Here is a 124,737-nt window from a genome sequence, read left to right on the forward strand (position 1 = left end):
ATTGGACCAAAAACCCAAAAAACTGCAAGCTGCAGCTGCAAAAAAAGAAAAGTCTTGTATCAGCCTTAGAATGAAGGCAACACATGCTGTATGTATCTATATTAGTTAGAACTGGGGGAAGATTTTTTTTTTTCTTCAAGAAAAAAGTCAAAATGTTGAGAAAAAAGTCGAAATTTCGACAAAAAAGTTGAAATGTCAAGATTAATGTTGAAGTACAATCTTGAGAAAAAATGATGTCTATATTAGTTAGAACTGGGGGAAGATTTTTTTTTTTCTTCAAGAAAAAAGTCAAAATGTCGAGAAAAAAGTCGAAATGTCGAGAAAAAAGTCAAAATGTTGAGGAAATAGTCAAAATTTCGAGAAAAAAGTCGAATTGTTGAGATTAAAATGGAAAGGAAAAAGGAAGAAAAAAAGAGAAAAAAGAAAAAAAGAAGAAAAAAAATGAAAAAAAATAGAAAAAATAGAAAAAAAGGGAAAAAAAAGAAGGAAAAAAGGAAAAAAGAAAAAAAAAAGGAAAAAAAAAGGTCAAACATTTTTGAAAAAGCTCCGAGCAGCCACTAGGGTGGTGCTAAAGAGCTGCAGGTTGCCGACCCCTGCCCTAACCCATCCACAAATCAAGTGAAGGGCTTTTATTTACATGATTAGTTGTTCCTTTATTCACAAGCTGATGGTCAAATGGCAGTGAAGGAAAATAAACCTCAGGGTGAACTTACGCCAAAATAACAAACAAACCATCTTGCTTTTAAACCCAGTGCTACCTTACCTGTGCAACACAGACAAAAACAGAGAATAAAAACACAGCACAACCAAAATAAACCGCTTCACTACAAATGATAACTTATTAACTATAACTATAAGGGTTTGGAGGATCCGAGACGCCGCTGCTGTCAGCGACGGCACCCGCCTGCGTCAGACTCCAAGGATTTCAACTGTGGGCCATCCTGCACCAATCCCCAGCCGGCACTGGAGGCACGGGACCGCCGCCCGCCGGTCAGGCCGGACCTATAAGAGAGGAACCAAAAAACAGCAGGGGCCGACAAAGCACGTTTTCACTGAGGGCCAGCGCGTCAACACGGTGGCTGGAGCAGCAAACTCCTTGCAGGGCTGACGGGGGGCTGATGGGGGGCGTCTGCATGAGGCCCGGGCCTTTCTGGGACTTTCCCATTCGGAGTGTGTTGTCCACATGTTCGCCTGGACCAAAGGAAACATTCATGGGTGCCGAGCTCCAGTTCTTATTATTTACAGAGGAGGAAGCTACACACTTGTAGGAAAATAGTGTGCAAACCTGAACTGTGCATACAGAGCTTGCAAATCGCAGGTGCAGTTGGCACGATCAGACCCTTGACCTGCTGGCAGCAGAAGAGCTTGAATCTGAATTTCTGTAAGGACAAGGGTTTTTTTTTGTCTTTTTTTTAAATATGTTTATTGCTTTTCAGAATTTCAAAGATACAGAACAGACAAATGAAAAAAGAAAAGATAAAAGATAAAAGAACCACCCCCACCCTCAAAACAATACAATAAACTAATTATAATTAAAGAAAAACTGTACAAAGTAAAAAGTAAAATAAGTAGTACACACAGCAAGGAGGTTCCCATTGATACATTAGTCTTTTCTTTGAAACCATTGCAGTACAGGGTCCCACATTTTCTTAAAAATGTCTTTGTTACAGATAGTCCATGGGCCATCCATATCTGTAGATGATATTCTGGTATGATAACCTTCCTGAGTGGCAGCTGGATCAGAGTTATCAGCTCATGAAGTTCAGAAAATTACATTTTAGATGCTGGTGCATATCCTGGTTTAGACTCATGTACAGGATATCTGTCAATGTTTCACAATATTGTCTTTGGTATCATTTTAACTATTCATTCAAGCTAAGATGTGAATCTTTCTGACCAACATAGAGGTCACTGCAGCTCTTTAAACTATAAACAACACACATTTTTGCACAATTTTTGCCTAAATGATATACTATCTTTTATCCCTGTGTCATCTAGGAACAACAGACACAAAATACAAAAACTGGAATACTCTCAGGACCATAAGGATTCAGGAAATGTATCACATCTTAGCTTGAATGAATGCTTAAAAGGTCCCCTTTAAAATGATACCAAACACAATATAGTGAAACATTGACAGATATCCTGAACATGAGTCTAAACCAGGATATGCAGCAGCATCTAAAATGTAGTTTTCTGAAGGGGGTCGGTAACTTCATGAGCTGATAACTATGATCCAGCTGCCACTCAGGAAGGTTATCATACCAGAATATCATCTACAGACATGGATCTTTTCAGAAATTATAAACAAGTTTGGTCACCTTGAGTGGTACTGACAAGTGAAATTTTGTGCTCTGGCCCGTGGACTAAAAGTCTCAGTCTCTCCAGGTGAAGTTTACCTGTCATTTCTCTCAGCCACCAATCACATGTGGGTGCAGTGTCTGCCCTCCAAGTCCGGAGGATAAGCTTTTTTGCAATCACAGTTCCAAACAAAATAGCCTTTTTCTGATATTTGTTGGCGAAAGACAAAGGGGTAGTTGCCCCGAGAACGGCTACAGGTGGATCCGGCTCCCGACATCTCCCATAATGGAAAATGTACAAGGGGGTTTTAAAGCTGCTGGACTTCAGCGAGACTCCCCACCCGACACATACCTCACTGTGCGGTGAGGTCACACCTGATAAAATCTATCCCCATCATGAATTTGGGTCAAAACAGCAATTAACGGTCTTTTTTTTTTGCTCTTCTGTTGACCCACTTGGAAAAACATGCAAATCCCTGGGGAGTAACCCTGGTTAAAATTCCCGCAGATTGTTTTTGTGACACACATTCGGTTGCTTTGGAGGAACAGTGATGTTGCAATGAAAAGCAGGCATAAGTAAACTCCCCCTGCGAGTCCTGCGGGACCCCACATCTGATGCTGATTAACTCTCAGCTCGCAAAATAACTTGCATTCTGTTTTACAATCTTTTACCCTGTGATAGAAAAGCTGCCATAAAAAAACAAAACAAAACTTCTCTCTCCCAAGCTAAAACCCACAAAATATGATTGTTTGGAGGTTTATGGGACTTTGTAGAAGTTCACAACCACAGAAAAACATACCAGTTTTTTGTTGTTTTGACATTTTTAAACCTGAATACTCAGAATTATGGGCACAGATTGCACAGTTTGAGACCACCTGTAAAGTGTGGTTATGTATTAAGACATTTGATTTATGTTTTAGGACACTGGTCTCCAAAGGATATGTGGGGCAGAGAGTCAATACCTGTTAGGAAGTAAAGATATAGTGCAAGTGTGCTGTTTAAAACTCTCCAAAACAATGTCTGAACAAAAACTGCCCAGAGGAGCTGCAGTCTCCTGCTTTGATAGGCAAAACAAGTTTGTCATGTTGTTACTGCCGTTACATGCAAAACAAGATGACGGTTAACAGGTGTCACCTGGGCAACAAACAGAACATCAGCTAAAATCTCAAATATCTGATCTCTATCATAACCTGAGTTACAGTCATGTTCAGACGTCTTTTATTCCCAACACTCATCATATCCTAGTGGGTCTTAGCAGGCCAGCTGACAGTCTTACCGGGGCCCCGGACAAAATAATCTAAGATGGGCCCCCCTGCGCCCGGATCTCTCCTTCTCCTCTTCCTCTCCTCTCCCTCTGCTCTTCAGGTTTTTATACAAGCTAATGGACGTTAACATTAGAGCTAGCCAGTTAGGTAAAGTTACAAGGTTGGTAAACGTTGTAACTGTTTCTTACCTTGCTCTACGCTGACTTTATTAATTCCAGCTTCACCGTCACCCCCTTTTAAAAATATTTGTGTAGAGAATCTATGAGGCCTCTATTTTCTTCTTCTCTTCTTCTCTTTTCTCTTCTTTTCTGAGCACCGGACTTGTGCTGACTGGACATTTTGACCATTCTAATGGTTGAATTAAATGATAACATCAAATTTTGATCAGCGCCCAAACCATTTATGTGTTGGGGATTCTTGACCACAAGGACAATTAGGAAGAAAACAAATAGCAAGCTTCTATGTAACTCAAATACTACATATTTTTTCCACAAATAGGCATATTTTGAAACATTTTGAAAAATGATTCCATAATTTAATGAGAATAAAAAAAAAAATCGTTTTTTTTTTTTTTTTCTTCAGGTCTGGCCACCGCCAGATGACCTCATTTTCTGTACAAAGTTAAGAGACACTAACATCATAGAGGAGGATTAATTGACATCTTTTTTTCTTTTACATTATTGCTTCAGGTTCAATTCAATTCAATTAAATTTCATTTATATAGCGTCTACTACAACAGAAGTTGTCTCCAGGATGTTTCCAGAGATCCAGATCATGACCCCCGAGCAATTATTATATAAACATAACATAAACACTAGGGTAAAAACTCCCCTAGTGGGAGAAAAACCTTAAGCCAAACAGGTCATGGAGGTTTTTTAGGCGTTGACCTATGCACATTTATCTTCAGGTCCCTCCAGACTATTACAATTGGGATGAGGTCTTGGCGTTGAAATCTTGATTCTTTTAGGTTTTTTTTGACATGTTAATGTAGATATGCAGGTGTGTTTGTGACCACCATCCTGCGGCGTGACCCAGTTTTAAAGTCAGATATCTGCCTCCAGATGTGAGAACACTGTCGATCCAGTAAATCCAGAGTGCCCGGGCTCTTGTGTCTGTAAAACAGCCCCAAACGACCCCCTCCATCACCGTGCTTGACAGTAGGTATGAGATGTTTCTGCTGCAACGCCGTGTTTGCTTTGCATCAAACATGTTGCTGGGCGAAGCCAAACAACTCCGTGTTGGTCTCATCTGTCCGTAACACGCTGTTCCAGATGTTTTGTGTATTCGTGTATGTGTGTGTGTGTTTACAGATTCTGCTTTGTGAACCTCAGTTGTGCTTCCATGTTCTTTTTAAGACAGTTTAGTTAGACAGCACATTTCAGCAACAAGCCAATTCAAGGTGCTTTACATAATGAAGACATGAAAAGTAAAGAGGGAAAGAAGAAGAGAGGGAAAAAAAGATTATGAGTTTTGGTGCAGTGGTATAATAAAGAACGATTACACTTAAGCTAGAGTTACAGTTTAGTACTGAAATGAACGGTGTTTAAATCTAAATTCAGAATGGTTTATATCATTGGGTCAGAGGCTTTGTAACCTTGATTTACAGGAAGTGAGGGTTTCAGTTCCTGCAGGTTTCTGGAAGTTTGATCCAGATCTGTGGAGCATAGAAGCTGAACGCTGCTTCTCTATGTTTGGTTCTGGTTCTGGGGACACGGATCCGACCTGGACCAGAACACCTGGACCAGAACACCTGGACCAGAACACCTGGACCAGAACACCTGGACCAGAACACCTGGACCAGAACACCTGGACCAGAACACCTGGACCAGAACACCTGGACCAGAACACCTGGACCAGAACACCTGGATCAGAACACCTGGACCAGAACACCTGGACCAGAACACCTGAACCAGAACCAGAACACCTGGACCAGAACACCTGGACCAGAACACCTGGACCAGAACACCTGGACCAGAACCAGAACACCTGGACCAGAACACCTGGACCAGAACACCTGGACCAGAACACCTGGACCAGAACACCTGGACCAGAACACCTGAACCAGAACATCTGGACCAGAACACCTGAACCAGAACACCTGGACCAGAACCAGAACACCTGGACCAGAACACCTGGACCAGAACACCTGGACCAGAACACCTGGACCAGAACACCTGGACCAGAACACCTGAACCAGAACACCTGAACCAGAACATCTGGACCAGAACACCTGGACCAGAACACCTGGACCAGAACACCTGAACCAGAACATCTGGACCAGAACACCTGGACCAGAACACCTGGACCAGAACACCTGGACCAGAACACCTGGACCAGAACACCTGAACCAGAACATCTGGACCAGAACACCTGGACCAGAACACCTGGACCAGAACACCTGAACCAGAACATCTGGACCAGAACACCTGGACCAGAACACCTGGACCAGAACCAGAACACCTGGACCAGAACACCTGGACCAGAACACCTGGACCAGAACACCTGGACCAGAACACCTGGACCAGAACACCTGAACCAGAACATCTGGACCAGAACACCTGGACCAGAACACCTGGACCAGAACACCTGAACCAGAACATCTGGACCAGAACACCTGGACCAGAACCAGAACACCTGGACCAGAACACCTGGACCAGAACCAGAACACCTGGACCAGAACACCTGGACCAGAACACCTGGACTAGAACACCTGGACCAGAACCAGAACACCTGGACCAGAACACCTGGACCAGAACACCTGGACTAGAACACCTGGACCAGAACCAGAACACCTGGACCAGAACACCTGGGAGGTCTGGATGGTTGCTATGGAAACAAGTTGGTCCTAAACCATTGAGTGACTTATAAACTAACAGAAGTATTTTAAAGTCTATTCTCTGAGGTTTAGGGAGCTGGTGTAACGACCTCAGGACTGGAGGGATGTGGTCCACTCTCTTGGTTCTGGTGAGAACCCGGGCAGCAGCATTCTGGATCAGCTGTCTGGTGGACTCTTTAGTCAGACATGTGAAGACACTGACTACGTTTACATGCAGTCAAAATTCAGGTTATTGCTAATATTCTGGTTACTGAAACATTCGGAATATTCCGTTTAAATGGTAATTAATCATTCGGGATATCTGGATCAAACCAGCGACGCACGGAGAACGTGATGACGCAATTACCGTCATTTCCGCTTCTTCTTCCTGTATCCAAATTCAAAACAAATGCTGCTTCGCGCAACTTTTCTCTCACCTTCTTGTAAATCTTCTATCCCGGTACTTTCTACCGTCTACAAATGCAGAAATGTTCATATCCTTCATTACATTTATGAAGTGATTAGTCTCCTCCTGGTCTTGGTTTCTCCGTGTTTAGAAGAACTTCCTGGACTCAAGGACCAGGATTCCTTGTGAACAGAGCATGAGCAGAAAACAAATTCCTGTTCCGTTTGATGGGGATATTCTGTTTGGCGTTTATATGACCCAATATTCAGGTTTTAAAAGGAGTAACCCAGGGGTCATATTCGGGTTTTTAAAAACCCAAATATGAGCAAATTCTGGTTATTCAAAGGGCTTATTGGTGTTTACATGGCCGTGCAAATTCAGGTTATTGCCAATATTCAGGTTTTAAAAGGGTTATTGATGCATGTAAACACAGTCACTGTTGCAGTAATCAAGTCCCCTGAAGATAAACGCATGGATGAGTTTCTCAAGGTCCTGCTGAGACGTCAGTCCTTGATCCTGGAGATGTTCTTCAGGTGATAGAACGCCAACTTTATAATTGTTTGAATGTGTCTGAAGGCCCAGGTCTGAATCCATGACTACACCCAGATGTCAGCTGTAATATCTTTGCTGTGAGCTGACTCTTCTCAACACTCTTCTTTTGGTCCAAAAACAACTACTCCACTTCTGTTTTTGTTCAACTGAAGAACATTTTTGATATCAGAGACTTTCTTCTGCCAACCCTTCCTCATAAACTTCACTTTTTCAGTCCTCTTCTTATTGCTGTCATGGACTTTAACTGTGAAGGTGCTCAGTCAGGCCTGTAGGCTCTGACATTTAGCTTTGCTATTTCTCCAGCAGTACACCTGACTTTGGGGTAAATCTGCAGACACACTCACACTTTAGAAGAACTGTCTTAGATGCTTTCCACTTTCCCACTTTGGAAGGTTGAACTCCAAATGATTTACTTTTTGTCAGATTGATCTGCAGCAGGAGTTGCACCTCTAAAAACCATTGCTTATGTGTTCTCCTATTGGCAGAGGTGGGTAGAGGAGCCAAAAATTGTACTCAAGTAAAAGTACTGTTACTTCAGAATAATATGACTCAAGTAGAAGTAAAAAGTAGTCATCCAAATAATTACTTGAGTAAAAGTAAAAAAGTACTTGGTGAAAAAAGTACTCAAGTACTGAGTAACTGTTGAGTAACGTCCGATTTATTGTTTTAACACAACCATTAAAACAGACAAAAGTACAAAATAATCATCTTCAGGCAAATTAAATCAATAAAATAATAAAATTAATTAAAATTAATAAAAAATAAAAAATAGATTAAATTAAAATAATCTTAAATTAAATTCAAGTACTTATAATAAATAATAAAATAATAACAGAATAAAAAAATAAATTAAGCATAAGTAGCACAAAATTTCAAGCCTTTGTACTTTTCTTTTTTAACCAGGCAGAACTAGAACAAACATGAACTCATAGAAACTGTGTGTGTTTGAGTCTGTGTAAATGTGACAAAACATGCAAAAACAAACATTTTTCCCAAAGAATCACCCAGTGATATCATGAGATTGACGCGTACGTGGATAAAAGGGATAAAAGAAAAGTAACAGCTCAACGTAGCCTAATGTAGCGGAGTAAGAGGAACAGTTTCTTCTTCACAAATCTACCCAAGTAAAAGTAAAAAGTATAGTGATTCAAAACTACTCCTAAAAGTACAACATTTCCCAAAACTTACTCAAGTAAATGTAACGGAGTAAATGTAACTCGTTACTACCAACTCTGCCTATTGGCATTAGATCTCACACCGGTCTGACTGATCCAGAGCAGGAACTGCAAACATGTGCTGATGATAATCTGGGGCTGATGCAGCACCAGACTGCAACTTGCCCTCTTAAGTCCTGTTGAAGCAGCAGGGGGGTACTTAGTATTGCTCTTCTTCTTTCATTCTGGTTTTCCTCTCAGACTGAACTTGCTACTAAGACCGATTAGATGATTTCTATGTTGTTTTTACCAGTACAAACAAATCAATACCAGCCTTGCACTGTGACAGTACATGTTGAGACTTTAAAGGAATTTGAATCGCTTCAGTTATACAAAAGGAAAAAGAAATGAGAGAAGTAAAGGGAGCGTGAAGTAATGGCAAAAGAGAGCAAACAAAAGACACATGAAATGAGGCTTTAAACTCTCTGTCGTCTTCCTGTTGAACCAGTTTCAAGAAAAGATTAAAAAAAGGTTAATGAACTGCCATCAATTAAACACTACTACTGCCTTTAGCATGAACACTAGATACAATGTGCTGTTTGGCTTAAGGTTTTTCTCCCACTAGGGGAGTTTTTACCTGCCATTGTTAATGTTATGTTTATGTAATAATTGCTAGAGGGTCATGTTCTGGGTTTCTGGAAACATCCTAGAGACAACTTCTGTTGTAATAGATGCTATATAAATAAAATTGAATTGAATTGAAAGATTGAAGTGTTAGGCTCCCACACTCCACTTCTTGAGCTTTTCCCAGCTGTCACTGGGAGTGAGGTGGGTGCACTATCACAGCAGCACGAGAGATAAACCAGCCTGCCTGCTCAGGCACCAATCAACTGAACATGCATGTTTTCTGACTATGGAAGGAAACTGAAGGACTCGATAAAAAATGGTAGAATTCAGCTCGGTGACTTGATGCTAAATGTTTTAGTCAAGCCTTTTTAAAAATAAATCCAAAGACTAACATGGGCAGTTCTGGGGCTTTGGTTCTCCACTTGCATAAAGTGCAAAAAAAGCAAGAAGAGATTATTCTGTCAAAGATACATCCTTTGAGTTAGGATGAGGCTTTTAAATGAATGTATTACATCCAGAATCTGGAAAAGCCAGAAGAAACCTAGCTTATGTGGAGTCCCATCAGGTGGGCAGGTGGACCGGGACACATTACGCATTTTTATAAAAATGCGCCCACAAGCAGGACCTGCAACGTGTTTGGAGAGAGAGAAGAGTTTCCCTTTCCCCAAATGAAGGCTGGTAAGGATTTGTGGAAGAATGGATATACAGATGATCACAGGTATCCCAGATTGCATTTGAACAAAGCCTGAATGATTAGATCTGAATGTGTCTTCAGTGAGCTTGAACTGCTCTACTTCATGTTGAGACAATCACTAACTTAGTAAAGTAAAGCCTTGATTACAGCTTAGCAAATAAACAATTGTGTTAGTGCCCTTCTGACTGTCAGCCTTGAACTGTAATCTTGTGTTTTGGGCAAACCAACGACTATTCTGGACTTCAGCAGAGGATTCCTCTGCAGGTTACACTCCTTCACAATGCTGACCTTGCTGGATGACGTGGAGACCTGTCAAAGTGGAGGTATTTAACGCTGGGAGTAAGATAATGCAAAGAGCATCTGACTTCCAGACACCTTTCATGCAATTAAAGCCTGTGAGTGAAATAAAACATGTCCCGAGGTGGTAAAACCGAGCCCTCCATGCAGCTGCACGGCACCTTGGATACAATCTCCCCACAACTAAAGGCTAAATGTGACCCTGTAGGCTTCACCCCTCTTCTTCAAAGGAGGGAGTCTCTTTTGAACACTTACTCACTCTGAATCTCTGCCAGACTCTCATATTCTATAGCAAATATGTTCTCACCTTATTGGGTTGCACTTTTCTCAATCATTAATACAGTGACGCCTCAACTAAGACAATAATCCAAAGAGGCACGTATATTACATCCCTGGTTTATCTGCATCATGCAGAAACTCACTGTTGTGAGTGGATTTGTGTATTTGACTCCCCTTTGTGCGTGTGCCAGAGGAGGTGGGTGGAAAGGCGCACGAGTGTGACCTTTGCTGGCATGAAAAAAATGGATTAGGCTTAACTTTCATCTACCTCTTTGTCATCACTGCCAACACTCCGGTGCACGTTCCCCGTGAAGTCAATAACACAATGCTTTGAAGATTCCCCTGCGTCCCCCATCCCAACGGGGCCAACCGCATAATATTTTCTGGGAATCCTGCCATCAGGTGATCTTAAATCTTTAGCTTCAAAAGAAGTGTTGCAGGGTTTTCTTCTGTCTTGTTTTTTTAAACTAATGTGCAGCACCGTGCATTGTAACTCAAGTAGTGCAAAGCACAAGTACTTTTACTTTGCTATACTTAGTTAGTAGAGAGGGGACAGGAATTGGCAATACTCAGGTCTGGAAATAGGTGACTTATGCCGTTAACATTGAGTCTTTTGTCCAATGAAGCATCCAAGAGGTGAAGTGAAATGGTTGGAAATGAAGTTGGATGCAAAAAACCCACCAAAACAACCCAAAAAACCACATTCTTTACATTCTCAATTACAATGTGACTGAAGTGACATGAAGGGAGTCGTACCCGATGGAGACAGTGACATGCCACCGCAGGAATCAACGTCAAACTTCAAATGTGAGTTTATAGACATCTTCTTATATTATATGTTATAAATCTATTCGTTGTGGCATCCCAGGGATGTTTTAAGAAACATTATTTAAAGCTTGGATATGTGAGATGCCAGTCAATCAAGATAAATGTTCTGTATTACTACTTTGTTATCACATTTAAAACATGTTTTAAAAGCATCTGCACATTGCGCAAACAACAGACCGTATAACACGTTAATATAGTATGGTCTAATGTTATCAAGCAGGATGTAATGGCACTTTTCCACTAGCACCTACTCGGCTCGATTCTACTTGGCCTGGTTTCTTTTCCACTACAATTCAGCACCTGGATCAGAAGTAGGAGGTTGGAGTGAAGCTGCTGTGACGTATTTGATTGTGTATTTAAATGGAGAAGACAACAACACTAAAGATGTAGAACCTGGAGGAGATGATAGATGTGCTGCTGGGTCTGTGGCTTGTGTTTGATATCAAGTTAAAAAATGAGAGTGAGAGAAGCTTCAAGCAGTAACACTTTTTTTTTTAGTTTGTCTCAGCGCTGCTGAAAAGTCAGCTGGAGCCGTGAGCAGCTATGAAGAGACAGAGCTCCTGGTAGATCTGGTCGTTCCTTATCTCCGTCTAGATCCCTTTTTAATTCTCTCCTCAGCACCAGGTTTATGAACATCTGCACCTCAGAGGTGGATCATGAAACAGACTTTTGCTGCCGTTGCTGGTTGAATAAAATGAACAAGAATCCGTCAGAGTCTCTTTCTCTGATTTCCTCCTCCTGACTCAGACGTCTGACTCCAACCCCCCGACCAATCGGTGGCCTGTAGTGTGATGATGTCAGATACAGCCGACTCAGCAGCTTAGAACCTCGGCAGAGAAGATACAGAAAAGTATCTACTCTGCACGTTAGACCGCTAGTGGAGAAGCACAAAACCGAGGCGAGTCGGGCTGAGTAGGTTCTAGTGGAAAAGAACCATAACACTCAGTCGCGGTCGGAGGCAGGAGCAGAGTCAAAATCTTTGCTGCAAACTTTTTCTTTACAGTAAATAGCAGGAGGAAAGAAGCATATTGACATGGACCAGAGGAGGATTATGGGGGAAACCTGACCTTCTTATCCGATGTTAGTGTCACTTGCTTTACTATTTCTGGTTTTGTCCCCCATTATCCTTTGGTGGGGCCTAATTGATGGAAAACCAGCAGAGACGTCCCATTTACCCTGTGATGTTGGGAAATGCTATTTTTCTATGTGTTTATGCTCTTATTTTGAATATAAAGGAACAACTGGGCCAACCTTACAGCATCTTAGTAATCAAAAACTGAGCATCACCAATAAGCTTGAGACCTCTCATTTTGACATCTTTAGAAGGTTAGAATCTGCAGTTTTCTTGGTTAACATTTGCTCTTGACTTCTGTCATGGACTCAGGCTGAGTGTTGTTGCCTAAAATTGGTCACATATTCCCCGGACAAGGCCCACATCTCTCTGGTATCTGGGTAATGGACCTATTTCCAGAATGACCACCAGAACAAAGATAATACTTGAGATAAATTGAACGGCTTGGAACCAGCTTCTAGCTGGTATCACTGGCTTTGCACCTGAAGACGCTTACTAAGTGTATTCTTTTGAACTGAATTCAGTCTGATGACTCATGTTTAAAATATTTATAAAAGTTTATAACAGAAGATAATTTGAGGTTGTTTATCTTTGTATCCCGGCTCCCAGCTCATCACTCCCAGGAAGCTTTTATGGAGATGGTTCTGGAGTGATGAGAGAATGTGTTCCCCGGAGCCAGCAGGTTGAGTCTGTCTGGGGAGGTGAAGGGACTTAAAACCCAGCCTTCCTGCAGTGACCAGCAGCAACACAGGCATGTCAGCGGTAGCAACTGGAACTTATACCTATAAACACCTATAAACCTACCCTACCCAGATAAGCCCTAAAGGTGATCTGAGCTGAGAGCTTAGATTGAATAGTTCACACCAGATAAAAAAGTTCTTCGGCAACGTACAGATAAAGAAAATAGTCTGTATTCATCTTCTGCTGAAACAGTGTCCTACACCATGATAGGTTTGGTACATTTGGACTTTTAAGGTCACTAAGTCTGTATTTACACTGCAGGTTGTTTTTTGTTCAATTCTCATTTTAATGCATGGCTTCCAGTTTATTTCCTTTGACTGGCTTTTCACAAACTTAAGTTTCAGGTTGTGTTTCTCAAACCATCAGTGGGTCAGATGGATCACTTTGACCCCCATGCAGCATCACGTGTCACAATAAAGCGGTAAAACGGTGGTTGTGCTTGGACACAAGTGGCCCCCTGCTCTATAAACCAAAGAAGCTTTGCAAAATGATATTGACTTGCTGTGTCCTGCTCAACATGAAACAAGGCCTTCCAGGAGATATCCAAACCCCGCCTGAGCGCTGTCCTGCAGAACCGGTTCATTACGCCCCGAATGAAGTTATATGAACACAGCAAGAAGATAAAATATTATACAGTCTAATCAACTGCACTGGTAGGCTGCTTAAATGTTGACGGCAGTTTGTGAAAGCTAAATTCCTCTTCGAAAAATAAAATGGGCCAAATAAAATTCTGTAACCTACAATTAAGGAAATGAATGCACCATTGAGTATTTTTTTCTTTTATTCCAGTTCATTGTTTCTTAAATTATGCACCAAAAGCACTCCCCTGGCTGCCACAATACCAAGCAATATGAAACATAATATAACAAGCGCTTAACTGAGCTTAACTTCAGAGCTTTTCTGCTGACTCCTCTGGCAGAAGCTCTATCAGTGTCTTTAAAAGTATGTTTCCTGATATCCAAACATTTATTTCGCCCCTTGAATGCATCATTGGACAGAAGACACAGCATCAACTGTCTGCATTAGTCACATCTGTCCAGGCCCGTGTCACACCCGTACTAACGGAGTAAAACTTCAGTTCAGTTAATTTCACCTTTACTACTTTGTCTTCTCTCTCTTCTCTAACGTGCGTCATCTCAACAGGAAGGCATGCCGGCTGAGTTTGCACCTCTACATCTCCCTCCATGGTCCGTGGGAGGGGACTGGTTAACCATTACCAGCTGAGCACTGCCAATCAAATCCCAGTTTTACAATGTTTCTGAACTTTTTTCCACGGGTGATGTATGTGCAGATCTCCCAGATTCACAAATATTTCATAATTGAGGCCTGATGAATGCAGCAGGGTGAAATGAAGGCAGGTGGTTGAGAAGACGTAGTGCTGATTTTCATGAGCACGTCCCCATGCCTCCTCAGTGTACGTGTACATGTACTACGACGATGGTGTCGGTGCCTCAGTAAAGCGTAGCTGCAACAGCAGCTCCTAGTCTGCCACTGTGTTCTTGAAGTTGTGAACAGAAGATACATCCAAACCACTTTCAAACAGACCAGGGAGTCAGCAGGAGTAGGTGTTGTTTTTAAAGCTAGTCCTCATTTCAGCTCACTCGTTTCAGTTTCTGTGAAGCACTGCTTGAAGTGAGGACGTTTGTACAGATTTGGTAGGAATAGATGTAATGTAATATTAAAGGGGACCTATTATGGCATCTAATACCTATTTTAAACAGGCCTTGAATGTCTTAAAAACAAGCTTTTGATTGTTTTTGCTAAATAAATTAGAAATTCAGCCTCTGATCCATGTCTTTATCTTCCCATTCTCTAACCTCATTATCTATGCAGGATTCTGAGTGGGCGGGGCTATGATAATGAGGCTCTGTGCTGATTGGCTGCCTGAATGACGCGATACACCGCTACGGAAAAATGGCGGAAGCTCCGGCCGGCGGAGTTAGTTGTGGGCGTGGTTTCATGTATCGGAGGCCGACCGATGTAAATCGCTCCCGTCGTTACGTAACGACGGGAGCAGAATGTTATTGGCTCGTAGATCCACATCACACTGGGCGGCTCATCCGGGCAGCTGTACAGACACTGCAGAATTTGGTTGCTTTCCTCCTTCTCTGAGTTGGCAGGCTGAGTGGAGACCACTTTATATATGTTAAAGAAAGAAAAAAACTGTTTTTCATAATAGGTTCCCTTTAAGTATCATCATGGGTCAGGGAAAGCTGAAATGGCTTACTGTGATTCACATAAAGAGCTTCCCAGGCCCGTTCTCTCCATCACAGTTCCAACATGGCTCCAACAAACCAGTGTGTCTGTGTCTCTGCTTTCTCTGTTCTTCATTCTCTCTGTTTGTTCTCTCTTTTCCTGCTCTGCCCAGCTGGTCTTCAGCAGGACCCCCCCCCCCTTATGATCCAGTTCCTGGTCCAGGTTTCTTCCTCCTAAAGGGGAGTTTTTACCTGCCATTGTTTATGTAATAATTGCTCGGGGGTCATGTTCTGGATCTCTGGAAAGATCCTAGAGACAACTTGTATTATAATTGACACTATATATATACAATTTAATTGAACTGAATTGAGCTCATTGCGATAAAAAAGTGTCTTTAAAAGCACTCTTCAGAAAACCTATGGTGATGTCACAGAGGGGTGGTCCAGAAACTATGCGGTCTCTGATTTCCACGCATGAATGAAGCCTGAAGCTGATCTGAGGGTATCCAAGTCCTCACACTTTCCCACTACTTAAAATTCCAAATGTCATATCTGATCTGTGTCACATCGGAGGAAAACCATCTGACACTTGACCCCTGCTGTAAATGCAGCCTAAGAGGATTACATGGTGTTGGGAGTGACCCCAAGGACAATATACCTTCATGTGTGTCAAGTGTGAGGTAACAGCCAGTCCGGCGGCAGCGTGGACCAAACTTCATCATAATTCTTCTGTCACATTCTGGCCAAGCTAGATTTATTATTTCGTAGTTCTTAGCCGCAAGAATGGCCAGCCAGGAGAAAAAAAAAAAAAAAAAAGAACAGAAAAAACAACTCCAAATCTAATCAATCACTAACTAAACTTAAACTGCAACTCTTTCAATAATTAAACTGAATTCATTACCCTCAATTCTGGCATCCCATTGTTTCTCTAGTGACCGGTGTTGCCTCATGCTCACTTCAGACCAAAACAAGAAAAATCTCCCAAACCCACACCTGGCCAGGTTTTTAACTCCCTGGACTAGTCCATTCATTACTCCTAAAATCTATTAACTATTCAAAATACGTATTCTGTTTAAAATTCATTACATCCATTTAACATCTTACTACAAAACACTTCTATCAAAAGACAATTATTTATTTGAAGGAGCACGAGGCTCCTTTTAAGAAATGAGACTCTCTAGCGCCACCCTTCACCACGACGGCCGTTGGGGGTACTGCAGCCAACAGTGAAGCCGGCACGGGAGAACGGGGAGAACGCGCATGCAGCGTCATGTGACGTCACATCCGCAGCCCAGCGCGGGAAATTCGGGACCGAATTGCAGCACATTTTGCAGCACACAGCCTGTTCAAGGCAACGGAGAGATACACTAGAGCCCTGATTCCCAACCCCCGGTCCCCGGACCGGTACCGGTCCGTAGAGCCGTTACTACCGGGCCGTGGAATGGCTTGTGTTCCGATCATAATTAGGGCTGCAACGATTCGTCGACGTTGTCGACAAAAAAGCGATAATCAAAATTGTCGGCAATTGTCACCAGACGTTTTTTTTCCAATGGAGGGAGGCATCTCACTTCACTTCACCTCATTCAATCTCTGCCGACAGCCTTGCTGCAGGACCTCTCAGCGCAGCCTTTTTTTTTTTTTTTTTTTTTGCGTCCCAGCGCAGCTGCGGGTAACAGAACTTCAAATGTTCGGGAGCATTTTAGCCTGGATACGGCGAATAAAAGAAGACTTGCAAGTAGGGTTGCCACCAGTGGCGAAACAACTCAGCACCGGGCCCCGATGCAAGATCATTAAACCGGGTCCTGCCCATCACAATGTAAAACAGACATGCTGTGATTGACGCAATCTCGCAGATGCATCACCATTCAAATGACAACGGGCACTACTGACAGCTTTAACTCTTAACACAACCACAGCGCAGATAGATATGTTAAAAAAAAATCCCATATAGCACATATAACCAACAGCATAACGCACACAGTGCGCCGGTGTGCGACAGAACACCAGCAGTGCCAACAGCTGAGAATAAACCCACACAGCGCACAGACTGAAATTTGGTGGCACGGCGGCACACCACAAATAAAAACATCATAAACACGCATAAACACAAACAAACTAGTGATACACTATCACTATAACAAATATTAATAATAATGGGTCATTACTTACAATTACAGTTTGACTTTCTGGGCCTTCCGCTGGGCAAAGTCATTAATTAATTCCTGACAACAGTTCAACCCTCGGGGTACGCGGCGACGCGCGCCGTACGGTGCGCGTCGCCGCGTCCCCTACGCCGTAATCTGCGTTGGTGCAACGCGGAACCATAAATCCGCCAGTGACCGTCACTCATCTCTGTGCAGCAGAACCTGCACCAGCAAGACGCTGCTCTCTGATTATGGCTCACAGTTTGAAAACCCCAAATAAGGAATAAATTAGAGAATATTTTATGAAATCAATAAACAATTCCATCATCAAAATTATAACAAATAAAGGTTCAATATATCTTGCTTTGCATGTAATAAGACTAGGTAATATATTAGTTTCACCTTTTAAGTTGAATTATTGAAATAGATTAACTTTTACACCAAATTCTAGTTGAATTATTGAAATAGATTAACTTTTACACCATATTCTAGTTGAATTATTGAAATAAGTTAACTTTTACACCATATTCTTCACCTGAAGCATTTTTTTGTCATATAATGTCATCCAAAACTTGTATAAATCGAAATGTGTTTGTTTGAGTGGCAGCCCTGTCATGGCTTGGCGGACAATAAGTTCTGGTACCCGACCGGACTGAACAGCGCAATGCACAGGTGCTGCAGGTTAGGTTCAGTCAGCTGCAGAGATGAGCGGACCTCAGCAAACCTCCATGAGCCGTTTCTTTACTGGTTGTTCGAGTAAAAGAAATAGTGATGAACAAGTGGAAAATCCTACCAAAAAGAAAAGCAAAAGCTTTAATCGCAAGTACGACATTATGTATATAAAATACGGATTTGTTGCAACGGGCGATTTGGAGGCGCCAAACCCACTATGTATTTTATGTGGAGAAACGCTCGGCAACGAAGCAATGAAGCCATCCAAGCTCCAAAGACCCTTAAATACAAAACATCCTTCTCTCAAAGACAAACCAGTGGATTTTTTCGAAAGGAAAAAACGTGAGTTAGATTTGCAGAAGCAAGTTTTAAAGGCCACAACATCAGCTAACGTCGCTGCAACGAGGGCTTCATATCTCGTTGCTCACCGGATTGCAAAAGCTAAAAAGCCCTTTACAATTGCAGAGGAGCTAATACTGCCCGCTGCAAAAGACATCTGCCTCGAACTTTTGGGGGAAAAAGCAGCTGGCAAAATGTCGCAGGGGTCTGGCAATTGAAATAGGCTGTTATTTTCGTAAAATGAGTCGCCACCTGTTGGTGGATAAATATATGCACCTGAAACCATTGTAAAGTTAGTAAAACAATGATAGCCTGCATTTTAAAATGCATTGTTTTTTTCTAAAATGTTTATTAAAATTGACATAAATTGTCAACCGGTCCCTGAGCTTTTTGTTTATACTTCTGCTGGTCCTCGGCACAAAAAAGGTTGGGAACCCCTGCACTAGAGGACTCATTCTTTTGGGTTTGGAACGCTTCATCTGACATTATTACTAGAAAACTTAAAACGTATACAAATTTTTTCAGAAATCCTGCCTCAAGCTCTTTTAATTCTACAACACTATAAAAAATCAAAGATATCCACAATTGCTGACCCCGCACATATAATCCCCTCTCCCTTATGACATCACAAGCCCATCGTTCAAATGTCCGCTCAGACTTCCAGTCGGGTTCACCCCCCCAACCCCCTCCAACCAGGAAGGCTGCACCGGTGAGTCCATGTTTTGTGGCATTTATCTGGTTAGTACAGCGGTAACGGGCCGCCGCACCGTTACACACATATTCTGGAGAACCCTTTAACTCTGTCCCCTTTCATCTTAACAACCGTTTCATTTCGCCAACTTTTTAAAAGATTATTTCTGTATTATCAGCATTGCAATGACAAGCTCGAGTGTTGCAGTTGTACATTCATATATACACTTTCATCATTTTAGACCAATCACTTTGTCACAGTGACTTTGTTTTGTCACAGATGTTCCTAAATGGTCCAGAATAGAAGGGAGAGAGTTGTTGAGTTATTTCCCTCACTTTGGAGCAGTTCACAATAAACTATTATATAATTCTTCAAATTGTTTTAATCTGCTGCAGGAAGTGAAATATAGAAAGGAATATGAAAGGGGATGCTGCCATGACCTATGAGCAAAAACATCAAGAACAACCGTCATCCCCCTGCCAACATCAAGGCTTCAAAGCCCCCCCCCTTTAACACCTACACTCCATGTCCCCTTTATGACGGACACGGCGGTGAGTCGTGTTTGGTGGACGGTTACTCTTATTTATGTTGAGGGGATGAAGCGTTCTCTTTTGTTCGTATTTATAGATCCCCACGTCTGATCCGGTTTTGATCCCATTGCCATTTTGACCATTGCACAACAGACTGTTTTAACATTTTCTGTTAAAGAATCTGCACGTTAGTGAGAAAATAGTAAATCAGACTGCACAAGTAGGAAATAGTATCATTCTTGCAAGTGGATTTGGAAAAAGGGTTATTTGAAAAAGACTGAGTGGCCTTTTAAAAAAAAATCCTGTTTCATCAGTCTGGACATACAAAGTACAGAAGAGTATTAGGGCCATGCAGTAGAAAAAATATTTTGAGAGGGGAAGATTTTTTTTATTATGCACTTCGATAAAAAAGTCGAAATGTCAAGAAAAAAGTCGAAATGTCGAGAATAATGTTGAAGTACAATTTCAAGAAAAAAGTCAAAATTTTGCGAATAAAGTCGAAATTTCTTTTTTCTCAACATTTCAACTTTTTTCTCGAAATTGTACTTCAACTTTATTCTCGACATTTCGACTTTTTTCTCGAAATTGTACTTCAACATTAATCTCAACATTTCGACTTTTTTCTCGACATTTTGACTTTTTTCTCGAAGTGCACAATGAAAAAAAAAAATCTTCCTCCTCTAAAATATTATTTGTATTTTTCTCCTGCCTGGCCCTAATACTCTTCCATATACAAAGTCCTTTCTGAGTCCTACAATAATTAAGTTTGATATATCTATAAACATCTGTGAGGTACAACAGGGAGGAACTCCATGGCCTCTAGAAAATCATCTACCTCATTAGCTCCTATTAAGAATAAAAGCAGTTGATGTGTCGCAGACACCGTCTGGTACACACATGCACATTCACTGTTATGTAATACATCACAACTTGTAAAAAAGACCCAGTGAAGCCACTGAACATGTTGTGTCAACACACTGAGGTTTGAAAGGAGTTTGCAGAAACAATTGAAAATGAAAAGAAAAGAACTGAACATACAATTTGATACTGAACTACGATGGAAATGTGTTCCCATTAAAAATGGGAACAAAGATTCCATTTCAAGTCTGAGCATGTTCAGCCTTAATCGCTCGGAGTGCAGAGGCTGCATGCTGAAGATAAACACGCTGGAAAGAGAAAGTTGATTCAAAGGCTTTATACAGCATTTTCAATGATCTGGTAACTTTACAGGCAGATTTCCAAGTTACACAACAAACAAAGGACCAAGCTGGGAAATATGAAAGGCGGGCTGTGAATGTGTCATTGTGTGTCTGTGGACTTTCATGAGTCTGAAGGATGTGGTTCAACACCTTCTCAAAGAGCTTGGCAGGTGTGTGAGTGAGAAGGGTATGGCTGCAGACCCGGAGGCAGCAGATCTGAGCAGCAGATCTGAACCGCAGTTCTAGACGTCACAGAGCCCCCTACTGGATTACTTTATAACTGCAACTAAATCAACAGTTCAGATCGAGACTTCTCGTTTTTTTCCGGCAGTGTTATGGGCTCAAATTAATGCCATAAGTATTTTGTATCTGTAAATAAACTTTGTACTTGTAGAAATATTTTGTGCGTGTGCAAAAAATATTTGTACTTGCAAAAATATTTGTACTTGTAAAAATATTTTGTGCATGTGCAAAAAGTATTTGTACTTGCAAAAAATATTTGTACTTGTAAAAATATTTTGTGCATGTGCAAAAAGTATTTGTACTTGCAAAACATATTTGTACTTCTAGATACAAAGCTACAAACTTTTTACAAAGCTACAAACTTTTTTTACAAAGCTACAAACTTTTTTTACGAAAGCTACAAACTTTTTTTCAAAAGCTACAAACTTTTTTTTACAACTACGAGTTACGGCACTGGTTTGACGTGCCAAAACTAACAGCCAATCAGCGATCTTTGGCACGGGTTTCAAAGGGTTTCTGGAGAGCCAATCAGATCATTGCATCGCCTACTGACGTCGCCGCCATATTGGATGTGGCAAGACTGGGCTGCAAACTAATACAAGTAAATGGACTTATTTTCATAAAGCATCTTTCTACAAATAAATTTACGTTTTACGTCTCATTTATTCATTCACACACGCACTAATATACTTGGGAAACAGTTTGGCACCAAATATAATATATTTAATTTTCTCAGACGGCAAAAATAAGAACTTTATTGATCCCACACAGGAGTAATTCATGTTATATCAGCTATAGAGAACAAGGTAGTGCCAAAAAAAAATATATATCCCCCCTCACAAAAATAGAGACATATTTTTTTATCAACAAAACGAATAAAAAAAAATTCAAATAACAAAATAACATATTTGAACCATTTTTCAGACAATAAAATAACAATAACATAAAATGTAATGTAATGTGTAAAGATGTAAAATATGCTTTGTTAATGAGAGAATATGATTCTGTATTTTTCTTATTTTTGTGAGGGGGGATATATATTGTTTTTCGGCACTACCTTGTTCTCTATAGCTGATATAACATGAATTACTCCTACTTACCATTTCAGTATATCAAAGTGTTTTTATTTCTAATTGTTTACCCCAAGTTATATTGTTAAATAAATGTTATATTGTTCTGTTTGGGAACTTTGGACTTAATACTACCATACTTACCATTTCAGTATTTCAAAGTGTTTTTATTTCTTTATTTCTTTTTTTAACAATTACTACAACAAAAGTGAGGACTTGACACCCAAATACATTATGTTGTAGTGGGTTTGATCAATGCTGTTCAAGTTTTGGGGGTAATATATCCCACTAAACGCCACATCTTAGTCCTCTCTGTCAGTGGCAAGACAGTTGTCATCTTCTCTGTCCCAGTCTCTTTTCATATTCACGCAATTACAACACCTTTATAATTCTGTGCATATAACAGTCCTGCAGAGACATGGTAAAATACCAAGCCTCAATCACGACATTATCTATGATGTCTATGGTTGCTCAGTGTTTAAATATATATTTATTGTCATTAGGCTAAAAACAAGTAAAGACAAATTTTTTTATATTGCCTCATTCATGATTTAAAGAAATAATTTAAAATGTCACCTTAATTTGATAACAGTCTTAACTGCACCTACTGGTGCTGCCTATGATCTAAATCTCTTGCCACAAAAAAAGAGCTTACCAGCAAAGACCTATGCTCTACAAATGACATCTGAAATAGTGCTGAATGAGCTACGAATCCCTGCCGTTTACCCTGGAAGTAAGTTCTTTAATTATAAGCTCCATCCTCATTATCAATTAAATCTTCATATATTGAGCCTCATTATCAATTAAATCTTCATATTTAAGCTCCATGCCTCATTATCAATTAAATCTTCATATATTTATTAAGGTGGAACGCTGATTTAGTTGCAGTGCAGTTCTACTAGTTGCAGTTCTACAGTCATCCAGTAGGGGGCTCTGTGACGTCTAGAACTGCGGTTCAGATCTGCTGCTCAGATCTGCTGCCTCCGGGTCTGCAGCCGTATACTATTGGTGTGAGTTCCTGCTAAAGTGTGCGTGTGTGCATGTTTTCCACCCCATTACCTGGTCACAGGTGGCCATTATATTCACGACCCTTAGCCCCGTTATGTAAGTTTCCACTTTATTGCAGTCTGATCCTTTTACACTTTTCTGGCAGGGGTCACCATCTTTGATATGGACAAAACATCAATGCATTTTTGGGCTTGCCAAAGGGTTCCTAAGAACTGGCTTTGAGATGACATAACTCCCTCTCTGCATCTCTCAGACATCCCCAGGTCTGAACCATAGTTGTGTTTTGCAGCTATTTTATGGATAACTTGACAACTATGCTCATGGGTTGATCAAAAGAACCACACTGCAAAAAGCAAAAGTACAAGAGTGTGGAGAGATGGCTCTTTGATGCCTCTCTTTGAGGCCCGATTGAGACATGCAGCTTTGATGTAACCCCAGGGCAGAGCCACAATATGTTCAAGGGGTTTGTGTATCATTTATGATGCAGACGCTCTGGAGGACACGACTGAAACACGTCAGGAAAGATAGACGGCTTGAAAGTGGAGCAATCTAATTATCTTAAATGAGCTCAGACCTTAATAAATAAAGATTCTGACAACTGTGATAACTTCTGTAATTTTAGTTTCAGTTTCTGTGTTTGACTTTATTTTTCTGATACCAGTTCACATGCATGTTATCTTAAGGCATTTTACAGAGAAATCCAACAAATTATATAAATTCCAATTAATCCCAATTATAATATTTAAAAAAATTCTAATTACATCCAGTTTTAGTAATATACCAAAAAATGTTTAGTAACCATTTTATTTACTTAATCTATTTTGCATTATTAGTGTACATTTCCATTCATTTAAAATTAATTCAACTGTCAAGCTTGCATTCAGACTAAATATGAATCAGTATATATATGTGCAACACGATAATTTATTTATAGTTCATTTGGTCAAGAAAATAAAACACTTTGAGGACACATTTTAACAATTCGACTTTCTGGTAGTGCATGTACATGTACTGAGTGTCTGTATAGTGTTTCACACGCGTTTCACACTCATCCCTATCTGTTTTTTTGTCATTTTTTGAGTCAGTCGCCGTCTAGCTTCCCCGGTCCTCCTTGCATTTTTCTTATATTCTGATTTTGGATTTTTTTTCTTCTGGTTATCCAGTTGGAACGGCCTTTTTTTATTACAGAAAGGACGTTATTATTCCCGGTTCCTGGTCTCCTGGAATTTGGGTTCAATCTTCATACAACCTGACACATAACACGCGCCTGTTGAAGTGACTAAATTATAAATCATATCTGTGTTTTAGTTTACAAACAGTTCATTCATGTAAATGGATGAAACCAAGTTTTAGTATCTGTATTAAAACCTACAGGTGTCAAATCATTAAGGACAGATAAAGTCTGAATTGGTTTATTCACATAAATTGAAGCAACAAAACTATCTAAAGAACTTTTATCGGTATAAGCTTGAACATCGCTAGACATAAGAAAAATAAGTTATCTGTAGGTAAATGAATCTGATGGTACGAGACAAGTTCATGGTGTCAGAAAGGAAACACATATGCAGAGATAATACTGCAACACCAGGACACAGCCAGACGCCCTTGCAGCACTATTCGTTGCTTAAAGATTTTATGACACTACACAGGGTTTATCAGTCTCGTAAAGGTTTCCAGAGGATCTCTACAAGAATACTGTCCTCTGCTCTCATGCATGCAACATGATTTCATGGTTTTGTTTCCATTATGGTAGAATTACATCAGAAAGGACATGTGCTTTATTGCTTTTCAACAAAATCTCACCCCTCACACTTTTCCATGGTGTATTGCCCTGTTATTACCCCAGAAGGAACAAATCATGGTGGCTCAAGAAGAAGTTATTTTGTAGAAAAGCTCAGTAGAAAAGCTGCACTACCTTCATTTAATCATAATTAGGGGTGTCAAATCAGCGCGTTAGTTGTGATTAATTAATTACAGGCATATTTAGTGAGTTAGGTTTTTTAAATCTTTTAATCTATTTTTTAATCTCTAACATTAGTTTTTCTGTTGGGAGTCACCTTTATTTTCAAATCTGTGTCTGTGTGGTGGTCAGTCCCACCTTGAAGTGGACGTAGATTGGCTGTCCCTGTGTGTGGGCGTGTTCTAAAACTCCCCGACGACACCTTTGATAAATGTAGAGTGATATGTCTTTGTGGAAAGGACTTTGCTCACCACAGAAGCAGCTCAAGTTTAACCACATAAACGCAAAGCACCCGCCCACAGCTAACGTTAGCAGCAACGATGTTGCCACAGCAACGATGTTACCACAGCAACGATGTTACCACAGCAACGATGTTGCCACAGCAACGATGTTGCCACAGCAACGATGTTACCACAGCAAAGATGTTGCCACAGCAACGATGTTAGCACAGCAACGATGTTACCACAGCAACGATGTTACCACAGCAACGATGTTGCCACAGCAACGCTCTTCCCCAAACTGGACTGGAGGAGAGCAGCTCACGCATGCGCACGTCTGCGACCGAGAGGCTGGGGAATGTTATTCCCAAGTGGATGTAAACAGCTAGGACTGCATCTGTTCAATTTGTTAAAAAGATTAATAAAATACTTTATAAAGCCACTTTTTGTTGTTATATATCAATGTTTTGATCTGCCACAATAATGTAATGAATTCAAATGAAAACACCACATGTTGAGGGCTTTTCTCAGCTATTTTTAGGTGCGATTAAAAAAGATTAATTAGATAAATTCATTACAGAGCTTAATTCATTATTCGTTATCATTGTTTTAATCGCTTGACAGCATTAATCATAAATAAACATTAGTTCATGTCAATGGGTTATTTTATTACTTCTATACTGTTCTTAGCTTTCTTTAAAGCACCGTTTTATTGTTCAACCATAGTTACTATTGTTGTTTTATACCATCGGATGAGATTTTCAGAAGCTGTTACTATAAGCCTATCAATTTTGAGATTAAATCAGCTCAATAAATCCTGCAGAGGGGTTTGATTTTTTTCTCTCATCCTGGTTAATATAATCATTTTAAGTGGCTCTAAGAGGCTTTGGCCTTCGTTCATATCTGTGATTCATATCTGACAAACCAAACAATAAGTGAAGAAAAACTAATATTTGGGCATGTCTCCATCTCTGAAGGCGGCGTAATCTGCCAGGCCGACCCACTTTCTGCGCTACCATTGGCTCACAGGGCGGCGTTTGTAAGGAGAGACAAAGGCCGCCAGCTGTCACTCACCAGCGCATTTATTGGGATGCAGTTCAGATTATCCTCGTGCTTATCCAAGTCGGCAAAGCCATGTTTTTCCCAGTTCAGTGTGGATGAGATTGACTGGTTTGCACGGTGCCCTGAACCCGACCCCATTAAAGAGCATTAGGATGAACGGGAGCACCAACTGTGCGTCAGGTCTTATCACCCAACATCTGCGGGTGAAAGGGGGGGGGGGTCAACAGGACATCTGAGTGGAAAAGGCTTCCGACATGCAAGAAACACGTCAATCCTGTTTTCAAATTCTGTGTGCAGAATGCAGAATATCACCAATCCTTTGTCTGGTGTCTCTAAACAGGTTTTGCACCAGATATTTATTATCATTATTATTATTCACATTCTTATGTTTCGATTTAGATTTTATTCAGTCATATTATCGTTCATGCTATGTTGGAAAAAATTTAATAATATCATAATTTTCATAGTATAGTCTTCCCTGTATTATTACTTTTATGGTGTGGGGATTATAACATCGAGCTTTCGGTTTAAATGCAATTATGTTTTCAGCAGTGTGATTATCGTGGTATGAAGTTCTCAAGTGACTGAATCAAAACACCCAGCTGAGTATTATGTGGGCAGTTTATGCTTTTTGAAACCACAGCTATGTATCGTATAAGGCCGACGGTCGTCAGTCAGGGGAACCCACGTCTCATCAAGCTGCACATAGTGACGGTTTGTGGGGAACATTCAGGTTATGTAAGATGTGTATATGATGCAAACGTTCTTCTGAACCTAAGCAGTTATTTTATTTCCTAACCATGGCCATGTATTTTAATTTGTAAACCTGTGGCTGTGGGGTTTTTAAGTAGCCAAAAAATGAAGGAAAAGCCCAAGTGACCAGTCTTACCACGAGTCAGTGATCTCCAAGATAAAACAAAAGGATAAAGGCTGGATTATGGTACTGCAACAAATCGACGCCAAGCCTACGCCGCAGGTTGTGCCGCGTCGCACACCCCACGCCGTCACTGACGTGCACCTCCCACAAATTGTAACTACGCGTCAAGAGGTCGCAGACCCAACGCAGACCGTGAGGCTGTGATTGGTTCGCTTGGTAGCAATGCATTTCCGGTTTCCGGTTCGTGAAGCAGTCGTGAACTTTCAGCGCTCTTTTCTTCGTGTATGTGTGATTTATTTTGTTTTGTTTTTTTGCACAATAGTTGTCCTTATCTCTTTGATTCACTGTGACCGGAAAAGTCGGATAAACCATTCAGGAAAAGATCGGTCGCGGGGGGTACTGCACCGCAGCGAAAGTGACAGAGAAGTCCGAAGGGTTCACGACGGCGTCACGATGGCGGCGTGTGCTCTGCGTTGGTTTAACGCAGAACCTTAATCCAGCCTTAACCGTCAATGAAAACAAATGTTTGAACCATCCTCAGCCCACCTGCCCAGCGTTGTCACTGAGTCCTCAAGCTTAGAAAGCTTTCATTGTACGATACAGTTTCCCACGTGTTTATTACCCATTGATTCTGACTCGGCAGCACCTTTATACCACCTTGCTGTGCTGTGTGGATGCCGCAGGCTGTGAAAAGGTATAGCATTTTGTCCTGCAGCTGTACAGGGTACAGAGGTGGTAACATCCTCAGGTTTCGCACCCACCAACTGTCCATCATCCAGCATCACCAGCATCTCCATCCTGCTAAAGCTCCCTCCTCCAGCTGTGCTGATCTCAAACTCTGGCGACGACGGTGACAGTGATGCAAGCACAGTGCTGCATGAGAGTACACAGAGATGCTCCCAGGCTGTGGAACACTCCTCCACAGGACCTGAGAGACTGAGCTACTGCGGGTATAGTTTTAACAAACATCTTACTGCACACCTGTATAGGCAGGCTTCTAGTTAAGACCGATAAATGATTAATTTTTGACTCGTTTTGATTTTTGACTCTTCCTCTCCGTTGCCACCTTTTTATTTTTTAGGGTTTCCGTCTTAATTTGTGAACCTATTTTTAGATGATCCTTTACTTGCTACTACTACTACTACTACAACTACTACTACTACTACTACTACTACTACTATACTATACTACTGTCATTTAGGAGACGCTTTTATCCTAAGCGACTTACATATGAGAGAACAACACAAGCACAAAATCACACAGGAGGTCCAGCTGGATCAGTGCTGGTCAGACTGCTGAGAGTCCAGTTGGACACAGCTGCTGCCACGCCAGTGCTAGAATATATATGTTTTTGTTTGTTTGTTTTTTTTTAATTAAGAAAGCTACGTCTAAGAAGACACCATCTTGTTGTAAGTGCATGCATCTTACTAGATGCAGAAATGCTCCTTTAAGAGCTGAGTCTTTAGCTTGCTCTTAAAAGTAGGTCCAGACTGTCAGGGTTTGACAATTCCCCCCAGTGTTTGTAACTTTCAGTTCTGTCTTGCCCCGCCTGTATCCCATCTGCCCTGATTGTGTCTGCACCTGTGTCTCGTCATGTCTCGTTATCCCTTCAGTATATCTTGTCTTGTCATTCCTTGGTTCCCTGTCGGTCCGTACTGTTCTCTCCTCCATGTCTCCTCGTGGTTTTTGTCCTGATCCTGGTTTTTTGTATTTATCCTGCTCTGCAGCGCTTTGCTTTGCCTTTTTGGATTAAAACCCTTTTTGTTTTTGAGAACTCCTGCCTCCAGCCTCCCTCTGTCTCCTGCACTTGGGTCCTAGAAAAACCGTACCATGACACAGACCCTGCAGATCTGACAGAGTTTGGTAGGTCGTGTACTGTAGCTCTGAATCAAGTAGTGAAGGTATTGAGGAGCCGTTTGGGTAATTGTTTGGTAGCCAGAATCAGAGCTTTGAACTTGATGCTACAACTGGAAGCCAGTGCAGAGAGATTAGCAGCGGAGTGACATGAGCTCTCTTGGGTTGGTTGAAGACCAGACGTGCTGCTGCATTCTGGATCATCTTTAGAGGTTTAACTGAGCAGCAAGAAGGCCAACCAACAAGGAATCACAGTAGTCAATACGTGACATGACCAGAGCCTGAACCAAGAGCTGTGTCGTAGGTTCTGTCAGGTAGGGTCTGATTTTCCTGATGTTGTAGAGAGTGAACCGGCAAGACCAGGAAACCGAGGCAACATGGTCATTAAAGGACAGCTGGCTGTCTAATATGACACCAAGATTCCTGGCAGATGTGGGCACAAGTGTGGTGGAATCCAGCTGCTTATCTGGGGAGGTAAGGAATGACTGGCTGGACAGACAATGAGCTCAGTTTTGGACAGATTTAGCTGAAGGTGACGGTCCTTCATCCAAGCAGAGATATCGGAAAGACAGGCCGATATTCACATTGAGACTACTTTATCCAAAGCGACTTACATCTTAGAGAACAAACACATCATTTCGCCCGGGGAGCAAGTACGGTTAAGGGCCTTGCTCAGGGGCCCAAAGTGCTTCTGGGTTGCCTTGAACCTGGTCCTTCAGAGCCAAGCCCACCTCTGTAGCCACTAGACTACCACTCCCCTCGCTGTTCTGTGTATTTAACCTTGTGAGCCACTTTGTGAGCCTCTCTCTGTGAAAGGTGCTATACAAATAAAGTTGACTTACTTACTTACTTACCTGCACACTTGAGCAGCATTTGCAGCTTCCTGTGAGTGCACAGCTGAGGGGGAAGCAGAATGATGAGGGGTCCTCCAGCGCATCTTTATAGAGACGTCTCTGTTTGAAAGCAACTGAAGCGAGCGGCTAATAAGAGGCAGCCCTCCTCACTGCTAATTGCCGTTATCTCTGCTCTCTCCATGTGCTTTGCGTTCACCAGCATCAACACACTAATGCTCCTCCTAATATGGTTTGGAATCCAGATATGAAAGGTTTTGTTTATAACCAAGGCTCACACTAAGTGTTTCTACAAACATTTAGCCACATGCAGCTTACGGGCATTATGGTATAATACTTCCTCTTTCGGATTTTGTGACCATGGAAAGTTTTGTGTGACTAAGCGCAAAATATTTGCGACGAGTATCCTTAATGGCAGGATTTAGCTCAGGCATCACATGACAGGTTGATGTCTAGACGCGGAGGAGCCAATCAGTGTCAGTGAGTTATTTGCTGCTACGTCTCCAGTAACTCAGATCATCTTGGTATGCGGCTCCATGCAGCTCTACGCGAGTTCTGTCCAGGTCATGTGAGGCCGAATGAGACTTTACAAATCCATCTTTTCCTGTTTAAAGGGGACCTATTATGGCATCTAATACCTATTTTAAACAGGCCTTGAATGTCTTAAAAACAAGCTTTTGATTGTTTTTGCTAAATAAATTAGAAATTCAGCCTCTGAGCCATGTCTTTATCTTCCCATTCTCTAACCTCATTATCTATGCAGGATTCTGAGTGGGCGGGGCTATGATAATGAGGCTCTGTGCTGATTGGCTGCCTAAATGACACGATACACCGCTACGAAAAAATGGCGGAAGCTCCAGCCGGTGGAGTTAGTTGTGGGCGTGGTTTCACGCATCAGAGGCCAAACTATGTAAATCACATTTTCGTTAGGTAACGAAAAGGAGCAGAATCTGAACGGCTCGTAGATCCACATGACACTGGACGGCTCATCCGGGCGGCTGTACAGACACTGCAGAATTTGGTTGCTTTCCTCCTTCTCTGATTTGGCAGGCTGAGGGGAGACCACTTTATATATGTTAAAGCAAGAACAAACCTGTTTTTCATAATAGGTCCCCTTTAAGTTAACATCCGAGTTCTTGGATTTGATGGAACCACTTGCTGCATGCATCACCTTCTGCTGCGGTCCTGTGAAATAAAATTGGATTCTGTTTTAAAAAAGAAAAATGACAGAAAACAGCTCAAGGCCAAGTCACAAATACAACATTCCAGAAAATAAAGGAGGGAATGGAAACAGTTTGATTAAGTAGGGGTATGTTCTATCTGGGGAGTGGGGAGGCGACAGTTAAGGAAGGGCTTACCATAGATTTATGATACATTTTTAAAACAGGGAAAACATGAGGGGAATAAGACACAAACTTAAAAGAGGGATACTGCCAAGTTCAAGAAGCGCACTTGTGTTTGCTTATGAGCATTAAATTGTTGAGTCCTGTTGAGTCTGACAAGTCAGCGGTCAAAGCTGCCACGTCACACCGAGGCTGCACATGCCATCATGTCCACGTGCCAGAAGTGGTGAGACACGGCCGTCGCTGACGATGGGTAATGTAAAGACTCACAGAAGAGAGAAAAGATTAAACATTTGTAAAGTGTCCTTTCTGGTACCTGCACATTGGGACAGCATTGGTTTACACGTGGAAGTACACCGTGTGAGTAGTTTACCGTGGTGGAGTGTTCTCATGAACGTCTCCCGCCATCTAAAGGAAGATCTATCACTGTGGATCTGTGTGTATTTACAGTAGGTGTTCAGAATCAAAGTGAATTCCTTTGTTTAGCTTTGGTAACGTGATTCTGCGCCGGCACGGCCGGTGTTCTGCCAATTTCTGCTACCTGCCGAGAAATGCTACTTTGTGGTTCTGCGCATGCGCACAGTCGATTTTCAAAGTTTGCATGATTTCTTGCACGATGTAAAATTGATAATATGGGATGTTGAGTATTTGATCCTTCAAAATACACTACCCATGACATGAATTGCATTACACTGTGAATATTATACGATAAAGAGAAAAAAAAAAACCAATCCTAGCGCTTTATTTGATATTCATTCAGTCATTCACCTTTATTTAACCAGGCAGGCATTAAGAACACATTCTTATTTACAATGCCGGCCTGGCAAGCGACAAGGATCACTTGGGGAAAGGACGTGGTTTAGGGAGTAAAACAAAACCATTAAGGAGCATTTTTTGGCAAAGCAGCAAAATTTGGCAGAACACCGGCTCATGAGGCTACCATCTGCACCTCCGGCTCCTCTGATTTTTTTGTCTTCTTATATTTTGATATATTCACTGTCACTCAACACATTGGACATGTTCACATATCTGCATACTAAACTACTCATGTATAGTCCTGCAGCACATTTTGAAGTATGTGAGCAGTTACCAGATGGGTTGTTGCTCCGTAAAGCTCCGGGTGAACATTACTATGTGCACATATTTTAACATATATATTATACATTTACTTTCACTGCAGCAAGCTGAGTGAAAGTAAATGTATCATAGCAAGACAACAAAGGAGTAAAAGAGGCTGATATAAGATAAACAGAGGAAACTCAGGAGCCTGGACACAGACAAGGCAGCAGGTAATTAGGCACAAAGTGAAATAAATGTATACATATCAAGGTCAAATAATACTTACATCTTTGTAAAACTGTTAAAATCACATGTTAATAGTTTTGTTTTGTATGCATGAAATGTTTTAAAGATTTTTCTGTTAGAAAAATTGTTTTATGTTTCTAATTGTGTGACAACATCAAGCTATAGATCAATAATGAGGAATTAGTGGGGGTATTTAAGATAAACAGGCTTACATATGTACACTTCCAGCCCCAAAACTAAGCAGATAGATAAAAGTAAACTTTGGAACTGTATCGCAGTGAATAATGTGTTTCACCTTGGAACAGATGTTTAACCCGCACTGATGGAGAGAGGTGCTTCTCATTGCGACTACGTTGGAAAACAGATCCTGGTTTCATGAGCAAGAAACTATTCATCTCTGTCAGATGTGCCAAATTATTGGTTTGCTTCAGGCTAATGAAACAAATAAGACTATTGAAACTGCTAAAAATGGGCTAAGAACTTGGACAATGCATTATTGAAGCCTGGAAGGATAAAAAAGATAGAAGAGGAGGGTCATCTTTGAGAGAAAAATGATTTTAGAAAGAAGTTCTTGAATGGTGTTAACCGGAGGCCTCCCAGGAATGTCTAATGGTTATAGTTTGAGCGTTTATTCGGTTAAAGGAGCATGAGGCAGGATTGAAGCAGGATTTATGAAAAAAAATCGTATACGTTTTAAGTTTTCTAGTAATAATGTCAGATGAAGCGTTCCAAACCAAAAATAATGAGCCCTCTAGTGTATCTCTCCATTGCCTTGAACAGGCTGTGTGCTGCAAAATGTGCTGCAATTCGGGCCCAAATTTCCCGCGCTGTCCTGCGGATGTGACGTCACATGGCGCTGCATGCACGTTCTCCCCGTTCTCCCGTGCCGGCTTCACTGTTGGCTGCAGTACCCCCGACGGCCGTCGTGGTGAAGGGTGGCGCTAGAGAGTCTCATTTCTTAAAAGGAGCCTCATGCTCCTTTAAGGTTTTGTTTCTGAAATGTTGTGGTGTCAGCTGATCCCCTGAATGACTGACCTTCACGGGCTTTTCCTTCTTCTCAGATGGCACATCCCTGCACAACAAGGTCCGGATTCAGCAGGCTCCTCCTTGGATTTACTGGAAAAGACTTGACACAGTAATCAAGAGTCAAAGATTAGAAAAATATATAAACATCATGGCTTGAAATAACAGTTGTGACGTTGCATGAGCTCATGCAGGTGATTTATTAGCTAATTTATGCTACAATCAAAGCTGAAGTTGGTCCAAGAACACATAAGTGTGTGATTTTTAAAACTAATTTTGCCAGGGTGTGCACATAATAGTTTTCCTTACAGAGAGGAAAATTAGCAGAGGGAATTGTTGAAACTGGTCATGCAGACTTATTACTAAACTTTTAAATAACATTTCACTGCCAATTACCCTGTTATTTACTGCCAAGCTCTAAATCATGCACTTGACACGACACCAGTGAGAGGAGAGAGCAGAGGAAAGGGAGGGATTAACATCTCGTATAAATGCTTTTTTATACCACAACATGTCATAAAAGGAATGAAGTATTAATTAATGGGAGGGAATATAGACCTTTATTCTTTAAACACAAGGATCTCTGCAACACCTGCTGCACCAAAACCTTTTAACTGCTTAATTCGTGTTTAATTTTTCTTCTACATCGTATTTCCCTAGAAGGCGTTCACACCGGTGTCAAAGTGCTGAAAAAGCAGATCTGATTGCACTTCAGGTGTTATATTGACCCACGCCTGACCAGAATAACACAAATATGCTTCAAGATAAACAAAAATACTCCCAGTTTCAGAACAAAAGAGTTCATACAAAGTCTTGACTGTGAGGAAACATAGTCCTATTCCTCCGTCTATCCCTCTCTCTTTCTCTCCCTCTCCCTCAGTCTGGCTGGAGATTCACAGAAAACGAGATGTTATCATTGCAAGACCTGAATAGATCAGAGCTGAGAGAGAGGAGAGAGGAGAGGGCGACCGTACGACGAGCAGACGACCTCACGCCACCAGTGTGAGCAAGATGTTTCAGCAAGATGTTTTAGCAACGTCTAAAATGTTTCTTTTGAACTGACCGCCTTCATCTTTGCAAGTTTAATCTGTATAAGATTTATAACAAATACAAGTCATGTCCTGTCTTAAAAGGATAACTCTTGAGCAGTGTAACTTGAGGGTGGCTGAGGTTTCTGCTTTGAGAGCTTTTAACTGGATGAACCGATGGAGACTGGAAACACAGACAGAAAGAGGTCAAGGGTGAGAATGGTCAGTTGTCGGGACTGCGGTCCCAACATCTGCTGGCTGATGCAGATACACACACAAAACCTGAGTTGGACTCAAGTCACCAAACTTCTAGTCTCAAGTTCCTGGTGTTTGAGGGTGCTTTCAGATTTGTTTTGTTCCGATTCAGGGGCTAAATCGATACAGTTGTTTCGTTTTTCGTTTGTGGTGTTTGTGTTCACAAGGCAACCGTCTGTAGCGGTTCAAAGCTGTTAACAAATGCCATGAGAACCAACTGTTCTCTCATTGGTCAGAAATGACCGCGGAAGGAGTTTCCTCTTCCGTACCCTGGGAAAAACAACAACTATGGAGCATTGTAAGCGAGTGTGGCTAGTTTGTTTCTGTGTGCTGTGTGGATTATGTTCTCACTGCAAATGAACCACTCCAGGTCTGGAATGGCAGCGAGCCGAGACCACCTCTCCTAGGAGATCTGGGCCCGCTGGTTTTGTGCCGCATCCGAGCGCGATTGCTGTGTTCACATATACCAAACCAACCGATCTTTAGGGGGAAACGCTCCCTGTTTTGGAACAACTGCTCCAAAGGGGACAGGTGTGAAAGAACCCTGAGTCTGAGCCGAGAGCAAGAGAGGATAATGTATAATCTCAGAAATATCTTGTTTACTCAGCAAAACAACATTAATGTAGCGGTTACTTCGCTGGGAGAATTCTTCACAGAGGATGATTGGGGGTGGACATTGTCCACACGTTTTAACTTGAACTGATGACATGTGGGAATGTTCATCTTCCAACAAATTGATCATGAAATTAATGTAGATATCACTTCATAAACTAACTTTCATAAGATGAAATAAAGTAATCTGATGAGTCCTCTCTGAATTACCAGATCGAATGCAGTTTTTTCCAAGTCTGAGTCTGAGTCCAAGTCAGCAATGCTCAAGTTCCAATCAAGTCAAAAGTTCATCCCATTAGGGCTGGATTTGGACTTGTGTCTTCATCCTGGATGTGGGTACCAACAGCCTCCATCAAAAAACCATGAACACATGGATAAATGCTTCATGTGTTATTAGATTTAACAGTAGAGTCCACTGATGACTGAGTTCAGCCTCCTTCAGACCTGATATGTATGTTTAAGATCAAGTCTTCACATCCAAACATAGTTCAGTCAGTTATCTCACAATATAATGAATATGCCAAGCTCAAATATCCTTAACAAAACAAATGTTTAAAGTGAAGTGTCTCATCAGTCCCAGCAGATAAACCTGCACTGGCTAAGAAATAATGGGAGTGAGCAACAACTTATCTGAGTATCAGTTCTAGCAATGATGACTTGCACTCGCTGCTGGTTATTCGTTGTTATCAGTATTAACTTTATAATACCAGCAGTTGACGATGCTGCAACAAATCATCATACTCTTCACAGAACGAGCCCCAGCAGGGATTCAAACCAAAACCACTTCTTGCAGTGAGACGGTGCTCACCATCCATTCCTGGAACAAGTTCATACTTTCCATTTGCATGAGCGGCGTTGCTCTTCAAGGTTAGGATGGGATGGAAGTGGAACATTTCAGGGGCAGGTTGCTTCAGATCACACTGCACGGACCAGCCAGAAGTATGGAAGGGACATGAGCTGCATCGCTGGACGATGACGTCTTCATCTTACGAAGTGAATCATCTGCAGTCTCACAATAAACAACTGCAGATGAGTCTCAGAGACGGAGGGAGACATCGCCACAGTGGAGCAGGATGTAGAATGAGGCTTTTATGTGTTGTGGAGCAGCAAGCTTTGCAGTCGGGCTGATGGATACTGTTTTGCTCCTTTAAATAAACTAGTTCATTAGCGGATGTAACTGGAATGAACCATGCAGAGGTGAATGTGTGAGGGCCACATGTTGCTCAAGTTTCTACCTGAAACAGATCGCAGGCGTCACCACATTTTGGTCGGCTAACTGCATCTTTGTGATATAAATAATGAGAGAAGAGGTTCGGAATGCAGAAGATAAACTCTGCTCTGTATCTTTATTATTCAATCAAAAAAAATATCTTCAATAATGAAAGCCTGCAAAAAAGCATTTTCAACCAAATAAAGTGTTTGAATGGAAAAAAAAATATTTGAACACTCCTTTTCTTTGATTAAAAAGGTTTTTTTTTTATTAAGTGGATTTCTTTTTGATTGAAATATTTATTTTGTGTTTGGGTCATATTATGAGTAAGACATTTGTGTCTTTATTATTCAATACAAAAAAGTTGCTTTAAACAAAAAAAATATTTCCAATCAAAAAACCTTCACATATCATATTAAAAAAAGACTGCAAAACAAATATTTGAGACCACCCCAAAAATTGCATTTCAACAATTGTCTTTTGATTGAACATGTTTTTGATCATCTTTTTCAGAAAAAAGTTTTTATTCAGTCATTTGCCTCCATGTTTTCTCAGATCCCCGTCACTGTTTTACGGTGGTCGACAAGGGCCAAACGCACTGTAATGGCCTAATGCGTCTCAGTTAAGGAAAACAGCTTCAAGTACAGAAACGATTCAAATTCACAAACTCAAAACGAGGTACCAAAAGAGGAACGTGGTGCAAATGAAAAAACGTGCTGCAAAAAACAAAGACAAATGCAGCATCATCAAACGCGCTTTTGAAGATGGTTTCTTGTTTTATATCGTTTTGTGCTTTGCATCGTTTCTCTATTTGCACCGCGTTTGATGATGCTGCATTTGTCTTTGTTTTTGCAGCACGTTTTTTCATTTGCACCACTGTGAGAAAGTGAGCAACCCCTCCCCTTCTCACCGGACTTTTTTTAATGTGTGTGTCAGAGTGGAGGATTGGGCGTGGTCTGCGGGGGAGCAGCACACAGGTGTGCCTGGTTCTGTTGATTGTGGCACACCTGTGTCCAATCAACCTCCCCACCCTGCCTGGGGTTATAAACAGCGGCTGGATACCAGAAAGAGGCAGCTGGTTTGAGATAGCTTGTTGCGAGGCTATGCCCCATTGTGCCATTTTTTAAGACTACTGTTTTTGCCTTCACCTGTATGTCTTTGTGCTTTTTTACACCTTTTTACAATAAAAAGCCTTATTTTTGGGGTTTTTTTTTTACACCTCATCACCCAGGTTCAGTTTTGCCTTGTCCCCTTATACGTGGGGAGGCCGCTCTGGTTCCTCACAACCACGTTCCTCTTTTTGTACCTCGTTTTGAGTTTGTGAATTTGAATCGTTTCTGTACATGAAGCCGTTTTCCTTAACTGAGACGCATTAGGCCGTTGCAGTGCGTTTGGCCCTTGTCGGCCACCGTACTGTTTGCCTCAGAGTTTTGTTCTCAAGCAAAGCTGAGTTCAGAGTGTGCCTCCCTCTATTTCATGTTAAACACCTGTCTTTGCCTGTAAGCCTTCTGAGCGTCCACTCTTCCCTCACAAGTGAGAGGTTTCTCTTTGCTTTTTTGACGTGTTTCCTCTCGTGTTTATTTTCCTTTGAAAACACCAAAATTGGGAAAGGGCAAGAAGTCAAAAGCCTTGAACAGTCATTGTAGGAGACCAAAAACAACGGAAAATAGACAGGACTTATTACCTAAAATACGTCATAAACACCTGTTAAATTCTTCAGAATGGAAGAAAACCAAGACACAGGTTGTAGTAATGTAGAAGAACCGTCCTGAGACACGGGGTGCTTTCTGACTCTTTCATCAGAAAACTTCTGGGATACCTCAGAACTGTTAGAGTCCTACTCATAAATCATTTCTCCTCTTTACTTTGGCCTTCAACTGTCTTTACCTCCGCTCTCACTCACTCTCTCTATTCCTTTTTCTCTTGCGTCATGTCACTGAATTTCCATGTGATCCTCAGCTCTCGTTTCATCTTCATCTCTGCAGCCCAGCGCTCTCCTCTCCTCTCCTCTCCTCTCCTCTCCTCTCCTCCCTTCCCTCCCTGTCGTAGGGCTGTTCTCTTTCATGTGACTCCAGCGTATAAAGCTTTGGAAACACCGAGGCCACGTGGCTGACGACACGTGCACCTTAACTCAGGCACTCACTGGACTCACTGGACTCTACAATAACCCTACACAACCTAATTTGGGGGAAAAAGCACAAAAATGATGACTCCCTGTTGATTTTAAGTGTCATTTCACAGGTTTGTTTATTCACTTTTGGAGGGATTTGAATATAATTAACTTAATATCAGTTGTTTTAGAGACAGATGTTTATGGATTGGTTCAAATTGGTTAAATATTCATTTATTGTAATTTAGGTGAGCTAATTCATTTCCATCCCTTCAGCGAGCTGATGACTAAGCAACACAGGAAACGTTCTCTTTAGCCCACTTTGATTTCTCTCCCATTTTAGCATCATAAAAGGTCGTCATTATGCAGCAGTGAGAGCAGCTCATTGAAGCGGCAGCTGCCAGGTGAGCCAGCAGATTTTTTCACCAGATTTCGGCTTGCGTGAAAGTGAGAGCAACAATGAAAACCACTGCCATCAAACTGCCCCCACCACCACCACAGCTTTGATGGATAACATCACTGAGATGACTGCTGGGCCTGCTGCACTGCTCAAATAGTGCTTCAAACACACGTGTCGTAAGCACAACGTCAAGAAATCAGGATAGTAACCACATTTAAAAAAATGGTAGGTCAGTAAAAACCCTTCCACATTTAATCCGCACATTGAAAGACAAGTTAAACTGCATTTGTCCAAATGATGTGCAAATCAACACCGCAGCGCTTTTGAATATGTGTCAGCTTTTCCCTTCGGGGGCCACAGCGGACTATCTTACCCGGTATTCTGCATCTTCCTCTGTCGTTCCAAGTGCATTTCCTCTTTCATCACCCCCCCCCTGGCAGCTTGATGTCCAGCATCCTTCCACTGGTGCACTCACGTGTCCAAACCTGCAGTCCAGCCTCTCTTACGTTATCTCCAGGAGTCTAATCCTGGCTGTTCCTCTGATGTTCCTGTTTTAAATCTCATCCATCCTTGTCACTCCCAAAGAAAATATTAACATCTTCAACTCTGCTGCCTCCAGCTCTGCTTCCTGTCTCTAGCTCAGGGCCATCATCTCCAAGCCATATAAGGCCTGAACTTTCTGCATAGAACTTAATTAACACCAGAAAAACAACATGCAATGAACAAAATCAATTCTCCTCTTTGCAGTTTTTGTTCAAGTAACACCACAGGATCATTCCTTCACATGTTTTGGCAATGCCCGCCTGTATTATCATTCTGGCCAAAAGTCAGTTTATATATATATATATATATATATATATATATATATATATATATATATATATATATATATATATATATATATATATATATATATATATATATATATATATATATATATGTCATACTGTATATATATGTCATACGTGAATCCGTGTGTGGAATTTTTGCATACGCAAAAAGAAATTCAGATCTTCAAAACTGTGCGTCGGCCCAAATCCATGCACGTTTCTTTGCACATCACAATCAACGTGGATTTGAGCGCACATGCTGGAGCACAACACTCCTCCCTGTCTCCTCCTTCAAGTAGATATATTTGAATATGATAATGAGGATAAATATTCATTAAAAACCACTCATCCTAACAAGGAACTTGGAAAAACAAGTGTAACAAATTTAAAGAAAAAAAGAAAAAAGACATCGGCCGTGAACTTCCAAGAATTCACTTCATTTCAATTCAAGTCAATATAACACCGTTACTGCAACGTATAATCCCCCAAAAGGCAATTATGTGTTGCAGCAACTGTCATGATCTAAGTTTCTTAAAAGAGTCATTATAGTGGGTTATTGCTGCGGGCAGGAAGGATCCCCGGTAGCGTCTGTGTTGCGGTGGATCTGAAGAAAACTCTGCCTGAAGTTGTTGAAGATTATGTTATTTATTGTGTTTTTCATTTTAATAAACCACTCTTAATTGCACAAGCAGTTCCACAGGCTCCAGGACAGAGCCACCCTTCTTTATTAGTTTGTTGCATTTTTTATAACGTTGCTGGCTCTGATGATGCTTTTCCAACAGATTTATTCGCCATAGCAGAGTTATAGAGGATATGCGTCTTACTAAACACTGAAGAACTACCTAAACCTCCCTTTCTTGTAGATACTTTAGCATCAGCATCACTTCTCCATTTCAGTCTGTTGTTCAGGTGAACACAGAGGTCTTTATCCTTTATCCTCATCCACTTCTTCTCCCATTATGGACATATTATTTGACTTGATTCTTGATGCTCCTCTTAAAATCCACAATCACCTCCTTTTTCTAGTTTAAGTTGGAGATGATATGGTGGTTCTCACACCATGCCACAGAGTGTCTACCAGTTCTCTGTCCTCAGTCTCTTGTCCATCACTGATTCACCCAACAACTGCAGGGTCATCTACGTGTTTCTGCAGATGACAAGACTTGGACTTTTACTGAAAGTGTGAATAATGCCATGCGAAGAGGAGTGGTGAGAGGACAGTCCCCTGTGGTGTTCCTGTGCTGCTGGTCTCACAATCTGTGCTCTGTGTACTCCATCTATCTGGTATTCCTTCTGCTCGAATCTCTTACCTTGTTCTGCTGGAGCTTCTTCTCCAGATTTTTCCTGCAAACCTCCATCTTCTCTCTAATCTGGGCTTTAATTTGTCTTTGTACTGACCTCAATTATTCTCTGATTCTCTGCCCCCTTCCCTTAAAAGCTCTTGTTTTCTTGTTGAGCACTTCTGTCAGGTCACTGGTAATAATCCAGTGATTCGTGCCGGGGGTCGGTTCCCTGTCCTGGTGGGATGGAGCTGTCGTCACAGAGGTTAATACAGCCAGTAACACTCGGTCATGGCACTGAACCCATGTCCGTGTGGCTCCCAGAGCGCATCCCGGCCTTTAGCCACAGAACACCCCTGCAGAGTTTCTGCAGCTTCCTGCGACCGCCGGGGAGCTGGAGAAAGAAACTCTGCAGGGGTGAGAAAGGATCTGAGGAGGCATAAACTCAGGAAATGATGATAAGAAACAACATGTAGATCCAATGGAAATTGGCTTTACTTCCAAATGTGTTATATAACTGGAGGAAAAATATTTGAAAGGATTTCCAAAATGAAACTACATGAAATGAAATTAGTGGTTGACCAAATATTTCACCATGTAGCTCTAGAAACAGATACAGTTACTGAAAGAGCTACGTGCCACGAAGGTTTCTGAGGTTTGAAGAAGTTACAGCCTTTACTGCCAATCACTGTCATAACCGGCATACTCTGGTGTCAAAGAGCAATTTGTCACAAGAACATATAATTGCAACACACCTCCAGGAGTAAACACGCGTGCCATTGTGGCCTCTCTACTGTTAAATAACTCATGATGGAGACGTGATGTCAGCTGCATGCCTTAGTGACTCTTACGTCAAACAAGTCATGTGTTTGCTTTCAACTCTACAGAACAGACAATGAACGCCTAAAGCAAATATAAAGATTTAATGGCCCAGCAATGGTTTATTTATTTATTTTTTTAAGACAGGAGGTTTCAGTAGTAATCACCCGGTGGGGATCTGCTTCCCTCGTGGGGCCAGAGAGGGAAGTGCTAGTCACAAACTGCAGAGGCTGAACAGCGGAGGATGCTCACCGGGCCCTAAGCAAAATGTGATTTTGGGGCCCTCTATTACTGCCAATAATACTGATTATTAATCATTCACACACCCACTATAAACTCATTTCATGTTCTTCCCTGTCATTACAAATACACTTGTAAACTAGATGTAAGAACATTTTGTTGTAGTTAGATTGTAATCCACAGTGATTAAGACCATGGAAGCAGACAACAGATTAACAAATTTGCAGAAAAATCTTTCAATTAATATTTTGCAAAGTCAGCAACTGCCCCTCCTGGCCACACACAGAAGCAATAAATAAAAGGTCAAAGAGCTGGGGCCTCATTTATAAAGCTTGCTTGCGCACAAAACAGGGCTTAAAAGATGCGCAAGCTACCTTCCACGCAAAGGTTGGGATTTAAAAAGAAAAAACTAACCGAAAGATGTGCGTATCCCTACACCAACCCTGACCCTCCCTTAAGGCTGAGGTATGGTTCTGCGTCACACCGACGCAGAGCACACGCCGCAGCCGTGACGCCGTGCTGAACCATTCAGACTTCTCCGTCTCTCCATTTGGTCGCGGTGCAGTACCCCCCGCGGCCGCTAGTTAGCGATCTTTTTCTGAATGGTTTATCCGACTTTTTCCGGTCACAGTAAATCAAAGACATAAGGACAACTATTGTGCAAAAAACTAAAACAAAAAAAATCACACATAAACGAAGAAAAGAGCCCTGGAAGTTCACTACTGATTCAAACCGGAAACCGGAAATGCCGGGCCGTCTTCGCATCGCCTTCGCACAGGGTGTCTTGATGATTTGCAATTACAGGCTGAGCCTACCGTTAGTTTTTAAACTGTAAAAAGTGGGGGGAACAAATACATGATTTTGAAAAGTGGGGGGACATGTCCCCCCTGTCCCCACTGTTGCGCCGGGGCACTCACGGAGTTTAGCGCAGCAACGCTGTGCTGCCACTCACTCGCTTTATTTTATACTATTTATATACTTTTTCTACTTTTACTGTGACCACCAAATAATGTGGTTTTCCTGTCCTCCACCTCATCCTCAACACCTCGATCTCAGTCTCCGTGAAATTCAGTGGCACGGTGGCTCGACACGTCTCATTCATCCTGACGCCCAAACAGGCTGCAGGAAGCCGCTGCGCATGCTCAGCAGGCTCATCCATATGCAAATACTACTTTGCATTGCCCATTTATGGTATGAAGTGGGCGTGTAGAGGGCGGGATATGAGGCGGATTCACCTGCACAACCTTCCAGCTGGACTGTGATTTATAAAGCGAACATTGCGTGCAAGTGTGCGTGCACACGGTTTTATAAATCCGGATTTTTTTTTGCGCCCGCTATTTCCGGCTTTTGGGTTTACGTGCACTTTTAGTATGAATCCTACACACTCTTTTATAAATGAGGCCCCTGCACAGTTGCAGCAGTGTTGTTTCCATCATCCTATTGTCAGCATGTTTTTACCCATCTATAATAATAATAATAATAATAATTCATTTTATTTAACGGCGCCTTTCATGTCACCCAAGGTCACCTTACAGAATAAAAACAAACAATACAATACAGGAAATATAATAGTAATACAGTAGAAATTATAATACATACACACATACACAATACATACAAATAGACAATCAAGGAGCAACAGTACAGATAACAGTATGGTGGGAGGTAGTGTGTGGTGACCGGTCAAAGTGAATAGGCAAGTTTAAACAGGTGAGTCTTGAGTTGTGTTTTGAATGTGGTGATGGAGTCTATTTGTCTTATGTATGGGGGGAGGGAGTTCCAGAGTCTGGGTGCCGTACAACTGAAAGCTCGGGCACCCATGCTGCTAAGGTGTGAGGTGGGAGTGGAAAGAAGTCCAGCAGAGGTTGAGCGGAGGGTACGGGAGGGGGTGTATTCTTTCAGTAGGTCACAGAGGTAGGTGGGGGCTAGGTTGTGAAGGGCTTTGTGGGTGAGGAGGAGGTTTTTATAAATGATACGGTATTGGACTGGGAGCCAGTGGAGTTGGATAAGAACGGGGGTGATGTGGTCAGATGACTTGATGCGGGTGATGATCCGGGCGGCCGAGTTCTGAATGAGTTGTAGTTTGTTGGTGAGTTTGGTTGGGAGGCCAGTGAGGAGAGCATTACAGTAATCGATACGGGATGTGACGAATGAGTGGACCAGAATTTCGGTGCTGGATTGGGACAGTGCTGGACGAAGTCTGGAGATGTTGCGGAGGTGGAAGAATGCAGTCCGGGTGATGTTGTGGATGTGAGGTGCAAATGAGAGTGTATTGTCCAGAATGACGCCGAGGCTCTTGACGTGGGGGGAAAAGGGTACCGGGAAGCCGTCGATGATGATGGGAGGGGCGGGAGAGGGTTGCGACTTGGTGAGGGTGGATTTGGAGCCGATGAGAAGAGCCTCAGTTTTATTGCCGTTGAGTTTGAGGAAGTTATTGCTCATCCAGGTATTTATGTCGTGTAGGCAGGTGGTGAGGGAAGCGGGAGGAATGGCAGCGGTGGGGTTGGAGGAGATATATATCTGTGTGTCATCGGCGTAAGTGTGAAAATGGATCCCATGGTGCCGGAGAATTGAACCTAGGGGTAGGAGGTAGATGGTGAAGAGGAGTGGACCCAGTACTGACCCCTGGGGGACACCCATTGTGACACCCGTGCACCCGGATTTATGGTTCTGTAGTTGGACAAACTGTTGACGGTCAGTGAGGTAAGATGAAAGCCAGGAGAGTGCAACACCAGTGATCCCAATGCCAGCCAGGCGGTCCAGGAGTATTGGGTGAGAAATGGTGTCGAAAGCTGCGCTGAGGTCCAGGAGGATGAGGATGGTGAGTAGGCCAGAGTCAGCTGCACGGAGGAGGTCGTTGGTGATTTTAACCAGGGCTGTTTCAGTGCTGTGATTGGGGCGGAAACCGGATTGGAAGGGTTCGTGGAGGTTATTTGAGTTTAGGTGGGACTGTAATTGTGCTGCTACCACCTTTTCCAGAGTTTTGGAGATGAAGGGAAGGTTGGAGATGGGCCTGTAGTGATTGAGGTCAGATGGGTCTGCACCTGGTTTTTTTAGGGTGGGTGTGATGGCAGCTAGTTTCAGGATTGGGGGAACGGTTCCAGTGGTGAGGGAAGAATTAATTATTTTGGTAATCATGGGGGAAATGGATGGCAGACATGCTTTGACAAGCAGGGTGGGGAGGGGATCAAGCTGACAGGTGGTGGTTTTGGCTTTACGAATGAGTTCTGAGATGGTGTGTTCTGATACCGGAGTGAAATTGGTGAGAGGACTGGAGAGGGGTTGGTTGGTGGTGGTTATCCAGGGTGGGTCATTTGTGGAAGAGCGTGTTGAGGCCAGTTGATGGTGAATGATGTTGATTTTGGAGCTGAAGAAGTCCAGGAAGGCGGTGCACTGGTCAGTGGAGATGTCTGGAGGGAGGGTTTTTGGAGGCTGAAGTAAGCGGTTGACGGTTGAAAAAAGGACTCTATTGTTTCCTGTGGCAGAAGTAATGAGGTTGGAGTAATATGATGATTTGGCGGTATTAAGTGCATTTTTGTAGAGCTGAAGGTGATCGGAGTACATTTGGATGTGCACAGTGAGTCCGGTCCTTTTGTAGAGTCGCTCCAGTTGACGGCCTGTGGATTTGAGCTGGTGGAGGTCAGGGGTGAACCAGGGGGCAGAGTGGGTAAATGAAACTGAGCGGGTTTTAAGTGGAGCCAGGGCAGTGAGAGAGGAGGAGAGACAGTTATTGTAGTGTTGTACCAGATCGGCAGGGGAGGAGGATGAGGGGGGATTGGGGAAGGAGCTGATAAGGGTAGAGAGATCTGTGGGGTTGATGTGTTTGATGTTTCTGAAGGAGATGATCCGTTGTTCTTTGACTTTGTGCAAATGGGTGTGGATGTCATAAAGTATGGCTTTGTGGTCCGAGATGGGGAAGTCCATGATAGTGAGGTTGGCGGGAGTTATGTCTGTGCAGCAGATTAAATCGAGGATGTGACCTTTGCTATGTGTTGCGAGGTTGACGTGTTGTGTGATACCAAGGCAGTTCAGGAGTGATGTGAAGTCGTTTGCTAGGGTGCAGGATGGGTCGTCAATATGAATGTTGAAATCACCGTGGAGGATAACAGTAGGGGACATTGTGCATACAGATGTTAACAGTGATGAGAATTCAGTAAGGAAAACAGCGGAGGGTTTTGGTGGTCTGTAGATGGTAATGATGATGATGGGTTTGGGTCCAGAGAGTTTTACAGCTAGGCATTCAAAGGAGGAGTGTTGGGGGACAGTGAGAGCAGTGACTTTTATGTTTTTACGGTAGATGAGAGCCAGGCCCCCCCCCCTCCCAGTGGCGCGGGGTTTACTAAAAAAGGAAAAGCCAGGTGGGGTGGTTGCATTTAACTGAGTGAAATCATTCACTATGGTTTTTAATCTGAAATGGGAGCAAATTCAGCTACAAGAGCGGCCTGGGGTTGATTTACACTTAATATTTAAAGTGATATAGTACTAAGTGTGATACTGAGTGTCATCTACTGGGTAGGCCTACTAAAAGAAGAGCCTACTAAAAGAAACAAAATGATCAAATAAATAATTTATAAACCATTTACTGTAAACACATTGTCTACTTTATTTTTGGTTTTAAATAAACTGCAACAGAAATGTGCAACAACAATTTGAAGTCTACTCTAGTCTGTTAACATAATATTGTTTATGTAATACACACATTATTTTATTTTATTTTTTTAACTCTTGGGTGCCCCCTAGTGGTCACGGGGCCCTAAGCAGCCACTTAGTTGGCTTATGCTTTGGGCCGGCTCTGCTCAGTGGAATGACATCTTAATGATGATACTTACTTGTTCTTTAATGAAACTATTTCAAATGACTCACACATGTTAAGCCAACACTCCCCCACACCCCAGCGAGCATTTGGGTCCATCTGAGATATAAATTGGCTGAAGAATGTCATCTTAGCGAGGTGGTCTGAAGGAATGGGCGTGTTGACTCTTTTATGGAGCAAGTGGTCCAGACTTTGGCCCGTCAGTGTTCCTTCAAGTGGTTCCCTTGTTGCAGCTTTTTTATATCATGATAACTTTGCTCTGAAGTGGTGTGTTATTGTTATTATTGTTTTGTTTTTAGACCAACCTAAATCATCCTTAATTTTCTCTAACAAGATGGAGCTGAAAAGCAATTCATTATATTTTTCTGTCCTTTCTACATTCCCGTACACATAAATTGAGTTTTGTTCCCGTAAAAACATTTGAAGTCTTTTGGTCAGGCGGTTAGATTTTTATTTGTTCTTCTGCGAAACATCATTCACTTCACAATCACTTTATGATTCTGTTTTCAAGGATTAAAAATAATCCGTATTTATTTCAATATGACATATACAAATATTTATTTGCCGACCAAAAACACTGAATACCAGAAAAGCTGTTTTTTAGATGAAAAACAGCCAGGATGAAACAACTTACATTTTTATGTGCAATTTTCTCTTTTTTAATGTTTGCAGCATCATTTTTAAGGCTGCAAGTGATTACTGTTAACACGTCAAGACGCAGGAATGTGTTTGAAGAGCCCTTCATGTTCTCTGGGATCAGACAGAAGATTTTGTGAGGAAAAGAAAAACATGTAAAGGCGAAATACTTAAAAAGGTCTCATTCTTTGTTCTTTCTTTTTGAGAACGTGGGAATATGCAAATATGTTCAACATCACAGTCTTACTGTAATTCTGTGACACTTCAAACATCTGTTCTCCAGTTTAGTCCGTGTGCGCTGGAGACTTTACCTTCGTGGACAAATGTGTTGGGACTGTTAAAGACAGAAAGAAAATACGTCAATGCTCACTGAAATAATTTGATAAATAATTCATTTAAAACAGACTGATGAAAGTCAGACATTTCTTTTGAAATTGTTATTAATGACACCTGTTTAGAAATCAAACCAACGAAAGTGGCTTGGACAAAAATGATGAGATTTTGTTGCACCACCTTTTGAGTCTGACTGTAATAAAGTGCTCTGTGTAACTCTGAGTGAGACTTGTGCACCTGCAGACAGGTATTTTGGTCCACTCCTCACGGACAGACTGCTCCAGGTGTCTCAGGTTTGAAGGGTTCCTTCTCCAGACTGCATGTTTCACCTCTTCCTCAGATGTTCAGAGGGATTGTGACCAGGACTCATAGGCCATTGCTTTGGGTCGTGGTCCTGTTGAAGGACCTTTGACCTGCGATTGAGAACAAGCTTCCTGACACTCAGCAGCATATCAGTCTAAAGTATCTCAATCGTCTAGAGATTTCATTGTACCTGCACAAGTTCAAGACACCCGGTACCAGAAGCAGCAAAGCAGCTCCAGAACATAACGGAGGCTCCTCTGTGTTTTACAGTAACTATGATGGAATTTCCTGTTTCCATCCATGTAACTCACCAATAAGCTCAACTTCTGTCCCATCCGTCCAAAAGACATCATCCCCGAAGCTTTGTGGTTCCACACTACGGAAGAGTATTAGGGCCAGGCAGGAGAAAAATATAAATAATATTTTAGAGGAGGAAGATTTTTTTTTCATTATTATGCACTTTGAGAAAAAAGTCGAAATGTCGAAAAAAAAGTTGAAATGTCGAGAATAATGTTGAAGTGCAATTTCGAGAAAAAAGTCGAAATGTTGAGAAAAAAGTCAAAATTTCGTGAATAAAGTTGAAATGTTGAGAAAAAACGCGAAATTTTGAGTTTATTCTTGAAATTGTATTTCAACATTAATCTCGACATTTCGACTTTTTTCTCGAAGTGCACAATAAAAAGAAATCTTCCCCTCTCAAATACTTTTTCTCCTGCATGGCCCTAATACAGTACTCACTACACACTGATGAATTCCAGTCTTGCTTTTTTAATGATTTTCTGTCAACAGCGAGTCCTCCTCAGTCGTCTCTCCTTACGTCTGCTTCGGCTCAAACAGCAACAGATGGTGTGAGCTGACACTGATGCCACCTCCACTTTAAAGTTCCACTTGAATCTCTTTGGAAGTTGCTCCGGGCCTTTTGGTTACTAGTTGTATGATCCATCTCTTCAGTTTGTCATCAGGTTTCCACTTGCAGCCACGTCCAGGGGTGTCCTGTGGACCCTAAACATCAGAATGACGTTTGTAGACTAGACTTGTAGTCAAGACGGCCTAAACCCAGACCAAGACCAGAGATATCAAGACCAGGACAGACCAAGTCAAGACAAGACTAGTTCAGCTCAAAACCAAGACCAAAAACAAACCTAGTAATGTCCTGATCCTGCGTGATTGTAGAACATCAGCTCCATCCTGGTTCAGCTAGTTTCCATATGAGCTTGTATTCAACAGCAGCTCAATAACACAGAGAAGTGGATGATGATGTTGAACTCACTATAAATGTTTTCATCCATCAGCTGAGATCAGATATGTGTGGCGACTGCACTACCGCTATTTCTATTATTGGAGGATTGGCTCCAGTGCTTTTAAGGATTGACACGACTATTAACTTGTCCCAAAGTCCTCTAGCAGAATAACCAGCTCCAACACCCCCCTCCATCTCAGAAAAGTCATGAATAGTGATTGATTTACATTGGACTTAATTTGGAGATGAAAACTGAATTTTAAATATTAAAGATACAATTATCGACTTGAAATTACATTATTTAACATTGAAGTAATCAGATTACACCTTATATCAGCATCACTGAAATGGACCTGATGCGTAATCAATCACAAAGATGTGAAAATATTATTCATATATTTATTCAAACAAGGCCATTATAAACACAAAACTGTAATTAAATACAGACATATGCAGATGCACCAAAACATTAAATCAAATGCAAAATACAAATAGTTTACAAAACTGTACATTAACAAGAGGAAGAACTGCTGACCACAAAAAAAGTGGTCTTGAGACCAAGACCGGTCTTGAGAACTACACATCAGGCTGCTTGAAGATGGTCTTTTGGAATTTACCTTTAACCTACTATTTTTTGTCTACTATTTTATTTCTGATCTCCTCACACAACTCTTTCCTTGGCTTTCTCATGTTCCACCAGCAGAGGGATCACCTCTCACCACTGACTGCAGACACCAGACACCAGTGATGCTAATTACACTTTAGTTAAGCATGGAATTATGGTCGTATTATTTTTAACATTTTCTGGTGGTACCAGCAGTTTTTATAGACCACTTTTATTAGTTTGTTCGTTTATTCCTATGATTCTGTTGAGCCACAATTCAAAAACCATATCTGATTATTATTTCTCCATTTTCAGTAAATTATTGTAATTTCTTTTGTCACTTTCAGTTTATTTCAGTGTCCAATTTGGGTTTTTCTTCTTTAATGGAACGGCCGTGAAAAACGTGGCCACATGTTGTACCAGGATTGATTTCCAGCCCGTCTGTGAAGTCACATCTTAGTCCTGCCTCCTTAGATGAGAGTTCCAGTGCAGAGAGAATGTGTATTTTCATCTCTGAGTGTGTAAACGTCCCTAGGGTCAACCTTCTATAAAGTAAACTCAAACGTTAAACAGTAACAAAAGGGAGAAATACACTTTCAGTTGTTTATCTGATAAAAATCCAAAATGATAAATTTATAATGATACAGATCAGTGAAAATCTAAATCATTACAAAGTCAGTTAAGAAGCTAGAGCTCCCATTAGCTGATTAATTAGTTTATTCATCATTTCTTTCATATAAACTGCAACGTTGCTGCAGGGTACAAGAGATAAATGGCGTGTTCGTCAGTAAAACGTCATCCTGATGAAACCCAGTCTGAGCTTCCACCTACATGTAGGAACCACGTCTCTCTTGCGTCCTAATTGTTGACATGAATAGCTATCCTGTTCTCTTGTCTTGTGATTATGTTTTAGATTTGGATCTCTTTTCCAGGAAGACTGAATTCCCCACATTCCTGCCTCCATTCACCCATAACTATTTCCCAATCTGGCTTTCTCCAGGATTTTCCACACCTTAAAAGCACATCGATGAGTGAAGGGAGAGGAGCCTTGTGAAGGAGCTCAGCATGAGAAAACACCTAACTGATCAAACCTGCACCTGCATATACCACAAACTTTAATGTAGTTTGACATTTAAGCAAAGGAACCAGGAGTTCACAGTTTAGGTTTTGACCTTCCCATCCTCACTTTGGTTCCTTGTATCTCTTTCTCACATCCTCACTGAGATGAGCTAAAGTAAAGAAAGAGAAGTGAGGGGGGGAAGCAAGGAGACACATCATGTAATGAAAATCACCAAATTTAGGTTTGACTAGAACAGTGGTCCCCAACCCCCGGGCCGCGGCCCGGTACCGGGCCGTGGGTCATTTGGTACCGGGCCGCACAGAGAGAAGAAATTTTTTTTTTTTTTTTTTTTTTTTTTTTAAATAATTTCTGTAGAATCCCCGACTGATGATGGATGACTCTCAAACTGATGGTTCACAATGTTTTTATTCCTTGGATGTTAATACACAGCAAACACACCATAAACGAATTAATGCCGGCCATTTTATTTAGTTTTTATCGGCTACACCTTTAGATTGGGCCGTGAAAATATTGTCAGACATTAAACCGGTCCGCGGTACAGAAAAGGTTGGGGACCACTGGACTAGAAGACTCAAATCTACATTTCTGACTTGTTCTACCAACAAAGTTGAAATTAAGCTGGTTGTAGAACCCTCAGTGAAAAAGCTACAGCCTATGGCAGGCAATGCATTTCGGGATAAATTAACCTGAAAAAAGACACATAATGGAAAGAAACCCTTTTGAATGTGACACTTAAAGGAAGCAGTCTCTAAACTGGTATCTAACTTCAGTCTTCCTAATAATCACATCTGTTAATCTCCCTCCTTATCACAAGATCAGAGGAAAACATGTTTTCTAAATGTGGAGCATGTTGCTTTCCTGGCAGCCCCCTTGGTTACTTATTGCATAGTGCTTTTTCACTTTTAGTTCATGCTAATGCTGTTTAATTTTGGTTGAAAATATCAGCATGACACAGTCAGGATAAGTGCATATCAGGCTGCAGCACCGTGAGGTTTTACAGGGTCTCACCTGGCTGACAGACAACTTTTTAAAACACTGAACAAAACTGCAAAACTGAACATGAAAAAGATCTTTCACTTTCAGCTCTGAGCAGCTACAGAAAAGTCAGGTTTCAGGTTAAATCTGTTAATCCCTGTCATTAAAAGCCTGGCCAGCAGATGTCTGTGTTGCACAGCAGAACAGAATGGAACAGTCTCCACCGTGAAACGGGTGGCAATAGGTTTATTTCATTTCATTTTTTACTTGTATTTTTATTTTTTTTGTACATAAAACATGGTGTTTATTAATAACCCAGCATACAGATTTATGCTCCATCTGGGTGAAATCTTCCCTATAATCTCAGCCTTCATGGGTTTTACCAGCACGACATGTCCAGACACTGAAAGAAGGTGTGAATGATATCCAGACTGGTGCTGCAGGTGGAAGATCCAGACTTCTCAGGATGGGGGCGAGACTTTACTGAGCTGCAAGAAAGCTGAGTGTCAAAAACTTGAGCAACCGATTCCATTTTCACATGGAGCAGATTCATTAACTTGTTTCCAGAATCATTAGTTCACTTTGTGAGAGACTTTAATCCACCTGTTTCTGGGAATGAATCACACGGCCGACTGTGCCACTGGAGTGCAGCCACGGGATTACCCTAATCTAATTTAATGTACAACACTATTTCTTTAAAACCACTGACAGAAAACACTTGGGAAAGTGGATCTTGAAGAGGTGAAAATCAGGAGAGTAACTATGTGTGTGTGGAGTAATGTGGAGACATTTGAAACATGCAGGGTGTTTGGATGTTTCCTAGCTTACAGTCAGTACTGGAGTTGAGGGAGGATGAGGGGGGACGACATCCCCCCCCTGAAATAAAAACGGTCAAAATCATCCCCCCTGTAAAACTGCCATCCCCCCTTTCCATCCCTTATGTAATTTCATCAATGAATGTGGTTTTACTGCTATTTCAACATTTAGAGTCATCACCAGGAAAATAACACCAGAAAAATAAATTATTTGACAATTTTCACCTGTTTCAAGTAAATTTTCACTTGAAATAAGTAGGAAAATCTGCCATTGGGACAAGATTTATCTTCTCATTACAAGCAAAAAAATCTTGTTCCACTGGCAGATTTTTCTACTTACCGGTATTTTAAGTGAAAATCTACTTGAAACAAGTTAAAATTGTTGTTTTTTCCAGTGATGAGTCTTGTTTTAAGTGTAATGAGATTATTTTTACTAAAATGAGACATTTTAACTGGAAATAAGACAAATATTCTTGTTAAGATTTAGAGTTTTTGCAGTGATCCATGGTACTTATCCTGTGAAGGACAGAGTCATATTGATAAGTTCAGAAAAGTGTTTTTTATTGTTGTGTTTTGATGTATTTGATGTAAGCCCAGTGGATATTTAAAGCTTACAGAAGGCTGCATTTAACTGCTGCTATGTCATTCCTGCAGTATTTCTGCAGGTGTTTTGGTCACTGCTATTATTTGTAATATATTATATTATTTGTAATCAGCACAAATTATCTGTCCCCATATGATAAAATCCACCATCCCCCCTGATTTTTTTTTTTTTACAACTCGAGTACTGTTGCTTACGGTCGAGTACAATGTCCAGTGTTTTAACTCAGAGACACGTATCAGTGCAGCTGCTGCACCTGAACCCCACTCTCAAAACCTGGAGCTCTGGTTGTGGCTCATGTAATTGGAGGTAAGATGGCCAGAATGACAAACAATTAACATCTATTACATCTTAAGGAAACTGTTTTATTCACAAAAATAAAGAGACCATTTAAAGGTTTTGCATGTCCGTGCTGCTACTTTCTCTGCCCAGTAATTCCCATTTATGTCAGAGATGTTAAAATAGGCCAGAGATGCAAACTGATGAATCAGCCTCCCAGGAGATCTGTCATTATAATCTGGCCTCTATATTCATCCAGCTCCTCTCACTTTCTCCTTAAAGTTGGCATCTGAAATAGCTTCGCAGCAGCACACATTCCTTCCAGGAAGGATGAAATGAGAAAAGCCAGTCCTCAAGGTTCATGTACAGCAGCCGTGTAAGGTCTCAAATGTATATTCTCAAGTTGTTAACGGCTGCCGGAGTGTAAACTATAACTTACACACAACGGGAAGGTCATATATTTGCAGAGAGAACGCTGTGTGAGACTATGAGAAAGTTCACTGATGCAAAAGATAAAAACTCTGAACCCACATTTGAGACACTTGTGAGCAGAGGTGTCAAGTAACGAAGTACAAATACTTTGTTACCTTACTTAAGTAGAAATTGTGGTTATCTATACTTCACTGGAGTAATTATTTTTCAGACGACTTTTTACTTTTACTCCTTACATTTTCACGCAATTATCTGTACTTTTTACTCCTTACATTTTAAAAACAGCCTCGTTACTCTATTTCATTTCGGCCTTTAAATAAAACTATCCAGTTAAATTGCTCCATCCGGATAGAGTGAATTTGGTTGTGGTTGTTTCAGATGTTCTTGTCCAGTTTTGTTCTTACATCCATTCCCTCAGATTCCTGCAACTAAACTTGGATGTACATTCCAATAAAGGTTAGGATAAATGATAACATGCCTCTGAAGTTTGACTTTTTGCACCATTACAATACTTATAGGCAACTAGTCATCATATCTTCTGCTCTCTGAAACACATGTTAATGCTCAATAGTACACATATATGCTTCTTTAATATATTTGCATTGTACTAAGATGCATTCATTTTCAATGGCTTTTGTCCTTAATGGCTTTTTTCCCCCTTACATTACTTTTACTTTTATACCTTAAGTAGTTTTGAAACCAGTACTTTTATACTTTTACTTGAGTATAAAACTTGAGTTGATACTTCAACTTCTACAGGAGTATTTTTAAACTCTAGTATCTATACTTCTACCTGAGTAACGAATGTGAATACTGAAGACATCTCTGACGGGAAGGCCATATATTTGCAGAGAGAACGCTATGTGAGATTATGAGAAAGTTCACTGATGCAAAAGATAAAAACTCTGGAGCCACATTTGAGACACTTGTGAGAAAATAGTTAATGGAACTGAATCTACATACGGTTACTGATCTCACCTCAATCACTGGCTTGAGTCAGGGCTGAGTACGTTGTAGAGAAGTGCAGAACTGATCCCTGACGGGGTCGTCCTTGTGTGCGTTCCTCGTCATGACTCCAGGTTCAGGCTGCATGCCGGTGACTCACTTCTCAGAGATGACACATCTCTCCTCCTCACAACCACACGTTTCCCACTGCTGCGATACTCAGAAGCCTCGGTGCGCTGGCTTGGATGAATGGGGAGCTTTTTTGGGAGCTGGACATCAGCATTGCTGCCTGGTGAGGTGGACTCAAAACAGATATTTGGTTACTGCTTTCAGTAAATGTATTTATTTGTGCAGCAGAATGTCCTTGCTGTCATTTTACATCCACTATGCTTAGAATAAACATTCATGGGTTGTATGGCAGATGCTTCTTTTGAGGTAAATGTCTTTCCCCTGGATCATGGAAGTGTATTTAAGTTATAAGGCAGTTTGTGATATTTTAATTTAGACTGTACAGCATTTACACCAATTCCCAAGACAAAGAAGGATCCCTTGTCCTAGTTACAGAGCCTCATTTGCTGGAGGAACCGGCAAGGTGTTCATGTCCCCACAATCAATATTGAGACTAAATGTTCTGAATTAAACTCTTATGAAAGCTTGAGTTTGACTTACTTTAAATGTAACCCTTTTGGATTTGATCCCTTCTCATACTTGGGGTTTTAATCACCATAACGGGCTAATACCACCCAACAGTGGCACAAAACTCCAGGAGGTGCTAATCAGCTGCAGAAAATACCCTAATAACCACAACGTGAGCCTTTGAGCAGGCTTGCTCTTGTAACTTCTGAGGGTTCTCTGGTGCTCCTGTGTGGGGCTGGAAATATGTTGGTTTATCTGATCAGGCCGGGACTGAAGGACTGATCCCACACTGGGGTTAAAGAGCAGCTTTGGGTCAGTTTAATGCATGTTTTTATGAAACTACCGAGAAACCGCCGGTGCACCTGGTGGTGACCCGTGACCCGTGACCCCGGTAAAGCTGTAGTAAAGCTGTCCCCCCCTAGAATAATTTGAGACAGAATGAATAATTGTTGAACAATGCAGTAGTATTTATTGAAAGCGCAATGTAAGCAGTGCTCATTATAACCGTGCAATAATGTGCTATACACATCTTTAAAGATCCCCCCCCCCCCATTCCTAGAGTCCACACACCAATACTCACACAGCAACGGAGCCTGCCACCTAGTTACAATAACTACTGTTTTGTGGCATAGTTGTCAAATGTTTGACAACACAATAAATATATATTCTAGAAATTGTTTTGGATTATTCTTTAAGGTATTTCCTTTAGTTTTGGGATTGTTTGGAGCTTTTAGAAGCTCCAAAATGTAATGGACTGTGTTGGAAGTTAGAACATAGAAGTATAGAGTAGAGTATATATAGAGAGAGATATATAGAATAGAATAGAATAGAATAGAATAGAATAGACTAGAATAGAATAGAATAGACTTTATTGATCTCCCAGAGGAGAAATTCAATTGTGCAGCAGCAAAACACACACATGCTCAACGGTTTATACCAATACACACGAAAGTATGACAAGGTATAAAAAAGTATATCCTAAAAAAATTTAAATACAAATAACCAATAAATAGCTAAATAATTAAAAAAGAGCAATATAAAATGTAAAAAGAAATGAGCAACGTACAAGAGAAAATAGTAAACCCAAAAAACGGATAATATTTACATGTGCAAAAATACGTGAGGTATTTATATATATATATATATATATATATATATATATATATATATATATATATATATATATATATATATATATATATATATATATATATATAAAAATGGAGAGTGATATAGAGAGAGAGAGCTGTATTAAAGACAGGCTACAAACTTTATTCCTTGTCCCACCCGGAATTATTCTCTAAAATGTTACTGTTTATTGCCCCCCCTGCCCCCTGCGTGAACGCGGGGGCAGGAGGGGCAACTGGGGGGGGGGGGGAACTACCCTCATGATGGGAATCAGCTGACGCTCCTGGCACGGCCGGCGGAGGGAGAGCGCTCCTTATTGGGGGTGATGCGGCTCGGCCCCTCGCACCCGCAGCAGCTCTGCAGCTCTGCTCTGCTCTGGTGTCAGTCAGGGGGGGGGTCTGCGGGATCAGCACGCCTCTTGTCAGCCATATTGCCCCCCGGTGGTGCAGGAGTCTGCAGCAGCAGCAGCCCCAGCACCGCCCGCTGCAGCAGCAGCAGCAGCAGGAGCAGGAGCTGCTCACTCACCGCGCTATTTTTACTCCGGGATATATAAGTCCTGCACGGCCGGGCCGGGGGGGGAGAGGACTCGCACCGGCACCGCAGCAGCAGCACAGGTGAGTCCCGCCGACCTTAGCCCGGTAAGCCGGGGTCACGCCCGGGTTCAGGGCGGGTAGAGGACTAATCAGTCCCGGTCCCGCCGGTACCTGCAGATACCTGCCAGGTCCCTGCCAGGTCCGTATGGTTCCCGCAGGGCTGCTGTCCGGCTGCTGCTGCTGCCTTGCTCCGGCTCCGCGTCAGCGGCTCCTCGCAGCGGGCGGACGGGTGAGTGCAGGGCAGGTGTGGGACCGGGGGTACCGGGGAAGAGAGCCGGGTAACCGGACACCTGCTCCGTCCTGCCCGGGACTCCCCCAGGATGCTGGGACTCGGACCAGCCGGTGTCCGGCTCTAGCGGCTCCGCCTGACCCGGTCCTGAAGAGAGGTTTATGGGTGAAATTATGGGAGAATTCATTTTTATACTTTGCAAAACAGAACCTGAAGCAAAAAAGGCGTCTGGCTTTTTTTTTTTTTTTAGAAAAGTAAGGTGTTAGTAAGAAGTTTACACCTTTTTTAATATTTCAATTTTTCCACAGTTAAATTGGTTTAAATTAAGCATGTTTGTAGTGATTGTAGTTGTAAAGAGAGGTTTATGAGGTATTGGGGGAAATTATGAGAATTCATTTTTATAGTCTCTGCAACACAGAACCTGAAGCAAAAAAAAGAAAAGTGTTTCATCATTTTCTTTTACAGTAAGAGTGTGTAAATATTACGGTGGCAGTATGCGTATATGAAAAAAAAATGTCTGCATTATCTCAAACTCAGTACTTCATATCTTTCTGTTTCTGAGCCGCATTCATTCATTTGCCGTAAGTACTGAAATAGGAGCGCACATGGAATTGAGGAGCGGCTGATTTGACCACGTAAGTACGAATGACGGCTGGCTGGACCGCAGTATTCCTCGTTGAGTACAATTTTTTTTTTTTTTTTTTTCTGTTTTTTTTAAGTATCTTAAAAACCCCAAAGCGGAAACCATGTTTCTTGCGACGTTTGCAACTTTTAGTACTACAGAGCAGCTGCTGACCCGCCGCCCAGCGCTGATGCCGGTCAGGCTGGCTGTTACAGCCGTCACCTCGTCAGTATTTACACCAGTTTTACGTTTCAGCTTAACGGTTCATCACGTGAAATACGTGAAGACCTTGTCAACTCGTCAGGATGATTGGTCCAAGTTTAATTGCGGGCATTGGTTTTAATATTTGAATAAGTTGGTGTTTATCGTAAACGTGTCCAGCACCTTCCTCCTGAAAACAGCCACATGCACGCGCCTACACATGATGCCAGCGTGAGCACGAGCACCGGCTCTGCAGCGTCACCGAGCTTCGCGGCCGCTGATTGGCCGCGTTGAAACAACGGAGATTTGTGATTGGTCAGAAACCCACGTCGCTCAAATCCTCCTGTTGCTCTGGCCGCCGCCCCCGTCGGGGACCAAGTTACAGCTCATTTGAGAAGAGGCTGTGCATCCTGACACGAGATACCTGTGACGGCGGGTTTTAGATTTCTCTCAGACTACTGCTATTTTATTTCTTTTTTGTGACCTATTGACTAATGCTATAGGTCAAAAGTATAGCAAAATCGTTTATGTTATTCTGAAAACGCATCCACATTCATGTTTTTTTTTTTTCCAATAAGTAAAAGCCAGTTTTTAGTTGTATTATTTGGCTTGAAGTAGTTATTCACAGAAATATACAACAAAGCAAACTCGTACTATACCTACCCTGCTGCTCAGTTTATAGTACTCTTAAAATTGACATGAAATTCATATTCAAAACATGGTACCTCTTGTCCTTTTTAAGATGGAGGAAATTAAATATTTCCACAGAATTGGAATTGCCACAGACAGCTGTCTTAAGGATTTAAACTCATTAATCTGTAAAACAATATACAAAATAACCGATGTTTGTAGCAGCTTAAAGTTATGTTTTCATTTAGGCCTAGGGTTTAGATGCAGACAGGGATGAAACAGAAGTTTTTATTTTCAAGCACATTTTGAGCATCTCAATATTATGTTTTTTTTTTTCTTTTCTTGCATCGCCATCTCAGAATTACTGGTCTTATGAAATGCATTACTTTTTTTAGTCCTATAAACATGATTTCTGACAGTCAGTCTAGAGCTCTGGGTTTTATTTAGCAGATTAACTTCAATTTCTGTGCCTGACTGCTAAGATCCAGTCAGATGCACCATGTATTCCCCCTCCTCCTACTCACTGTGTTTTTATTTTCTTCTGTTCTTGTAATTATTCCCACCCTCAGGTTTAGAACGTGACAAGATGAGGCAGAAACTCTCAGTACCTTCAGTGTTAACAAAGTATGATCAGTGTTGGAGTTTAAACTGCAACATTGGCCCTTTTGTTTATGTTTGTGGAACCACTGATCGCCACCTAAACAGGCCGTTTGTGCTGTTTGGCAAACTCTCAGCTGTACTCTGAGGAATCTGTTGGCTCTTCAGTGGGTCAACTCAAATTTAAAGCAGTTGCTCCAGCTCCCTGCTGTTAGAGCAGCTGCTGGATGTGTTTGTAAGTGCATGTGTGTCAGCTATTGCCCTTGAACAGAGCATTTTTGTGGCCTCAGAAGGCCCACTTGCAGTGACGGATGAATGTTAAAATATTCCTCCACTAAAAGGACTCAGGTTCGTTCTCATAAATTTGCTAGATTTGGGACAGTAAAACGCCTCTGCAATCATTGATTTAACAGACAAATCACACTAAAACACAACTAAACTACAAACCATCAGCCCCCAGAGTTTAGTGAAAGCTTATTTACATTCAAATATAATTGGAAAACATGCAGGATCAGATTCTCTACGCCTCTCTTGTTTCAGTACCTGCCCGGTCGATCTGCCACGTGGATATTCATGTGATGCAATGGCTGAATGCTGAAATGAACTCAAGGTGCATTTCCACTAGTGGGGGTTGTGGGGTAAACCTGCCAGACAGGAAGCTCTTAAGGGGCTGACCCCTGCTCGGCCCCTTCGACCGCTGGGTCTCCGTTACACTGTAGTGCCACATAAGAACCAGTGGCTGAGGCCCCGTTTACACGTAGCAAAAACAGTGGTGTTTTCATGCGTTTTGGCCGTTCGTTTACACGAAAACGAAGGTCAAAGTCACCAAAAACGATAATTTCTGAAAACTCCGTCTTCACATTTGCTTGTAAACGGAGGGAAACGGACATTTAGGCTTCAGAACGTCACATTATGAGACAGAAACGTCACCAGCGTCATGAGTGCGACCTGTGTTTACAATTTGTTTGGCCACCGTCAATATTTTCTTGTATTTTACCCGTTTTATATTCCAAAGTCACACTTAAAAGTAACTCCACTTCTCTGTCACTCCAAACGAAAGACTCTCGTTCATCTTGGAAGTAACTGGAAGTTACTCGTGTCATTTGTTGATGTTTTTTTCCAGGATTCTGATTGGCTAGCATGACTTTATCTTCTTGTTACACTGCCCCCTGCAGGTTTGGCTGCTCATAGCACCTTAACAGCTATTTATGCGGGTTCGTGTAAATGATGATATTTTCCAAAATGTAGATGGGGAAATATCTGTTTTTGTAAATAACCGGCTATGTGGAAACGTGGCCTGAACCAATAAAGCTGCATGGCACTCTTTTAGCTGTTTGCAAGTGGCCAATAGTAAATGGAGATGCGAGAGGAGAAGAAGAAACAAATAAACAAGTGACAGATGTTTCTTTCATTTGTTTGCTTTTTTTTTTTTTAGCATTCACCGCGGTGGTCGCATTGTAGACTCAAAGAATCCAACTTCTTCCTGTAGCTAATCTCCATCTTTATCAAAGGAACTTGGAGGAAATCTTTCCGGCCCAAATGGTTTAAATGAGTTCATGTGAGAGCGCTGAAGTTGTTTCCTGCTGGTAGAATACCCAGAGAGCAGAAATCCCCCACCAGGTAGGCCCTCTAGGCCAATCTCAATACCTCTCTACTACAGGAACGCCCTGCAAAGGCTTCTGGAGGCCTCTGTTTCAGGGCTGGTCCTGGTAATGGAGACACCCGTCAATGATCCGGCCCCTGAAAAACTACCCACAACCCTTGCTAGTGGAAACGTACCTGCATCTGTAGTTGAGCAGAGTTCTGGGTCACATCTTGTTTAGTCTCTGTAACAGTGAGTGCCACGGGGCCCGACCGACAGGATGGAGAGGACACGGAGTTTTGTGCAGAACGCTTTTTATTTTGCCAGATCACCGCCACACACGTGCAGAAGCACCTTCTCCCACAGCATCAGCCACCAGCAGCTCCTCCGACCCCTTTCTGCTGTCCAGCTCTGCCTTATAAGGCAGGCAGGGTGGAGAGCGGCAGCCACTCAGGCGGATGGGACACAGGTGCGTGTGTCCCATCAACCTCTCCACCCTGCCACACACCCCCAACGCCAACCTCGCGCCGGGGTAGCTACGCCTGTTAAGTAATTTGCTCCGAAAATTTCGGGATTTTCTGCGTGCCGGCTCCGGAGCTGATTTATGGTTCCACGTTAAATCGACGCAAAGACTACGGCGTAGGGTACGGCGTACGGCGCGCGTCACCGCGTAACCTACGCCGTAGGTTCTGCGTTGGTGTAACGCAGAACCATAAATTAGCCTTTATTCTGGCGCGGTTTGAAAAAGACAAGTGAGTGATTATGTACATTCACTGAGTGAATATTATGAAAGTAAAATATTTATTTCTTGCTAGAAATGTTTTTTTTTTATTCAGTCCGCAAATGACGACGAAAAGCATTCTGGGAAATTCTGGGAACAGCCAATCACAGAGTGAGTTGTTTGACCGACGGCCGACGCCGATTCAACATGTCGAATCGGCTGAAAAGCTCCCGACGGGCGCCCGACCTGTGGCGACGTGTGGGACACACCGGGGAAACTAGCCCGACCGACGCTCACCGACGGCCCGACGGCCGATTTTCGGCTTGGTGTGTCAGCCCCTTTATAAGGCAGGCAGGGTGGAGAGCGGCAGCCACTCAGGCGGATGGGACACAGGTGCGTGTGTCCCATCAACCTCTCCACCCTGCCACACACCCCCAACGCCAACCTCGCGCCGGGGTAGCTACGCCTGTTAAGTAATTTGCTCCGAAAATTTCGGGGTTTCTGCGTGCCGGCTCCGGAGCTGATTTATGGTTCCACGTTAAATCGACGCAAAGACTACGGCGTAGGGTACGGCGCGCGTCACCGCGTAACCTACGCCGTAGGTTCTGCGTTGGTGTAACGCAGAACCATAAATTAGCCTTTATTCTGGCGCGGTTTGAAAAAGACAAGTGAGTGATTATGTACATTCACTGAGTGAATATTATGAAAGTAAAATATTTATTTCTTGCTAGAAATGTTTTTTTTTTATTCAGTCCGCAAATGACGACGAAAAGCATTCTGGGAAATTCTGGGAACAGCCAATCACAGAGTGAGTTGTTTGACCGACGGCCGACGCCGATTCAACATGTCGAATCGGCTGAAAAGCTCCCGACGGGCGCCCGACCTGTGGCGACGTGTGGGACACACCGGGGAAACTAGCCCGACCGACGCTCACAGACGGCCCGACGGCCGATTTTCGGCTTGGTGTGTCAGCCCCTTTATAAGGCAGGCAGGGTGGAGAGCGGCAGCCACTCAGGCGGATGGGACACAGGTGCGTGTGTCCCATCAACCTCTCCACCCTGCCACAGTCTCCATTACTCCCTCTAAAGGGGAGGCAGAAGAGACAAATATGCTCTGCCATTCCAGTTCAGTGTTGTTCACATACAAAATGAGATTGGGCACTCCTGCTGTGAAAGTAGACTTTGGATTTCAGTGGATCTTAATTGAGGGAAATCCTTATCCTACTCAGGGTTGTATTTGTGTATGTTCCCATCAAATGATTGACTTGGCACTGCTTTGCACTGTAGCGATGTGCCGTTTGGGGGGCATATCGTGCTCCGTCTGATAGGCTCAGTCCAACACAATTACAGTTATTTGTAGCATAGACCAGTTTTCTTGTTTTCCCAGATATTTAGCTGGTTGTGAAAACTTATAATATGGTGAAAGCTTTTGGTTATATAATTTTTTTTTGGAAGAACTAGCACTTGAAGCATGAGTGGATGACTACATATGAATGAAAATTTATGAAGCCTTCATGTAAAAATGTGGCATGTGCTCAGGATTTGCAGGAAAACGCAGAGGCAGCTCATCCTTTGGCTACAAATTCACAGATTTCAATGTCCTGTATGCAAAAATAAGCTGTCTGTACTGATCAGCCTCTGAAAATTACAAAGCTATGTCATGCGTGTGAGTGAAAAGCAAGGCCTTGTCCCAATACTATCACTACCCCTAGTTTTCAGCACCATCCCTAACTTTTGCGCGTTCCCGTGAGGGTAGTGGTGTCCCAATTCCTCTTTTCACCTAGGGGGAGTGAAGAAAACTAGTGTAGTGCCTATGAATCTGTGAATCGAGGGATTTCCGATGCGACGGCGGAGGTTGATCACGTCTGTACTCCGGCTGCTGCTGCTCCGAGCCGGCGGCTCTTCTCATCTCCGAAAACATCGGGTCAAATTTCTTAACAGGCGTTATTTGGATAAACTGAGCCCAGGTTGGGGATCTTAACGGTTACTTTTACGCCTGGAAAAAATATTAAAACTTAATAAAGTGGCATATTAACAGCGCTACAGCAGAAATTAAAACAGCTTTTAGCTCTCAGCTTCCTGATTTCAGGGGTGGTGCTGAAAGTAGGAGTAGTGGGAGTATTGGGGCAGGCCCCTGGGAAGATTTCAAGTGCCCTAAAATCTGTCCCTTCTTTTTTAGGGGTAGTGATAGTGAGGCAGGGCTAGTGGTAGAAAGTAGGGCTGGTGAAGAAAAGTAGGGGGTGTATTGGGATTGGGCCCAAGTCACTTGGTCAAAAGGGGGCTAATCAGGCATGATTGTGTCAGTGCACAGAAAGCACTAGCGGCTTTACTTGGCTTGGCTGCACAACCAGGCACTTATTTGGGTTGAAGGGCCTTGATTTGGTAAGTAACCAACAATCAGCTGATCACTATTATTGAGATTTTGGAGATAGTTTGGTGTAGCAATATCAGTCCAGCCTCAATGGTCCAGTGGCCAAACCAGAGCCACTTCTCTCTAAAAATACAACAGAATACCCTGGAGAGTTTATCAAAAAGCAGCTACTGTAAATGACTCTGATGTTGTGCAGCAAAATCATTTGCTCTGAAGAAAGAAGTGTGTGGGGGGGTGAGAGGCCACGTATACTGAAATGCACAAAGCCATCTGGGGAGAAACTTTCCTACTCTGGGTTGGTGTTGTTTCAACGGACACAAGGCAATTAATGAGCAAAGGGAGCGGGAGTATGATGTGTAAAGCAGAGAGGATCCTCTGCAAAAGTGAAACAGATTTAACCTAGAGGAAACAACATGAGAGTCTAATGTGCTCAAGGAGATTTGTTTCTTTCTGCATGAATGGCACGCTGGGAATGACCCTTTGGTTTCGCTGAATGATGTTTTTTCCCAGGAGACTTGTATTTCCAGGTGGAGTAGTGAACAGACGTGTAATATTTTAGAAAAGCTTGCTGTATACCTTCTGCTTCTAAAGCACACTGCATTGATTACGCCTTAAGCGTGCGTGTGTGTTTGCAGCTTGGCAGCCCGTGTGTTTCTGTGAAGTCCTGGAGCCTTAGATTCTTGTCGACTGTAATTACGTTCACCTTTCCAACACAAAAACAGAGCGTATCCGTTTTGATCGACTTTTATCCACTTGATAAGATGTTTCATCCCACATGTATTGATCTGTTTCTCTGGGTTGTGAAATAACAGTGAGAGTCAATGAACCCAACTCTCCTTTTGATTATTAAACCATATTCTCCAGCTGTTCTAAAGTTTTCAAAGGAAAAGATGATAAAAGCCAGTGTGCTGTTTAAGGATTGGTTGCCTTCACCTATCTCCTGGCTGCAGGTATATGGGTCAAGTCCAGCTTTGAATATTTGTCTCATTGCCTCTTTCTCTTGCTCGGTCAATATTCTGGTCCTGGCCCTCGTGCTATCTCTGAGGTGGAAGAAAATGATATGGCCTGACTGTTAAACTCACTAAGGCTTGCACATTGTGCGGTTTAAACTCTACATGGTTTGAATTGAACATTTCTAGCCGATGAGCAATAGCGGTGTGACTTATGAATGTGGTTCTCCTCCCCAGGGTTACTGTCAGATTTCTTTTGACGTGCTGTCTTGACTGTTCCTAGTCTAGCACCTTTAGGCGAGGTTGGACGCTCGTCTGTCAGGAACTCCATGTCCCGCAGGATCTCAGCGTTGTTGTTCTCACCTGCTCTCTGTTGCGTGTCTCAGCACGATTCGGTGCATTTGAACCAGCGCTGCACACGGATGCTCTGACGTACAGCAGCTCTGCAGAACTGATCGGCTCCCTTAGGCCACGTTATTTCCCCCTCTACGTTTTGAAAAATATCCTCGTTTACACGAACCCGCATAAATAGCTGTTAAGGTGCTATGAGCAGCCAAACCTGCAGGGGGCAGTGTAACAAGAAGCATAAAGTCATGCTAGCCAATCGGAATCCTGGAAAAAAACATCAACAAATGACACGTGTGAAGCCTGAATAATATGGTTCCACGTTAAATCGACGGCGTAGCCTACGTACGTACGGTGTGAATCGCCGCCTAGCCTACGCAGTAGGCTCTGCGTTGGTGTAACGCGGAACCATAAATCAGTCTTGACTGCCAGTTACTTCCAAGATGAACGAGAGTCTTTGGTTTGGAGTGACAGGGAAGTGGAGTTACTTTTAAGTGTGACTTTAGAATATAAAACAGGTAAAATACAAGAAAATATTGACGGTGGCCAAACAAATTGTAAACACAGGTCGCACAAATGATGCTGGTGACGTTTCTGTTGCATAATGTGACGTTCTGAAGCCTAAATGTCCGTTTCCCTCCGTTTACAAGCAAACGTGAAAACAGAGTTTTTGAAAATCTCCACTTTGGCCTGAGTTTTCAGAAATGATGGTTTTGGTGACTTTGAGCTTCGTTTTCGTGTAAACGAACGGCCAAAACGCATGAAAACGCCACCGTTTTTGCTCCGTGTAAACAGGGCCTTAGATTGTGCTTTTTAAAAACTGTCAAAACGGACCCTAGGCCAGTCAAATATAGTCCTGGAAATAAGTTCCCCCTAAAAGTAGCTGTTGCAGAACCCTGCTACTAATGGATTCACATAACGTATCTAGCTACCAGATTTAATTCTGACAAGCTTATCCGTTGACAATATGAGAGTGTTGGCATTATGAATAATTATTGCTAAACGCCTCGTAGATTGAATAGTTAAACATTTTCATTTTTATGGATTTTTTTTTTTTCCAGCTTTGTGGGCATCTTATTATTGTCTCCAACAACATTAAAAGTCCAACATACTTGCTTCCACAAGTTCTCTGTCATAATCTGTTTGACATGTCCTGGCATTGCCGTACTTATGCTTGGACAAATTTGCTCATTCTTCATTGGGAACAATTAAAAAAACAAAAGACAAAGACAGGTCTTGACAAGTTAAAGAGTTTTTGCGGCCATAGCTTTCAACCTTCTTCTCCGTGACTTCTCTTTCATCAGAGAGGCTTAATATCTTAAAGTAATCTCTGCTGTTGCTACTGTTTTTTTCTTGAGCTACAGGAGTCACTTAAGGGGGATAAGTTGTAGCAACAGTTCTAATCCTTAGTTCAAGAGGTGCTGTGATGTGACGGGTGGGTCCTGTCAGTTTGTTTTTCTTTCAGTTGCTGCAGCTGACTTCCTGTGGGATGATCAGTCGTTGTTCTGCTGGATCTGTTTCTGATGGCAGTTAGAGCAACGTTCGCTTAGGCGTCTGATGTATGGGGGATTTTTGTTTCTGTATTATGACAGCAAAAAAAACAAAAAACTTTCAATCCAAAAATCAGATTGAGAGCAAAACTATACAAACTGTAATTAATAAAAAAAAATGGTAATAATAATTTGGCAGTACTATTGTCGAACTGCCAATGGCCGATAGACACTCGTCTCACATGTTTCCAGTTTGGGTCCCGCTCAGGAAATCCACCACAGAAGCTTGCAAAACTTTGAGACTTGCAAACAAAACTCTGGATTTATATTTCAATTAAATATGTTCTTTTGTTTTTTTAGTTACAATTTAAAATGTATTACAGTTTGTATAGTTTTGTTCTCAATCTCAATTTGATTTTGAATCTGATGAAAGTTAATTTTTCTTTGCTTGCATAATAAAGAAAGAAAGAAAAATCCCACCATAATCATGTTGGTTCCTTCTTTTTTTTCCCTCAAACCTCCACACTGTCCTCTTGCATCACAAATGACCTCTCTCCTTGGCTCGCTTTTGTTATTAACACTCCATCACTTTTGTATGTAGACTGGCCAGTATTGAGAAGCTTGTGTGTGTTGAGGAAGGAGCTTCCATTAAATCATTCCCAGGCCTGGCGTGGTGAATACTTTGGCTCCAGAAGGTAACGGTGATGTGATTACGGGGGTCTGACTGAGCCGGGTATTGATTTGGAGGACATGGCCCTCAGTTATGTGGCACATCAAAGTGAATTTCTAAAAGATTCATGTGGACAGTAGAGCTGCATCTGAAGCAGGACACTTTTATAAAATACATTATACTTATGGGATTTATACGATTCAAAGTTAGCCTAAAGCCAAGACTATTTTAGTGCATTCCAAATATTTGTGAATCCCTTTCCCTTGCTTAAGTTGATATTCTAATGAAAATTAAAATATTTAAGAAACTTGAAGAGACATAAAGTCTGTAACCTCTGACTGCCACAAGGTGCTCAGTGAAGTTAGCCCTTAGTTAGTTATCAGTAGTTTATAATTTATAGTTATATATGTAACTATTAGATCAAAGTTTAGGTCCAATATGTTGATCTGGTTAAAATGTTGATAGAATAAGTCAATTGTTGTGTAGTTGTAAGTTTATGAACAACAGTTTATACTCCAAATTGAAACTGAAATGTGATGAAAAAAGATTCTAAAATGCTCAGTATGAGAAGTCTTGGGTGTTAGGATGTCATATCTACAAACTCCAGCGCTTTTTTTTTCTTTGTCTCATCTTAAAATCATTTATTTAATCGTTTATTTGTCCTTTCTGACACTGAACTCTGTTTCAGTCCTAAGGCCATCGGGTGTTTTAGGTACATTACTGTCTGGATAACCATCAAGGTGCTGATGAAGGCTCAGTAATTAAGCTGATATTTAAAAAAAACATTATCAAAGAAGAAACGGGGGTATAGCATTTTTTTTTTTTCTACTTATCTGGAGATAAGTTGAAACGTGTACAGGAATGTATGAAGTAACATGTAAGCAAAGCAGTTACAACCTCAGTAAAACGTCACTGCAGTTCTGAAGATAACGTAATTGTTAAACTATTTTGAGGGCTAGTGCAGTCCCCGCGACTAGACCCGTGAACAACTGAATTTTGAGTTTGAGATTCAAGAGTCAGCCTGTCTTCCTGCAGTGACACGGCCTTATCCCGCGCACCAAAGGAAAGCAGAGAAACGCGCGGCTTGATGGTCCAACGCTTGCGTCTGTCTGTCGTCATGTTGTGGTTGCTGTGTTTCAGGCGCTGGTGCCCAAGAGAGAGGCAGGAAGACGGAGGACGACTTCTTTCTGTTTAATCAGCAGCGAGGGACGGCTGGAGAGAGGAAAAAGATGCCCAAACCAGTTAGTACCTGATGTGCTGAGATGAATGTGTGGATTAATGATCAGTTCATAGCATCAGTCCTGTGCATTACTGACATGTGGATATTAATAATGCCTCTGTTGCTGTTTAAACCCTCGCTTATCTGATGCATTCTTCAGCAGTTTCCGCAATTTCATGAAGTTCACGCCCTGAAATTTAAAGATATTATTTTTTTTTAGGTCCCAGCTGTGCTATATTCTTGCTGTTTAAGCATCATTGACTACGTTTACATGCAGTCAAAATTGGGGTTGCTAATATTCCGGTTACTGAAACATTCGGAATATTCCGTTTCCATGCGTGAGCAAACAGGGTTATCCCTGTTTACATGGTAATTAATCATTTAGGATATCTGGATCAAACCAGCGATGTGCGGAGAACATGATGACGCAATTACCGTCATTTCCGCTTCTTCTTCCTGTATCCAAATTCAAAACAAATGCTGCTTCGTGCAACTTTTCGCTCACATTCTTGTAAATCTTCTATCCCGGTACTTTCTACCGTCTATTATGCAGAAATGTTCATATCCTTCATTACATTTATGAAGTGATTAGTCTCCTCCTGGTCTTGTGTTTCTCCGTGTTTATAAGAACTTCCTGGACCTAAAAGACCAGGATTCCTTGTGAACAGAGCATGAGCAGAAAACAAATTCCTGTTCTGTTTGATGGGGATATTCCGTTTGGCGTTTACATGACCCAATATTCAGGTTTTAAAAGGAGTAACCCAGGGGTCATATTGGGGTTTTTAAAACCTGAATATGAGTAAATTCAGGTTATTCAAAGGGGTTATTGGTGTTTACATGGCCGTGCAAAACCGGGTTATTGCTAATATTCAGGTTTTAAAAGGGTAATTGACTGCATGTAAACACAGTCTTTGTTACCCACAATTGGCTAAATAAGGAAAATGCTTGATAATGTTGGATCCTGAAGGTGCAGTTTTGCTCTGGGTAACAGCTTGCGCACAGGAAGTCTCAGAAGTTCCATCTGAGATTTCCACCAGCGACGCCAACTGCATTTCTGTTGGCTCCACCACCTCCCTAAATATGAATAGGAAGCCAGCAGGAGCTGCCTGAAACGTGTGAGGCTCCAGTCTGCCCACGTTTGCACCGCTTCAGTCTCCAAGCAGTTAAATCTGTGTTTAGCGTGACTTCTAGTCCATCTGGTTCTTTACAGCGTTCAAGGTGTTCTGTTCCTGAAGTGAGAACATGAACTGAGGACCGTTTATCCACTTCAGCCAGGCTCGCCACAAACAATGCTCTTGTTTATCCCCGGTTGAATAGTACTCCTGAGGCAAATCAAGGTCGATTGTTAGGACAGGATGGGTTTTGGGCTTTGATAAGAAAGAGGTGAGAAAAGAAATTGGGTCATTGTTCATTTCCCTGCAGTGTTGCGTGAAGCAGTTCACTGGTGCCATTAATCCCTGTCTTTATTCTGAGGGGGGGGGGGGGGGGGGGCAATCAGGAGGGAACTGTTAACCCAATGCAGAGTATTCAGGAAACATGTCCACTCTCACCAGCACAACAGTCGGCCACTTTGTGGGACTGTCTTGTCTGCTGAAGGGAGCCAGCACAAAGAGGGCCTTCTCTGCTCTATTTTTAGAGCCAATGACAGTGGGAGCGTTCACGTTGCTCTGACACCAACACATCCAGGCTGAGATTGCACTGCAGCTCCAACAACATTATTATTCTTTCTGGAACTTAGACTTTACTCATATTGTAACTAGGGCTGAGATCGATTCAAATGTCAAGAATCGATTCGATTCCGATTCTTAAGATTCAGAATCGATTATCAAGATTTGATTCAATTCCGATATTGATTTGGGTTAGTGTTATTAAAACTGTTTTTTTAGCTGTTGCATGAATTATATGACTGTAGTTCTGCAACATATTACTACTAGTTTTATATTGAGATTCAACAGAAAGTATTGGCAGCTAATGATGCTGTAAGGACCAATCAGCTCCCAGAATGCTGATAGAACTGCTTTCAGAAACATCATGTGGGTCAGAATTATCAAACAGATCCAGGGAGGAAACAGAGACGGATGAAATCGGTTTTATTTTTTCCCACATTCCGTTTTTATTTGTTCCATTTTCGGTCTATTTTGGTTTTTAATTTTTTAACATTTGGTTTTTTAGCATTTTTTTTCAAATGTAACCCCAAGACAGTATATAAAGTAATGAAATATAGACAATGTATGCAATTATAACTGAACACTTTAATGTTTTCATACCTTTAAACATATTTAAAGGCAAAAACATGGCACCAGTTATTCTCGTGTCCAACAAAACATTCCTTTTTTGGGGATAAACAAAAAAACCAAAAGTTGTAATGTAATGATGAAAAAAAAAAAATACATAAATAAATAAAATAATTTTAAAAAAAACCCCAAAAATACAAAAAAATCGATCTTTAGACATATGAATCGATTTTTAGGAATTAATATGAGAATCGATTTAGAATTGGGAAATCGATTTTTTTCAACACAGGCCTAATTGTAACTCTGACAACAGAAACTAACCCCAATGCTACAACCTAAATAATGTATCAATACACTTAATTTAAGTCATACATTGATGGGTTTTTTCTTTTAAAACTTTTGTTTTGATTAATTTGAGTTCACTAAAAACTGCTGTTAAGTACATGAAGCCCATTGTTGCAGGGTGTTACTGCTGCACACACACACACACACACACACACACACACACACACACACACACACACACACTAGACACTTACACAATTATATAGACCCAGCCAGCGATTGGACTGAGCAAGTGGTCCATCAATCTCTGTAATGGGGAATTAGGCCAGACCCAATTCCTGGAAAGAGACTAGGCAGATTAGAAAAAGTGTTGCAGAAAGAAGGGAGGTGAACCGTGAAACGGGAGGGGATGGAAATGGAGGGAACGATAACTCTACAGGAGGATGAGACTGGAGAGACAATGTTGTAAAATGTTTCAAACATAAAGTATAATTATTGAAAACAAGCTTTTAAGACAATAAAAATTCCTCACTGATTTTGTAAAGCGAGTGAATTCATGTTCAACCGGATTGGAAGAAGGGGCCGGATTGTGTCGGATAAAATGTCTGATTTACAAGGGGGAAAAAGAAGTGATGGAACATGATGCCGAGCAAAAGAAGGAAAAGTAGGCATGAGTGAAATTTGAAGTCTAAATGGAAAACTTGAAGAGCATTAAAACAACACGAGGACAACAACAAAAAGAAGAGGATTTGAGTGAGGACTGAATGACGGACACTTTGTTTGTTTCCAGTTCAGGAAAATGACACCAGCTCCTCCCTGAGGAGAAGCCTCACTCCGGTTACATTAGACCACGCTCTGACATTAAGCGCTGGATCGTACACTCATCAGCCCTTTCATGGTTTCCTCTTTTTATCCCAACCCCCTCCCCCACCCTTCTTTCCTTTTCTGTTCTTCCTCAATTAAGAAAGAAGCAGTTTATCTGCATGACTGCTTGATTCACACTGAAAACACTCAAGTTAGTTTTGATCCACTAGGTTGTACATGATAAATAACATAGAAAGACCTAACGGTCAACTCATACTGTGAAAACTCTGTTGGTGAGTCATGTAGATTGTTTGCTGGAACGGCCTGTGGGTGGAATTAAAAGAGAGTTTGTGCTGAAGCTTCACCTCCCATAGTTTGGACTGTTTTTCACCCCCAAGTTGTTCAAAGCTGTTCTGTATAAACTGCTGTTGTTTGCATACTTTAGTCAGAGAAGGTGTGTTGTACAAATAGGTGATGTGTTTAGTATTATTAGGGCCCGAGCACTTATAGTGCGAAGGCCCTAATGTATCTGTAGGAGATGTTCTCGTTCTCGTTTTTTTTTTTCTTTTTTTTTTCCGATGAAAGGAAGGCCTTTTTTGTAACGTGCACCCAGGTGTGTTATACATCAAAATGTGCGTCTCCATCCTGCGATGACGCGCATTACTTTTCTCGCCAGCGTTACCGTGGCGACGATAGATGCCGAAAAGCGTGCCCCCCCCCTTCATCTGATTGGTCGATATGTGATAATTCCTACTTTCTGCCATAACTTTTGAATGGTTTGATATAGAGAGTGGTGGGTGTCATCCGCTAAGGCCGCGTTCAGACTGCAGGCAAATCTGATTCATATCTGATTCCTTCTCATATCCGATTTTCAGGGCTGACTGTCCACACTGTTTTTAGCAAGTGTCCAAATCGGATCTGGTTCTGTTCAGACTGTGCCACATCATTGACTGATCTGACGGGTTGCCGTAGCAACGACGTCGGAGCGGAGGCGTCACCCAAGCGCGTGTATTGTGTGAAGTCATGTAATTGCGACATCAAAAACAATAACAATATGGAGCCAGCTCACATGCTGTTCCATACCTGTAAAGCTGGACATACACTGTGCAATATTTTAAATCGTTTGACACTGCCCCATCTCACTCTAATCCTCCCGTCAGACCTCTGTTACTGAGGCTGGTTTTGGGGCAAAACGTGCGTCCTGCCCACCCGATCAAAGGTAATGGGGATCCTTTATTTTTTTTATAATTTTATTTTTTTATATATATAAAAAATATATATATATATATATATATATCTGTACCGTTTCTGATTGGGTCGGCACTGCGCATCATTTTTAGACATAACAATGAACGCATACCGCAAAAGTTGTGTCTCGGTGGAGGGACCCGGCGTCCGAGCAAAATGAGAAACAGAGAAAAGTGTTCAGAACAAAACCACCAGCAAACTAACAACCAACAAAGCTCAGAGTTAACAAAACTAACCAGCAATGAACAACTAGCAGCTGATGAGCTGACGGGCTGCAGGTTCAGGCTCACAGCGCGACTGAAGGCTGATTTATGGTTCTGCGTTACACCAACGCAGACCTACCAACCACCAACTTCCGTACGTGGAAATACAGTCTTTTTTTCTGCTATTAAAACATGTTGTAATGTGAATTTGCAACACTTAAACTACAAATAATATTTTTGACGTGACATCAGAGATTGTACATGCTCTCTGTGAAAGGATGAGTAGCTCCACAACTGGAAATGGGCGGGTGGTTTGGAGCGTCTGGGACAGTCATATCCGATCTGAGTGTTTGGAGCTGTTCAGACTGACACGCATCTGCCCAAATGAGATATGGATCGGATATGAAACTACCTCCCGGAGGTGGTTTCCATCTGGTTTGCAAAAATCGGATCTCATGCGGTTTGGGACTGTTCAGACTTCAAAAGAGTCATCCAGTTTCAATCTGGATGGGCTAAAAATCGGATATTTGCCTGCAGTCTGAACGCGGCCTAAATGTCCAGGCCTGAAGAATCTACATCAAGTCATACAAGCTTCCACTGCAGCCTGAATGTGCACAAGGGTGAGAGGGCCCGTTCATCGCTGCTTACAGCTTTAATTATTTTATTATTGTTACTAGGCCTGTGTTGAAAAAATTGATTTTCCAATTCTAAATCGATTCTCATATTAATTCCTAAAAATCGAGTCATATGTCTAAAGATCGATTTTTTTATTTATTTATTTTATTTATTTTTTTTATCATTACATTACAACTTTTGGTATTTTTTTGTTTATGCCTAATAAAGGAATGTTTTGTTGGACACAAGAATAACTGGTGCCATGTTTTTGCCTTTAAATATGTTTAAAGGTATGAAAACATTAAAGTTTTGAGTTATAATTGCAGAAATTGTTTATATTTCATTACTTTATACAGTATGCTCTCTTGGGGTTACATTTGCTTAAAATGCTAAAAACCAAATTCTCAAAAATTAAAAACCGAAATAGACCGAAAATGGAAAAAATAAAAACGGAATGTGCGAAAAATTAAAAGGGATTTCATCCGTCTCTGTTTCCTCCCTGGATCTGTTTGGTAATTCTGACCCACATGATGTTTCTGTTTCAGTTCTATCAGCATTCTGGGAGCTGATTGGTCCTTACAGCATCATTAGCTGCAATACTTGCTGTTGAATCTCAATATAATACTAGTATTAATATGTTGCATAACTACAGTCATATCATTCATGCAACAGCTCAAAAAACAGTTTAATAACACTAACACAAATCAAAATCAGATCGAATCAAATCGTGATAATCGATTCTGAATCTTAAGATTCGGAATCGAATCGATTGTTGACATTTGAATCAATCCCCAGCCCTGATTGTTACTATTATCATAATCATGGCAAAGAAACCTGTACCATGGTATCCTCTTATCTTCAAATCTACGGATGTAGAGCCAGAGCACGGTTTCCCTTTACAGTCGTGTTTGTTGGCTGCAGTGAAAGCCCTGGCCTCCCCGGCACAGCTGCTGCCTCAGCTGCTGCACCTGCAGTGTGCACACTCTCATTGCAACTATATCCAAAGTCATTAAAAGATGCTGCTGCAGTATGGAAACTAAAAGTGTAAAAAAACTGATAGTGAATCTACATTAGTTTGAAAAATGCCATCTGTGCATGTTTAAATGAGGGGAAAAAAGGTGCATTCAAGTAAACTGATGACTACAGCTGATTTAATTTAAAATAAACTGTATTTTGTGTTTAACTAGCTGGTATATCAAAGCAGTGATTATATTAAGTTCTTTGAAGTTGTGATCTGTAGTAACAAATAATAATGCTTTTATTTTGTACACCAGACAAATGTGTTTTGGTGATGAGTGCAGTTCAGACTGGTTGCTGAGAAGTATGACTTAAGTAATCATTAGAGATCCACCTGATTGGCTAGCGACTGGAATTTACTGGGTGTTTATGTTTTGTTTTTGCTGCATGTGTGGCCCGACTGGAAACCCGCAGGCCAATCGCACTAAAAATGGACATTGAAATCATCCAAGAAAATTCCAACTGGTGCATGTCTAGTAGGCCTAATCGTCTCTGGTTTATCCATCCAGGTAAACCAGTACGGTTGTTTTGAGGGCTGTTCAACAAAGAGGACAGGAGAAGTGTGTCAATAAACAATTAAACAAAACTATCGTTCTCAAGGACTCAGTTCAATAGTACTTCATTAATCCCTTATTGCACCTTGGAGGGTTAAAGGCTGTGGGCGATCCCTTTTTTAAAGCTGAATTGATTTTGTGTGTGTGTGACTGTGACTGTGACTACGTTTACATGCAGTCAAAATTCGGGTTATTCCTAATATTCCGGTAACTGAAACATTCGGAATATTCAGTTTACATGGTAATTAATCATTTGGGATATCCCGATCAAACCAGCGACGCACGGAGAACGTGATGACGCAATTGCCGTCATTTCTGCTTCCTATTCCTGTATCCAAATTCAAAACAAATGCTGCTTCACGCAACTTTTCGCTCACCTTCTTGTAAATCTTCTATCCCGGTACTTTCTACCGTCTACAAATGCAGAAATGTTCATATCCTTCATTACATTTATGAAGTGATTAGTCTCCTCCTGGTCTTGTGTTTCTCCGTGTTTATAAGAACTTCCTGGACTCAAAAGACCAGGATTCCTTGTGAACAGAGCATGAGCAGAAAACAAATTCCTGTTCCTTTTGATCAGGATATTCAGTTTGGCGTTTACATGACCCAATATTCAGGTTTTAAAAGGAGTAACCCAGGGGTCATATTCGGGTTTTTAAAAACCTGAATATGAGTAAATTCAGGTTATTCAAAGGGGTTATTGGTGTTTACATGGCCGTGCAAATTCGTGTTATTGCCAATATTCGGTTTTTAAAAGGGTTATTGATGCATGGAAACGCAGTCTGTGTTGCATTCATTTTGCATCATTTTGGATCTTTATTTTTTGTGCCTTTTGTTTCTGCACAAATAAATTGCATTCTTTTTTTATACAGTATATGTTTGTGGTTGAGCGAGGAATGTGTTTGTTCAATCGTGTGTGTGTGCGCGCGTGCGTGCGTGCGCTTTGCGTGAACGTGCGCACAGCAGGCCTTTTAATCACAGGGTGTGAGATGTGGTGCGGCGTCTTCCATTATTGATTTATTGCTGTGTTATGCACATGTCGCCCCTCCTGCAGCAGCTTTCCCCCAGGGCCAGGGGATTGTAGACGAGGGGCAGTGAGCCTTTGCTGGAGGCTCTAAATATTTCAACGACCCATTTTAATTTACATAATGGGAATTATCCAAGTCACTAAATCTAATTAGAGGGAGGGTGTGAAGTTGACCACCCCCTCACCGCCTCTCATCAACTGTTATTACACTGGAATACTGTATTATTAGAACGTATTGACAATTCCATATTGTATAAGTATCACAGATGAGCAGAGATGACTATGCAGGTCTGTATTGGCAGTGGTTCTGCCCTTGAACAAGACTATTCATTTTATTTTTATTTTTTAATCTGGTCAGGACAAGTCCCTGTCTTGGATTAAGGAACTTCAGTTCTGCCCCCGAAAATACGCCGTCTGTGGTTGGTGTTGACACTGGGAGAGCTGTAGACGGGAGATGACATTTTTCAGCCCCCTTGACGTCTTCTTTTTGTGTGTTTACTGCCATACTTCTGATGTGTAATGAAGTTAGTTTTTATTGCACCCAGTAAACAAACGTAGGCTACTTTACAGCCTTTCACATGTGATAGAAATGAGCCTAGTGTAAACACAGACAAGTTTCTTCATATTTGTGGCTGCAGTGTTGACGTTGTTTGCTTAAATACTGCCAGTTCTTAGTAATGACATGATGAATGTTAACGGGCTGATGGGAATAAGTCATTTGGAGGCCCAGAGTTTATACAAAGGAAAGTCTACGCAAATATATAAATCATTTGATTCATATACAGTAATGTTCTGTGTTGTTACAAAAAAATTTTTATAACAGAGTTTTGCATCTGCTGGGTTTTGGATACACAGGACCTCCTAAGTGCTGTATTAACTCTAAATTTGGTGATGTCATCCTTTTCAAGTGGGTTGGGGTATTTTTGTGCCTTGGATCGTAACCACTGAAGTGATTAGATTAATGTTTTATTGCTGATTATTGCTTTGATTCAATTTCAACTTCTTTTCCCTCCTCTCATTCGTTTTTGAACGAGGGGAGTTTGTTTGATCACCACAGCTCTGAGTGATGGAGCAGCCATGAATGCCTGCATGAATGTTGTGATTACAAACAGTGAGGATTATTCATATGCTACAACTTAAAGATAAATAACCTTACAAGTTATTGCAGCTAAAAAAAATGTAGGAACGCTGAAACTGAAAGGGGGGAAACAAATGACCAATTAAAAGAAAATCAGTAAAGCAAACTCCACCTTGAACAGTAAGCTCGGTTCATATGCTCTGTTGCATATGCAATACTTAAAAACTTTGAATCATGCACCAAGTATTTATAAATACTGATTCATTCAGACAACAGTCAGAACAATGTCGTATTGTGATCACTGCAAAAGTCTGATCTTTTCCTATAATTTAATAAGGAAAAACAGAAATGCATTCTTTGGTTTGTCCTTCGATGGTTTTGATGCTCTTCTGTTTCTCATTATTTTAATTCTCTCTCTTTAGATTTTTGCCATTTTAGAACCAGGTACTGTTGACACTAGCAAAAGAAACATTTTGTTTGAACGGACTGAAAATTACTCAATCTTTTTTTTAATACATTTTTTTAAAGTAGCTTTCAATTGATAGTGGAAAAATGTTAGTTGTGATACTGCTAAATCTTTCACCCAAAATACCTAACAGATTGTATAAAAAGAACTCTTTGATTCAGAATGAATGAATGTTTGCCTCTCTTTGAGGCACTTGCGGTATGAAACTTTGTGCTGCAAGGATTTTCTTTTCTTGCTCCATAGTAAAAAAAACAAATCTATCTGCTGTGCCAATTCCTCCAGTTCAAATAATAATCCCTCACGAGTGTAACTTGTAGTCTTTCCAGAGCATCTGTCCTCAGACCAGCTGTACATACCTGGCCAACACTGATGGACAGATCCTCTCTAAACATAGAGTACACTACAAAAAGAAGAGGGGAAATATGGTCCAGTAGAGGAATAAACTGCTAGTGGGGGAAGAAACAAGTTTTTATTTAATTATTTTTTTTATTAAACAACAACGCTTTAATAGAAAAGATGAGCAGAGCTGAAGGAATCGCAAGGAAGGCTGTGAAAGCAGCAGGAACTGGTTGCCTTTTCAAGCCCTAACTGACCAGCTTTTAATGATCCCTGTATGAGTCTCAGTGAGCAGTTGGTCTGACTGTACACAGGTGGTCTGACTGTACACAGGTGGTCTGACTGTACACAGCAGGACTGACTGTACACAGGCGGTCTCTGACTGTACACAGGCGGTCTGACTGTACACGGGTGGTCTGACTGTACACGGCAGGGCTGACTGTACACGGGTGGGCTGACTGTACACGGGTGGTCTGACTGTACACAGGTGGGCTGACTGTACACAGCAGGTCTGACTGTACACAGGCGGTCTCTGACTGTACACAGGCGGTCTGACTGTACACGGGTGGTCTGACTGTACACGGCAGGGCTGACTGTACACGGGTGGGCTGACTGTACACGGGTGGTCTGACTGTACACGGGTGGTCTGACTGTACACGGGTGGTCTGACTGTACACGGGTGGTCTGACTGTACGCAGGCGGTCTGACTGTACGCAGGCGGTCTGACTGTACACGGGCGGTCTGACTGTACACGGCAGGTCTGACTGTACACAGGCGGTCTCTGACTGTACACGGGTGGTCTGACTGTACACGGCAGGGCTGACTGTACACGGGTGGGCTGACTGTACACGGGTGGTCTGACTGTACACGGGTGGTCTGACTGTACACGGGTGGTCTGACTGTACGCGGGTGGTCTGACTGTACACGGGTGGTCTGACTGTACACGGGTGGTCTGACTGTACGCGGGTGGTCTGACTGTACGCGGGTGGTCTGACTGTACACGGCAGGTCTGACTGTACACAGGCGGTCTCTGACTGTACACGGGTGGTCTGACTGTACACGGGTGGTCTGACTGTACACGGCAGGGCTGACTGTACACGGGTGGTCTGACTGTACACGGGTGGTCTGACTGTACACGGGTGGTCTGACTGTACGCGGGTGGTCTGACTGTACACGGGTGGTCTGACTGTACACGGGTGGTCTGACTGTACACGGGTGGTCTGACTGTACGCGGGTGGTCTGACTGTACGCGGGCGGTCTGACTGTACGCAGGCGGTCTGACTGTACGCAGGCGGTCTGACTGTACGCAGGCGGTCTGACTGTACGCAGGCGGTCTGACTGTACACGGCAGCCAATGTTTATATGAATACACATTAAGGGACTGGAGACTGTTTGTACACACCAGCAATGGCAAGTATAGAGCCGTCTTTTTTGACAAGTTAAACACCTAAAACAAATCACTATAATTACTGATTAGTAAATGGTAATGGTAAATGGCTTACACTTATATAGCGCTTTCCAGCTGTACTCCTACAGCCCCAAAGCGCTTTACACTGCAAACATTCACCCACACACGCACACATTCACACACCGGTCGTCGGCGGAGCTGCCATACAACGGCGCTGGCCTGACAACCGGGAGCAACCGGGGGATTCAGTGTCTTGCCCAAGGACACTTTGGTGGACACAGGCGGAACTAGGGTTCGAACCACTGACCTTCAGGTTCATGGGCAAACGCTCTACCAACTGAGCCACCTTCCCCCTCCTAGTATCTCCTCTTTCTTACCCTTTATGTAGAATATGGAACATTCAGGGATGCAACAACTGACCGGCTGGTGATCGGAATCAGCCAGTTTGGAATAATTATATTATTATTATTATTATTATTATTATTATTAATAATAATAATAATAATAATAATAATAATAATAATAATAATAATAATAATAATTGATAATAATAATGAATTCTTCCACATAAGGCCACACATCAAAGCAGTCACAGTGAAGTCTGTCGTGGGAGTTTTCCACTGGGGGTTCAGAATAAATAAAAAGGAATTTGTACAATCCCTAACGCAAAAAGAAACTTAAGGAGTAACCACAATCAAAATATTTAAGACAAACTTTATCCAAACTTAACACAGTATGGTCAATGATCTTAAGCTAACAAACATTAAGGCTTCTAAGAATGAAGTGGGTGGAGCTCACAGTCTGCAGCCTCTTTCTCTTGTTGATTCTAAACTGGTGCATGCATTGGATTACAGTTCTAAGAAAGAAAATTGGAATTGGCCAGAATCATATTTGGCAGACCAACAACAACAACTTTTGAAAAGTTGATGCATCTCTAAAATGGCAGGAAGGAGGGTGACGACGTTGGCAGCTTTAAAGAAGAGCAGTGTCGCAGAGACGAGTGTGATTCATCAGTTTTAATGTTGAGGGTCACCAGTAAGGTCGTATTACAGCTGCTTTACGCGCTGATAGAGAAATACAGCAATGGTGCAATAGGCTAAAATCCTCGTTTGATAGGCTTGATCATTTGGATGCGATACATTTTCAAAGACTCGCAATACTTTTCAAGATTAGAAAGTTGTTTTATTTTTGAAGGGGAATGCAACACTTTGTGCCTTTTTTATTTTATTAGTTTATAAAATAACCCTGTTCAAGCAGTCTTCGTCTACGAAACACCTTTTATAGTGCAAAGAAAAACCCCTTTGCTTGTGTAGAAAGGTTAACTTTTTACAACTCACACAAGACAATCAGCCAATCTGTTGACAAAGATCATGTATTTTCACAAGTTTTTTTTTTTTATTTCCCCTCTGCTGCTCCTTTTTTAGCATGTCATAAAAACCACAACACACTTGTTGAAGTGATAATATGTCGTGGCAGTGTGACTGTTTTTGTGAGAAAACTGTGCTGAGTGTTGACATGTAATTAACGAGGCCAAACACCTCGACTTTAACGGAGCTGTAAGCCATCAGGGTTACGGATCTCAGGTCTGAAAGGGGCTTTATATGCTTTAAAGTGCAAATCCCTGACCTGGTTTCCAAATGATATATATAGTTGATGCTCGGTTCCCTTGCTGTGGATGATAACTTGTTTATGCTCGGTTTATAACACTCCACCAAAGGAGCTTTTGCTGTTAAGTCTCACTCATTAAAATTGTGAAATAATGTTTTTAGAGGGGAAAGTTTTAAGATCTCAGTAAGGATTACAGACTGTGAATTTTTCCAACTCTAAATTCAACACAGTTGGCACCTAATCTGCCAGACTTGAGGATTGCAGCTCATTTATCTGTTAGTTGCCACAGTTGTATCACTTCCCTTGGTAGTATTTGTACTAACAATGACACAGCTGTTACATATTATAAACATGAAGGGATTAATATAAATAAAACTAAATTCTTAAAGTTGAGTAGTAACAAAAATAAAAGAAAGCTGTAAATACTACAGGAATGTCTCAGAAAATTAGAATATTGTGATTTTCTGTAATGCAATTACAAAAACAAAAATGTCATACATTCTGGATTAATTACAAATCAATTGAAATATTGCAAGCCTTTTATTATTTTAATATTGCTGATCATGGCTTACAGCTTAAGAAAAAACTCAAATATCCTATCTCAAAATTAGAATATTCTGGGAATCTTAATCTTAAATTGTAAGCCATAATCAGCAATATTAAAATAATAAAAGGCTTGCAATATTTCAGTTGATTTGTAATGAATCCAGAATGTATGACATTTTGTTTTTTTATTGCATTACAGAAAATAAAGAACTTTATCACAATATTCTAATTTTCTGAGACAGTCATGTATGTATCTGTGACACAAGACCAAAAGGGTTTTTTTTGTTTTCAGTCAGTACTGGCGGTGCAGATTGGGATCAGTGAACAGGCTGAGAACCGCCCGCTTTATCTGCTAACGTCCTTAAAGTCATCAAGGAGGGGATTCGTAGCTGTTTTCTGTGACCGAGTCTTGTGCAAAAGGAGAAAGCACTTATGTACTTTCACTCTTACAAATCCATCTCAAAGACAATTTTAGATTAGTAAATGTTTATAGTATCATGGAATTAATTTGTGCAGAGCACTTGGAAAAGTCTGTCCGCTTTGCACTGAGATGCACTTGCTTACCTCCGTTTGCTTTTGCTCCTGTCTGGTTAATCTAGTCTAAAACCTTGAGAGGGGTCAATCCTCTCCGGGCCATCTTGTCAAGTGTTAAAATCTGTCTTTAGGACCGCAAAGATGTTGCTATGGAGATCTGATTAGCTCCACCACAAACAAACAACACACAAGAACATGACACTTCTCCATGCGTGAGAACATGAACGTGAAATGAGCGTGCGTGTTTTAGATCCTCGTGGTGGAAAGCACCATATGGCTGCAGGGCCGAGCAGGGACGGCTGTCTTACTGCGGCACACGTATCCTGACTCCCTGTCACTGCCGTGTGGGTGCGTTCCCACGCTCTCCCAGCGACTGCTGCACAAACACCCTGCCGTACCGGTGCACCTCCCGCTGAACCAACGCATGCATGCAACTTTAACCTCATATTTATGCAAAAGATCTGGTCTTTCCTCCTCTGTTTTTCAATGTAACATTTTGCAGAGCTGGAAACGGACATCGACAATAAATGGTTATTTTAAATTTGATGAGCTAATCCACCAGGATGTGTCGTCTGCAGCAGTTTTATGGATTTATTGAATGTTCCAAAAAGGAATAAATGAGATGAGGATTCTTGTGGATTTTGGTTGATGGGCAGAGTTCATTAGTTTGAGTGTATGAGAGAGAGACAGACTAAGCTCATGGCTAGGGAGGGTTTGTTGGTGTCTGCAGGACAGTTTCTGTTGTGTCGTGTGTGTGTGCGCATGCTCTCGGTGTATATTTTTCAGGTCAGCTGAGCTGTCTGACACTTGTCTTGTCGCTGCTGGCCTTTCTTACAGATTCCCTCAGGCATTATTTGTCTCTTGTTTTTCGATGTACAGGACTGTCTCAGAAAATTAGAATATTGTGATTTTCTGTAATGCATTTACAAAAACAAAAATGTCATACATTTTGGATTCATTACAAATCAACTGAAATATAGCAAGCCTTTTATTATTTTAATATTGCTGATCATGGCTTACAGCTTAAGAAAACTCAAATATCCTATCTCAAAAAATTAGAATATTCTGGGAATCTTAATCTTAAACTGTAAACCATAATCAGCAATATTAAAATAATAAAAGGCTTGCAATATTTCAGTTGATTTGTAATGAATCCAGAATGTATGACATTTTTGTTTTTTTTAAATTGCATTACAGAAAATAAAGAACTTTATCACAATATTCTAATTTTCTGAGACAGTCCTGTATGTGTATATAAAACAAATGCACAGTTTTACTACTGAACCTTGTTGGGACTAACCTAAAAATAATGCCTAGCACCTTTTTATCTAAACTTGAATCATCTCAAAAGCTGAACCTACAGTATACTCTGTGTTGACTTTATTTTTACCTGTAACCCTAAAAACAAGTTTTGATTCCAAATAGCCATTTAAAATGGTCCTACCTCAGGACTTTTGTCCCCACAAAGCTCAGGCATCACAAGTGCAGTGGTTATTTAGCTTTAGGCCCCACAGATGCACCAAATCAACCCCCCACTAGTGTTTTGCCCGGGGCTGGTTCTCATTGCAGCGTTGTTACCTCTCTGTCACCTCCTCTGATTCTCTCTGGCCTGGATCTTCCTCTGTGCCAGGGTTACTTGAGGACAGGGCTGCTTGGTTTCACTGCAGTCATCATGGCTTCACTGCAGCACCGAGGGCCGACGTATTACTATCCAACATGAAGCGACAGGACGGGCAGATAACAATCACACGTAGAACTCCTTACTTTGTTAAAATCAGTTCATGCTTTAAAAATGACTGAAGTGCAGTTTCACCTGATTACAGTACATCCCCCACAACACACATACTGTATCACAACTGGCTTTTCTCCCACTCCTGCTTTTTTTTTTTCCTTTTTTTTATAGCCAATGAACAATGAACCTAATGATGCAGCTTTGTTTAAGTTTAAGTAATCTGCTTGCATTAAAAAATAGTGTCTGCATGTCCTTTTTGTTCATTGTGGTCAGAGGTAGGGCTACATTTTTTTTTATAGATTAATTCTAATTCATATTTTATCCTCATGTTAAAACTGAATACCAATTTCTTTTTCTTTGTTTAATTTAATCTTTGTAATTATGGTATGGCACTACTGCTCCCATAAGCTTTGGTATGTCTGTGATGCCTCCGTCTCCCAGAGTTTAGATGCAGACAAGTCCACGGTATGTCTGCATGAACGTTTACAAATAAATATCTTTCCAAAAAGTGCTCCTACAACGGGCACAGTTTGTGCAGTCACCCAGAGGTGCTCTGTGTCTGAGACATACGGCGTTGTACGGTCTGCTGTAAAGTGTAACTAAAGATACCGTGGGTGAAGTGCGGGGCACACACTAGTAGCATCACTTTCCTGTCGTATCACATGAGATGACGTGATGGAAAGACCACAGATGTGATGGTGGTTTCACATAGCTGAAAATATAGTGCCCTTTTGTAAGTTGCTTAATCAATGACATGATTTAGTGACCATTTTATAAAACTGGGCATCGGCCAACAGCTGAGAATATTATCAGGCAGCTCATCTGTGGGAAGCCATGTTTTTAGATGCTGACACTGCCCCTGATTGTTTGATACACATAGATATGAATTCAGTTTAATATATTCTAGTTTGTTATTTGGAGGACAGGAGACAAAGGAATTTATATATATATATATATGTGTATGTATGTATGTATGTATGTATGTATATATTTTTTTTTATTAATGTAAGAAAATTAGAATATTGTGATTTTCTGTAATGCAATTACAAAAACAAAAATGTCATACATTCAATTCAATTCAATTTTATTTATATAGCATCTAATACAACAGAGTTGTCTCTAGACGCTTTCCAGAGACCCATACCCAGAACATGACCAACGAGCAGTTATTACATAAACAATGGCAGGTAAAAACTCCCCTAGTGGGAGAAAAACCTTAAGCCAAACAGTGGCAAGAAAAACTCCCCTTTAGGAGGAAGAAACCTTGAGCAGGACCAGGCTCGTAAGGGGGGACCCTCCTGCCGAGGGCCAGACTGGTGGGTCAGGGACGGCAACAGCACAGCAGGCAGGTGGAAGCAGCAACGGGATGACCGGGGGTGGGGACCGCAGGCCAGCACGCAGCTCCCGAAGCTCCGGCCCAATCAGCAAGTCCCAGGTTGGGGTGCAGGGTCGGGGAAGGGTTGAAAAGGGGCAGGGCCAAGGAGAGGAGTCTTGACGGACAAACCTTCTCCCCCGCCTGCCCGGGCTGTTACCCTGCCCCCCTCACTCCCACGCCGCAGGTTCCGGTGTCCGGCAAAGGATGCTGCAACATGGACAAAAGAGAGAAAAGGGAGGAGAAGGGGGGGCCAGCACAAGAAACTACAGGAGCGACTCTGACACACTAAAGTTTACACTACCTAGAGATTTACCAACACCAGCTAGAGGTTTACTAAACACTAACTATAGGCTTTACTAAACAGAAAGGTTTTAAGTTTAGTTTTAAAGGTGGAGGTGGTGTCAGCCCCCTTAACCCAGATTGGAAGTTGGTTCCATAGTAGTGGTGCCTGATAGCAGAACGCCCGCCCTCCAAATCTACATTTAGATACTCTAGGAACTACGAGTAAACCTGCACTCTGAGAGCAGAGAGCTCTGACAGGAACATAAGGCACTATCAGGTCTTGCAAATAATGCGGAGCTAAGCCGTTTTGGGCTTTATACGCAAGTAATAGAATTTTAAATTGGATTCTGAATTTTACGGGTAACCAATGGAGCAACGCTAACACTGGAGAGACGTGGTCTCACCTGCTAATTCCTGTCAGTACTCGTGCTGCTGCATTCTGGATCAGCTGGAGCCTATTCAGCAAATTACTTGGACATCCTGCTAACAACACATTACAGTAATCTAGTCTAGAAGATACAAACGCATGAACTAGTTTTTCTGCATCACTCTGCGAGAGTATTTTCCTAATTTTTGCAATATTACGGAGATGGAAAAACGCTATTTTACAAACCTGATTAACATATGGTTTAAACGACAAATCCTGATCGAAAATAACACCAAGGTTTCTCACAGTTGCACTGGAAGCCATCGCAACACCATCTAATCCCTTCCTAAGATGCTCTGGACCAAGAATGATAACCTATGTTTTATCTGAATTTAGAAGCAAAAAGTTTCTGGACATCCAGTCCTTGATGTCCCTAAGACATGCCTGAAGTTTAACTAACGGTTCTGTTTCATCCGGCTTCATAGACAAGTAGAGCTGCGTATCATCAGCATAACAATGAAAGTGTATGCCGTGATTCTGGATTATACTTCCCAATGGCTGCATGTATAAACTGAACAAGATTGGCCCTAGCAGTGAACCCTGCGGAACACCATAACAGACCCTTGACTGTTCTGAAGAAACCTCATGTACATAGAAACCTCATGTACATACATTGTGGATTCATTACAAATCAACTGAAATATTGCAAGCCTTTTATTATTTTAATATTGCTGATCATGGCTTACAGCTTAAGAAAACTCAAATATCCTATCTCAAAAAATTAGAATATTCTGGGAATCTTAATCTTAAACTGTAAACCATAATCAGCAATATTAAAATAATAAAAGGCTTGCAATATTTCAGTTGATTTGTAATGAATCCAGAATGTATGATATTTTTGTTTTTTTAATTGCATTACAGAAAATAAAGAACTTCATCACAATATTCTAATTTTCTGAGACAGTCCTGTGTATATACGTATAAAATGAATGCGTCTGTAATTTTCCCACTTACAAACCCTATCCTTCTTTGCTATGTAACCATTTGTCATCTCTCAAGCCACCACAAAAAAAGCCTGTCAAATTGTTGTTTGTTTTTTTTTTGTTTTTTTTTCCAATGGAGACTTCCACCCGAGCCAATAAAAATGTTTCTCATTGCCAAAGTGAATGTCAGATCTTATTTCTTTCATAACAACTTATTCATTGTGTTGTCTAATAACACAACCAGGGAAACAAAATCAGACGGTTCTTGATTATCTCATGCATCTGAGCCGCACTACTTCTGGCAGGAACAGTAGTTTTGTCCAACATCACAAGTGATTCAAGTTAAATGTACTCCAAAAAAAAAATCAAAGGTGTAATCGCAGGTGCCAGTTTGTGTGTGGTTGTAAAAACAGTTAGTTTTCATAGTCCTCAGAGAATGAACCCTTGTCTCCATGATGCTGGCGCTGAAAGCCTCATAGCATATACTTCTTAGAAATATTTTTATAGTAATTTAGTAAAGTTGGGGCACGTTTGTGCTGCTAACAGTTGCAGAACAGAATGTGATTACTTTCTAGCATCAGCACTGCTCTACCCAAGAACGCTGAAGGTTTGCAGCATGGCTGGGAGATCAAATGTTATATTAATGTTTTATGTAATGTTGTCATTTACTGACATTTGACAAATGACATTTATTGTCATGTGTTGTTTTTGCAGATCAATGTGCGCGTCACCACCATGGACGCTGAGCTGGAGTTTGCCATCCAGCCAAACACAACAGGCAAACAGCTTTTTGACCAGGTGAGACACACATTCATATATGTTTGTTTATTTCATAACCATGACTCGGAGCACCAACACATCCCCAGCAGCTGAAGGGTGCAAATAGGAATGGGCGATATTTTACCGTTCACGATAAACCGTCAAAGAAATTCCCCACGGTAAGAATTTGTCATCTCGCGGTAAAAATGATAAATTCCTGTTGATGACGTTTTTGGAAGGAAGGAAGGAAGGAAGGAAGGAAGGAAGGAAGGAAGGAAGGAAGGAAGGAAGGAAGGAAGGAAGGAAGGAAGGAAGGAAGGAAGGAAGGAAGGAAGGAAGGAAGGAAGGAAGGAAGGAAGGAAGGAAGGAAGGAAGGAAGGAAGGAAGGAAGGAAGGAAGGAAGGAAGGAAGGAAGGAAGGAAGGAAGGAAGGAAGGAAGGAAGGAAGGAAGGAAGGAAGGAAGGAAGGAAGGAAGGAAGGAAGGAAGGAAGGAAGGAAGGAAGGAAGGAAGGAAGGAAGGAAGGAAGGAAGGAAGGAAGGAAGGAAGGAAGGAAGGAAGGAAGGAAGGAAGGAAGGAAGGAAGGAAGGAAGGAAGGAAGGAAGGAAGGAAGGAAGGAAGGAAGGAAGGAAGGAAGGAAGGAAGGAAGGAAGGAAGGAAGGAAGGAAGGAAGGAAGGAAGGAAGGAAGGAAGGAAGGAAGGAAGGAAGGAAGGAAGGAAGGAAGGAAGGAAGGAAGGAAGGAAGGAAGGAAGGAAGGAAGGAAGGAAGGAAGGAAGGAAGGAAGGAAGGAAGGAAGGAAGGAAGGAAGGAAGGAAGGAAGGAAGGAAGGAAGGAAGGGAAGGAAGGAAGGAAGGAAGGAAGGAAGGAAGGAAGGAAGGAAGGAAGGAAGGAAGGAAGGAAGGAAGGAAGGAAGGAAGGAAGGAAGGAAGGAAGGAAGGAAGGAAGGAAGGAAGGAAGGAAGGAAGGAAGGAAGGAAGGAAGGAAGGAAGGAAGGAAGGAAGGAAGGAAGGAAGGAAGGAAGGAAGGAAGGAAGGAAGGAAGGAAGGAAGGAAGGAAGGAAGGAAGGAAGGAAGGAAGGAAGGAAGGAAGGAAGGAAGGAAGGAAGGAAGGAAGGAAGGAAGGAAGGAAGGAAGGAAGGAAGGAAGGAAGGAAGGAAGGAAGGAAGGAAGAAGGAAGGAAGGAAGGAAGGAAGGAAGGAAGGAAGGAAGGAAGGAAGGAAGGAAGGATGGATGGATTCCAGTTTTGCAGTACAAGTGTACTAATTTAATTGATTTTATTAATTCAATTTAATTGGTGTAGTTTAGTATCTTTTAGAACAGTGTTTTGGGGGCTCCAAAGACTGAATGTGGTGATAGATTTATAGTTACAAAGGTGGAGTTGAATTGGTAATTTTTTTTATCGTTATCGGGATAAATGCCAGAAATTATCGTGATACATTTTTTAGTCCATATCGCCCAGCCCTAGCGGCAAAATGCAACTTAGATATTACTGGGATTAGGTGAACCTTGAGCACCTGAAGGAATCTGAAGAGCTGGTTATCTGTTACTAATCTGTTGTTGTTGTTGGAGGCCAGAGGCTGATGGATGGCCTGGATTGGTGCTGGTCCTTTTGAGACATGGGGCACAAAGTGCTCCTTGTCTAAACGGGCAGCTTTTGGGAAACAACGGACGGGTGGATGTGTTGTTGTGAGTGCACACTGTCTAGGAAGTGAAAGGCTAGTGTTGTTTCAGATCAGACTGTACTGTACATCTTTGTTTTCTTGTTGAGCGTTCCTCCATGTTCGTCTGCATGTGCACTATCAAATCAGCAGATTCTTCCTGAAGCTGTTTGATGCTTCTACACGTCTGTCTGGTCAGAACAAACCACCCAGCATTACTGCAAAGATGGTTCAGTTCAGTTATTGATTCATTCCAGACATGTCAAAACTATTTTATAGAGAATAACAACATTAACACTAGTAGGAATCTATGTATCTACAGGACTGTCTCAGAAAATTAGAATATTGTGATTTTCTGTAATGCAATTACAAAAACAGAAATGTCATACATTCTGGATTCATTACAAATCAACTGAAATATTGCAAGCCTTTTATTAGTTTAATATTGATGATCATGGCTTACAGCTTAAGAAAACTCAAATATCCTATCTAAAAAAAAATTGAATATTCTGGGAATCTTAATCTTAAACTGTAAACCATAATCAGCAATATTAAAATAATAAATGGCTTGCAATATTTCAGTTGATTTGTAATGAATCCAGAATGTATGACTTTTTTTTTTTTTTTTAATTGCATTACAGAAAATAAAGAACTTTATCACAATATTCTAATTTTCTGACACAGTCCTGTATAAGCAAGGCCAGTGTATTTGTATAGCACAGTTCAACACAAGGTCATTCAAAGAGCTTTACATCAACACTAAAAGCGGCAAGACACAATTAAACAGTAAATAACAAATAAAATGATAAGGAAAAGAGGTAAAATAATAAAAAGGACAAGTTGTTAAAAAGTAAGGGCAGTAGAGTACAGCAGGTACATCTCATTCTTAAAATGGCAAGAATTACGTTTCTATACGGTCAAAACACACAAAGACCGGGTCAAATACAGTATTACAAAAGCACATCTATAGATATACATATGTGCATACACTCACGTATTAAACATAGAACCTCTTGTAAATAAATCTATATAAATAAATGAATCTGTTTCAATGATTGTACACAAAATAAATAAATCTATACGCAATGTGCACTATTTATACCGGTAGTTTAATGCAATAATTTAGAGTTGTAAATTCATCCAGATAGATTTTCACATCCATCTGCACACTGATACTCATACACACATTCCCACCCACATACACACCGGGTTGGCTGGCCCCCCAGCCCGGTGAGTTGGGGGGCCAGCCCAGCACAGGCAGATCCCCCACGCAGTGGAGACATCCCGGCAGCGACCAAGTTTAATTTTCATGCTAGACTTGGTGTCCTTGTCTCTCTGCTGCCTGCAGCAGCTCCAGCACCGGTGTTGTGGTGACACACTGATATCCGAGTCTGAATCTGGCTTCTCACTTCCTGGAAGTACAGCCTCAGGGCGTCAATGAATTATTTAGAGAAGTGTGAGAATACTGCTAATTTTACCCTGGAAACCAGTATTCATACCTGCATGATGATCACTGCCATGTGTGAAAGGTGGAATCTGATCAACCTCATGGTTAAAAACTCTAATGATGAGATCTGGTGAGGAAAGTTTTAATTTCAGTGTCAGTAAAGCTGTCAGCATGCAGTTGTTTGGGTTTCCTTTTGAATACCGTACTGAATCTTCTTATGCTTGACCCATCTCACTCACTCACACTCACACTCTCTGAAACTAAGCACACATACCGGCCTCTCTACTCAGCTCTAGATTTAAATTTTTTATTTTTTTTTTTGCCACCTTCCAGTTTAACTTTCATCTAAGAAGTTTTATATTAGCTGGCCATTAAAAATGCTTTCCCTTGCTCAAGAGCAGAATGATGCCTGTAAATCACAGAGGAAAATATAGACACAATAGTAGCATAAAAATGTCATGCGTAACAACAAAGAACATGTACGGCACATTCAGCTCCACGCAGTAATACTTTTATTAATCCAGAAAGTAAAATTCTGTATATAAATGGAAAGTTTTCTAAAATGCAATCAAAATTTAACCCTTTAATTTATTTAAACCTTTTGAAGGTTTTCAGGGTTTCTGCTGATTAACGTTGTTGTGTATATAGGATGTGTAAAAAACTAAACATCCAGAATTGGAGAACAGCAACACATTTCCAGTAGTGGATGAAGAGAAGGTGGAGGCTGCATCGCTGCAGTGAAAGTAATAATTCTGAGCTGAGGTCTTTGAATTAGAGGCGAGCTTCCTCATCAAACAACCCCAGGAAGAGTCTGCGTCAGAACACCAACACTGATGGGTGATAATGATTTAACTCGTTGTTTGCCTTTTTTTCCCCTCCTCAATTTGTTCAACCACGTTGTTCCTCTTAAATCATGCGGGCCTGTCGGCATCCACATTCCTCATCCCACATTCCCACTCCCACTGAGTCCTCTTTGTGTGTGAGTGAATGTGGGTCTCTCTGCAAATGTCATCAATTACACAGCTACACTTACTACAGCATATTTTAGAGAGGTAGTTACGTAATTGCTTATGCATGTGATTGATACGTGCAGCTTGTTTAAGTTGTTTCTTTCTGTGAAACTGAGCTAATTACATGGTAGGTGTGCTTCATATTGACGGAGCAGACTGAGTTGGTGAGTGGCCACAGTCCCGTTGGGAAAAGGGTTGGTGGTCGGTGTGTTTGGAAAGAGAGTGCAGCAAAAACAAGGTTCAAAGTGAAGGAGAAAGAAATGTTAAAGGCATTATAGAGACTTGTCGTGTTTGCTGTTAGTCATTGACACTTCAGAGATGCTGCAAAGATGCAATTTGTGGTCTTAAACATGTTATGTCAGGATTATAATTAAAAATGGTTTAAAAGACAAACTTGTATATTGATAAATATTGAAAATATTCATAATATTTTGCTGCATACATTATAAGGTCAGCTTGGCCATGATATCAATTTAATTTGAACTTAAATGCAGGTAATAAAACTTGATTTAAAGATGGGAAAGAATAAAAAGTATTTGTTTCCAGGTGGTGAAGACGGTGGGTCTGAGGGAGGTCTGGTTCTTCGGTCTGCAGTACACGGACAGCAAAGGCTACGTGACGTGGCTCAAACTCAACAAGAAGGTGAGAAACCCTTATAAACCCTTATAAAATTATAAACCAATAGGAGCTGCTGTCGTATTCACCACACAGCAAAGCTTCAGTTCAATGCTGTGTTTGTCATTTCTGCTAATAAATTACAAAAGGAAACGGAAAAACTTGAGATGATATCGATTCTTAGATCTATTTTGACTTTATTTTGATGCACGGTGCATGAACACAAGATATTTAATGTTTTGTCATAAACTGAATATCACTTGTTGTTCACAGACTTTGCATTTCAGGTTTGCAAAACATTCCATTCAAGTTTCGGTGGGGTGGTGGAAATATTTGGCTTGTAATGAGTTGGGGAGAAGAAAAATTTGATGTGTCATCTGATGATTGATTGGCAATCAAGACTTGATAGAAAAGCAGCCTCCATGAAATGAGGATTTTGTGAAGGGCAGACGTGAGCAGGTATCTCCACTGTAACATCCATTAAGAAAGTGTTTTAAAAAAAAAAACATTATTCCAGGAAGAGTGAAAGGGACTTGCAGATTTCTCATCGGTGCATGATATCATTGAAGTATCAGTTCCTAAAGATTTAGACCTAAACTGGATGATTGTCATCTCTGACCCCTCACATGTCACATCAAACTCTTCATCATGAAAAGCTCTGGGAAGTACGAGCACATGTGGGAGCTGTGTATTGTGGTCACACAGTCAGTATTCCACATCCTCTGGAAGAAATGGGCCCTGAGTGGTCCAGACCTGCATTAATACGTCCAAAATCCAGGTTCTGCGAGTAGGATTGGGGATTTAATAGCTGTAAAAGGGGTTTAATTTCCGTAACACACAACACTGGTGTTTGCATAGATAGATCCATCAGGATTATTGAATACATACACAGTGTGACAAAACAATGGTTGTTCCTCCAGGTGACCCAGCAGGACGTGAAGAAGGAGAATCCTCTGCAGTTCAAGTTCCGAGCAAAGTTCTTCCCAGAGGATGTTTCTGAGGAACTCATCCAGGAGATCACCCAGAAGCTCTTCTTCCTTCAGGTACCCAACCAGTTGCTTCTGTTACGTCTGGAGGCTCAAGTTAACCAAAATACAACATCAGGTGAACATATTCTAAAAAGTGGATCTGATTTACTGTTGTGTGCTTATAATGAAGGATACCTGGTACTTTATCAGGTAATTCCAGCTTATTTTATTACAAAAACTTCAGCTTTCCTAGAGGCGGGGTGTTTAAAATATGATAACAAGAAACACCTAAATCAGCTCTTATCAGTGACTGTGGTGGTTGGAACAAGGATGGTTAGTTACTAAATCAGACCAAAGAGCAGATAGAGATGATCCTTGTAGAAGCAGAAGCTCCAGAGGACGCTCAGAACAGCCGGAGTTCTTCCAGGCAGTGTTTCTGCCTCTGCTGCTCCACTGAGGGTTTGATTCATCTCTTTCTGACTTTAGCTATGAAACTACAACTAATGAATTTGCCCGTTGAATAAGCGTGGCTGTTCTGTGGATCATGTTTCAGTTCAGAAAACCCAGTAGAAGAAAAGAGAAAGGAGTTGAAGCGCCTGTACAAGCTGCATATCTCATCTGCTTCATTCCCTCCCAAGTGGAGCACAGAAAGAGCCTCGTGCACGCAGACACACTGGCACATGTGAGCAAGTTCGTTGGCAAACTGTCCCAGATGGAGAGCCCTAATGCAGTCTGCAGAAACCCCTTCCAGTTGACCTGTTCCTGTTTTAGTTCAGGGCTGCTTAAAAATTAGTTATATTTAAAAAACATATGTACAATGTTTGTGCACTTGTGTGGCCCAGTTCTCTCAACATAAGAGCAGGTTTTTCTGCCTGAGCTGCACAGTGTGTATGTTGTAACCAGGACAGGGCCAGGTGCTGTAAGTCCCCAGACAAATTATAGGAAAATCTATCTCTTTTGCTGCCGTCACTGAAAAAGAAGATTGAAGCATCCCAGAAAAATTGAGCTCCACAAATACTTCTAAGGGATTTTAATGTGTTCTTGATGTACTTTTCACACCCAGCGTTGACGGTAAGTGAGCAACCGTCACATAAACATCCCTGGCAGAAGCCACAGGTGTGTCGTGGGCTTCCTACATGTGGGATTTCTGCTTCCTTTGTGTAAATTAACAATGTTGTTGCAGCATCCCCGTGGAGAACATAAATGTTCCTCCAGTTACTCAGGAGGAACATTTACAGTACGTGGAATGTTTTTATTGTAAATGTACAAGAATGAACACCTGCTCGTCTCTGCAGTAACGGACAGAGTAAATGCTAGTTGGGTCACAGTTGAGAAAAACCACAAAATTCAGATGTAGATACTTGGATGAAAAGTTAATAAAGACATGTTTGCAGTCCCAATTCTTTCTACCTTTTGACTGCATAATTTTTATTTATTTATTTTTCGGGGGGGTATTCTGCTATTCGCTGTGTGCAAACATAAGTAACGGTGCAGGTGAGACATCATGGCCTGATTATCTATCTAGTACTGCTGCTGGATATACAGGACTGTCTCAGAAAATTAGAATATTGTGAAAAAATTCTTTATTTTCTGTAATGCAATTTAAAAAAAAAATAAAAAAAAAATAAAAAAAAAATAAAAATCATACATTCTGGATTCATTACAAATCAACTGAAATATTGCAAGCCTTTTATTATTTTAATATTGCTGATTATGGTTTCCAGAATGTAAGACATTTTTGCATTACAGAAAATAAAGGACTTTATCACAATATTCTAATTTTCTGAGACAGTCCTGTAAATGTATCATCATTAGGAGATGAGGTCTGAAAACTGAAAGTCCAAACCTGAGTACCAGTATTATAAACTTTGGGGCTAAATTATGTTTTATTGATGTTTTTTGCCAGATTCAGTGGCTGTCTATCCAGTTAACCTAGAAACCACTGGGTTGACTGTATTGTAATCACCATCAATGTGACACATGTGGATTTCTATTTCTAGGCCGTCATTCAGAGTGCATGTGTGTTTTTGCACGTGCGTCCTCTGCAGGTGAAAGAGGCCATTCTGAACGATGAGAACTACTGTCCTCCAGAGACGGCTGTGCTGCTCGGCTCCTACGCCGTGCAGGCCAAGTACGGCGACTACAGCCAGGACAGTCACAAGCCCGGGTACCTGGCAGCCGACCGGCTGCTGCCACAGAGGTAGAGCAGCTCTGTTTGGCCCAACCATTAACTTCAGGTTCATTAAAAATGTGTTATCGACTAATATAGATCAACAAATATTGACACTGTGGAACTGTCTGTTTGGTACGATTTAAAGTTGCTTTCGTCAAAGAAAATTCTGACTAAATATCGTTGTCAACGAACCTTCATCACCTGAGGAAAATGAAAATGCAACGCAAATGCTGGTCATGTGACAATAAGGATAATTAAATATATAATGCAATATCTAGACCAGGGATTGTCAACCGGTGTTCCGCTGCCCTCTGGTGGTCCGTGGCGGTATTGCAGGTGGTCTGTGAAATTGTAAATGGAACAACAATAATTATTAAAAAATATATATTTATTCTTTAGTCTCAATTTATTTTCCATTTACTATTCATTTTTGTGAATAATTTACCCATCCAAATTATATGTCAAATGAGTGAGAGTGAATTTTGTAATATTATAAGCCCTCTTGGCTTCCTATTCATTTTTCATTGACTGTTTTTTTTTTTTTTTTTCATAGCAAAAGGTACAAATAAAAATAGACACTGATGCAAATAAATAGCCTATATAGGCCCATACTCTTATTTAAAAGCAAGGTGCAAAATAAAACAAACATCCCCAAAAGCAGTGGTCCCAGAGTTGCTTCTTGGTTATAATGGTGGGATTGGGACAAAACCAGTTGAAAACCTCTGTCGTAGACGAATAAAAACGAGACTAAAATGTAGATTACAAAATAAAAACTCTGCTAAAATGTGTCTTCATTTTCGTTGACCGAGATGAGACGAGACGAAATGTTCTACCACAGATCGTTAATGTCCATGTTTTCAGTAGTTTCTCTGGTTTAATGTCCATGTTTTCAGTAGTTTCCTCTGGTTTAGTTCTGCTGGGTGACGTTAGTCCTCAATCCCAGTCGCTGCAGCGGGGAATCAGATCCAGAAGATGCAGCTGCAGAGTTAGAGGCTGATGCCGTTAACGCAGAGCTCTAGGTTCACGTCAGTTAAAAACAAAGTTACATAGAGAAACGTGGGGATCTGCTCTGGGGCTGGAGAAGAAGAAAAGACCATCTCTTGGATACACTTTTCCTACGTGGAAAAGAAAACCCACTGTGTCGTCGAAAAAGAAAAAGATGGAGAGAAATGCGGAAAAATAAATATGTTGTGTTAACTCAAATTAGAGTCTTCTGTATCTGGAATGAATGTATTCTTGAGTCTATAAGGTCACGATAATATAATAATAAGATAACCTTGTTTGAATTGTGAAATGGGTTTGGCTAAATACAATATTTGACTAAAACTAGACTAAAATGGTCCTGGACAATTCTGACTAAAATAAGACTAAAATGCTCAGACTTTTAGTCGACTGAAACTCGACACGACTAAAAGGAGAATGAACATGACTAAAACTAAAATGATAGCTTGACCCAAAGACTAGACTAAAACTAAAATGGAAACAGGCTGACAGAAACAACTCTAGGTACGATGCTGTTCAGGCCTTGTTAACATCTTGAAGACATCGATCTGTTTGTCCTTTTCTTTGTGCACGTGTGTTCTGCAGAGTTCTGGAGCAGCACAAGCTGACGAAGGAGCAGTGGGAGGACAGGATCCAGACGTGGCACGAGGAGCACCGGAGCATGCTCAGGTCAGTGCTGGCGGAGGAGACAGTTACGCGTGTCCATCACGGTTTGTTGTTGTACAATGGAAAAGTGGTCCAAGTGTCCTGTGGAGAGCTGCATTATTGTTGTCTGCTATTTAATGAGACAGTTGTAGTCAGTACTGGAGTTGTAAAAAAAAAAATCAGGGGGGATGGTGGATTTTATCATATGGGGACAGATAATTTGTGCTGATTACAAATAATATAATATATTACAAATAATAGCAGTGACCAAAACACCTGCAGAAATACTGCAGGAATGACATAGCAGCAGTTAAATGCAGCCTTCTGTAAGCTTTAAATATCCACTGGACTTACATCAAATACATCAAAACACAACAATAAAAAACACTTTTCTGAACTTATCAATATGACTCTGTCCTTCACAGGATAAGTAACATGGATCACTGCAAAAACAAAAAATCTTAACAAGAATATTTGTCTTATTTCTAGTTAAAATGTCTCATTTTAGTTAAAAAGTCTCATAACACTTAAAACAAGACTCATCACTGGAAAAAACAACAATTTTCACGTGTTTCAAGTAGATTTTCACTTGAAATAAGTAGAAAAATCTGCCAGTGAAACAAGATTTTTTTGCTTGTAATGAGAAGATAAATCTTGTGTCACTGGCAGATTTTTCTACTTATTTCAAGTGAAAATGTACTTGAAACAGGTGAAAATTGTCACATTTTTCTGGTGTTATTTTTCTGGTGATGACTCTAAATGTTGAAATAGCAGTAAAACCACATTCATTGATGAAATGACATAAGGGATGGAAAGGAGGGATGGCAGTTTTACAGGGGGGATGATTTTGACTGTTTTTATTTCAGGAGGGATGCCATCCCCCCTCATCCCCCCTCATCCCCCCTCAACTCCAGTACTGGTTGTAGTTCATAGGAAGAGGAATATATAGATGTATCCATCCTCTGTCTTCCAGAGCAGTTACAACCTGGTTTATTGTCTTCAAACCAGTTAAGACGCTTGTTCCTGATTGAACAACAGTTCAAAAGACTTGCCTCAAATTAGTTTGCTTCCAGCTGAGTTCAAATTCTTTTGATGATCTGAAAGATTGTGCATGTTTTGCTTGTGTTTGTGCCTGCAGGGAAGATGCGATGATGGAGTACTTGAAGATCGCTCAGGATCTGGAGATGTACGGCGTCAACTACTTTGAGATCAAAAACAAAAAGGGCACAGAGCTGTGGCTGGGGGTCGACGCCTTGGGCCTCAACATTTATGAGCACGAAGACAAGTAACCGGCTCTCACGCACGTGCACACTCACACTAGAGCGAGGCTGCTTCCCCTGCACAGAGATGTGCTTTTTATTTATTCAGAGATCACCAAGACAGACGATTGGGAACTAGTCAAGTCGGTTTTAATGATCACAGAAAGGAGACTGAACATTGATATTAGAGAGAAAGACAAACAAATCATGTGTCTGTTTAAGGTACGATTAAAGTACGATTAAAGTTTCTTTCGTGAAAATTGTGACTAAATATCATGGTCAACGAACCTTTATCACCTGAGGAAGAAGAGACACAACGTAAATGCTGGTCATGTGACGATAACGTTAATTAGATATACAGGACTGTGTCAGAAAATTAGAATATTGTGATAAAGTTCTTTATTTTCTGTAATACAATTTAAAAAAACAAAAATGTCATACATTCTGGATTCATTACAAATAAACTGAAATATTGCAAGCCTTTTATTATTTTAATATTGCTGATTATGGCTTACAGTTTAAGATTAAGATTCCCAGAATATTCAAATTTTTTGAGATAGGATATTTGAGTTTTCTTAAGCTGTAAGCCATGATCAGCAATATTAAAATAATAAAAGGCTTGCAATATATAAGTTGATTTGTAAGTAATCCAGAATGTATGACATTTTTGTTTTTTTAATTGCATTACAGAAAATCACAATATTCAAATTTTCTGAGACAGTCCTGTATAATGCAATATCGTAGACAAATAAAAACGATACTAAAATGTAGATTACATAATAAAAACTCTGCTGAAATGTGTTTTCGTTGACCAAAACGAGACAAAATGTTACAACAAACATCCTTAATATCAATTTTTATGTAAATGTAAGTGCACTTCATTAATATAGCCCTTTACAGCCACCTCTAGGTGAGCAAGGCTGCTTCATGAACAGGACAGAAATGTGTTTTTTATTTATTTAGAGATCATGAAGACGGACTGTTGGGAACTAGTCAAGTCGGTTTTAGTTATCACAGAAAGGAGACTGAACATTGATATTAGAGAGAAAGACGAACAAATCATGTTTCCAGTAACACCCAGTCTTGATTTATTTTAGAAAGATCCCCCTCTGCAGTTGGCCCGCACAATAAGAGAGAGTTTGGAGACATAATTAGTTAATTTAACCCACATTTAGTGTCTGCTGTTATCCGCTAGCTGCTTTAACAAATGGTGGTTTGATGAAGCGATTAGTTTTTATTTGGAGGACGTTGAGATGAGACTGGATTGCTGGATCAATAGCGCCCTCTTGTGGCGGGAGAGAAGCAAGCAGGGGAATTGTAGTATTATTGTTCTGCACACATGGCCCGTGCATGTACAAGCCAAGATGTGAAAGTTTTTAATGATTTATTTTTTTGTCACCCAACATCAGAGCTTGAACTGATAGTTCAATAAACTAAAGGCATTAACTTCAATGTTTATTTTGTAGGTTGTCGCCAAAGATCGGCTTCCCGTGGAGCGAGATCAGGAACATTTCCTTCAATGACAAGAAGTTTGTCATCAAGCCCATCGACAAGAAAGCTCCAGTAAGTGTTGACGGATTCACTAGTGATTTAAAATGAAATAAAAAATTATTTATTTTATTTATCTAAAATGTATTTATTTATTTTTGCATAAACATAAAAAATGCCATCTGCGCTTCCGTCAGGACTTTGTGTTCTACGCCCCGCGGTTGCGGATCAACAAGCGCATCCTGGCGTTGTGCATGGGAAACCACGAGCTGTACATGAGGAGGAGGAAGCCGGACACCATCGAGGTGCAGCAGATGAAGGCCCAGGCCCGGGAGGAGAAGCACCACAAGCAGATGGAGAGGTAAAACACTTACAGCCTGGCAGCTCCATCCTCAACTCAGGGCCAGTCGCTTTTATTTACAGGACTGTCTCAGAAAATTTGAATATTGTGATTTTCTCTAATGCAATTACAAAAACAAAAATGTCATACATTCTGGATTCATTACAAATCAACTGAAATATGGCAAGCCTTTTATTATTTTAATATTGCTGATCATGGCTTACAGCTTAAGAAAACTCAAATATTCTATCTCAAAAAATTATAATATTCTGGGAATCTTAATCTTAAACTGTAAACCATAATCACCAATATTAAAATAATAAAAGGCTTGCAATATTTCAGTTGATTTGTAATGAATCCAGAATGTATGACATTTTTTTTTTTTTTTAATTGCATTACAGAAAATAAAGAACTTTATCACAATATTCTAATTTTCTGAGACAGTCCTGTATATAGCATCTATCCCAGTACACACTGTCTTCAGGTGATGTTCAGAGACCCATCATGACCCCCGGACACATTATTAAAAGAAACAATTGCAAGTAAAAAAGAAACCTCCCCTAGCAGGAAAAAAACCTTTAAGCCAAGCGGGGGCAAGGAAAAACTCCCCTTTAAGAGGGAAGATGAAGGAAGGCAGAAGGCGGGTAGAAAAGAGGAGGCAGATAAGACGGAGAGGAGAGGCATAAATATATGTTCCAATTATTCTGCTGAAAATTAGCTTTATCTTTCTTTCTGTGGGTTTCTTCTAGCTTGCACACTTACTAAAATTTGGGCGGGGGTTAATAGTTAAAGGGCCTGTCTGCCATTCTTCAAATTTTAGAAACCACAAATGAGTTTTTCTATTATTATTATTGTTATTATCCGAACACATCATCCTTTTTAAAATGGTTTCAGTGAAGAAAAGGACCAACTCAGCCATCCAGAGGATTTTAAGGGGTGCTCTGAGTTTATTTCTTATAACACTACTCAGGTAACTCTTGTTAAAGGCCAATGGATTACTGGGAGAATAAAAATAAAGTTCTTCCCACCGTATCCATCCATCTTGAACTGTATAACTGATCAGACAGAAGCGATGACACCACAGGAAGAGGAAGGTGGTCGTAGGAGCAGCTCTGCTGGACAGAGGTATTGTGTGTGATGAGGTCTAGGTGAGGGAGGGTTGCAGCAGGTCTGCTGTGTGTCCTGTAGGGGGCAGCAGAGCACACACTCACCCTCTGAAGGGCTTACCGTCTCCATGACCTGGTGCTCTGGAAAGAGCCCCAATACCAGGATCTTCCTTAAAGGGGACCTATTAATAAAAACAGGTTTTCTCTTGCTTTAACATATATAAAGTGGTCTCCCCTCAGCCTGCCAACTCAGAGAAGGAGGAAAGCAACCAAATTCTGCAGTGTCTGTACAGCCGCCCTGATGAGCCGTCCAGTGTGATGTGGATCTACGAGCCAATAAGATTCTGCTCCTGTCGTTACGTAACCAAAATGCAAACCACGCCCACAACTATAAAACCGTGTAACTGCATGAGCGTCCGACTATCGTAGCACTGCGTGACATCGGACGCTCTCTGTCCATCTCCCTCCAGCAGCTGCTACTTTATTGAGGTTTTTGTAGTGAAATGAGGAGGAATCATAGAGATAACTTCTCATTTCAACTAACTGGATCAACCGTTCCTCATCCATGACTGTTTCCTACAGCGCTTTCAACCGGCTTTCAACGCGAGCGGCAGGAAACGGCCAGCTCAAAACGCAGCGCTGCGTCGCTGCGTCCAGTTAGGACAGTCCAATAGAAAATAAAGCAATGGAATTGATTTTGTCGCTGACGCTCGCTCGCATCACATGCAGTTAGGACACGGTAACTCCGCCGGCCGGACCTTCCACCATTTTTTCATAGCGGTGTATCGCGTCATTCAGGCAGCCAATCAGCACAGAGCCTCATTATCATAGCCCCGCCCACTCAGAATCCTGCATAGATAATGAGGTTAGAGACTGGGATGATAAAGACATGGCTCAGAGGCTGAATTTCTAATTTATATAGCAAAAAAAATCAAAAGCTTATTTTTAAGACATTCAAGGCCTGTTTAAAATAGGCATTAGATGCCATAATAGGTCCCTTTTTAAGGAACCCTGTGGAAACTGTCTTGTTTAAACTAAGAGGTAGTAGCTCCTAAAGAAGATGAGTGTAGTCAACATATAGCAGTCCCTGAAGGATTCACCAACACTTCCAGCTGTCAGGTTGAGTTGTGACAAGATCATCCACTGACATTAAAAAGGACGCCATCGTGGTTGAAAACAGAGAAACTTTTCAGATGTGTTTTCATGAAAGGAAATAGGCCAACATGTAAAAATAGAATCTACTCTAAATGTACAGGGAAGTGTAAAACTGGTGGTCTGGGGGTGAAGCTGTGACTTCCAGCTGCTACTGGTTGTGCTGGTTTGGATGGTCTAGAACCTTTTACCTCATGGCAGTGAGGAGAGACGCTTGGAGCAATGGAGGGACGTACACATGACGCTGGAGATTTCCTGATGCGCTCTGTCCTAGATATGCCCAGGAGGAGAGGAGATGCTCATGGGCCGTGATCGCACCGCTGAGAGGATCCCGGCCCATGAGCTCTGTGGGCGTTGGGTCAGAGACGGTCCAGTTCCAACACCAGATCACGGTGCAGATTGCCAGGATGCTTTCAATCTGTAGAAGCTGGTCATGATGCAACAGCCTCAACTAGGGATGTCCCCATCAGGTTGTTCTGGCCCCGATATGATTCAGTCATTTGATTTTGAGTATCTGCTGATATCGAGTCCTGATCCCATACTTTCGTAACACATTTAAAATGATGAAAAAATGCAAAATAAACAGATCATGGTTGTCCCGCATTTTTATTTTATTCACCTTATTTTATCATTTAGCACTTAAACAGAGCGTCAACTCAGTTCAATACAGTTTTATTTATACATCGTCTATTTCAACAGAAGTTGTCTCTAGGATCTTTCAAGAGACCCAGAACATAAACCCCCGAGCAATTATTACATAAACACAGCGGGTAAAAACTCCCCTAGTGGGAGAAAAACCTTAAGCCAAACAGTGGCAAGAAAAACTCCCATTGGACTCTCCCTTAGAAACCTGGACCAGGACCTGGATCATTAAGGGGGGGCAGAGCAGGAGAAGAGAAAACAGACAGAGAATGAAGGAAAAAGAGAGAGGAGAGACACAGACACTGTCAAAGGTACTAAAGAAAAGATATTAACTGTCCGTGAGCAGGAGAACTAAGAGTTCTATGTACATATCGAGGGCCGAAGAACATAACCACCTATCTGAAAATTTCACTTTTTCGGGAAAACACAAAAAAACTGTACCTGGTTGGTATCATTAACACATAATATAGTAATATAGTCCCAAAACAGTGAAATGTATAGGGGTATCCTTTAAAAATAGCATTCTACAAGAAAACAACACGGTTTTTTGTGGGGGGGGGGGGGTGTGCAGGGCAGGATGTCAGCAGCATCCAGCAGACATCCACACAGACAGGTGGGAGCAGCAGTAGATGATCGGGGGGGGGGACTGCAGGTCACAGGGGCCCTGTATGTGGAGGCTGCAGTTCTGTGCTGGATCAGACTTCTTCATCAGTGTGGGTTCATGTGTGTGGGTTCTGGGGTTTTGGTTTAGTTTCATAAGGTTGAGTAAAATACCTCTTCAGTTTGACATAAAGGCTGCAAACACCATGAACTGATCTCATTAGACCGTTGATCGTTGTACGTGCTCAGCCCCAAAGACATGGAAACCCTGTCTTCTACCGTGTGCACTAGTTTGCCTGTTTGTGTGTATATGTTAAGCATGTTTAAAACAACCACAGCTAACCAAAGTGCTGTACAGAATAAATAACAAGACAAAACAGCTCAACACATAAAATGTTAAATAAATACAGTAAGTCAAAAGACTTAAAATAAAGGTAACAGTCATTCCATCAATCAAGAAAATAGGATAAAATAGAGAACAAAAGGATCAAATAAAGTCAACTGTCTTGCTAAGTGTTAAGGAGAAAAGGTGAGTTTTGACAGGGGATTTAAAGCAGACAGAGAGGAGTCCTGTGTGATTTGCTGAGGCAGGTTGTTAGTTTTGCAGCTGCAGCAGTGAAGGCGTGGTTCCCTCTGAGCTTCCTCTGAGTTCAGGCTCTCAGGAGCAGCTGATCAGCTGACCTGAGAGAGCGTATAATGGTGTAGAAGCTCCGACAGGTACGGCGGGGCAACACTATTCAAGGATAAAAGTAAATAAAATACTTTTAAAATGAATCCTAGACTGTATGGGCAGCCAGTGGAGTGAGGCTAAAATGGAGGTAATGTGTTCATATTTACGTGTGCCAGTTAAAAGGCATGCTGCAGCATTTTGAATCATCTGGAGACGGAGATGGAGGAGGAACAAACCCCCACATAAAGGGCTTATATTATCAAGTTAGTTTATTGTTTATTAAAAAAGATCCCCATTAATCTTCACCATGGGAAGACTATTCTTCCTGGGGTCCACACATAGACATACAAAAGAACAATAATCCAACTCAAAAAGGGTGAAAAACATTCACTACAATTCCTGAAATAATAAATTGAACCAAAAATAAAAGATTAAGTAACCCACCAACCATCCACATCTTAAGTAACAATATTTGCTACTATCACCAGATCTGTTCCACTTTTGAGCAAAATAGTTTGCAACGACTTTATAATTTATAATATACCCATACCTCTATTTATAGTAGTATAAATATATTACATATCATAATATACTCATACATTAGTATGTACATTAGTCCATTAGTCCTAAAAATGATCAAATTTCTTGATAAAGATGTTGAAACTAATTTGAGTAATCAGCGTGCATAGCTAAAAATACCTATGTGACTATTACAAGAAGTAAGAAAAACATTTTTCGCCACTTACTGAAGGAAAGTAAGCGTTGAAAATGTGGTTTAGCCGTTTATTATACTTGAAAATAAAGCATACTGCACCAGACAAACATACACAACGTCTGTAGTTTAATTGTTTATAAATAATCACTTAACTGCTAACACATATTTAATAGTTATTACTCTGTGTTGTCTTGACAGGGCTCAACTGGAGAACGAGAAGAAGAAGCGGGAGCTTGCAGAGAAAGAGAAGGAGCGGATAGAGCGAGAGAAAGATGAGCTCATTGAGCGGCTGAGACAGATCGAAGAACAGACACAAAGAGCCCAGAAAGGTGGGGTCAAATCCTCTAAATGCAAAACAGTACCGTTTACATGCTCCGGCATTCCTCAACGCCTGGGTGTCATCTGGTTGTCAACAAGGCGTTTTGACAGTTGCTTTTCCACATTCCTCTGACTGAAAGGTCAGGCTGGAAGTGTTGCTAGTAAAAGTCCTGCACGCTGAATTTGCATGAAGCTCCAGCTCTGGCCCAGACAGCCCGGGGTCTCTGCTCAGGCAGCAGCTGCTGCAGGTGACAGCTTCCAGACATCCTGCTGTTTTACTGTGTACAAGTCACGGTGAGAAAGCTCTTCCTGTCCTCGTAATGTCAGTACTGGCACACAGAGGTGTCAAAAGTATTCACATTCATTACTCAGGTAGAAGTATAGATACTAGAGTTTAAAAATACTCCTGGAGAAGTTGAAGTATCAACTCAAGTTTTTTACTCAAGTAAAAGTATAAAAGTACTGGTTTCAAAACTACTTAAAGTATAAAAGTAAAAGTAATGTAAGGGGGGTAAAAGCCATTAAGGACAAAAGCCATTGAAAATGAATGTATCTTAGTATAATGCAAATATATTAAAGAAGCATATATGTGTACTATTGAGCATTAACATGTTTCAATTCAATTCATTTATTAAGGACTGCACAACAAGTCGGCAGAATTTGCTTTCGGCACAGCATAGTGCCAGCACATAGTACTGTGTGGCAACAGACATCAGTTATACATTTAACATACATGAGCAGACATTGACATTAAAGCAGACATTTACATACAGACTATACATTTAACACAAATGGAGTATGGAGATGAGTGGAGTTCAGTAGCCTGATGGCAGTGTTTCAGAGCAGAAGATATGATGACTAGTTGCCTATAAGTATTGTAATGGTGCAAAAAGTCAAACTTCAGAGGCATGTTATCATTTATCCTAACCTTTATTGGAATGTACATCCAAGTTTAGTTGCAGGAATCTGAGGGAACGGATGTAAGAACAAAACTGGACAAGAACATCTGAAACAACCACAACCAAATTCACTCTATCCGGATGGAGCAATTTAACTGGATAGTTTTTATTAAAGGCCGAAATGAAATAGAGTAACGAGGCTGTTTTTAAAATGTAAGGAGTAAAAAGTACAGATAATTGCGTGAAAATGTGAGGAGTAAAAGCAAAAAGTCGGCAGAAAAATAATTACTCCAGTGAAGTATAGATAACCAAAATTTCTACTTAAGTAAGGTAACTAAGTGTTTGTACTTCGTTACTTGACACCTTTGCTGGCACACGTGTTGCAGAGCCGGTAAACGCCATCCTTTATCATAAATAAAGCGGGATATTATGATCATACCAATCCATTATTTTTAAATTCTCATATTCTGAAGTTTAAGAGACTTGGTTTATTATAAAACAATGCAAATCATGTTTAAAGCAAAAAATAAAACACTACCAGACAGAAGTGCAGAAGTTTTTTATAGCGTCTGAGAGTAAATATGAGTTAAGAGATGGATGCAGATTTTTGTTACCAAACGCGATAAAAGAAGTTAAAAGAAGATGTATTTCTTTTAAAGGGGTCCAGCTGTGGAATAGTGTTGATCTCAAACTTAAGCAATGTTCTTCCTCTGTTATGTTCCAAAAATCATTATGTGTATTTATATTTGGGAGCTATGGCTGTAATTGAAAAAAGGGGAAAAGAGACATGTATGTACAGTACATGTATCTGTGTGTACATGTATGTATGAAAGTGTATGTACAGTATATGTCTATATTATATGTTTGTTTTTTTGCTCTTTTTTTGTGAAAAAAACCTGTCTCTTCCTTGTTGTTCCTTGTTGTTGTATATATGACTGAAATAAACTTAAACTACCGTAAACATGGGCTCTGGCACTCATCTGCTTGTCTGCAGAGCTGGAGGAGCAGACCCGCAAGGCCCTGGAGCTGGAGCAGGAGCGGAAGCGAGCGAAGGAAGAGGCCGAGCGGCTGGAGAGGGACCGGCAGGCGGCGGAGGAGGCCAAGGCAGCGCTGGCCCAGCAGGCCGCCGACCAGATGAAGACCCAGGAGCAGCTGGTATCTGCACCGGCTCTTCAAACTGTTTCACAGTTTTATTTAGTCATTGATTCAACCCCCTTTTGCCAGCTTCCACTTTCTTTGACTTGTTCTGCTTCTTAACTCATCAAGATGCATCTTTAAAGAGACACTGCAAAAACTCAAAATCTTACCAGGAATAGTTAAAATGTCTCATTTTTAGTCAAAAATCTCATTACACTTAAAACAAGAGTCATTACCAGAAAAATAACTTATTTCACAATTTTAGTCAAGTAGAAAAATCTGCCAGTGGGACAAGATTTATCTCATTACAAGCAAAAAAATCTCTGGCAGATTTTTCTACTAATTTCAGTGAAAATCTACTTGAAACAGGTGAAAATTGTTGTTTTTTCCAGTGACAAGTCTTGTTTTAAGTGTAATGAGATTATTTTGTTACTAAAAATGAGACATTTTAACTAGAAATAAGACAAATATTCTTTGAGATTTTGAGTTTTTGCAGTGTAAAAGTAGTTATCAATATTTGACTGCATTTTGAGATATGAATTTAGTGACATATTTCAAGTAATTTCAGTCATAAGTACCAATGTGTTGCTCTCTTGTTAAAATGCTATCCTAGATTTCAGTGTTAAATTAATTGTTATTTGTAACAGGCTGCTGAGTTAGCAGAGTTCACCGCCAAAATCGCTCTGCTGGAGGACGCAAAGAGGAAAAAGGAGGAAGAAGCAACAGAATGGCAACACAAGGTACTGTAACCTCTTCGTAGCGATGTGTGGGGCATTTTTCCTGTTCGTCCCTTTCTAGGAGGCTCCATGAGCCTCGCAGACGTTTGACCCTGGATTCAAACTGAAACGCCACATAGACGTCCGGTTGCCATTCATTTTCTATGAAAGCGCTGCGAGAGGCGTCGGAGGCCACGGAAGCGTTGGAGGTGTTGGGAGCAGCATGTTGGAGCATCCAGGAGTCAATTTGAAGTTGAAAAATCTCAACTTTATGCAAATGAGCAGCGGTGACGCCGAGGCAGCGTCCAATCACAGACCGGATTCCTGAAGCGAGAAGCCTCAATGCAGATTGTACTTTCATGTTCACGCAAACGTACACTCACTCACATGCGTACAGGAGCAGAGCTGTGCACTAACACACTTATTTTATCAGGAATTAATATATTTCATCCAGCAAACTTGACATTTTTGCTGATTTGACTGCCGTTTTTACCTGAACTGCTCATGTGAAACAATAACTGATGGTTGAGGAGCTGGATGATCTGAACCCATCCCTACCCCTAAATTTTGCGCGTTCCCGTGAGGGTAGTGGTGTCCCAATTCCTCTTTGCATGTAGGGGTAGTGAACATAACGAGGGCTAGGGGGTATCAATCTGGCCCTTCAGAGCGAGGGATTTCAGATGCTGACTTAGCGACCGAGGGCCAGAAAAATGTCCCAGAATGCTTTACGTCATCATTTGCAGACTGAATCAAACAAAAAAACATGGCGGACATTTCTTATTTTTTAGTGAATAAAATCAATATTTTGAGTTAGTTTCTGCATAAAAATGCGTTTTGATTACATTTCTAGCGAGAAATATATATTTTACTTTCATAATATTCACTCAGTGGATGTACATAATCACTCGCTTGCCCGTTGTTGCAAAGATCTCGCCAGAATAAAGGCTGGTTTATGGTTCCTCGTTACACGATTTAACGCATACCCATAAATCAGCTCCCGACCAGGCGGCTCTTCTCACCCCGAAAACATCAGATCAAATTTCTTAACAGGCGTTATTTGGATAAACTGAGCCCAGGTTGGGGATCTTAACGGTTAATTTTACGCCTGAAAAAATATTAAAACTTAATAAAGTGGCATATTAACAGCGCTACAGCGGAAATTAAAACAGCTTCTAGCTCTGGGCTTCCTGATATGGTGTGACGTTTGTGCAAACGTAACTACGCAGTCGCTTACGTACCCGAACGTAAACCACGCAGTGACGTAGCAAGTGGTGTCCCAATCCCTAGGGGAGATTACAAGGGCCCTACGCCTGTGGCTTAATTTTTAGGGCTAGTGGTAGTGGGTGAGGGCTAGTGTTAGAAAGTAGGGGGTGAATTGGGATTGGCCCTTTATTTGCTACATCGATCCAACGCAAAATAATTAAAAACCTTGCTTATTAATCACAAAACACAGTTTAAACAATGTGACCAAATCCACTATGACCCGGTGTGTCAGTGTTCACCCAGACAGACTGCAGCTGTTCATGATGGCTGCTGTTGATCCAGGACCAAACTTGTTAAGGAGCATCAAACTCACTTTCTCACTTATCTACGCGGAAATAACGCCGAAATATAAAGAAGGCCTTTTAAAGTGTGATTCATGTTGAAATAGGAAACTGAGGATGTGCAGCTTTATATAGATATGTGTAGACTATATTAAATTTGTTCCCTCCAGTTCTGCAGCTTGACTGCAGGCGTCGGCAGACTTTGGCTAGCAGCGGTGCAGGAGTCCTGAGCCTCCACAGGCCGTTTTTGGCGCTTTCAGTGTGAATCCACCGTTAGAATGCTGGTGGGAAAGTGTGGGACAGGCTGGGAGTTGCTATGTGCGCTTTGTGGATTTGCATGTACTGTACAACAAAAGGTCGAGGGAGGAGTGGTGGCATAGCTCCCGTGGAGCTGCAGAAACGCACGTAAGCCATAGCTGAGGGCACCATGAAGGGTGGGGTCAGGGTGTGTAGTGAAAGTGGATTGCAGGTGGATGAAAACCTGGAGACTTTAGTTAAATAGAGATTTTGATACTTCAAGAACGACCAAACCATGATTTTTGTACATGACCAGTTGAATGTGCAACCTCGTTTTTCTGCCTTCCTTACAAACACCAGGAAACTGGACCATATTACACCGGTCATGAAATCACTACACTGGCTTCCAGTGAGTCAAAGGATAGAGTTTAAAATCTTACTGCTGGTCTACAAAGACCTGAATGGTCTTGGACCAAAATACATGCTGGATCTGTTAGTTCCTATGAAGCTCCCAGACCCCTGAGGACCTAATGTGTCAAACTCATGGCCCGCGGCTAAATTCCGCTCACCATAACAATTTATGTGGCCATAATTGTCAAATCAAAGCAGCCGCTCTCCATCACGCAGCAACCTCACTGCCAGAATCATTCATGATCATTCATGATCTGATGTGGCCTTATATTAAAATGAGTTTGACACCCTGCCTTAGGTCATCTGGATCTGGTTTGTAGAACAAGAGAACAAGAACCAAGCAAGGTGAGGCAGCGTTCAGTTATTCTGCTCCTCACTGGTGGAACAAACTTCCTGCAGACCTGAGGTCTGCTCCAACTAGGGGTGTAACGATACACTAATCTCACGATACGGTACGATACACGATATTGAGGTCCCGATAACGATACGATACGATATTACAGCAGTATTTTTTTAACAACCTTGCATGAGGAACATAAAAAATTTTCTTTTTTTTGAAAGACACAAAATACAAAACAATGCTGTGCATTTGCCCTATTGTTACAGTTTGTAATGCTTTATAACTGTTTAAGTTTTAAAGAGAAAGCCAGGCCAACCATTTTCCACAAACTGAACTAAAAGTAAATGTCAGGTTGGCATTATGCATCTTCAGTTTAATACAAGTACAAATATTTTGCAACAAACTGAATAGTTTCTCTCATGTATGATTTGACTTTTTTCTTTTCCAGAAATTTAACAACTAAAATTAAATAAATAAATAAAAGTAAATAAATACATACAATTTTACATCATAAAAAAGATTGATTCATGATCACCTTATAAGTGTAAGAGGAGATTTATTTTTGTTAAGAAGGTTATTTTGGTAATTCAGGGTTCATTATTTTATAAATATATTCTTTATATTCTGATGTAAATCAGGGACTATAATGACACTAGTCAGTTTATCTGTAGTGATTAGTCTGTTTTAGATTGGGTGGAGTGATACGCCACAGTACGAGCTGAAAACCCTCCCGTGATCGGGACCAAAACGGTACTAGTTTCTTCTGAGCGGAGGAAGATTTTGGTCCGCGGGTCGAGGCGCGGTCGGATGCGCGTTACTAGTCAACACAATAGATTAATATTAATAACCCAATATCGCGATACACTTTGTCACCTCCACGACACGTATCGTGACGTTTTTGTATCGCGAAATTTCGTGGCACGATATATTGTTACACCCCTAGCTCCAACTGTCAGCTCCTTTAAATCAGGCCTAAAAACATTACTGTTTAATTAAATACCTACCTGCTGTACTCTACTGCCCTTACTTTTTAACAACTTGTGCTTTTTATTATTTTACCTCTTTTCTTATTTTATTTGTTATTTACTGTTTAATTATGTCTTGCTGCTTTTAATGTTGATATAAAGCACTTTGAATGACCTTGTGTTGAATTGTGCTGTACAGATAAACTTTCCTCTCCTTTCTTCAGGCTCTGTCGGCGCAGGACGACCTGGAGAAGACCAGGGAAGAGCTGAAGACCGCCATGACGTCTCCGCCAGCCCCCGAGCACGACGAGCAGGATGAGACCAGCGCCGAGGCCAGTGCCGAGCTGCTCAGCGACGGCGTCAGCAGCCACCGCAGCGAGGAGGAGCGCATCACCGAGGCGCAGAAGAACGAGCGCGTCAAGAAACAGCTGCAGGTGAGACGGCGGGGCGGGGACACGGGTCAGCAGAAACACCAGCCTGGAGGAGGAAGACATGTAGGAGCAGCTCAAAATACACTTTTGTTTATTTTTGTTACTTTAACATAGCAAATAATTCTGCTAAAGAAACCAAAGATGGACTAGGACTGGGGATCGATTCAAATGTCAAGAATCGACTCCGATTCTTAAGATTCAGAATCGATTTATCAAGATTCGATTCCGAAATAGATTTGGTTTAGTGTCATTAAAACTGTGTTTTTGAGCTGTTGCATGAATTATATGACTGTATTTATGCAACATATTAATACTAGTATTATATTGAGATTCAACAGCAAGCATTGGCAGCTAATGATGCTGTAAGGACCAATCAGCTCCCAGAATGCTGATAGAACTGATTTCAGAAACATTGTGGGTCAGAATTACCAAACAGATCCAGGGAGGAAACAGAGACGGATGAAATCGTTTTTATTTTTTCCCACATTTTCGGTCTATTACAGTTTTAAATTTTTGAGAATTTGGTTTTCAGCATTTTATGCAAATGTAACCCCCAAGACAGTATATAAAGTAATGAAATATAGACAATTTATGCAATTATAACTGAAAACTTTAATGTTTTCATACCCTTAAACATATTTAAAGGCAAAAACATGGCACTAGTTATTCTCGTCTCCAACAAAACATTCCTTTTTTGGGCATAAACAAAAAAAATTGATCTTTAGACATATGAATCGATTTTTAGGAATTAATATGAGAATCGATTTAGAATTGGAAAATCTATTTTTTTTTTCTACACAGGCCTTAGATGGACAACAAGATAGTTGCAGCTGAAGCGTGAAACTGCCCTCAGTAGCTCTATTTATTATTTCAGCTTCACGACTGTAACAACCTGCGAAAGCTAAGAGGATTTGCATTTCCTGCCATGTTTTTGAAAAAAATGGTGCACTATTATTATGTTTCAAATGTAAAAAGCAGCATCATAGTAAATAAAAGGAGAAGCTGCTCCGTTTTATTTAGTCACTCTCGTTAAATTGTGCATCTTTGCGTCTTCAATAAAGCTGCTACTAAAGGGACATTCAGAGAAACCTTGTGCACCTTTTCATGACTTGCTGGACTGCAGAAGTGGAAACATCAGACACAAGAGGAACTCTCAAAAACACCTCTTACAAAAATGATCCCATCTGGAATAATCAGCCAACCTTGTGGGGAAGTCACCTGAAGGGGCGGATGTCCCTGCAGGACTTGCAGGGACTACATGCTGTCTTTCTGCTCCGTGAATGGAGGGTAATCAAGACATCTGATGTCCAGGGCAATAATTGTTATCGCTTTGAAATATAATCAGTTAATGCAGATACGCAATATATTAAACTCTGGGCTCAGCACTGCCCACTAGTGGAGGAATTGACTCAACCAACGTAAAAGACGAGTGGAAGTATCAGGACGGCGCTGTAGGACCACGCTTGAAGCCAGAGCCGTCTGGGAGATTTGCGAGGCCCTGTGTGAAATGGCCAGGGGGGGCCCGCGCAAAATTTTTGGGTTTTTTGGGTCGGATCGGGTGTCTATACGCACAATTTTAACTCTCCAATTAGCAAAATACTGGATACAAACACATACACACGTTTCATTATGAAGCAGTGCATTAACAAGACATGAAAAGTCAAGATATTTTTTCTAGTAATGCCTGTTTATTACAACATTGTTCACACACAAATAATCTTACATGAATCAAATCAGCCTGTTACTGAGAGCGATTTATATATTAGTGACATAGGGGCCTAACTCAACTGACATTATGCAGTGTGTGATTCATTCCAGTTCTGCACAAAACAAAATCGCTCCAGTTAACACATGAACAACATGCTTATGTATATAAGGTATAATCTTCTCAAATTATAGAGGCTAAATAAATGAAAAATATGTGCCTCGACTGCCTCAGGGCGGGCCCCGCGGCTCCTTGAGACCCGGTCGGATCAGTGATTTTTGTAACAAATTTATCAAACGAGCCTTTCAGAGAGGCATTAAACTCTTCCATTTTCTTTAGTTTTTTTCTTTTTTCATTCCCTGGTGGAAATTTCCTGAATCTGTCTCGTTCTCTCGACATTGTGTGACAGTTTGTTCCAACTCCACCGTCTGGATCAGAGCAGCTTGTGTCTGCGCTTGGTCTGATCAGTTGTATTGAACAACAGACACGCAGCTGCGCAGAGACATCAATCAGCAAGCACATCATTGCACATATATTTATTGATATGCACAGACTAGTACACATTTAGGTCTGTAATGGAACGTGACTGTTGATATTTATAAGGGAAAGAAGGAAAAAAAATAACGGTCCATGGGGCCTCGTGCTATGGGCCGAGGCCCCGTGCGGTCACACGGTTCACACACCTTGCGGCGGCCCTGCTTGAAGCAGACGTGCCTATTTATATGGGAGTAAGGGAGCATTATTAGCTCTTAATAATATGAATTAAATGCCTTTAACACAGGTAGTTATGACTTAAATGTGCAACACATCACAGTTCACGCATGTCATCTAGATTGGGCTTCAGGATATCGGGACAGAAAAATCAATAAAATAGATGACTTTTCATTACCAAGAATCTCATAAAAATATCATACTTAATGTGACTAACTTCAAAAATAACTCCCGCATTCTCTCTGCACAAGACTTTCAGTTGCTCTTCTTTTCCCTTTTAATTCCCTAAATGTGTTGGATTCGTTGTTCATTTCGTTTCTTCTTTACACAATTGTGATTTGTAAGTATTGCGTCGTCGTCTTTCGGACATATTTCTGTAGAGATTATGGGCCATCCTGTCAGATATGTTGCTGCATCCAGGAAGCTCAGTCCCAGCTCCTGCTCATGGTCCAGGGAGTGTCTCCTCCTCCGACGTCTGAGCCTCCCGCCCACCTGAACGATGCAGAGCTTCTAGCATTATCAGGGTTCTTCTCAGTTTTAAGCAAAGATTTGAGTTGTTTAATTAGTATCCTCTTTTATGCTGTCCTTTGATGTTGAAATCACAGCTTCACTCCATTTTTGTTTTCAGTGAACATGGGCTCAAACATGTCTGACCCTGCGCTGACCAATGGGGAAGCTCCACCCACTGCGGGATGTTTGTGTCAAAATGATTCAATCAAAAAAAAATTTTTTGGGGTCTCAAATATTTTTTTGCATTCAAACACTTTTTTTCTTTGAAAGTTTTTTTTTTTATTGAAGTGATTTTTTTTATTTTGTTTTATTGAAAATATTTTTTTTATTTTTGAAGCAACTTCTTTTTTGATTAAATGATAGACACAAATGTTCTACCCATAAAATGGCCCAAACACAAAACAACACTACTTCAATAAAAAAAGTTGCTTCAAACAAAAAAACTTCTATCAAAGAAAACATTTCCAATCAAAGCAAAACAGTGTTCAAATGCATTTTTTTATGTCTCAAATATTTTTTTGCATTCAAACACTTTTTCTTTGAATACATTTTTTTGATTGAAGTGAATTTTTTTTTTATTGAAAATACATTTTTTGATTGAAGCTATCTTTTTTTTTTAATTAAATAATTAAGAAACAAACCTACCTCCATACTTTCCCCCTGTCTTCTAATTAGAACCCTGTATTCTCCATTTACCCTTTTTAAAAGTGTTGTTCATCAAACGGGATATTCCATCAGTCAACCTACACATGCAAATATTTTGAGCTGCTCCAAGCTGAAGGTGTCCAGTTTGCTGCTTCCTGTGTTGTTAGTGCACGCGCAGATATGCTCGTGGTTTACTCTCGTCTTAACCGTGAACCGTTCATCATCGCACCACTCTCCTCTCTTCTGTCCAGGCTCTGAGCTCAGAGTTGGCCGAAGCTCGAGACGACACCAAGAAGACGCAGAACGACATGCTCCACGCTGAGAATGTCAAAGCAGGCAGAGACAAGTACAAGACCCTGCGGCAGATCCGCCAGGGCAACACTAAGCAGCGCATCGATGAGTTTGAGTCCATGTGAGCCAGGAGGAAGGCTGGACACGGAGCTAAGAAGAGACTGCTGGTCTCGTTGCCATGACAACGCCTCACTTTACTCGTAAAAAGCCTAAAACCCGCTGCCACTCCACGAGCTCCTGCTTGTTCCCAGGAGAAAGACCAGCTATGAGGTGTGTAGCTTCAGCCTCGCCAAAGCTCTGCCCGGCAGCCGTTGGCCAGTCGCACTACTTCCTGCTTTTTAGAGCTCTGTCCTCGTCCCAACAAAGCACACGTCTTTTAATCAGGCTGAAAAATGGCAAGTAACTCCCTTGTACATGACTGACATTTTTAACGCTTGCATGTGTGATGATTAAACAAGACTCTTAGACAAAACTTGAAACTGGACAGAAATGGTTGCGCTTTTACTACAAAATAAAATGGCCATTAGTAGCTGTAGCTTGTTGATGATGGCGGCAGGCTTAAGTATATTTACTTTTTTTGTCCTGAGCTGAACGATTTAAATATTTTTTTTTAAATGCCTTATTTGTCTCATTTCTTTTCTGTCTAGTAATGTCAATTTTGTTTTGGGACAGTTCTGCCGTTGTTTATCCGTCAGTTTTACGTCAGTTTGATTCTTGAATGACAGTTTGCAAAAGCTCTCACGGGAACTTGTAAGCAAACGGAGACGCAGACCAGATCTTTCTGTCCAACGATGCATTTGTTCAAATATATATTTTGCCCCACAATAAAGAATAACTTTATATTTCCAGTTTTGAAGTGGTTCCTAAAATCCTGAGTGAAGGTGAAGTCTGGAGGGGGATTTTCTTTTCTTCTTTCCCGGACATTTGGATGCACACAAAAGTCTGTACTTTCCCCTTAAAACCAATTTGTCCTCAATGATTTTTCTGCTAATAAATTGTGTTTGTATGTTGGTCAAATACAACAATATAACCTTCTGAGATTATTATTTTTTTTATTAAAAAAAAGACATTAAAGAAACACCTGAGGGTTTTCTTGGCATATCTGCTCTGGTCAAAATACCAAAGAAATGCCATAAAACACTTCAGAATCATGTTTATTTGGCCAAGTCAGGTCAAACAAGACATGGAATTTGACTTGGTTATTTTCACTGGTAATCATTAAAACTTGAGAGTACACTCTAACTGTAGCTCAAACCAGCACATCCACTTAACTGCTAGAATAATACTTATAATGGTTTTGTTGTTTTTCTCTAACATTTTAGTGGAGCGGCTAAGAGTGGATTTTAGGCAGAATCGTGCATTTGGTGATACAAGCATGAAAATTGGCATGAGCAGTCTCCATGGGTCACTTGACAAGAAAATTGGTCGGGCCACTTGAAATTTCAAGTTGGCGGCCATTTTTCAAGATGGCCGCCACCTCGGTCGATCAATTAAGTGATGTACGGTAATTGTTTGGTTGGTGATATAGACATGAAAATTGGCATGAGCAGTCTCCATGGGTCACTTGACCAGAAACTGCTCACAGCCACTTGAAATTTCAAGATGGCAGCCATTCTTTGAGATTGCCACCTGGATTTTTAAATAATATATTTTCCCATGTTAATTTGAGCTCCTAAAAAGGCCAAGAGTAGATTTTTTTACTGTATTTTGTCTAACTCCTCACCCTTGACCTGTCCGATGTGGTAAAACCTGCCAGGAGTTGCCTCCTAACGGCATAGCTCTCAGGGTTCAGTGGCTCTCAGGGTTCATCTTGAAAAATGGCTGCCATCAAGTGGCCCGGACAATTTTCTTGTCAAGTGACCCATGGAGACTGCTCATGCCAATTTTAATGCCTATATCACCAACCAAACAATTACATCACTTAATTGATCGACCAAGGTGGCGGCCATCTTGAAAAATGGCCACCAATTTGAAATTTCAGGTGGCCCGGACAATTTTCTTGTCAAGTGACCCATGGAGACTGCTCATGCCAATTTTCATGTTTATATCACCAACCAAACAATTACATCACTTAATTGATCGACCAAGGTGGCGGCCATCTTGAAAAATGGCCACCAACTTGAAATTTCAAGTGGCCCGACCAATTTTCTTGTCAAGTGACCCATGGAGACTGCTCATGCCAATTTTCATGCTTGTATCACCAAATGCACGATTATGTGACTTATCTGCTCCGCTATTTCTCTAATTCTAACATTCTCCTCATCTGCACATTGGCCTCCAGCAGTTGGTCCTGGTCCCAACTACTGGGTGGGGGATCAGTTCTATGCACATTCTGACAGAAACACAAGTAGATTAATAGCTGCAAATGTTCAGAACTCATCCCTTGCTCGAATGATGAATGAATTAAACCCCTGTGGGTCTTTTCCTCTGGAATGTCAAATTTGCTTGTTGAAGTGTAAAATAAAACTAACATGAATCAAAGAAAAGGTGGGCCCTTGATAGATCTTTTCAAAAAATAGGAAAAATAAACGTATTTTGGGGGGTGGAAAAAGATTTGAGCTTCTTTCTGAGGCTCCTGCTGGTTGTGCAGAACTGTCCTGTCCACCAGAACCGAGGGGCTGACATGACACCGTCTCCACCACTAAATCAACCCACACAGTGAGAGTGGAGGTGAATTAATGCCAGTCATTTTGGTTAAAACGAGTCCAGCCCGGATTAATTTTGTGTTGTAAAAGTACCTACTAATCCAACTTTATACATGCGTATAAGTGAGTTGGTAGCAAGTAGGTTCATTGTTTTGTATGATGAGTAAGTTCATATGTTCGTGCTGGCTCCTAACCTGAGCCAGCTAAGAAATGAAATGTTAGTATGAAGTCAGATTGTCCTCTGAGTTTGAGTAACAGGCCAGTTATAAATAGATCCAGTTAGGGACACGGTGGTGCAGCTGGTAGTGCAGCCCCCTGACTCCAGCACCCACACCCCGGGTGGAGTTTGCATGTTCTCCCCGTGTTCCCTTGGGTAGCTAATGGAGCGTCACAAAAACATGGGGGGGATCTGGCCACAAAAACGGTCTGGTTAAAAGAAGCTGCTCACTCCTCAGGTTCAGGAGACCTGAGCTCAGTGCAGGAACTCCCGGGGTTGATGGAGGGAGCAATGCCCAGGACTGTCTTAGGGAGGAGCACTGGGTGATAAAAATGGGGAAAAAAATATATCCTGTGTATTTTAAAAGGCCGTTATCGTACATGATAGGCAGCTGAAATGCAAATAACAATTTCGTTCAAGGTTTATCATAAACTGCCAATGACTTAAAGGGGACCTATTATGAAAAACAGGTTTTCTCTTGCTTAAACGTATATAAAGTGGTCTCCCCTCAGCCTGCCAACTCAGAGAAGGACGAAACAACCAAATTCTGCAGTGTCTGTACAGCCGCCCGGATGAGCCGTCCAGTGTGATGTGGATCTACAAGCCGTTCAGATTCTGCTCCTGTCGTTACGTAACGACGCCGCGATTTACATTGGTTGGCCTCCGATGCGTGAAACCACTCCCACAACTAACTCCACCGGCCGGAGCTTCCACCATTTTTCCGTAGTGGTGTATCGCGTCATTCAGGCAGCCAATCAGCACAGAGCCTCATTATCATAGCCCCGCCCACTCAGAATCCCATATAGAGACTGGGATGTTAAAGACATTCCTCAGAGGCTGAATTTCTAATTTATTTAGCAAAAAAGCTTGTTTTTAAGACATTCAAGGCCTGTTTAAAATAGGTATTAGATGCCATAATAGGTCCCCTTTAAGCTTCATAACTTGAACTTGATGATAATTGATAAAACTCCTGTAGAGCTGTTCAAGTTTACAACACTTGATTTTAAGTTGTGGCAGAATAGGTGAAAACCAGGGAGCAGAGTGGGTGAATGATAGTCTGAGTTTTTACTGGGGCAAGTGTGGAGATGGTCATTGTAACCAGTTGATCAGGAGGAGAGGGGGGAATGAAACTGGAGAGGCTGTCAGTACCTGAGGAGAGAGCTAAATGTGTTTTACAGTAGGGAAGGAGATAACCGTGACTGTTTAGTTTTGGACAGTTTCAAACTGGAGTTGAATGAAATGAACATGTGATCAGAGATGGGAAGATCATCTGCAGAACAGTTAAATGAGTGACACCACAGCAGCAGACCAAGTCCAGAATATGTCCTTTAGTGTGGGTAGGAAAATCAATGTACTGTTTTAGTCCAAAACTATCCAGGCATGAAGTAAAATCCTCGGCAAGAGCTTGGTTGGAGTTGTCCATATAAATATTATAATCACCAAACACAATGACATTTGGAAAGAGAGAGCAGATGTGAGCAAGAAAAGCAGAGAAGTCAGACTTCTTTATACCTTGATGAAACTGTTGAGGGGATTCTTTGAGTGTGTTGGAGTTGTGAAACATTTAAAACATGCAGGCCAGTTGCATGCTGGTTAAAGGATTGAGTAATATTGATGTTAAATTTAAAATTAACAATGATATTATTTAACATTATCGAAAACTTTGGTTTCAGAAACAACTACAAGGTGACAAAGTGACAGGCCGTTTCAAAGATGTTATTTTATTTTAAGTTTAGAGTTTTATCTAGACCTTAAACTTTATTAACTTCTAAAAATGAATACATAAGTAAATAAAAGCCCTCCCTTTCTTTCTTTTCTAAAAGTTTTTCTCTACACTGCAAAAACGAATTTCTTAGAAAGTTAAAGAGCCTTGTTTCAAGAAAAAATAGACTGTTTTCAGACTATTTTGCTGGTTTTAAGAGTTCTAGTAAAGAAAATCTTTCTTACTCCATTGGCAGAGATATTTTTGCTCAAAATAAGACAAATTTGACTAGATTTAGGAATATTAGGCTGATTTCTAGCAGGGCTGTTTTTGCAGTGTATGACATGAAGGTGGAACATGTTTTGCCAAGTACAAACATACAAAATGTAGAACTTAAAAAACAAGCACCTGATTAAAAGAAATTTGTTTTTATTATTTACCCAAAAAATGTCCTGTTGCAGAATATATGTATGTGCAAGATCCACAAATCAAGTGACATTTGAACTCTTGGGAAGGAGTTTATTGATCATGTTTACAGTACATCACACACACAAACAGTTGGCTTATCTCACTGGGCTGCAGTTTCCCAGAATCTGCAGTTAAATCAACTTTGTTTTTCCTGGTTTGTCTTAGGTTTCATTACCCCCCACATACTATGGAGCAGAACTGGTATTTTCAAAATGCAACTTGCTGATCACACACATGAATCATTGCAATTAAACATGTTAATTTTTGTTTATTTTGGTTCAGTATCACTATTGGCACGACAGGGGAAACACGGAGAAAAAATAGACAACTTTTTACTTTGCTTTGGTCCCCAAAGGGATGCAACCCTTATTTTTGTTGCAGAGTTGACGCTGCATTAACCTCCTAAGACCCAATATATGTATATATTTTAATTGTTGCTTTTGGCCCTCATTAAGAAATGAAATATGATGACAGACAACACAGTGTGTGATGTCCACATGTGTACACCAAGTCTTGGGAGGTTATAGCACATTAGAAACCCACCTTTAAATAAACGGACACCATTTCTTTGTGAATGGTAAAATTCATAACATACAATCAAGATATGAGACACAAATTAGGAACAGCATCTGTTGAGACAAAACCCACATACAACTGTGTTCAGACTTGACTTGAAGCACACTTTAGACTGAAATGAGTAATTATATTTTGAATTAATTAAATATTTAACACTTTTTGTGTCGTGTGGCAGAAGCTGCAAAGTTGCTAACTAGCAACAAGGCTAGCAGATTAACTTATAACATTTAAGGAAAAAAATTTTCTGATGAATTCCACATTTTTGATGTGTGTTTAAACACAAAAAGTACAACTGTGAGAAAATTAACTGGAAGAGCTGTAATTCTTGTAACTTTTGAAGTAAGGTAAACACTGCTCGCTAACATCTGTCAATACAGGCAGAATATTAGCGACATCTAATTTAACACATCATTTAATGCAGAAATGTGTTTCAGGTTCAGTCTGAGGTCTCTGATGAGTATGAGGACTAACATTTATTGAAAAATCCACTCACAGCATCTCGTAGTCACAGTTATGTCACCATTATTTTCAGACTATAACCTCTTCTCAAGGATCAAACAACATACAATTAGAAAAATAGTTATTCAAAAAACTTAATGGCAACGGAAAAAATAGATCTGCCCTCATACTTTAGATATGTGTTTTTGTTGTTTTTAAAAACTCTATATCCCTGGGAATGTTGAACAGCACCCTGAGAGCCGCTACAGCCGACACCAGCACACAGTGCTAGCAGCAGCAGTGACGCTGCTTTCTGTCTGCAGATGGAGTTGGGATTGCAGAGTTGGTCGGGAAGTTTGGGAAGTGGGAAAGGCCCCGGAAATCACAATTCCACCTCGGGAATCTTTACACACTCCGACTTCGGGATCCAAGGCGGCTGCTACTCGCGTCAGCTAGTTTCCCATTTAAAACACTTTTATTGCATTCACATCAGGTCACACATACGCGCAGTACCGTTTCCTTTTCACGAGTCAGCATGTTGTCATGCCGTTGGTCTGAGCTAAGGTTGGTGCACGGAAATGTTCTGAACTAGTTCTGCTAACGGCTAGCCGCAGGTATGGCTAATGCAGCATTTGGAAAGCTAAATTCTCCAACTGCAAGTGGACTGACTTAAACTCGGATCCTAGTCATCCCTATCTCCAACTTACAAGGTAAATGGCAGGCACCATGAAGAAACCTCAAACATGGACCGAAAACTCATAAACGTGACAATACTGTTGCTGTTTAATTACATCAGAGCCCTGTGGAGGGAGGATTTTCAAGTTTTCCTGGATTTCAAAGCTATAAATATGGTTGTTTATTTCCAGTTGCTCTGCTGGCTCTGACATGATGACCACACTTACTAAAAAAAGCAGCACTATTAAGACCTGCTGATTTGGATGCATGTGGATCATCTGCTACCCGACCAATGTCATAGTTATATCATTTGGAACTACAAAGTACCAAACATTTTATTTCACCAACAACATAAAAAAAACAATCGCTCCCAAAAAGACCTCTTGAGTCCCTCACATTCCTGCACATGGAAAGAAAGTATAAAAATCCCTCTTGTATAAAAGCCTCGGTACCAAAGATGACAACGGTTTGCCACACAATCTAAAATATTCAGCTCAAAACACTTTTGTTTAAATATTTCCATATATAACGGTGATCATATTTAAGAGTATATGATACAATTTGCATCAACAAAGAGAGGTTTCATCTGGCTACTAGAAACTATGCCAACCAGACATAATTTTAGTTTTAGCTTTCCAAACAGTTCCTCAGGTATCAAAATAACCCCACTGCTAAAGACAGCATTGAAAACTAGATTATTATTATTATTATTAATTATTCAACAAGTCCAGCTCAAATTGAGTTACATTAAATGAACAAAACTTGAAA

At 41.2% G+C, this 124,737-nt stretch overlaps 1 protein-coding gene across 3 annotated transcripts; it reads left to right on the forward strand.

Annotated features, from left to right (window-relative positions):
* The first annotated feature begins 57,688 nt into the window (after nt 1-57,688).
* Nucleotides 57,689-118,096, forward strand: LOC133445726 (radixin). Of its 3 annotated transcripts, none has more exons than XM_061723098.1 (15): nt 57,689-57,834; nt 69,361-69,461; nt 88,856-88,939; nt 93,560-93,655; nt 94,549-94,671; nt 96,645-96,796; nt 98,357-98,440; nt 99,555-99,701; nt 101,142-101,238; nt 101,361-101,524; nt 106,587-106,717; nt 108,600-108,760; nt 109,390-109,482; nt 113,180-113,389; nt 117,209-118,096. In XM_061723098.1, the coding sequence occupies exons 2-15, from the start codon at nt 69,450-69,452 to the stop codon at nt 117,371-117,373; spliced, it is 1,719 nt and encodes a 572-aa protein (XP_061579082.1). In that variant the 5' UTR covers nt 57,689-57,834; nt 69,361-69,449; the 3' UTR covers nt 117,374-118,096. The 3 variants fall into 3 exon arrangements, with proteins under 3 accessions (XP_061579082.1, XP_061579083.1, XP_061579084.1); XM_061723099.1 differs by having other exon boundaries at nt 57,689-57,828; nt 69,358-69,461; XM_061723100.1 differs by lacking the exon at nt 57,689-57,834 and adding an exon at nt 57,965-58,042.
* Nucleotides 118,097-124,737: the final 6,641 nt, after the last annotated feature.

This window comes from Cololabis saira, chromosome 6, assembly GCF_033807715.1.
Source record: "Cololabis saira isolate AMF1-May2022 chromosome 6, fColSai1.1, whole genome shotgun sequence".
Lineage (NCBI taxonomy): Eukaryota > Metazoa > Chordata > Actinopteri > Beloniformes > Belonidae > Cololabis > Cololabis saira.

Coding starts and splice junctions, on each gene's coding strand:
- LOC133445726 (XM_061723098.1), top strand. Junction 93,656..94,548: donor GGCTCAAACTCAACAAGAAG/GTGAGAAACCCT, acceptor TTGTTCCTCCAG/GTGACCCAGCAGGACGTGAA. Junction 98,441..99,554: donor GAGCACCGGAGCATGCTCAG/GTCAGTGCTGGC, acceptor TTGTGCCTGCAG/GGAAGATGCGATGATGGAGT.